This window comes from Tenrec ecaudatus, chromosome 18 (genome assembly GCF_050624435.1).
Source record: "Tenrec ecaudatus isolate mTenEca1 chromosome 18, mTenEca1.hap1, whole genome shotgun sequence".
NCBI lineage: Eukaryota > Metazoa > Chordata > Mammalia > Afrosoricida > Tenrecidae > Tenrec > Tenrec ecaudatus.
In genome coordinates this window covers 6,399,971-6,543,308 of record NC_134547.1, presented here as the reverse complement: position 1 = coordinate 6,543,308, position 143,338 = coordinate 6,399,971, and the positions used below count along the sequence as shown (strand labels likewise).

Genomic DNA, 143,338 nt, shown 5'->3' with positions numbered 1-143,338 from the left:
GCATGGCCCCAGGCGAGGCCAGGGACAGTCACGCCTCCTTTCCTGGGGTGCTCTCTGTGACTCTGGGGAAACCATTTCTCCAAATGTTATCACACACACTCCTTGCAGATGCCCCCAAGGATCCTGTCATCAGCATTTCCCAGACCAATGCATCAGGTACCTGGGGGGAAGGGCGGTGGTGATTTGCGAAGACGAATATAGCACTCTTTGGGGGTTAAAAAATGTTTGTGGGTGGTAGAGAGTGGGAAGCCCACCTTCCTCTCTCCCCTCCAGCCCCTCAGCCCCAAGGAGACTCCGTGGAAGTCCAGAAAGGCCAATACCTGCGCCTGCGCTGTGAGGCAGATGGCCAGCCCCCCGCCATGCTGAGTTGGGTCCTGGACAACAGGGTGCTCTCCACGTCCTCTCCCACCCGGTCCGGCCCTCTGGAGCTGGAGCTGCCTCAGGTGGGGGCCAGGGATGCGGGGCGCTACACCTGCCAAGCGGAGAACAGGCTGGGCTCCCAGCAGAGCTGGCTGAACCTCTCTGTGCAATGTGAGTGTGGGCGACCGGTTTCCCGAGAAGGGACAATGGTGGCAGGGACGGGGGTGGGGGCCGGTCCTGGAGTCAGGCGCGCAGAGCCGGGAGGGGTCTGCCCCCAGAGCAATGGCAGCAGGTCCCCACCTGTCTGGATAGCAGAGTGGTGGTTTCTGGGGCTCCCTGCTCTGCCCCATATCCCCGTGGCGCCATTCCCCGAGCAGAGCCCTGACCACCTAAGCCAGCCACCCCCTGGCCCAGTCTCTGTTTCAGGCCCTCAGGGAACCTAAAATCATGGTCTCCTGAGCAAACAGGATGGGTATGAAATGCGGGTGCCCTCAGTAGAAGCTACATCCCATCATGGTGTCCAGAAGCCTGGTATAGGAAGGTGCCCTCAGCTCTGCTGCCTACCCCCTGCCCTGGTCCTGAAACACTTTGGGAATGGCACATCTTTCCTGCTCCTGGAGGACCAGTCCCTGAGCCTTTTCTGTGTGGCTAACAGCAGACCCCCTGCCAGGCTGAGCAGTGTCCTGGACAACAGGGTGCTTTCATGTCCCCTGCTTCGGGGTCCAGAACTCTAGAGCTGAGTCTGCCTCAGGTGGGGGCCAGGGATTGAGGGTGTTTCAGCTGCTGAGCTGACCACAGGATGAGCCCCGAGCAGAGGTGGCTGAGCCTCTGGATGCAATGTGCGTGTGGGAGGGTAGGTTTCTGGGGCTGGGGACAGTGTGTTTGGGGATCCTGGAGTCAGAGTTCAGAGCTAGGAGGGAGCCTGTCGCAAGGGCAATGGCAACCCTGCCGCCCTCCCCCCAACCACCACACACACATCAGACTCCAGACCCCTACCTTGCTTCCATACCAGTGTAGTGGGTTTCTCAGACTCAGTAGGTGGTGTAGTATGCCCCTCCCCACTCCTCTTGGAAGGCTCCTCTTGCCCACAGGGAAATAGCCTTTGTCCTGGGAGGTGACTGGACAACTCTGAGAGTATGACAGTATCCCCATATCTAATTCCCCAAATTGAAAACCCAACTCACTGCCATCGAGTCAATGCCTACTAATAGCGACCCCACAGGACAGGGTAGAAGTCCCCCTGTGGGCTTCCAAGAGTGCAATTCTCGATGGGAGAAGACAGCCTCATTTTTCTCCCAAGGAGCCGCTGCTGGTTTGAACTGCTGACCTCGTGGTTAGCAGCTTCTTCTAAATTCACTCCTCCAGTTCTGTCTGACAGACTTACTCCTGCTCAAGGCTGAGATTCTAATCCTGGCACTGCCTCTGGCAACCCAGGTCAAACTGATATCTGTGAGCAGCCTGGGCTCGGGCTCTGATTTTAAGGAACACTGGGCTGTGTATGAGTGCTTGAGTAGACAGTAGCTGGATCTGGGACTCAACCTTAGGCGGGGTTCTCTAGAGAAACAAAACTAGGAAACTTACGATTATATAAATAAAAGGATAGGTGTAGATATTGAGAAGGAAAATGACAGCTAATTAGTCCACACAGCAGTACTGAGGACTCAGTTCAACTCACTTTCCTGGAACTGTTCGTGTCCTGAAGGTCCTTCAACCCACACAGGCTGGTTCAAAGGAAGCAGACAGCACACAGCAGACTCTGCCCTCTGACATAGCAGGGTGGGGCAGCCCAGCAGGGAGATGAGAAGTTGAGGGGTACCAGAGGCCAGGAGCAGGGGTGCTTGGCAAAGCAGGTCCTGATGGAGCCTCAAACTCTAGCCATGCACGCGTTCTATGGCAACAGGACCCATGGGTTGGCTGGGCCCACAGGTAGTGCAGCCCGTGGCTAAAGCAAAGGACTAGCTCAGGCAGGAGCACACGGGTACAATCACCAGGGAGAAAGAGAGCAGCCAGAGCAGCGGGTCAGAGGCCTGCATCTGGGTCTGACTGAGATGGAGCCAATCAGGAAGGGGTGAGGCTGGGCTGTGTCTCTGTTTTTCTGCTTGTTGTAGGGTGTCGTGGGGTCGTCTCTGAGTCACACTGTCTGGCCCTGCCCCATTCTCACAGAGGTTCTGTCTGAGCCCATCGCTGTAGCCACGGTGCCAGTCCATTTCCTCGAGGGCTTTCCACTTGTCTGCTGTCCCTCTAGCCCTTCAAGTGTGCTGTTCTTCCCCAGGGACTGGTCTCTCCTGGCCACCTGTCCAAAGAGAGTGAGACAAAGAATCTCACCATCCTCACTTCTAAGGAGCATGCTGACCCTGAGTACTTCTGAGACAGATGTGTTGGTTCCTCTGGCGGCCCATGGACTTCAATACTCCTCGCTGACACCGACACCCAATCCATCCAATTAGGGATGCACCACAAGGTCCCCTTGTGGGTTCATTAGCACACGGAAAAGACTGGAAGGAAACTCACCCACATGCCCATTACTATGGGTGACAAGATTTGTGGGGAACCCAGAAAACGGGGCTTCAACTCCATCACTGCTGTTTTACATGGGTGTCTGATCTTTCAGACCATCTCAGTACTCTCCGTCCAATGGAAATCAAGTCCCAGATTTTATGAGGTTTTTGGGGTCTTATTTTTAGTGATGGAGGTGTCGTGGGAGCACAGGGGGTGAGGAGTTGGGCTGCTATTGTTTCACTGCCCTAAAGGAAAAGAGAGTACACATACACATAACCTAGAGAACCCCCAAAAGCAAACTCACTGCCACGGAGTCAATTCTGACTCATAGTGACCCTGCAGCAGAACAGAACTGGCCCTGTGGGTTTCTCACACTGTACATCTTTACAGGGATAGGAAGCTTTCTCTCTGTCCCACAGAGCAGCTGATGGTTTCGATTCAATGACTTGCAGTTAGCAGTCCATCTGCTAAACCACTGTGCCACCAGTGGGAAACCAGCCTCCACTACTGAATGGGTCCTAAGGGGCGGTTGTGTAATTGATGGGTAAATGAAAGGGACATCAGGTGAGGCATGCAAGGGCTCACCTCTTCGGATGACAGGATCAAGAGAGAGGGCCGAATGTATCCTCTCACAGGTTTATACAATGTCCGGCATGCAAGCCATGTCACGCGCATATGTAACGTGAAGGGGACTTGCTAAGGCCACACCCATCACAGGAAGGTACATGTGTAACAAGATGGGTGGGTTCTAGAGTTAAGATGGAGCGTAACCTTGATCCTCTCTAAGCTCACTTGACTCTAAGTGTCTCTGAGCTCTTCTCCAGGGGAGCAATCTATGATCATTATCAGAAGGAAGTGGACTGTACCTGTTGTGTGTGGGTGGAGAGTGGGGAGGGGGTCTGATCTCTCTCCATGTCAGACACCCCTAAGGCAGACAACCTCCAGGCAGTTAACCTTCAAGGGTATCCTCGCAACCACGTGAATTGCCAGCAGCACCTTTAAATGGGCATTATTACGGGGAACGTTATGGGGGATAACTTTTCCTTAGGAAAAAGTGGCTGGCATGCATCCCCAAGTACTGAGCATGAAGGCCTCCCTCCACCAGAGTCTGCCTCCCAGACTCCTTAAATAGGAATGTAGGGAATGGGACCCCATACTCTCTCTTCCTGGGTCTCCATTTCCAATAGCCACCCAACATTTGTTTTGATTCACTGCCATGGTGATGAGAGGACTCTTGGGGACCCTACACGACAGGATAAACTGTATCTGTGGGTTTGCAAGTCTAAATGCTTTATGGGATCAGAAAGCCTGTCTTGTTCCCAAGGAGTGGGTAGTGGTCTTGAACTTCAGAAAGCACCCTAACATGTAAGAACTATGCCACAGGGTTACATAAACAGACAGATAGACAGACCGACTGATAGATAGATACATAGATAGATATATAGATAATACCGAAATGTGTAGAGAGCTAAAAATATTTTTTTTCCAGTTAAAGTTAGTTGTTTTTTTTCTCAAATTGTGTGACTCTCAACAATGGTAGTTGCCAGAAACCTCCACCAGCATCCACAGTGTCTCGGTGCCCCTGAGCTCAAACTTGATGCTTCCCCTTCCCTTTAAGATGTGGGTCGGGGGAAGGCTGGGTGCCTGTGGTCCCCATGCCCTGATGCAGGAGAGGATGTGAGAGCAATAGCTCAGTTCCACTATGAGCAGAAGGATCCTACACGTGTGCTGTGGGAGAGGAGGATGTTCTCACCCCATTCTCCCGCAGGGGCACCCGAACCCATGACGGAAGTGGTTCAGCTGACCATTGCGGTCTCTGTGGTCAAGGCTGTCCTCCTCAGCATCTGCTTCACCTTCTGCATGTGAGCACCACCCCGTGAAGGGAGGGGAGTGTGGAGAAGGCAGAGGGAAGCCACCAAACCCCAGACACCCAGCCCTGGGGGGAGCATAGTGGGTCTGGGGCTCAAGACCAAGAGGGAGGTGGACTGATGGTGACACTCCCACAGGAGTCCCTATGAGTCAGCCTTGGCGTCTGTGTCCACCTGGCCCATGTCTCCAGAATTGGAGCCCCTAGCTCTCATCAGAAGGACTCTGGAGAAGGCCTTCCCTGTCCCATTTCTCCCTCACTTTCCCGTCACCTAAGGGGAAACAGAGGGTCCCTGTCCTTCCAGGCCCCACGTTGCCGAGCTGAGAGGCTCTCTGGTCTGTTGATACAGAGTGAAGCACTGCAGGGACAGAGCGGCCAAGCCGGCAGTGAGCATGGAGGTCACAGACACACAAGGTGCACCCACATCCATGGGGTAGACTCTCAGGTGAGTGACAAGAACTTCTCACCATCGGGTGTTCCATCTGACACCTGCCTCAGGAAGCCCCTGGATTTCCTCCTCACCATGACCAAGGGGGAGGTGCTCATTTCCCTGCACAACCCAAGCTCCTGCTGGGAAGCAACTCACTGATGACCCAGCCTACTCCACAGTGCCGTCTGCACTCTGTCCTGCCTTCCGTCTCCAAAATCTAATAATCCACTAATTTCCATCATCCTTGGTCTTCTGCCCAGATGATGCTCCTCTTCTGTGCATCTTGACCCCGCCCAGTCATATCTGTGACCTTAGGTCTTCTGCCCCTCACTGAACTCAAGTCCTCTCTCTGCCTCCCCTTCTTCTCCCAACACTGGACTCCAGGTTGCTCTTCCAGGTGTAGCTACTGTCCGGCTACTGGAACTTGGGAACGCCGGCTGACGTGACCTCACCTTGGATGCAGAATGGGTGGGAGTCTAGTCTGGATGTCTCAGCATCTCAGGACTTGTCACTGTGGGACCCTGCAGCCACACGCTTCCAGCCCCTGTGTTTACCCCTTGTCTCATCACGCCTGACCCTGTCCAGTCCTGTTCTGAATCAATGGTTTTGCATGTGCAGATACGTGTGTATATGTACAATTGTGGTACTTACAAAATCTCGAGTCAATATGAGGATATGAAGAGGGACGGGGTGGAGTCAAGCTTGTCAGTCAGGTCACAGCCTGATGCCTCCTTATGGGCGTGACCTTCTCATGAGTACACTGTAAGCTCTCACTCTTGTTCCCTGAAAGCTGCACACGCTCTCTCTCTGGCTCACATTCTGGTTGTCAAACGACATGCTGGTGCTGACAACACCTTGGAGATTCTTCTACCGCAAGGGCATCCACAAGACTCTCACCCACTGCGCTGTGATCTCCCTGTATTCGGCATCATTGTGAGTGGCTATGTGAGCCTGAAGATGAATGGATGGACTATTATTGGATTTATGGAGTAACATCAGACTTAGGACTTGATCTGGACTTGACTGCGGTGTTTTCTTCATATACAATTAATCGCTTTGATATAAAGCTCTCCATATATATACATGAGTGTCTCTGCATTTGTTTCTTTAATCAATGAAGTCTTACACCATCGTACTCACTGTAAATTTTGAGAAGAGTGACATGCATTTGTACGTTCACAAACACCACTCCCCAGTTGTACTGACTACCTATGGCTTTGTCTAAATGGATGTTCACTGTTCTACATTGTTGGGATCTGATACCCACTGCCATGCCTACATAGAAACTCACAGACACTGTGCACGGTTCAAGAGTTTCAGTTCAAGACACCCCTCAAACTCCACACTCCTCTCAGTCCTGAGTCATCGCCTGACACCTCACGTTTACTCGACACAATAAGCGATGTCAAGCCAACCCCGGGAGAGCCCCCAACTTCCTTTCTCTGGACAGTTGAGCTCCTTGTTGCTCTCACAGAGTCCTTCCTCTCATCCAAGCGGAGGGCAGCACGTGCTGACCACAAGCAGAGAGTTTCTATAACTTCCCCCAAATAAGCTGAGAGCCCCCCCTCATTTCTCAAACACACACTTCCCTTTCCCCATACTTTCTCTGAACAGAACCATCGGAGTTTTATCCAGTCGCCACTGTGCTCTGGACCGGGTTCTATGTGATTACTTTAATTCGGGGGGAAAACCCTTTCTGTCCCCAGGAGCATAAACATCCAACTAATCCAATTTCACAATCAAGGAACTGTGAGCAATGGTCTAAGGTACAACTTTTGGCCTCCACCCATCAGGAGCAATAGAGAAAGACGGAAACCAATGTTTCAAAGATGCTGCTACTCTGTACAGCTACTAACCTACATAATCCACGGCCTCCCCAACCTGAGACCAGAAGAACTAGATGGTGCCCAGCTACCACAATTGAACATTCTGATCAGGAGCCCCTACCCCATGGACCCAGCCATTTCGAGAAGAAAACCCCAGAGAACGATAAGCTCCATTCCTTTGAGAGTCGAGGCTTCACGTGAGCAGTAATGTAAGCAGACCCCTAAACCCATTTCCTGGGAGATGCCCCTTTAAGCTTGTGGGCATACTAGCCTCTGAGGTCACTTTTTAGCAACTAAGAAGTTTCCAACACAAAATTATAAAGTGTTGTCCACTTGCCCACCACCCCCACCCCCAAGGCTGCGGAAGATGGTGCTCTGTGGCCATGGCCATCTCCTGAGCAGGTTGGCAGCCATTGTGGCCGACCAAGGGCGGCTGAGCCACAAGGTGGCGCTGCGCTGTGAGGGCATCAACATTTCTAAGAACTTCTAAGGAAACAACTTGAAGGACCTGATCTTCTTCCAGAAGAGCATGACCACCAGGTCTCTCGCCTGATCTACCACTTCAGGGACCCTATCACCTCTGGGTCCCCAACCCCATTTTCGGGCAAAAACCTTGGGAGGCATGCTGCCCCAGAAGATCAAGCGGGGCCAGGCAGTCTTCAACTGGCTCATGAAGTTTGATGGAATCATGAAAACCCCGCACTCCCGCCCATGACAAACTCCCTACACAAGGGAAAACACATGGTGTTTCCTGCTGCCTCAAGAGGATGAGGCTGAATCCCAGTGGAAGTTCACCTACCTTGGCCGCCTAGCTCCGACGTGGGCCGGAAGTACCTGGCAGTGAGTGACGGCCAACCTGCAAGAGAAAAGGGAGGAAAAAAACCAATATCCATGACATGCTGGGGATCGAACGACCATTTCAAAGGGGTTGCCAGATTCATAAGAGTAGCAAAATGAACTGATGGAGTACCAACAAAAATAATTTCATGGTGGGGGCGGGGGGTCACCACAACATGAAGACCTGTCTGAAAGGGTCGTGGCATTAGGAAGCTGGAGAAGCACTGCATCACAGGAGATGCAGCAGCTCCTGAGGCTGCGGAAACAGGCCAAGAAGAACTTGGAGACGAAGATCGACAAGTACACAGAGCTTTTTAAGACCCAAGGTCTCCCGGTCTCAGCCCAATAAAGACATAGTCCTTCCACAACAACAAAAATTATTATCCACGGTACTCTTGAGAAAAGCCATCTAGATAAGACCCTAGGTGGAGAAGCACTACGGAGAGCAGATTACGGGGCAGGAGAAGCAGAGCGTTAGACAGGAAGAGGCAGGAGATGATTGGATGGAATGCTGACACACCGTGACGGGGGAGAGACGGGTAGCCCATCACAATGATCTACCTGTAACCCCTTCCATGGGACTGACACCAGACAAGTGGGTGAATGGAGACATGGGTCAGTGTAAGACATGAAATAATAAAGTATAAATTAGCAAAAGTTCCTGAGGGAGAGAGAGGTGAAAATGAGTTGCTAACGCCAAGGGCTCAAGTAGAAAGAAAAGGTTTGGAAAAGGATGATGGCTACAAATGTACAAATGTACTTGACACAATGGAAGGATGGATTGTGATAAGAGCTGTATGAGCACCCCCACCCCAATAAAATGACTTCAATAAATAAAGTGTTTGAAAAGCAAGGATGTTCCATGATAAGATCGCCAAAGACCAACGGGTGCATAAGCAAATGTGGCGAAGAAAGCTGATGGTGTCCGGCTATCGAAAGAGACAATTTCTGGGGTGTTAAAGGCTTGAAGGTGAACAAGCGGCCATGTAGCTCAGAAGCAATAAATCCCACATGTAAGAACCACACCAGCTGGTGCGATCATGAGGTGCCAATGGGACCAGGTAAAAGTCATCATGCAAAAAAATTATATATGTGTGTGTGTGTGTGTGTGTGTGTGTGTGTGTGTGTGTTTATACCATAATGAATGAAGGGGGAAGTGCAGTTTGGAGACCCGAGGCCCAAATGTCGACACTGGAGATTACCCTCATAAAGGGGTTTAGGAGAGGAGATGGGTCAGTCAGGGTGTGATATAGTACCGATGAAGAACACAGCTTTCCCCTAGATCCTGGATGCTTCCTCCCCCCAACTACATGATCTAAATTCTACCTTGCAGGACTGGATAGGGCAGAGGTTGAACACTGGTGCATATGGGAGCTGGACGCACAGGGAACCCAGGGTGGACGATACATTCAGGAACAGGGGTGTGAGAGGTAATGCTGGGAGAGAGGAGGGTGAGTGGGTTGGAAAGGGGGAACTTATTACAAGGATCCACATGTGACCTTCTCCGGCAAAGAAGGGGGGGAAGGAAGACTCCGGATAGGGCAAGATATGACAAAATAAAAATCTGTGGTTTATCAAGGGCTCATGAGGGAGGAGCGAGCGGGGAGGGAGGGAATAAAAAAAGAAGACCTGATGCGGAGGCTTAAGTGGAGAGCAAATGCTTTGAGAGTGATTAGGGCAAAGAATGTACGGATGTGCTTTATACAATTGATGTATGTATATGTGTGGATTGTGCTAAGAGTTGTATGAGCCCCTAATAAAATGTAATAAAAGAAAAGAAAATGATTAGGGCAAAGAATGTACAGATGTGCTTTATACAATTGATGTATGTATATGCATGGATTCTGATAAGAGTGTATGAGCCAGTAATAAAATGTTTAAATAAAATAAAATAAAATTACATCTTAAAAAAAAAAAAAGATGAGGAAGGATGTTACTTTGAGACCCGAGGTGCGCCTGACCCAAGCCATGGTATTGTCCATTGCCTCCTATGCTTGGAAAAGTTGGGCATCAAACCAGGAAGACAGAAGCACACTCGGTGCATTTGGAGTGTGGTGCTGCAGGGACTATTGAAAGTACCATGGACTGCTCAAAGGTCCCAGGGGGCTGTCTCAGAAGGAGTTTGGCCAGAGTGTTCTTTGAGGCAAGGCTGCCAGCCTGGCATACTTTGGACATCTGGTCAGGAGCGCCCAGTCCTTTAAGAAGGATGTGATGCTAGGTAAATTAGAAGGACAGAGGGAAACAGGAAGCCCTCACCGCGATGAGCTGACACAGAGGCAGCAACCACGGGCTCAGGTCGGGAACAAGGATGAGGCTGCTACAGGACAGAGCAGTGTCTCCTCCTGTGGGCTGTGTGGTTGTTGTGGGCTGGAACGGACTCAAGGACACCTACGTGCAGGAGCACAGCCCCAGGTCTCCCCCTCCTCAGAATAGTGTGGGAGCTGAGGCCACCTTACTCCAAAAACCAGACTCCTCCACACCCCAAAGTCTCAGTCATATTCCAAGGCCCAGCCCCCAGAGCCTAATCTGTGTGGTCAATCTACATTAGGAATCCTTGGGCCAGAGGTCACTGTGAAGGTTGAGGAATCCAAAGCCCCAGGGCCACTGTTGAGGGTGACAGGCTTGTGATTCGCTGAGTCCTGGCCCCATTGGCTCTGCCCTTGATCATCATGTCTATGCTCAAGGACATGGATTCGCACAGTGCTACCACCGGGGCATCAAGCACAGGAACAATGGTGAGGATGGCGCAGGAACAAGCAATGATTCATTCTGTTTGCACAGGTCGCTGTGGGTTGGAAATGACTCGCTGGCAGTGAACAACATCCCTGGGAACTCAGTTTCCCCTTGGACAGCGCAACCTGGATTCCCACCCCCTGAGCTGCCCCCACCATGGCCCCAACAGGAGTTGGAAGGGCCTGGCGACTTGTGTGCCTCCCTCTTGGGTCTTGACATGTAAACAAGCAAAGTCTATGTCCACTCACGGCAACTCAAAAGGGTCAGTGTCTCTACTTGTATTTTCAAGGACTGAATTGTCCCAAGTAGACCCCACATCCATTCTCTCCAGGCACCCATTGAATCCCAGGCGGCATGCCTTTTTGCACATAGCTGAGTATGTCACCCTTAATATCGCCCAGGACTCGCATCCTCAGTGAAGGAGCTCCCTAATCCACCCTGGCATGCTCTCCTCCTGACTGCATCCCCCAGTAGAAGATGCCCACGCATGGCTCATTGGTGGATTCATTCATTCAGCAATCAAAGTCACCTCCCCTGCTCCAGGGCACGCCTTCCTCTCCGTATGTGCAGGTCTCTCTCAGCCCCCACCGGAGTCCCATGCCAACAGGACTTGCCCTCCTGAGCATCAGGAAGCTGTGACCCAAGGAGCCTAACCAGCCAGGGTCTGCCTCCCTGGCCTGGGCTGTGGTGTGTGAGGGCAAGTCCACAGATACCTTCTCAGGGGCTGAGCTTGGGGTCCTCCCTGCTATCAGGATCCATTTAGAAAGGAGAAGCCAATTCCCTCCGAGGTTCTGGCAGCGTGTGGTGTGAAGTTCCTTTTCTGTGGTCCTTCACTTTGGGACATCATCTGAATTTCCTGTTGGGGCTTCCTCTGAGACGTGTGACACCAGGGCCCTGGGCCTCTTCGTCCAAAGATGTTCCTGCTGCTGCTGCCCCTGCTGCTGCTGCCACTGCCCCTGCTGGGTCAAGGTCAGTGAACAGTGGGGACGGTCAGTGGTGCTGAGCTGGAGCTGACGCCAATCTTTGTTCCCTACAGGGTTCTGGGTTCGGAATTCCAGATTCAACCTACAGATCTCAAAGTCCGTGACGGTGCAGCAAGGACTGTGTGTCTCCATCCCCTGTGTTGTCTCTTATCCTGAGAAGGATTGGAATCAATCTACCCCAGCTCTGGCCTACTGGTTCCGGGATGGGTCCAATACTGACACAGACCCTCCTGTGGCCACAAATGACCCCAAGAGAAGAGTGCAGAGGGAGACCAGGAACAGATTCCACCTCACTGGAGACCCTCGGAATTACAGCTGCTCTTTGGCCATCACAGATGCCAGGATGACCGACGTGGGATCATACTTCTTCAAGATTGTCAGGGGACCTTATGTGAAATACAATTACAAATCTGACAAGCTCTATGTGAATGTGACAGGTAAGATGTGGGGGGGAGAAGAAGTTAAAGCGGGACCATGTCCTCTTGGAGCGGTGCGGTGCATTCCCTGCTCCTCATGCTGGGAGGGACAGAGGGAAGCAGGGAAGCATCCCGCCTGCCTGGAGAAGAAGTTTCTTTCCGGGACCAGTAGTCAGTAACCACTTCCAAGGCTTCATTTTTTCTCTCTCTCCAGCCCTGACAGAGACCCCCAAAATCCACATCCAGGGGACACTAGTAACCGGACACCCCAGGAACATAACATGTAACGTGACATGGGCCTGCAGGAGAGGAACACCCCCAATCATCTCTTGGATTGGGGTCACTGTCACATCATGGGGACCCATGGATCCCCACTCTTCCATCCTCACCTTCACCCCGGAGCCAGCACACAACGGCACGAACCTCACCTGCCGAGTGACCTTCCCCGGAGCAAATGTGACCACAGAGGGCACCATCCAGCTCATCGTGTCCCGTGAGTGCTGGGCTGCAATGCCTGGGACCCTGGAGTGAGTGGGTGTTGAGAGAATGCGGAGGAACCTGGCATACTGAGTGTGGGTCCCACAGGAAGAGGCTGGTGAGGAAGGGACACTAGACTACACCTTGTTTCTCAAATTTCTGGGGGGAAAGAGCCAACACCCATCTTCCAGCTACTGAAAGGGAAATGGTTATTTCTGTCTGTCCATATGCCCCATAGACCGTGACCATTGCTGAGTTGTGGGGGGCATGGCACGGGTCTGCTGCAGTCACTCCTCTCTGGAACTGTGCTGTGGTGGACCTGAGCTCTCTGCTTTCAGTACATCTGTGATCGCCTATCCACGTTGGACAAGGTCTGAGGCCAGGTGTGGGGACAGCAAAGGGCGCAAGTTCTCCAATCATGCACGAGACCACCAACAGCCTCCCCTTCCCCTGACCTGGGGTCACCAAAGCAAAACAGGACCTTCTTGTGAAATGAAAAAGATGCAGCTGTGACTAGACCCATTCCAATATCACCACCCCATCCTCAACCCTCATGCCTCAGAGACTCTGACCCAACTTCACTCTTTATTTTGGGTGTTGTTCAAGGGTTTCTCTTAAAAGTCTGCAGAAGGAGTCATCCGGTGGACAAGTGTGCCTTCTGCGTGGGCAAATCTGAGACCTTGCTTGTGTTCCTCATGTGTCACTGCTCTCAGATCTCAAATGTCTCCACCGCGACCAACAGAGGTTCAATGACCTTTGAGCGAAGACTTCCCTTCCCCCACCCCCCTCCAAGATTCACTAGCCACTAGTGAACTTGGGTTTCCCTACAAGTCCATTTGCCATTTTTTATATTCAGGGGACCAGCCAATAGCTGAAGACTGACTTGGTCCATTACGTCATAATAAGTCTTCATAAGGATGGACTGCATGGCTATTTGAGGACAGGTGTGTGTGTGTGTGTGCGCGCGCGTGCGTGCATGTGTGTGTGTGTGTGTGTGTGTGTGTGTGTGTGTTTTGCTCTGTGGTCCTCTGCTTTAGAGATACTGCAAACTCTTCTTGTAGGTTTGTGGCAGCCTTGCCTCTTTGAGTCTGTTGGCATCATGTTTCCCAGAGCATGTTCGCACTTTGTGTTCTTGACAATGTCATTGTACTATTCAGACCCGGGGGAGGGGGGTAGTGGGTTCTTCTAAGCACAAGGTCAGCATTTCAAGAGCAGCAGCTCTTCTGGAGAAAGAAGAGGCTTTCCACACCCGTAAAGACTTACAGTCTCAGAATGTCACCCACAGGGGCAATTCTCATCAGTCTCTATAGTGTCTCGATGAGTTGAAATCAACCCAATGGCACTGAGCGTGGTTTGGGGTTTACTGTTCCTTAGAGAGATGGAGAGATGGAAAGAGTGAAAAAGAATAAGATCCTCAAGGAGACGGAGGGACACAGTGTCTGCAACAAAGAGCTCACACATAACACTCGCGAGGATGGCTCAGGACAGTCTGGCCGTGTTTGCCTCGGTTGCATGAGTCAATGCAGTGTTGTCTAGATTGGCAGTCTCACTTCGTGACTATGGTGAGCATCAGTTGAGTACTGGTCATTGCATTTTAAGAACTGCTGAAAAGTCAGTTATTGGCTAGATGAAAATATTTCTTAACAGCCTTTTGACTTATTATATGGTGCTTTGGCTAATATAGATGTAAATATAATTTAACTTATATAAGTCTATTCAGTGGTGAGCTAGAGATAGGCCACCACTTGGTGGCATTCGTGTGCAAAGGCTGTTTCCCCATTCTCTATTCAATGATTTCAAGTTGCATGCTTACAAATGGCCATAATGGAAGCATTCACAACTTAGAAATTTGCAAGGGCAACACAAATGAGCGTTTTTTGGGGTTATTAATTATTAACCTACAAACCACTGTCTCATCTATCACTATTTTCTCTACCACTGACTGTCCCCACTTTAACATTACTCTGAAATTTCACCACCAAACTCATCCAGCACGCTCATCTCTGCTGTGGTCTTTGCTAACTGCTGTCACCTCAATTTTCATTCTACAGCACCCCTAGGCGGCAGAGTAGAATTGTTCTATCAGGTTTCTTGTGGGAAACTGAGAACCACTTTGAGGAGTATGAGAGTCTGACAATCTCCTGGACGAAGGCCTTCACTTTTGTGGGTTGGAGATGAATCCCAGTCACATTCTCCAAACTGAAGTTGTTCCCCCAGCAGATCCCCCCAAACAACCCCAATCTCAAGAGGCTGGTTGCAAACACGTGGATGCTACTGTATGCTTGGAGGTTCACTGCTCAAAGGCTCTTTTCCTGAAGATTGTCTGCCATCAAGAGCCAGCACTCTATCTAAGCCTAAGTATGGCCAACTCCCTCCAGATAATGAACATAGATTGCTGCCCTGAAGAAGAGCTCAGGGAGGCTCAAGGTCAAGTCTACCAAGGTTAAGATGACATCTTTACTCTAGACCCACCCATCTGCTTACATACATACCTCCCTGTTATGTGCAGACCTCTAGCACATCTCCTTCCTGTTATGAATGTGTATGGTGTCGCTTGCATGTCTGGAATTAGAGAAGCCCATGAGAGAATACATTTTCTCTCTCTATTTTGATCCTGCCATCTGTGGAGGTGGCTGCTTGCATGGGTTGTTTGATGTCTTTAAGTTACCCGTCCATCATACATCTGGACCCGTATAGTTGCAGAGACTAGTCCCTCCGAAATGCACCCTGAAACCGAGACTAAGGGAAGATCTCCCTGGGAATCGCCCCGTACAATGATTGTGCAAACTCATTGCAAAATAAAGTGAATCAGGGAAATTATTTCAAAGGGAGAATCCTGTTGGTAGATTAGCAAATAAAAATAAGAATAAAATTTAAAAGTTTTAAACAGAATAATGGGACAAGATGGAAGTAAATCTGAAATTCACTATCTTACACTCACCCACTTACTGGAAAAAAACAAGCAAACAGGTGTAGCAGTAACCAAATGAAGGATGCATGTTTCTCTGCAAGTAATAAAATAAAATCCTCCATGGCTCCCAGAGGAAGGCGCTTGGGAAGATGTAGGGACTTGTGAAGAAGTCCACATGAACTAAAATAGGAGCATCAACAGTCTACATACACTCACTCTCTTCCTGGGTTTCAGGTTTCCACAGCCTCCAATCATTCTTTTCAAACTCACTGCCATGGGGTCGATGCTGACACACAGTGACCCTCCCTATACGACAGAGCACAACTGTGCCTGTGGGTTTCTGAGACTGAACTCTGCACAGGAATAGAAAGCCCACTCATACTCCCATTGAGTGGATTAGTGGGTTTAACTGCAGAACATGGCCGATGATGTAAATGCTATGCCACCAGGGCTCCATTTGATAGATAGATAGGTAGATAGATAGATAAATAGATAGATAGATAGATAGATAGATAGATAGATAGATAGATAGATAGATAGATAGATAGATAGACAGACAGACAGACAGACAGACAGAAAGACAGATAGATAGATAGATAGATAGATAGATAGATAGATAGATAGACAAAAATATAGATTGATAATCATGAGATGGGTGGATAGATGAAGACATTTCTTTAACTATTTACAGTTAGTTGTGTTGTGTTACTCAAGATGTGTGACTCTCAACAATGTCAGTTGCCAGAAACCTCCAACAGCATTCACAGTGACTTGGTGCCCCTGAGCTAGGACTTGAGGTTTTCCCTTCCCTTTAGGATGTGGGTGGGGGGAAGGCTGGGTGCCTGTGGTCCCCGTGCCCTGATGCAGGAGAGGATGTGAGAGCAATAGCTCAGTTCCACTACGAGCAGAAGGAACTAGACGTGTGCTGTGGGAGAGGAGGACGTTCTCACCCCATTCTTCCGCAGGGGCACCCGAACCCATGACGGAAGTGGTTCTGCTGACCATTGTGGTCTCTGTGGTCAAGGCTGTCCTCCTCAGCATCTGCTTCACCTTCTGCATGTGAGCACCACCCCGTGAAGGGAGGGGAGTGTGGAGAAGGCAGAGGGAAGCCACCAAACCCCAGACACCCAGCCCTGGGGGCAGGGTAGTGGGTCTGGGACTCAAGACCAAGAGGGAGGTGGACTGATGGTGACACTCCCACAGGAGTCCCTATGAGTCAGCCTTGGCGTCTGTATCCACCTGGCCCATGTCTCCAGAATTGGAGCCTCTAGCTCTCATCAGAAGGACTCTGGAGAAGGCCTGCCCTGTCCCCCTCACTCCCTCAATTTCCAGTTCCCTAAGGCGAAACAGAGGATCCCTGTCTTTCCAGGCCCCACGTGGCCCAGTTGAGAGGTTCTCTGGTCTGTTGATACAGAGTGAAGCACTGCAGGAACAGAGCTCCCAGGCCGGCAGTTGGCGTGGAGGGCACAGACACACAAGGTGCACCCACATCCGTGGGGTAGATTCTCAGGTGAGTGACAAGAACTTCTCACCATCGGGTGTCCCATCTGACACCTGCCTCAGGAAGCCCCCTGGATTCCTCCACTCACCACAACCAAGGGGGAGCTGCTCATTGCCCTGCACAACCCACAGCTCCTACTGGGAAGCAACTCACTGATGACCCAGCCGACTCCACAGTGCCGTCTGCACTCTGTCCTGCCTTCCGTCTCCTAGATCTAATAATGCAGTAGTTTTCATCATCCTTGGTCTTCTGCCCTAATGGATGCTCCTCTCCTGTGCATCTTGACCCGGCCCAGTCATTCCTGTGCCCTTAGCTCTTCTGCCCCTCACTGAACTCACCTCCTCTCCCTGCCTCCCATTCTTCTCCCAACACCGGGCTCCAGGTTGCTCTTGCCGGTACAGCTGTCCGGTTCCTGCAACATGTGAGTGCGGCTGACGTGACCTCGCCTTGAATGCAGACTGGGTGGGAGCCTAGCCTGGATGTCTCGGCATCTCAGGACCTGTCCCTGTGGCACCCTGCAGCCACACCCTTCCAGCCCCAATGTTTACCCCTTGTCTCATCACGCCTGGCCAAGTCCAGTCCTCTCCTGAATCAGTGCTTTTGCATGTACCCAGATGTGTTTTTGTACGAGTGTATAATTGTGTCACTTACAAAATCTCAATCAATTTGAGGATATGAAGAGGGAAGGGATGGTGTCTAGCTTGTCAGTCAGGTCACAGCCTGATGCCTCCTTATGGGCGTGACCTTCTCATGAGGACACTGGAAGCTCTCACTCTTGCTCCCTGAAGGCTGCACTCTCTCTCTCTCTCTGGCTCACATTCTGGTAGACAAACCACATGCTGGTGCTGCCAAACCTGTAGAGATTCTTCTACCGCAAGGGCATCCACAAGACTCTCACCCACTGCGCTGTGATCTCCCTGTATTCGGCATCATTGTGAGTGGCTATATGAATCCGAAGAAGAATGGATGGACTAGTATTGGACTTACGGACTAACATCAGACTTCTGAACTTGATCTGGACGTGGCTGTGGTGTTTTCTTCATATACAATTAATCGCTTTGATATAAAGCTCTCCATATATATACATGAGTGTCTCTGCATTTGTTTCTTTAATCAATGAAGTCTTACACCATCGTACTCACTGTAAATTTTGAGAAGAGTGACATGCATTTGTACGTTCACAAACACCACTCCCCAGTTGTACTGACTACCTATGGCTATGTCTAAATGGATGTTCACTGTTCTACATTGTTGGGATCTGATACCCACTGCCATGCCTACATAGAAACTCACAGACACTGTGCACGGTTCAAGGGTTTCAGTTCAAGACACCCCTCAAACTCCACACTCCTCTCAGTCCTGAGTCATCGCCTGACACCTCATGTTTACTCGACACAATAATCGATGTCAAGCCAACCCCGGGAGAGCCCCCAGCTTCCTTTCTCTGGACAGTTGAGCTCCTTGTTGCTCTCACAGAGTCCTTCCTCTTATCTAAGCAGAGGGCAGCGCGTGCTGACCACAAGCAGAGAGTTTCTATAACTTCCCCCAAATAAGCTGAGAGCCCCCCTCATTTCTCAAACACACACTTCCCTTTCCCCACTCTTTCTCTGAACAGAACCATCGGAGTTTTATCCAGTCACCACTGTGCTCTGGACCGGGTTCTATGTGATTACTTTAATTCGGGGGGAAAACCCTTTCTGTCCCCAGGAGCATAAACATCCAACTAATCCAATTTCACAATCAAGGAACTGTGAGCAATGGTCTAAGGTACAACTTTTGGCCTCCACCCATCAGGAGCAATAGAGAAAGACGGAAACCAATGTTTCAAAGATGCTGCTACTCTGTACAGCTACTAACCTACATAATCCACACACTCCCCAACCTGCGACCAGAAGAACTAGATGGTGCCCAGCTACCACAATTGACCATTCTGATCAGGAGCCCCTACCCCATGGACCCAGCCATGTCGAGAAGAAAACCCCAGAGAATGATAAGCTCCATTGCTTTGAGAGTCAAGGCTTGACGTGAGCATTGATGTAAGCAGACCCCTAAACCCATTTCCTGGGAGATGCCCCTGTAAACTTTTGGGCATACTAGCCTCTGAGGTTACTTTTTAGCAACTAAGTATTTTCCAACACAATATTATAAAGTGTTGTCCACTTCCCCAACCCCCCCACCCCCAAGGCTGCAGAAGATGGCACTCTGTGGCCAAGGCCATCTCCTGAGCAGGTTGGCAGCCATTGTGGCCGACCAAGGGCGGCTGAGCCACAAGGTGGCGCTGCGCTGTGAGGGCATCAACATTTCTAAGAACTTCTAAGGAAACAATTTGAAGGACCTGATCTTCTTCCAGAAGAGCCTGACCACCAGGTCTCTCGCCTGATCTACCACTTCACGGTCCCTACCACGTCTGGGTCCCCAACCCCATTTTTGGGCAAAAACCTTGGGAGGCATGCTGCCCCAGAAGATCAAGCGGGGCCAGGCAGTCTTCAACTCGCTCATGAAGTTTGATGGAATCATGACAACCCCGCACTCCCGCCCCTGACAAACTCCCTACACAAGGGAAAACACAGGGTGTTTCCTGCTGCCTCAAGAGGATGAGGCTGAATCCCAGTGGAAGTTCACCTAACTTGGCCACCTAGCTCCGACGTGGGCCAGAAGTACCTGGCAGTGAGTGACAGCCAACCTGCAAGAGAAAAGGGAGGAAAAAAACCAATATCCATGACATGCTGGGGATCGAACGACCATTTCACAGGGGTTGCCAGATTTATAAGAGTAGCAAAATGAAGTGATGAAGTACCAAAAAAATAATTTCATCGTGGGGGCGGGGTGTCACCACAACATGAAGACCTGTCTGAAAGGGTCGTGGCATTAGGCAGCTGGAGAAGAACTGCATCACAGGAGATGCAGCAGCTCCTGAGGCTGCGGAAACAGGCCAAGAAGAACTTGGAGACAAAGATCGACAAGTACACAGAGCTTTTTAAGACCCAAGGTCTCCCGGTCTGAGCCCAGTAAAGACATAGTCCTTCCACAATAACAACAAAAATTATTATCCACGGTACTCTTGAGAAAAGCCATCCAGATAAGACCCTAGGTGGAGAAGCCCTACGGAGAGCAGATTACGGGGCAGGAGAAGCAGAGCGTTAGACAGGAAGAGGCAGGAGATGATTGGATGGAATGCTGACACACCGTGACGGGGGAGAGACGGGTAGCCCATCACAATGATCTACCTGTAACCCCTCCCATGGAACTGACAACAGACAAGTGGGTGAATGGAGACATGGGTCAGTGTAAAACATGAAATAATAAATTATAAATTAGCAAAAGTTCCTGAGGGAGAGAGAGGTGAAAATGAGTTGCTAATGCCAAGGGCTCAAGTAGAAAGAAAAGGTTTGGAAAAGGATGATGGCTACAAATGTACAAATGTACTTGACACAATGGAAGGATGGATTGTGATAAGAGCTGTATGAGCACCCCCACCCCAATAAAATGACTTCAATAAATAAAGTGTTTGAAAAGCAAGGATGTTCCATGATAAGATCGCCGAAGACCAACGGGTGCATAAGCAATTGTGGCGAAGAAAGCTGATGGTGTCCGGCTATCGAAAGAGACAATTTCTGGGGTCTTAAAGGCTTGAAGGTGAACAAGCGGCCATGTAGCTCAGAAGCAATAAATCCCACATGTAAGAACCACACCAGCTGGTGCGATCATGAGGTGCCAAAGGGACCAGGTAAAAGTCATCATGCAAAAATATTATATGTGTGTGTGTGTGTGTGTATACCATAATGAATGAAGGGGGAAGTGCAGTTTGGAGACCCGAGGCCCAAATGTCGACACTGGAGATTACCCTCATAAAGGGGTTTAGGAGAGGAGATGGGTCAGTCAGGGTGTGATATAGTACCGATGAAGAACACAGCTTTCCCCTAGATCCTGGATGCTTCCTCCCCCCAACTACATGATCTAAATTCTACCTTGCAGGACTGGATAGGGCAGAGGTTGAACACTGGTGCATATGGGAGCTGGACGCACAGGGAACCCAGGGTGGACGATACATTCAGGAACAGGGGTGTGAGAGGTAATGCTGGGAGAGAGGAGGGTGAGTGGGTTGGAAAGGGGGAACTTATTAAAAGTATCCACATGTGACCTTCTCCGGCAAAGAAGGGGGGGAAGGAAGACTCCGAATAGGGCAAGATATGACAAAATAAAAATCTGGTTTATCACGGGCTCATGAGGGAGGGGCGAGAGGGGAGGGAGGGAATAAAAAAAGAGGACCTGATGCGGAGGGCTTAAGTGGAGAGCAAATGCTTTGAGAGTGATTAGGGCAAAGAATGTACGGATGTGCTTTATACAATTGATGTATGTATATGTGTGGATTGTGCTAAGAGTTGTATGAGCCCCTAATAAAATGTAAAAAAAGAAAAGAAAAGAAAATGATTAGGGCAAAGAATGTACAGATGTGCTTTATACAATTGATGTATGTATATGCATGGATTCTGATAAGAGTTGTATGAGCCAGTAATAAAATGTTTAAATAAAATAAAATTACATCTTAAAAAAAAAAAAGAAGAGGAAGGATGTTACTTTGAGACCTGAGGTGCGCCTGACCCAAGCCATGGTATTGTCCATTGCCTCCTATGCTTGGAAAAGTTGGACATTAACCAGGAAGACAGAAGCACACTCGGTGCATTTGGAGGGTGGTGCTGCAGGGACTATTGAAAGTACCATGGACTGCTCAAAGGTCCCAGGGGGCTGTCTCAGAAGGAGTTTGGCCAGAGTGTTCTTTGAGGCAAGGCTGCCAGCCTGGCATACTTTGGACATCTGGTCAGGAGCACCCAGTCCTTGGAGAAGGGTGTGATGCTAGGTTAATTAGAAAGACAGAGGTAAACAGGAAGCCCTCACCACGATGAGCTGACACAGAGGCAGCAACCACGGGCTCAGGTCGGGAACAAAGATGAGGCTGCTACAGGACAGAGCAGTGTCTCCTCCTGTGGGCCGTGTGGTTGTTGTGGGCTGGAACGGACTCAAGGACACCTACGTGCAGGAGCACAGCCCCAGGTCTCCCCCTCCTCAGAATAGTGTGGGAGCTGAGACCACCTTATTCCCAAAACCGGACTTCTCCACACCCCAAAGTCTCAGTCATATTCCAAGGCCCAGCCCCCAGAGCCTAATCTGTGTGGTCAATCTACATCAGGAATCATTGGGCCAGAGGTCACTGTGAAGGTTGAGGAATCCAAAGCCCCAGGGCCACTGTTGAGGGTGACAGGCTTGTGATTCGCTGAGTCCTGGCCCCGTTGGCTCTGCCCTTGATCATCATGTCTACGCTCAAGAACATGGATTCACACAGTGCCACCACCGGGGCATCAAGCACAGGAACAATGGTGAGGATGGCGCAGGACCAGGCAATGATTCATTCTGTTTGCACAGGTCGCTGTGGATTGGAAATGACTCGCTGCCAGTGAACAACATCCCTGGGAACTCAGTTTCCCCTTGGACAGCGCAACCCGGATTCCCACCCCCTGAGCTCCCCCCACCATGGCCCCAACAGGAGTTGGAAGGGCCTGGAGACTAGTGTGCCTCCCTCTTGGGTCTTGACATGTAAACAAGCAAAGTCCATGTCCACTCACGGCAACACAGAAGGGTCAGTGTCTCTACTTGTATTTTCAAGGACTGAATTGTCCCAAGTAGACCCCACATCCATTCTCCCCAGGCACCCATTGAATCCCAGGCGGCATTCCTTTTTGCACATAGCTGAGTATGTCACCCTTAATATCGCCCAGTACTCGCATCCTCAGTGAAGGAGCTCCCTAATCCACCCTGGCATGCTCTCCTCCTGACTGCATCTCCCAGTAGAAGATGCCCACGCATGGCTCATTGGCGGATTCATTCATTCGGCAATCAAAGTCACCTCCCCTACTGCAGGGCACGGCTTCCTCTCCGTATGTGCAGGTCTCTCTCAGCCCCCACTGGAGTCCCATGCCAACAGGACTTGCACTCCTGAGCATCAGGAAGCTGTGACCCAAGGAGCCTGACCAGCAGGGCAAGTCCTCAGACACCTCGTCAAGAGCTGAGCTTGGGGTCCTCCCTGCTAACAGGACTCCATTTAGAAAGGAGAAGCCATTTCCCTCCGAGGTTCTGGCAGCGTGTGGTGTGAAGTTCCTTTTCTGTGGTCCATCACTTGGGGACATCATCTGAATTTCCTGTTGGGGCTTCCTCTGAGACGTGTGACACCAGGGCCCTGGGCCTCTTCGTCCAAAGATGTTCCTGCTGCTGCTGCCCCTGCTGCTGCCACTGCCCCTGCTGGGTCAAGGTCAGTGAACAGTGGGGATGGTCAGTGGTGCTGAGCTGGAGTTGACGCCAATCTTTGTTCCCTACAGGGTTCTGGGTTCGGAAATCCAGATTCAACCTACAGATCTCAAAGTCCGTGACGGTGCAGCAAGGACTGTGTGTCTCCATCCCCTGTGTTGTCTCTTATCCTGAGAATGATTGGAATCAATCTACCCCAGCTCTGGCCTACTGGTTCCGGGATGGGTCCAATACTGACACAGACCCTCCTGTGGCCACAAATGACCCCAAGAGAAGAGTGCAGAGGGAGACCAGGAACAGATTCCACCTCACTGGAGACCCTCGGAATTACAGCTGCTCTCTGGCCATCACAGATGCCAGGATGACCGACGTGGGATCATACTTCTTCAAGATTGTCAGGGGACCTTATGTGAAATACAATTACAAATCTGACAAGCTCTATATGAATGTGACAGGTAAGATGTGGGGGTGAGAAGAAGTTAAAGCGGGACCATGTCCTCTTGGAGCGGTGCGGTGCATTCCCTGCTCCTCATGCTGGGAGGGACAGAGGGAATCAGGGAAGCATCCCGCCTGCCTGGAGAAGAAGTTTCTTTCCGGGACCAGTAGTCAGTAACCACTTCCAGGGCTTCATTATTTCTCTCTCTCCAGCCCTGACAGAGACCCCCAAAATCCACATCCAGGGGACACTAGTAACCGGACACCCCAGGAACATAACATGTAACGTGACATGGGCCTGCAGGAGAGGAACACCCCCAATCATCTCTTGGATTGGGGTCACTGTCACATCATGGGGACCCATGGATCCCCACTCTTCCATCCTCACCTTCACCCCGGAGCCAGCACACAACGGCACGAACCTCACCTGCCGAGTGACCTTCCCCGGAGCAAATGTGACCACAGAGAGCACCATCCAGCTCATCGTGTTCCGTGAGTGCTGGGCTGCAATGCCTGGGACCCTGGAGTGAGTGGGTATTGAGAGAATGCGGAGGAACCTGGCATACTGGGTGTGGGTCCCACAGGAAGAGGCTGGTGAGGAAGGGACACTAGACTACACCTCCTTCTTGTTTCTCAAATTTCTGGGGGGAAAGAGCCAATATCCATCTTCCAGCTACTGAAAGGGAAATGGTTATTTCTGTCTGTCCATATGCCCCATAGACCGTGACCATTCCTGAGTTGTGGGGGGCATGGCACGGGTCTGCTGCAGTCACTCCTCTCTGGAACTGTGCTGTGGTGGACCTGAGCTCTCTGCTTTCAGTACATCTGCGATCTCCTATCCACGTTGGACGAGGTCTGAAGCCAGGAGTGGGGACAGCTAAGGGCGCAAGTTCTCCACTCATGCGTGAGACCACAAACAGCCTCCCCTTCCCCTGACCTGGGGTCACCAAAGCAAAACAGGACCTTCTTGTGAAATGAAAAAGATGCAGCTGTGACCAGACCCATGCCAATATCACCACCCTATCCTCAACCCTCATGCCTCAGAGACTCTGACCCAACTTCACTCTTTATTTTGGGTGTTGTTCAAGGGTTTCTCTTAAAAGTCTGCATAAGGAGTCATCCGGTGGACAAAAGTGTGCCTTCTGCGTGGGCAATTCTGAGACCTTGCTTGTGTTCCTCATGTGTCACTGCTCTCAGATCCCAAATGTCTCCACCGCGACCAACAGAGGTTCAATGACCTTTGAGCGAAGACTCCCCTTCCCCAACCCCCCTCCAAGATTCACTAGCCACTAGTGAACTTGGGTTTCCCTACAAGTCCATTTGCCATTTTTTATATTCAGGGGACCAGCCAGTAGCTGAAGACTGACTTGGTCCATTATGTCATAATAAGTCTTCATAAGGATGGACTGCATGGCTATTTGAGGACAGGTGTGTGTGTGTGTGCGCACACGCGTGCGTGCATGTGTGTGTGTGTGTGTTTCGCTCTGTGGTCCTCTGCTTTAGAGATACTGCAAACTCTTCTTGTAGGTTTGTGGCTGCCTTGCCTCTTTGAGTCTGTTGGCATCATGTTTCCCAGAGCATGTTCGCATTTTGTGTTCTTGACAATGTCATTGTACTATTGAGACCCTGCGGGGGGTAGGGGTAGTGGGTTCTTCTAAGCACAAGGTCAGCAGTTCAAGAGCAGCAGCTCTTCTGGAGAAAGAAGAGGCTTTACACACCCGTAAAGACTTACAGTCTCAGAATGTCACCCACAGGGGCAATTCTCATCAGTCTATAGTGTCTCGATGAGTTGAAATCAACCCAATGGCACTGAGCGTGGTTTGGGGTTTACTGTTCCTTAGAGGGATCGAGAGATGGAAAGAGTGAAAAAGAATAAGATCCTCAAGGAGACGGAGGGACACAGTGTCTGCAACAAAGAGCTCACACATAACACTCGCGAGGATGGCTCAGGACAGTCTGGCCGTGTTTGCCTCTGTTGCATGAGTCAATGCAGTGTTGTCTAGATTGGCAGTCTCACTTCGTGACTATGGTGAGCATCAGTTGAGTACTGGTCATTGCATTTTAAGAACTGCTGAAAAGTCAGTTATTGGCTAGATGAAAATATTTAACAGCCTTTTGACTTATTATATGGTGCTTTGGCTAATATATATGTAAATATAATTTAACTTATATAAGTCTATTCAGTGGTGAGCTAGAGATAGGCCACCACTTGGTAGTATTCGTGTGTAAAGGCTGTTTCCCCATTCTCTATTCAAGGATTTCAAGCTGCAAGATTACAAATGACCGTAATGGAAGCATTCACAACTTAGAAATTCGCAAGGGCAACACAAATGAGGGTTTTGGGGGGTTATTAATTATTAACCTACAAACCACTGTCTCATCTATCACTATTTTCTCTACCACTTACTGTCCCCACTTTAATATTACTCTGAAATTTCACCACCAACTCATCCAGCACGCTCATCTCTGCTGTGGTCTTTGCTAACTGCTGTCACCTCAATTTTCATTCCTCAGCACCCCCAGGCGGCAGAGTAGAATTGTTCTATCAGGTTTCCTGTGGGAAACTGAGAACCACTTTGAGGAGTATGAGTGTCTGACAATCTCCTGGACGAAGGCCTTCACTTTTGTGGGTTGGAGATGAATCCCAGTCACATTCTCCAAACTGAAGTTGTTCCCCCAGCAGATCCCCCCAAACAACCCCAATCTCAAGAGGCTGGTTGCAAACACGTGGATGCTACTGTATGCTTGGAGGTTCACTGCTCAAAGGCTCTTTTCCTGAAGATTGTCTGCCATCAAGAGCCAGCACTCTATCTAAGCCTAAGTATGGCCAACTCCCTCCAGATAATGAACATAGATTGCTGCCCTGAAGAAGAGCTCAGGGAGGCTCAAGGTCAAGTCTACCAAGGTTAAGATGACATCTTTACTCTAGACCCACCCATCTGCTTACATACATACCTCCCTGTTATGTGCAGACCTCTAGCACATCCCCTTCCTGTTACGAATGTGTATGGTGTCGCTTGCATGTCTGGAATTAGAGAAGCCCATGAGAGAATATATTTTCTCTCTCTATTTTGATGCTGCCATCTGTGGAGGTGGCTGCTTGCATGAGTTGTTTGATGTCTTTAAGTTACCCACCCATCGTACATCTGGACCAGTATGGTTTTAGAGACTAGTCCCCCGAAAATGCACCCTGAAACCGAGACTAAGGGAAGATCTCCCTGGGAATCGCCCCATACAATGATTGTGCAAACTCATTGCAAAATAAAGTGAATCAGGGAAATTATTTCAAAGGGAGAATCCTGTTGGTAGATTAGCAAATAAAAATAAGAATAAAATTTAAAAGTTTTAAATAGAATAATGGGACAAGATGGAAGTAAATCTGAAATTCACTGTCTTACACTCACCCACTTACTGGAAAAAAAACAAGCAAACAGGTGTAGCGGTAACCAAATGAAGGATGCATGTTTCTCTGCAAGTAATAAAATAAAATCCTCCATGGCTCCCAGAGGAAGGCGCTTGGGAAGATGTAGGGACTTGTGAAGAAGTCCACACGAACTAACATAGGAGCATCAACAGTCTACATACACTCACTCTCTTCCCGGGTTTCAGGTTTCCACAGCCTCCAATCATTCTTTTCAAACTCACTGCCATGGGGTCGATGCTGACACACAGTGACCCTCCCTATACGACAGAGCACAACTGTGCCTGTGGGTTTCTGAGACTGAACTCTGCACAGGAACAGAAAGCCCAGTCATACTCCCATTGAGTGGATTAGTGGGTTTAACTGCAGAACATGGCCGATGATGTAAATGCTATGCCACCAGGGCTCCATTAGATAGATAGATAGATAGATAGATAGATAGATAGATAGATAGATAGATAGATAGATAGATAGATAGATAGATAGATAGATAGATAGACAGATAGATAGACAAATATATAGATTGATAATCCTGAGATGGGTGGATAGATGAAGACATTTCTTTAACTATTTACAGTTAGTTGTGTTGTGTTTCTCAAGATGTGTGGCTCTCAACAATGTCAGTTGCCAGAAACCTCCAACAGCATTCACAGTGACTTGGTGCCCCTGAGCTAGGACTTGAGGTTTTCCCTTCCTTTTAGGATGTGGGTGGGGGGAAGGCTGGGTGCCTGTGGTCCCCGTGCCCTGATGCAGGAGAGGATGTGAGAGCAATAGCTCAATTCCACTACAAGCAGATGGACCTAGACGTGTGCTGTGGGAGAGGAGGACGTTCTCACCCCATTCTCCCGCAGGGACACCCGAACCCATGGCCGAAGCGGTTCTGCTGACCATTGCGGTCTCTGTGGTCAAGGCTGTCCTCCTCAGCATCTGCTTCACCTTCTGCATGTGAGCACCACCCCGTGAAGGGAGGGGAGTGTGTGTGGAGAAGGCAGAGGGAAGCCACCAAACCCCAGACACCCAGCCCTGGTGGGAGGGTAGTGGGTCTGGGACTCAGGACCAAGAGGGAGGTGGACTGATGGTGACACTTCCACAGGAGTCCGTATGAGTCAGCCTTGGCGTCTGTATCCACCTGGCCCATGTGTCCAGGATTGGAGCCCCTAGCTCTCATCAGAAGGACTCTGGAGAAGGCCTGCCCTGTCCCCCCTCACTCCCTCACTTTCCAGTTCCCTAAGGCGAAAGAGAGGATCCCTGTCGTTCCAGGCCCCACGTGGCCCAGCTGAGAGGCTCTCTGGTCTGTTGATACAGAGTGAAGCACTGCAGAAACAGAGCTTCCAGGCTGGCAGTGGGCGTGGAGGGCACAGACACACAAGGTGCACCCACATCCGTGGGGTAGATTCTCAGGTGAGTGACAAGAACTTCTCACCATCGGGTGTCCCATCTGACACCTGCCTCAGGAAGCCCCCTGGATTCCTCCACTCACCACAACCAAGGGGGAGCTGCTCATTGCCCTGCACACCCCACAGCTCCTACTGGGAAGCAACTCACTGATGACCCAGCCGACTCCACAGTGCCGTCTGCACTCTGTCCTGCCTTCCGTCTCCTAGATCTAATAATGCAGTAGTTTTCATCATCCTTGGTCTTCTGCCCTAATGGATGCTCCTCTCCTGTGCATCTTGACCCGGCCCAGTCATTCCTGTGCCCTTAGCTCTTCTGCCCCTCACTGAACTCACCTCCTCTCCCTGCCTCCCATTCTTCTCCCAACACCGGGCTCCAGGTTGCTCTTGCCGGTACAGCTGTCCGGTTCCTGCAACATGTGAGTGCGGCTGACGTGACCTCGCCTTGAATGCAGACTGGGTGGGAGCCTAGCCTGGATGTCTCGGCATCTCAGGACCTGTCCCTGTGGCACCCTGCAGCCACACCCTTCCAGCCCCAATCTTTACCCCTTGTCTCATCACGCCTGGCCAAGTCCAGTCCTCTCCTGAATCAGTGCTTTTGCATGTACCCAGATGTGTTTTTGTACGAGTGTACAATTGTGTTACTTACAAAATCTCAAGTCAATTTGAGGATATGAAGAGGGAAGGGATGGTGTCTAGCTTGTCAGTCAGGTCACAGCCTGATGCCTCCTTATGGGCGTGACCTTCTCATGAGGACACTGGAAGCTCTCACTCTTGCTCCCTGAAGGCTGCACTCTCTCTCTCTCTCTCTGGCTCACATTCTGGTTGTCAAACGACATGCTGGTGCTGCCAAACCTGTAGAGATTCTTCTACCGCAAGGGCATCCACAAGACTCTCACCCACTGCGCTGTGATCTCCCTGTATTCGGCATCATTGTGAGTGGCTATATGGGTCCGAAGAAGAATGGATGGACTAGTATTGGACTTATGGACTAACATCAGACTTCTGAACTTGATCTGGACGTGGCTGTGGTGTTTTCTTCATATACAATTAATCGCTTTGATATAAAGCTCTCCATATATATACATGAGTGTCTCTGCATTTGTTTCTTTAATCAATGAAGTCTTACACCATCGTACTCACTGTAAATTTTGAGAAGAGTGACATGCATTTGTACGTTCACAAACACCACTCCCCAGTTGTACTGACTACCTATGGCTTTGTCTAAATGGATGTTCACTCTTCTACATTGTTGGGATCTGATACCCACTGCCATGCCTACATAGAAACTCACAGACACTGTGCATGGTTCAAGAGTTTCAGTTCAAGACACCCATCAAACTCCACACTCCTCTCAGTGCTAGTCATCGCCTAACACCTCACGTTTACTCGACACAATAATCGATGTCAAGCCAACCCCGGGAGAGCCCCCAGCTTCCTTTCTCTGGACAGTTGAGCTCCTTGTTGCTCTCACAGAGTCCTTCCTCTCATCCAAGCAGAGGGCAGCGCGTGCTGACCACAAGCAGAGAGTTTCTATAACTTCCCCCAAATAAGCTGAGAGCCCCCCTCATTTCTCAAACACACACTTCCCTTTCCCAATGCTTTCTCTGAACAGAACCATCGGAGTTTTATCCATTCGCCACTGTGCTCTGGACCAGGTTCTATGTGATTATTTTAATTCGGGGGGGGGGTGGAAACCCTTTCTGTCCCCAGGAGCATAAACATCCAACTAATCCAATTTCACAATCAAGGAACTGTGAGCAATGGTCTAAGGTACAACTTTTGGCCTCTACCCATCAGGAGCAATAGAGAAAGATGGAAACCAATGTTTCAAAGATGCTGCTAATCTGTACAGCTACTAACCTACATAATCCACGGCCTCCCCAACCTGAGATAAGAAGAACTAGATGGTGCCCATCTACCACAATTGAACATTCTGATCAGGAGCCCCTACCCCATGGACCCAGCCATATTGAGAAGAAAACCCCAGAGAACGATAAGCTCCATTCCTTTGAGAGTCGAGGCTTGACGTGAGCATTGATGTAAGCAGACCCCTAAACCCATTTCCCGGGAGATGCCCCTGTAAACTTTTGGGCATACTAGCCTCTGAGGTCACTTTTTAGCAACTAAGAAGTTGCCAACACAAATTTATAAAGTGTTGTCCAATTTCCCACCCCACCCCCTACCCCAGAGGTTGCAGAAGATGGCGCTCTGTGGCCATGGCCATCTCCTGAGCAGGCTGGCAACCATTGTGGACGAGCAAGGGCAGCTGAGCCACAAGGTGGCGCTGCACTGTGAGGGCATCAACATTTCTAAGAACTTCTAAGGAAACAACTTGAAGGACCTGATCTTCTTCCAGAAGAGCATGACCACCAGGTCTCTCGACTGATCTACCACTTCAGGGTCCCTATCACATCTGGGTCCCCAACCCCATTTTCGGGCAAAAACCTTGGGAGGCATGCTGCCCCAGAAGATCAAGCAGGGCCAGGCAGTCTTCAATTCGCTCATGAAGTTTGATGGAATCATGACAACCCCGCACTCCCGCCCCTGACAAACTCCCTACACAAGGGAAAACACATGGTGTTTCCTGCTGCCTCAAGAGGATGAGGCTGAATCCCAGTGGAAGTTCACCTACCTTGGCCGCCTAGCTCCGACGTGGGCCGGAAGTACCTGGCAGTGAGTGACAGCCAACCTGCAAGAGAAAAGGGAGGAAAAAAACCAATACCCATGACATGCTGGGGATCGAACGACCATTTCACAGGGGTTGCCAGATTCATAAGAGTAGCAAAATGAAGTGATGAAGTACCAACAAAAATAATTTCATCGTGGGGGGGGGGGGTGTCACCACAACATGAAGACCTGTCTGAAAGGGTCGTGGCATTAGGCAGCTGGAGAAGCACTGCATCACAGGAGATGCAGCAGCTCCTGAGGCTGCGGAAACAGGCCAAGAAGAACTTGGAGACGAAGATCGACAAGTACACAGAGCTTTTTAAGACCCAAGGTCTCCCGGTCTGAGCCCAATAATGACATAGTCCTTCCACAACAACAACAAAAATTATTATCCACGGTACTCTTGAGAAAAGCCATCTAGATAAGACCCTAGGTGGAGAAGCACTACGGAGAGCAGATTACGGGGCAGGAGAAGCAGAGCGTTAGACAGGAAGAGGCAGGAGATGATTGGATGGAATGCTGACACACCGTGACGGGGGAGAGACGGGTAGCCCATCACAATGATCTACCTGTAACCCCTCCCATGGAACTGACAACAGACAAGTGGGTGAATGGAGACATGGGTCAGTGTAAGACATGAAATAATAAAGTATAAATTAGCAAAAGTTCCTGAGGGAGAGAGAGGTGAAAATGAGTTGCTAACGCCAAGGGCTCAAGTAGAAAGAAAAGGTTTGGAAAAGGATGATGGCTACAAATGTACAAATGTACTTGACACAATGGAAGGATGGATTGTGATAAGAGCTGTATGAGCACCCCACCCCCAATAAAATGACTTCAGATAAATAAAGTGTTTGAAAAGCAAGGATGTTCCATGATATGATCGCCTAAGACCAACGGGTGCATAAGCAAATGTGGCGAAGAAAGCTGATGTTGCCCGGCTATCAAAAGAGACAGTGTCTGGGGTCTTAAAGGCTTGAAGGTGAACAAGCGGCCATGTAGCTCAGAAGCAATAAAGCCCACATGGAAGAAGCACACCAGCTGGTGCGATTATGAGGTGCCAAAAGGACCTGGTATAAGTCAGTATGCAAAAAAAAAAAAAAAGAATATATATAATGAATGAAGGGGGAAGTGCAGTGTGGAGACCCGAGGCCCAAATGTCGACCACTGGAGATCCCCTCACAGAGGGGTTCAGGAGAGAAGATGGTTAATTAGGGTGCGAGGTAGTACTGATGAAGAACACAGCTATCCTCCAGATCCTGGATGCTTCCTCCCACCAACTACATGATCCGAATTCTACCTTGCAGGACTGGATAGGGCAGAGTTTGTACACTGGTGCATATGGGAGCTGGAAGCACAGGGAACCCAGGGTGGACGATACCGTCAGGAACAGGGGTGTGAGAGGTAATGCTGGGAGAGAGGAGGGTGAGTGGGTTGGAAAGGGGGAACTTATTACAAGGATCCACATGTGACCTTCTCCGGCAAAGAAGGGGGGGAAGGAAGACTCCGGATAGGGCAAGATATGACAAAATAAAAATCTGTGGTTTATCAAGGGCTCATGAGGGAGGGGCGAGCGGGGAGGGAGGGAATAAAAAATGAGGACATGATGCGGAGGGCTTAAGTGGAGAGCAAATGCTTTGAGAGTGATTAGGGCAAAGAATGTACAGATGTGCTTTATACAATTGATGTATGTATATGCATGGATTGTGATAAGAGTTGTATGAGCCCCTAATAAAACATTTAAAAAATATAAAATACAATATAATGACATCTTCACAAAAAAAAAAGAAAGAAAAGCAAGGATGTTACTTTGAGACCTGAGATGCGCCTGACCCAAACCATGGTATTGTCCATTGCCTCCTATGCTTGGAAAAGTTGGACATTAACCAGGAAGACAGAAGCACACTCGGTACATTTGGAGGGTGGTGCTGCAGGAACTATTGAAAGTACCATGGACTGCTCAAAGGTCCCAGGGGGCTGTCTCAGAAGGAGTTTGCCCAGAGTGTTCTTTGAGGCAAGGCTAGCCAGACTGGCATACTTTTGACATCTGGTCAGGAGAGCCAAGTCCTTGAAGAAGGGTGTGATGCTGGGTAAATTAGAAGGACAGAGGGAAACAGGAAGCCCTCACCGCGATGAGCTGACACAGAGGCAGCAACCATGGGCTCAGGTCGGGAACAAGGATGAGGCGGCTACAGGACAGAGCAGTGTCTCCTCCTGTGGGCCGTGTGGTTGTTGTGGGCTGGAACGGACTCAAGGACACCTAATGCCAGAGCACAACCCCAGGTCTCCCCCTCCTCAGAATAGTCTGGGAGCTGAGACCACCTTATTCCCAAAACCGGACTTCTCCACACCACAAAGTCTCAGTCATATTCCAAGGCCCAGCCCCCAGAGCCTAATCTGTGTGGTCAATCTACATCAGGAATCCTTGGGCCAGAGGACACTGTGAAGGTTGAGGAATCCAAAGCCCCAGGGCCACTGTTGAGGGTGACAGGCTTGTGATTCGCTGAGTCCTGGCCCCATTGGCTCTGCCCTTGATCATCATGTCTACGCTCAAGGACATGGATTCACACAGTGCCACCACCGGGGCATCAAGCACAGGAACAATGGTGAGGATGGCGCAGGACCAAGCAATGATTCATTCTGTTTGCACAGGTCGCTGTGGGTTGGAAATGACTCGCTGGCAGTGAACAACATCCCTGGGAACTCAGTTTCCCCTTGGACAGAGCAATCCGGATTCTCACCCCCTGAGCTCCACCCACAGTGGCCCCAACAGGAGTTGGAAGGGCCTGGTGACTTGTGTGCCTCCCTCTTGGGTCTTGACATGTAAACAAGCAAAGTCTATGTCCACTCACGGCAACTCAAAAGGGTCAGTGTCTCTACTTGTATTTTCAAGGACTGAATTGTCCCAAGTAGACCCCACATCCATTCTCCCCAGGCACCCATTGAATCCCAGGCGGCATGCCTTTTTGCACATAGCTGAGTATGTCACCCTTAATATCGCCCAGGACTCGCATCCTCAGTGAAGGAGCTCCCTAATCCACCCTGGCATGCTCTCCTCCTGACTGCATCTCCCAGTAGAAGATGCCCACGCATGGCTCATTGGTGGATTCATTCATTCAGCAATCAAAGTCTCCTCCCCTGCTCCAGGGCACGCCTTCCTCTCCGTATATGGAGTTCTCTCTCAGGCCCCACCAGAGTCCCATGCCAACAGGACTCACCCTCCTGAGAATTGGGAAGCTGGGACCCAGGCAGCCTGACCAGCCAGGGTCTGCCTCCCTGGCCTGCGCTGTGGTGTGTGAGGGCAAGTCCACAGACACCTCGTCAGGGGCTGAGCTTGGGATCCTCCCTGCTATCAGGGCTCCATTTAGAAAGGAGAAGACATTTCCCTCCGAGGTTCTGGCAGCGTGTGGTGTGAAGTTCCTTTTCTGTGGTCCTTCACTTTGGGACATCATCTGAATTTCCTGTTGGGGCTTCCTCTGAGACGTGTGACACCAGGGCCCTGGGCCTCTTCGTCCAAAGATGTTCCTGCTGCTGCTGCTGCCCCTGCTGCTGCTGCCACTGCCCCTGCTGGGTCAAGGTCAGTGAACAGTGGGGACGGTCAGTGGTGCTGAGCTGGAGCTGACGCCAATCTTTGTTCCCTACAGGGTTCTGGGTTCGGAATTCCAGATTCAAGCTACAGATCTCAAAGACCGTGACGGTGCAGCAAGGACTGTGTGTCTCTGTCCCCTGTATTGTCTCTTATCCCCAGAGGGATTGGAATCAATCTACCCCAGCTCTGGGCTACTGGTTCCGGGATGGGTCCAGTTATGTCAAAGACCCTCCTGTGACCACAAATGACCCCATGAGAAAAGCACAGGAGGAGACCAGGGACAGATTCCACCTCACTGGGGACCCTCGGAATTACAGCTGCTCCATGGACATCACAGATGCCAGGATGACCGACGTGGGATCCTACTTCTTTAGGATTGTCAGGGGAACTTATGTGAAATACAATTACAAATATGACCAGCTCTATGTGAATGTGACAGGTAAGAAGTGGGGGCCAGTAGAAGTGACAGCGGGGCCAGGTCCCCCTGCACCAGTGGGGTGCGTTCCCTCCTCCTCATGATGGGAGGGACAGAGGGAAGCAGGATGCTGCCTTTAGCAGGGAAGGATCCCGCCTGCCAGAGAAGAAGTTTCTTTCTGGGACCAGTAGCCAGTAACCACTTCCAGGGCTTTACTTTCTTTCTCTCTCTCCAGCCCTGACAGAGACCCCCAAAATCCACATCCACGGGACCCTAGAAGCTGGCCACCCCAGAAACATAACATGTGAGGTGCCATGGGCATGCAAGAGAGGGACACCCCCAATCTTCTCTTGGATTGGGGTTGCTCTCACATCCCAGGTCCCCATGGATCCCCACTCCTCCATCCTCACCTTCACCCCAGAGCCAGCACACAATGGCACGAACCTCACCTGCCGAGTGACCTTCCCCGGAGCAAATGTGACCACAGAGAGCACCATCCAGCTCATCGTGTCCTGTGAGTGCTGAGGCGAAAGCATGGGTCGCTTGGGAGAGTGGATGTTGGTGGAATGGGGCAGAGCCTGGAATACTGGGTGCTGGGTCCTACAAGAAGGGGCTCGTGAGGAATGGGACATTAGACACCATCTCCTTCCTGTTTCCTAAATTTCTGGGAGTAAATAGCCAACACCCTTCTTCCTGCTCCTGTAAAAGGGACTGTTATTTCTGTCTGTCCAGATAGACCGTAGAACCTGACCATCGGGTGTTGTAGGTGAGATGGCCCAGGTCGGGGGCCGACACTCCTCTCTGGGGCTGTGGGGGTCTGAGCGCTCTGCTCTCACAGCAGGTCTGAGGTCTTCTATCCATAGTGGACGAGGTCTGAGGCCAGGTGTCAGGACAGCAAGGGGGGCAAGTGCTCCGCTCAGGAGCCAATCTACAAAGGGCTTCACCTCACCCCTGACCTGTGGTCACCAAGGCCATTCAGGACCTTCTTGTGAAACCCAAGAGATGCAACTGTGACCAGCCCCAGACCAATGTCCCATTCCGAACTCAGCCCTCGTGCCTCACACGACCTGGCCCTGATTTCATCCTTTATGTTGGATTTCGTTCAGTTGGGATTCTCTCCCTAGTCTACAGAAGGAGACACCCATTGGCCCATTCTGCCTTTGTCACGTGCAATTCAGACACATTGGTCTTGTTCCTCATGGGGTGCACCGTCACCACTCACTGTCCATTCCCAAATGTCTCCACCACCGATCACAGAGGTTCAATGAGCCCTGAGCTATGGTTTTCTTCCCCCACTTTCCTCCCAGACTGACTAGCTGCTCATCAACTCATGTCTCTCTACAAGTCCATTTGCCAGTTTTATCTTCATTAATCAGCCCATAGTTCATGACTGACTTGGTTCATTCCAACTTGATGTCCTCATTGTGACTCCCTGGTTTTCCCAAGGTGGGGTGTGGGGTGTGATGTGTGTGAGTGTGTATGTGTGTGTGTGTTTGTGTGCTGCTTTATGACAGAGGTTCCCAACCTACCTAATGCCATGACCCTTTAATAGAGTTCCTCATGTGGTGGTGACCCCCCAACCATAAAATCACTTTCATTGCTCCTTCATCACTGTCATTTTGCTACAGTTATTGATCATGTGATCCCGTTGAAAGGGTCATTTAGCCCCAAAGGGGTCATGAGCAACATGTTGAGAACTGCTGCTTTGTGGTCCTGTGGGACTCTGAGGAGCCAAAAGAGAGTTTTTGTGAACATTCTCTATTCTCAAGATTAAAGAAGCCTGCAAGGCCAGGACTCTGTGTGAAGGGACACCTTTGCATTGGGAAATTGGAGGAGAGAACCAGTCACATTCTCACAGTTAAAAATCACCCCACAATATCCCCCCATCATAGTTTCCCCTTAGAGCTGTCTGTGACAAACACGTGGCTTTGCTAACTGTCCGGCAGCTTGATCTCTGGCCGTAGACATGTTACTGTGCTCCCTGATCAGGGGACAGGTGGGCTCCTTATCTGCCCCCAGCACTGGTGTTCGGTTCACCCACCTGTGGACTCAGGGACCTCAGCATCAAGATGCTGCCCACCATGTCATGTATGTAGGTGTCTGCGGTTGGTGGGACACGCATGCCCCATGACTATATAAGTTGGTGTAGGAATACATTGTTCTCTCTCTCTCTCTCTCTCTCTCTCTCTCTCTCTCTCTCTCTCTCTCTCCCACTCACAGGTGGTTCCACGGAGGAGGCTACCTCAAAATTTTTCTCTATTTCCTGCCTTCAATTACACCACCATCCCTTAGGACTCCTCTGCCTGTGGGCTGCCTCCCACATGGTCCTTTCTTTTGCTTTGCTGCACAGGCGCTGCTCGGTTCCTGCCCCCCTCCCCCCACCCCAATTGAAGGTGTGTGGAAAGCCTGCCTCCTTGAGTCTGATGTCATCTTTTCCCCAATTGCATATGAAAATTTTGTGTGTTACAATGTCATTGTACGATTGAGGAACCTGACTCAATAGCAGTCAGTTTGGTTTGGGGTTTACTGTACGTGTGTGTGTGTGTGTGTGTGTGTGTGTGTGTGTGTGTGTGTGTGTGTAGAAAGGGAAAGGGGAAAAGCCAAAAGGAGGCAGACCCTCAAGGAAATGGATGGACACAGCGTCTGCAACACTGGTCTGTAGTTGCTTAGGCAGATTCAGTGATGTGCTGCAGCCAGCGGGAAGGACTGCGCAGAGACATTGTTTCCAAATTCTGTGTACAGGGCTTTCTAGTTGAGCCCTGAAAACTAACCATGCTAGAAGTGTTTACACCATGGCAATTGGCAAGTGTTACACATTTGAGCTTTTTTGCTTCTTTTGTTTTGTTTTTGCTTTGTAGGAGTTGTTAAATAGTTACCTACAAACCACGGGCTGCATCCACCTATATGCTCATTGCCTCTGCCTTTCCCCACTTGAACATTCATTTGCAATTTCACAACAAAACTCATCTACTACCCTCGTCTCTGTTATTGTGGTCTTTGCTAGCTGCTGTCAACTCCGTTTTCACTTCTCAGCAACTCCATGTGGCAGAGTTGAGCTGTCCCATAAGGTTTCCCAGCTCAAATATTTTAGAAATCATTTTATTGGGAGCTCTTACAATTCTGATCACAATCCACACATATATCCATTGTGTCAAGCACATATGTACATTTATGGCTATCGTCATTCTCAAAACATTTGCCTTCTTCTTGGGCCCTTAATAGCAGCTCCTCATGTTTTCCCCTCCCTCCCACTTTTCCCCTTCCTCATGAACCCTTCATAATACATAATTATTATTATTATTCTGTCATCTGTTGTACTGTCTAATGTCTCCCTCTTCTATGCCCTCTTCTCTGCTGTCCATCCCCCAGGGAGGAGGCTATATGTTGATTCTTGTAATTAGTTCACCATTTCCACCCCACATTCCCTCTACCCTCCAGAGATCGCCACTCTCACCACTGGTCCTGAAGGAGTCATCTGACCTGGATTCCCTGTGTTTCCAGTTCCTATCTGTACCAATGTACATCTTCTAGTTTAGGTGCATTTGTAAGGTAGAACTGGGGTCATGATAGTGGAGGTAAGGAGGAAGCATTTAAGAACTAGAGGAAAGTTATATGTTTCATTGTTTCTACCCTGCACCCTGACTGGCTTGTCTCCTTCCCAAGACCCTTCAGTAAGGGGGTGTCCAGTTGTCTACCGATGGGTTTTGAGTCTCTACTCTCACCCTCATTTACAATGATATGACTTTTTGTACTTCGATGCTTGGTACCTGATCCCTTCGACAGCTCGTGGTTACACAGGCTGGTGTGCTTCTTCCACGTGGGCTTTGTTGCTTCTGAGCTAGATGGCCGCTTGTTTATCTTCAAGCCTTTAAGACCCCAGATGCTATAATCTTTTGATAGCCATGCACCATCCACTTTCTTCACCACATTTGCTTGTGCACACATTTTTCTTCATCAATTGTGTCGGGAAGGTTGCATCCTGGAATGCCAATTCAACAGAACAAAGTGTTCTCGCATTGAGTAAGTGCTTGAGTAGAGGCCCAATGTCCATTTGTTGCCTTAGTACTTATCCTGTAAATATATGCACATAGGTCTGTTTCCCTACACAGATATAAATATATATTCCATATGTACATTCCAGTCTTTAGACCTCTATAAATACCCGTTGTCAGCTAGTGCTTTCCTCTATTTCCTTTTACTTTTCTCTTGTCCCACTATCATGCTCAGCCTTCATTTGGGTTTCAGGAATTTCTCTCAGTTACCTTGCCCTTGCTGACTCCCTACCAGGCCTCTCACACCCTCCTTGCTAATGATTTTGGATCACTTATTGCTCCCCTGTCCCTGGGTTGATCAGCACTACCTCCTCGCCCCCTCCTATTCCTCTCCGGTGTCCTCCCGGAACCATTGGTCCCATTGTTTTCTCCTCCAGACTATTCATCCAGTCTATCTTATCTAGATAGATCTGTAGAGATAATAATATGCACCAAAAATCAAGTCAGCAAGATAGGCAGTGAGTGAGAACACTGCTATGACAACAAAAAAAGGAAACCAATTATCCATAGACGAATAAATTAATTAATAGAAAATAATTTAAAAAGGAAGAAAAACCTGTAAATACATCAAGGTCTGATTTTTGATTGCTAGGCATGTCCTTCAGTCAGGTCCAATGGGGTACCACGCTTTGGCCCCAGAGTCTGTCCTTTGTACTCCCTCGGGGGCTCCCTGCTTTGCTCCCATGGTTGCTCTACCGCACGCCTTTAGTGGTTTCCCTCAGTGTCACAGGGTCAGTCTGGGCCAGTCCCACCCCTTAGTCTCCAGTGTTGTCCTCGGGGGTCTTGCACACACCCTTAGTACATAAGCTCTGATTGGAAATAGGTTCTCTCTCTGCGCTGACCTGGCTGCTGAGATCATGTCAGTCCCGGAGGTGAGCGTGCTACCACGAAAGGTGTCTTACCCCTTTATTTTATTCGCTCTCCTATCTTCTATGACTTGACAAAAACCTTTATGCATTATCACTGTACAATTGCTCGTAGTGGCCCCTCGGTTGTTAGAGACTCATTTCCTCTGACAGTTATGGAAACAAATCTGGAGATCACACGATAGAATGTTGCAAAACCAATGACTTTTTCCTCACAAATATATTTTTTTTCAACAACATAAATGATTACTCTACACATGGAATGCCCGAATAGAATACACAGAAATCAAATTGACAACATCTGTGGGAACAGACAATGGAGAAGTTCAACATTCCGTAGGCACAACAAGGCCAGGAGCCAGATCATCAATGGCTCATATGTAAGTCCAAGTTGAGGTTGAAGAAAACTTAAACAAGTCCATGAAAGCCAAAGGATAACTCTGAGTACATCCCAACTGAATTTTCAGAACACCTCAAGACTAGATTTGACTCCTTGAAAATGCATGGGAGAAAATCTGAGGAGCTGTGGGAAAACATGAAGAACATCCTGCATGAAGAAAGGAAACGCTGATTTGAAAAGACAGGAAAGAAAGAAAAGGTCAACATGGATGTCCGTAGAGACTCTGACACTTGCTGTGACTGATATGTCATCTCCTGTCAACTTTCCAAGGGGTGGAGTCTACCCTGTCAATCAGGTTGCAGGTGATGACCTCATTTGGAGATGCAATGGAGAGAAATAGCTCACTGCAGGTGGGACACACACTCTCTTCCTGCCAGACATTCTGTTGACAAGCTACATGGAGCTATGCTGATGGCAGCCAGAGACTTGGAGCTGGAGGAACCAGCACTGAGATGCTTGCACTGCCACTGGATCCACAAGACCTTTCACCCTCTGGCCAGTGATCTTCCTGCATTCAATGTCACTGCATGTGTTGCTTGAGTCTGAAGAGGTATTTACAGACTGGTGTCAGATGTATGGGCTAATATCAGACTTATGGACTTGATAAAGACTCGGCTGGGATGTTTTCTCAATATACATTTGCTCTTTGATATAAAGCTCTTTCTCACCCACTCTCTAAAGTACCCAGACTAAACACATTATGGTACCTTGGGAGTGGGGTCCTGGAGAAACAAATCATTAGCTAGAGAGTAGATATTCTTTTGACCTCTCCTTCGTGGTTGTTTTTCTTCTTTGTCTAGACAGAGATCAGAGAAAACCACACTGTTTACCCAGTGGGTTTTCTGGGGAAAATACAAGAAGTAGAAAAATAGAAAGTTTGTGAGCCCACTTTCTTTCAGCCAGTAAAATTTTATCTTTGGATGGGTTTAGGCCATGTCTGCAAAGAAAGTTTTGAAAAGATATGCCTCACCCAGAACTTTGGGGTACTCAGGAACCAGTAGTCTTTGTCAGAAGCTGGAGAAAATCTAGAACCATGAAGAAAACTCCTCTCTGGGACTGAATGTTAAAGGGAGCTTGTAAGCAGGCTAAATAAAACGCTTGCTAGGTGACCACCTGGATCTACTTGTTGAGAAAAAGTGGGAGAAATGCAGCAATAAAGAGATGGGTTGAGTTTGGCCACTGACACCTGTGAACTTGGTTTACAGGAAAAAAATAAGATGAGAGAGGGTGGACTGATCTAAAGTTCATGACCTAGCACAAGAGGGTTAGGCTTGTTGAGTATTGGTGAGAGTCCAGGGTCTAACAGCAAGGCGACCTGTGGAGGCTGAGTGAGGCAGCCCACATTGAGTTGACCAGAACCTGACCAGATGGAGATTTTTGAGACTGTGTCCTGGTGCATATTGTTGTTCACTTTATGGATGGCCTGTCCCGATTTGACTGCTTATGGATGCAGATTTCACAAGGTTCCAACTGGAATGAATATTCTTCTTGCCAAAAAATAGGATTGTCTCCTCAGAGGACTGGGTTGATGTAAGTGGGCAATATATACATTGGATACCCAAAACTGAGGGGATAAAGGCATGAAGTAGTTGGCTTACAAACTTTCATAGGTGGGGGAACATATTCACAGGATTATAGCATCAAGCATGTGTTACTTAATTGCAATTGTGAAGCTAAAGAATTATGTACAGGTGCCAAGTTGGCAAAGGGTGGATTGAGTTAGGTTATTGTGCCAACCTGGCCGATAAACACATGTGGGGTTAATTGAAGGGCAGAGAGGTAAATGGTCGAGTGAGCCTCGCCTTTCTTGTTCTCAGGTCTCTTGCTTTCTGATGGTCCGACCAGGGTGTAGTTGCCTTAGCCACTTCCCTGCTTTAGCCAGTAAGGCTCACTTCCTGTAAGACTGCCCTGAGGAGAAACCACATGGATCTATCCCGATGCAGCCCTGGGTGCTGGAGCAGCCATGTGGAGACCCCTGCCAGGGCTGAGATGTTTACACATCCACTGACTTGGTTTTCTTCCTGTAATCGGCATCATTGTGTGTGTTTTGTGAGATGGAGGAGTACTTTGTGGACTGGTGTGGGACATATGGGTTAACGTTGGACATGTGGGCTTGGGCAGCACTGGGTTGGGATGTTTTCTTTTTGCGCACTTACCCTTTATATAAAACTCTCTCTTATTCATGAGTTTCTGTGGATTTGTTTCTCTAAAGTACCCAGACTTACACACCCACATATGAGTATGCCCAGGTTGTTTTCTCTAGTCCAGTGGTTCCTAAACTTCCTAATGCCATGACCCTTTCATGCAGTTCCTCATGTTGTGGGAACCCCGCAACCATGAAATTATTTTTGTTACTACTTCATCACTGTCATTTTGCTACTGATATGATTCAGGCGACCCCTGTGAAAGGGTGATTTGACCCCCAAAGGAGTCTGGACCCACAGGTTGAGAACTGCTGCTCTAGTCAACCCAGACTAACACAGCTTGCTCTTGAAGGTTCCGTAGCTACAACAAATGGAAGAATTGAGGTCAAAGAGCCGAACAGAGAAATGTCAAAGGGAAGCTCAAGAAGACAAAGTAGAATCTTATCATGAAATGCACAGTAATGTTAAGTACAATCCCAGCAGCCCTAAGAAGCAGTTCCGCCCTGTATGACACAGTCACTGAAGGTTGGCATGGACCAAGTGGCAGTGGGTTTGGATTTGGGTGTTGGTGTGTTCAGATGTCTGAATGGGAGGACTGGGGCTCACCCCACAACATCATGTCTTTTCAGGGAACCCTAGTTCCGGGTCAGAAGTCATTGAGGGCATCGCCTGGGGAGTTGGCGTCACGATCCTGCTCGCTCTCTGCCTGTGTCTCATCTTCTGCATGTGAGTGGTGGAATGGCGCTTACACCCTATGGGTGTCATAGCGCCGTGTGGGGGAAAGGCCAGCCCCTGCAACTAACCATGGGTTCAGTAAGCACAATTGTACGATTAAGATCTATATAAAGATTATAATAAAGCCGTAACGAAATAGGAGAGAGAGTCAACTAAAGAAGTCAGACACATTTCATGGTAGCATGCTCACCTCCTGCATGGCCACGATCTTACCTGCCAGGTGCACACACAGCGTGGGCCAAGGACAGGAGAGCGAGGCGAGGTGGGGAGCACAGGACAGAGTTTTCTGTATTGCTAACCAAGGCTTATTAGTACTTAGGTAGAGTGATTACAGGTAAGCACACACGGCACAGGAAGGGGATGAGCTAGGGGTGTGCAGGCAGTAGGAAGGGGAGGGACTACGGGTATACATGTGACAAGAAGAGCGGACCCTAGATTCATGATGGTGGCCTGACCTTGGTCACCCTTGAGTGAGCTTGACCTCCCTGGACTTGCCTTGAGGGAAACAACCTATTATTATCCTTATCAGAAGGGAGTGGGTCCTATTTAGGGTGGGACAGACTATACAGTCTGCTTGCTCTAGATGGCTGCTAGTCCTTATGGAAAACAACCCTGGCCTACTTCTGTTGACCTCCATGTGCACAGTCATTTGCCACATGTAGCAAGCAGCTAAGTTTGGCATATATTTGGGGGAGACAACTTTGGAGAAATCTTTGTTTCCCACAGCGCCATGCAACTAATTGTTTTCATTATTACTAACACCAAAAATTAATTGGGTCCTCACTTTCCATCCTGGACCCCAACATTGACTCGGAGGAGACGGTGGTAGCTCATAGCTTTAAAACCTTAAAGATTTGCTCAAAATTGATCTTTACATGAATAAACAGTAGGTTAAACAAGACATAAACAGACCCCCTGAGTATGGGGTAATGAGGGGTTCCATGGTAGACACCTTGCTTTCCACGTGAGTGGCCTGAGTTTGATCTCCAACCGATGCAGCCCCAGCGGTCGTTGTCAGTGGAGGTTCCCATGTCTCTCTGGTGTTGGTCAGGTTTCAGGGGAGCTTCCAGAATACCATGGACTAGGAAGAAAGACCTGCGGGTTGAGAGAAAATCAGTCAATGAAAGCCCTAAGGATTGCAAAGTTCAGGTCCACAATCACAGGGATGGTGCAGGACCGAGAGCTATTTGTTCCATTGCACGTGGACAAATCATGCACACGTTGTACAGCAATGAACAGCCTCCATGATGGGATATACATCGGTGCTGGGGTTCAAATCACTTAACGACCGGTTCACTGCCCTAATGACCATTTGAGTATAAATACACACACATACACACATCCCAAGGTATTGTATTATGTCTTACAGTGAACAATAATGAAAGAGGTACACAACGCTAGATTAGGTAAGAAAGATTAATAAAAAATGATAAATACCTGACAAAAGTACCAAAGCTGTTAAGATATTTCTATATTCCTTCTACCTTGGCATCCTCCCTTGTGGCGTTCCCTGCTTTCATCCAAGCGAGGGTCCCTGGCCGTGTGATGTGTCCTTGACCATCTTTTCACGGTAGGTGTAGGGTCCCATTCCTTTGGACGTCGGCCAATTAGACAGCCGTCCTCGCCGTGCTTGATGGAACAGAAAGCGGCAACGTCTCTGAGCTCATGATGTTCATCTTTGAACAACCCCTTTCCTCTCGGCGGAACTGAGAGAAACTCTTCTGACAACACCTGCAGCTCTTTGACCACATCCAGGAATTCACTCATAATGCCTCATGGGGATTTAAAGTAAAAGAAAAGACAGCGTGTCACTCTCCAGTTCTCTGGCAATCTCTCTCTTTACGTCTATGATTGTTTACTGAAGTAACAAAGGCAAGGGAATCAATATGCAGTATTTCATCCAAAGTATAGCAAGTATTATGAAATGAGAAAAATAACTATTACAAACACAGGGTTTTTAAATCATTTTGTTGGGGGTGCTCCTACAACTCTTATCACGATCCGGACATACATCCATTGTGTCAAGCACATTTGTACATTTGTTGCCATCATCATTCTCAAAACATTTGCTTTCTACTTGAGCCCTTAGTATCAGCTCCTCATTGTTCCCCTTCCTTCCCTCACGCACCCTCATGAATCCTTGATAATTTATAAATTGTTATTATTTTTCCATGTCTAACACTGTCCTATGTGTTCCTTTACCCACTTTTCTGTTGTCAGTCCCGCAGGGAGGGAGTTATATGTAGATCCTTGTAATCAGTTCCCCCTTACTACCCCACCTTCCCTCCACCCTCCAAATATCGCCACTCTCACCACTGGTCTTGAATGGCTTATCAGTCCTGGAATTCCCTGTGTTTCCAGTTCCTATCTGTACCAGTGTAGTGTTTCCAGTCCCCATCTGTACCAGTGTACATCCTCTGGTCTAGCCAGATTTGTAATGTAGAATTGGGATCATGATAGTGGGATGAAGGAAGCATTTAAGAACTAGAGGAGGGTTGTATGTTTCATCATTGCTAAACTGCACCCTGACTGGCTCATCTCTTCCCAAGACCCTTCTGTAAGGGGATGTCCATTTGCCTACAGATGGGCCTTGGGGCTGTACTCCACACTTCCCCTCATTCATAATGATATGATTTTTTGTGTGTTTTGTTGCCTGATACCTGATCACTTTGACACCTCCTGCTCATACAGGCTGGTGGGCTTCTTCCACATGGACTTTGTTGCTTCTGAGCTAGATGGCCACTTGTTTACATTCAAGCTTTTAAGACCCCAGATGCTATGTCTTTTGATAGTGGGACACCATCAGTTTTCTTCCCCACATTTACTTATGCACCCATTTGTCTTCAGTGATCGTGTCAGGTAGGTGAGCATCATGGAATGCAAATTTCATAGAACATAGTGTCCTCGTATTGAGGGAGTACTTGAGTAGAGGTCCAATGTCCATCTGCTAACTTAGTACTAAACCTATAAATATATGTACATAGATCTACTTCCCCATCATCATATATAAATATATTTGCATATGCACATGCCTGTATTTAGACCTCTATAAATGCCCTTTGCCTCCTAGTTATTTCCTCTCTTTCCTTTTACTTTCCTCTTGTCCCACTATCATGTTCAGCCTTTACTAGGGTTTCAGTAATTCCTCTCGGTTACATTACCCTTGGTTTCACCCTACCAGGCGTCCTCTACCCTCCTCACCACTGATTTGGACCACTTGTTGTTCCTTTGTCCCTGGGTTTGTTAACACCACTACCTTTCTCCCCACCTCTTCCTCTCCCATGTCCCCCCAGAACTGGAGGTCCCATTGTTTTCTTCTCCAGATTGTTCATCCAGGCTATCTTACCTAGACAGACCTGTGGAGATAATAACATGCACAAAAACAAGACAGAGAAAAACAAAGCAACAAAAGAAAAGAAAACAACAAGAAACCAATGACAAAAAGAAAAGAAAAACCTGTAGATAGTTCGGTTCTGCTTGTTCACATTTAGGAGTGTTTTCTGGTCGAGTCTTATGCGGAGCCACAGCCTGGCCCCAAAGTCTATTTTTGGTACTCTTGGAACGTCCTTGCTCTGCTCCCCTTGCTGTTCTGTTACTCACCCTTAGTGTTTGGCCTCAGTGTGATGGGGTCAGATTGGGTGCAATTCCCACACTGTGTCTCCATTGTTGTCCCCTATAGGGCTACGGGTCAGCAAGGGATATTTTGCCTCATAGTGGGGCCGGCCATATTGTCCTCTCTGTGCATTAGCTGCTCTGAGCAGGGATATTGTTCTCAAGGCTTGGTGAGCCAGGATGTACTCCACTCTCTCTTCCTCCCCCTACATTTGCTCCTGTGTGCGCTGATCAGATATGTCCCTCTCCCTGAGCTGTAGCTTCAGTGCTGTCCTCTGAAGTTAATTTTTCTGGGGGAGAGGTGCCTGTTCACATAGTTTGGATTGGCCCTGGCCCCTCAGACCTCTCCACTAGTCCCCTACTTCGTGCCGGTACGTTGCATTCACATCTTGGAGCACTGGGTTCAAGTGTCATCCCTTTTGCTCTGTGGAGATATAAACAATACCCTCCCCATGGGTGGGTTAGTGCCCTGTTCCCCTGCTACCCATTTCTTCTTTTTTTTCCTCCTCCCCCACACTTCCTTTTTATTTGGCTACCATATGTATTCCGTGATTTGGTCTGGCCTCTGCTATACTACCCGGACCTCACCCCAGGAGTGTTTGTGTACAGTAGCTTTTTTCCTAAGCCCCCTTTGCATTTTTTTAAGCTTACCTCAGAGGACTCATGTTGTACTTGGCTTACTTCATTAGCATAATTTCCTCCAGTTCTTCCCATGCAGAGATATGCTTCCTGCATTCATCACTGCTTTTTAGCAATGCGTAGTACTCCATTGTACCACAGTTTTCTAATCCACTCATCAGTTGTTGGAAATTTGGGTTTTTTTCAACTCCTTGAAATTGTGAACTGTGCCGCAATGAATATTGGAGCACAAATGCCTGGCCATGGTCTGTTTCTTTTGGGTAGTTTCTCAGTACGGAGATTTCTGGGCCATATGGTAGCTCAAATTCCACCTATTTTGGATATTACCAAATTGATTTCCTTACCGCCTGACATACCTACAGGTCCACCAGCAGTGGATGAGAGTTCGTATCTCACCACAGCCCCTCCAACACTTGTTGTATAAACATAGTTTTGTCTAACTTTCTTACACCCAAAATGGAATGAACATGACCATGGGCTCCCAGAATATGCTATTGCACAGGTGAAGGTTAAAAAAGAGCCCAGAATGTCCATGTGTGATTTCCGCATGGAGCGCCTGCCCTGCCACCTGCCTTAGAGAGAACCATGACAAGTGCCAGTCTAACAACCAGTTCACCCAAGTCAACCAAGACCTTAGCTAACAGTGTGTACCAGTTCATCCAAGTCAACCAAGACCTTAGCTAACAGTGTGAACCAGTTCACCCAAGTCAACCAAGACCTTAGCTAACAGTGTGAACCAGTTCATCCAAGTCAGCCAAGACCTTAGGTAACAGTGTGAACCAGTTCACCCAAGTCAACCAAGACCTTAGGTAACAGTGTGAACCAGTTCACCCAAGTCAACCAAGACCTTAGCTAACAGTGTGAACCAGTTCACCCAAGTCAACCAAGACCTTAGGTAACAGTGTGAACCAGTTCACCCAAGTCAACCAAGACCTTAGGTAACAGTGTGAACCAGTTCACCCAAGTCAACCAAGACCTTAGCTAACAGTGTGAACCAGTTCACCCAAGTCAACCAAGACCTTAGGTAACAGTGTGAACCAGTTCACCCAAGTCAACCAAGACTTTAGGTATTGGTGTGAACCAGCTGAGCCCCACCACAGATGTATATACATAGTCAAGGGCAAAGAAGAATGTCAATAAATTAGCCTCCCTCATCTTAGCGAGGGGGTCTGTTTCCAACACCTAGTTCCTGAGGAGCATGAGGAAGAGTCCTGTCTTCACATCTGAGGGTAGACTAAAGCCCTCGGGGCTCTGGCTGCATCACCCCTTCCGGGTTCCTACCTGAGAGCCAGCCTAGCTGAAAGGCTCTGTCTCTTTGTTCAGAATGAAGATCCGCAAGAAGAAGTCGGCTGAGAAGACACCACACACGAATGATGTCCAACCTGCGTTGGACACCTCCCCCCAGGTGAGTGATGTGAGCATCCTTTCATTGAGTGTCCCAGAAAGAAATCTCCTTGAGGATGGTCCCCAAGGACTCACTCAACATGTACAGAACTGAGATCCACTTGTCGTTCCCTCTCGCTCAATTCCATTCCTGCTGCTGGGTTTCTTCCTGCCTCACCCTCTTCTCCATCTCCCAGAGCCAGTAATTTACCCACCAGCTAGTGGTTGTGGGCTCGGCATCAGCCCCTATGGATCCCTTGTTAGAATAAGGCCCCTCACGATCATCAGAGGGTGATTTGTAGGGGCAGCAGGTCAACAGACCTTTCTTCTGCCTGGGGATGTGGAGGGGCTTGAAGCTCCATCTTTCAGCTAGCCGTCAAGGTCATTAGATGCCCCTTCTGTAGTTATTCAAGAACAGAAAGCTGCATCTTTCTCCTTCAGGGTAGCTGGTGGTTCAGAACTGCTGGCCTTGCAGTTAGTCCTGGCGCTCCCATAGCAATAACAGAAAGCCTTTGTCTCCCTGCCATGGAGTCCATGCCGACTGACAGCGACACTATAGGACAGGGTAGACCTGCCCCCATGGGTAGATGTGAGTAGAAAGCCTGCCTTTCTCCAGAGGAACAGCTGGTGGTTTCAAACTGTCTTGAACTCTTAGCAACCCAACCCATAACCACTGTGCGACCAGGGCTCCCCCAGACCATCAGAGCAGCGGTTCTCAACCTGTGGGTCACGACCCATTGGGGTTCAAATGACCCTTTTCACGGGGGTTTTCAGATAAAAGTAGCAAAATTACAGTGATGAAGTAGCAATGAAAATAATTTGATGGTTTTGGGGTCACCACCACATGAGGAACTGTATGAAAGGATCTTTGAATTAGGCAGAGTGAGAACCACTGCATTAGAGGAAGTGAAATTTATCAAAATTACGTAGCAATGATGAGTCCTCAGTAATGTGTGTGGAATAAATGCATAAATAAATGTCCATCCGCCCAAAGTTCCTTGAAGACCCTTTTTTCCTTTTTCAGACATGTCTGCTTCTTAACCCCCTGTCATCCCACTCAGGGTCATCTGTACGAATCCTGGTCAGGAAGCCCTACAGATGACCCACCCCCCACCACAGCGGTCCCCACAGTGAAGGATGAACAGGAGCTTCACTACGCCTCTGTCACCTTCCAAGAGCCGCAATCCAGGAGCTCGGAGCACATCAAGGAACAGGAGACCCCCAGCACCACCGAGTACTCAGAGATCAGACTCACCAAGTGAGGGTTTGTGGAGAGCCCCCGTGAGAGCACTCTTGATGGACGTGGCCTCGGGGACAGACCCCTGCTCTCCAGGCCAAGGACACAGGGAGCTGCTCAGAGTGGGTCTCTGCTTCCTGTGGCTGCTATAACAAGTGTCCACCAGCTGGGGTGATTAAAGCCATAGACATTCATTCCTTCACCATTCCCAAGGCTGGAAGTTCCAACTCAGGGTGTTGCCAGAGTCATGTCCTCTCTGAAGACTTTGATGAAAAATCCTTCTCCCGGTCTCTTCCAGGTTCTGGTAGACTTAGGCATTCCTTGGCTTGTAGCAGCAGCACAATACAACTCTTCCTCTTTGCCTTCAAAGGGTCAATGTTTTAGCACAACAAACTCTATGTCTTCACACAATTTTTAACAGGAAAAATAAACCCTGTATGGAGCAGTTGTACTCTGTACACACAGGGCCTCTGTGGGGCAGGACCAATGTGAAGGACACCACCAACCAGCAATTCATGACCATCAAGAGATGTTGCTCTACGTCTCTTCTCTTCTCAGTTCTTGAGTTATGGCCCACCCAACTTCAGTACGACCTCATGTTAACTTAGCTAGCTCCGTCCACAGAGATGCTGTATCCAAATAAGGTTACATTCCTAGTTAGGGGAGTTAGAACTTGAACCTATCTCTTAAGGGGGGTCATAGTTCAATGCACAACAAAGTGGTTGGACGGTCACATTTGGACATTCCTGGGCTCAGATCCAGGCTCAAGTACTTCCCACGCACGTCATGTCAGACCGGTCCCTTGGCTCTCGGGACTGCTGTTTACTCTTGTCACAGGGAGAAGAGAGTTGTTTGTAAGGTCCACAGAGAAGTATACCTTCTCTCTCTCTTTTTTTTTTAACAAAAAGGATGATCTTTCTAATTAAATTTTGTTGAGGGCATACATTGTAAATAAGTCTCTACATGGACCGTGGAGCGATACTGATAATGTTCCAGCTGTACAGTCACTTGTACCCTCTCTCAGTAACAAACTCATTGTCCCCAAGGGTCTCCGTGTTAGCCCCGTTTGACTAGAGAAACAAATCCACTGACACTCCTGTAAAGTTTAAGAGACTTCGAGAAGTAATTACACATCGAGCAAACCTCCCAGCCCATCCAGGAGGTACCTCTGAGCTGTGCCTGATTGACAGGCCAGACTCCACCCCTGCACTTGTATCTATCTTCAGAGTGACGTGAAAGCATGTAACTACCACAGGTAACCTCTCAAATACCTGCTGTCCTTCTGATCCCACACAGCCTGGGGTGGACAGCACCATGCTCTGGCGGACAGGCTGGCCGGAAGAACACTTGGGGGAAACTTTTAGGTTAAGAGAAAACAATTGCAATCTCATGCCAAGATGACTACGTGTACTTCTTTGGGACAACACCCAAACTTGACCAACGGTCCTTTCATCAGGACTGGTTTTGGGGGGTGCTTTTTTTATACTGTTCTATTAAAATCCATGAGAGTCTCATTTCCTTATAGTGGATTTGTAGTGACTTCATTCGGAACGTGTTAGTTCATCAAGTAAGATAAGCATGACTGTTAACCGTGTCGATCTCAGCAGGGGCCAAGAAACTTACACCCCCTAACTCTATTGGACACTTCCATCTGCTGTGATCATTTGGGGGGGGAGGGGAGGAACACGCTCTAGGTTTAAAAGTAAATATGTTTCTAAATGTAACTCTCCAGTGGGAGAATAGTGTTTTAGATTGTTGATCGATCAAATGAGATTCATCTACGGTATCTAAAGAATCTATAAATATCTTGTAGAAATCAATAAGGAGAAGGCAGACTGCCCAGTGGAAAACAGGATCGTCAAATGGGCCGAATGCATACAGAAAGACGCACAGCTCCGGCAGTTGCCAATACAATTTATATTAAAAATAGCAGTGCTCTACAATTACACAGCCACCAGCTTGGTTAAAAAGTTTCAAAAGTATGGATGGAAAGCTCGTATACTTCCGGTGGGGCTGGGAACTGGCACAGCACTTGGGGAAATGTGTGCTTCACTCCCTACTAAGGCTGAGAATGGGAGTCATCACATCCACTCCTCAGCACAGGCCCAACTGAAATGCAAACACATATCCACCAACTCATATCAATAGATGTCCACAGGAGCACTAATTGTAATAACTGGACTGCTAATGCGAGGTCAGCAGTTCGAAACCACCAGCCGCTCTACGGGAGAAAGATGAGACTTTGTACTCCCATAAGGAGTCACTGTCTAAGAAACCCACCAGGGAAGTTCTGCCCTGCCCTATAGGGCAGCCAGGAGTCAGAGTGACTGGTTGGCAGTGAGTTTCTTTTGATCCAAATACCCACAACAAGATAGATGAATAAATTACACACCATTGGATGAATAAATTATGGATCATTCATTCGATGGAAAAATAAACATTTCAACACGACATGTAGGAATCTTACAACCATAAAGCTGAGTGAGGTTACCCAGACACAAAAGAGTACATGCCCACCGAACAGAAAAGTGTATGTGTGGGGGATGGGGGCAGGGGGAGGACCTAAGCTTTTCCATGAACTTTTGAAGCGTGTGGTAGTTATATCATCTGGTGTCAATTTGAGGATTAAGAGTGTAGGTTTGGAGTCTAGCCTGTCAATCGGGATATAGGCAATGAGGCCTCTGTGTGGGTGTGGTCTTCTCCTGAGGATCCTGGGAACTCCTGCTTTTCCTCCTTGCAGGTGGGAGACTCTCTCTCTCTCTCTCTACTCACTCCTTTGGAGACTCTATGACTATGTTCACCCCCCTGTGAGACATTTCTGAGAGGAAGCCATATGAAGCTACCCTGGGGCAGTCAGAATTTTGGAGCTGAAGGAATCCCGTGGAGACCCCTGCCAGCGCTGTGATGCTTAAACCACTGGATCCACAAGACTTTCAACCCACTGGCCTTTGATCTTCCTGCATTCAGCATCATTGCATGTGTTTCACAAGCCTGAAGAAGATTTTATAGACTGGTATCGGACACAGGGGCTAATATCAGACTTATGGACTTGACCTGGATTGGGCTAGGATGTTTCCTCAATATTCAATTGCTCTTGTATATAAACCTCTTTCTTATACACATATCTGTGTTTATAAATTTGTTTCACTAGTCTATCTGGAATAACACAAAGACCCCTTGTACTATATGGTGCCATTGATTGGTGTGTTAGTCTGGGTTGACTAGAGAAACAAATTCATAGACACTCATGGTTATAAGAAAGAACTTCATATAAAAAAAGGAATTCTGTATTGAGAAAACAGCCCAGTCCTGATCAAGCCCATAAGTCCAATATTAGTCTATATGTCTGATACAAGCCTATAAATTCCTCTTCAGACTCAGCAACCATGCAATAATGTCAAACACAAGAGGATCACAGGCCAGTGGGTGGAATGTCTGGTGGATCCAGTGACAGTGGAAACAATAGGTCTCCATGTGGCTTTTCCAGGGCTCTAGCCTCATCAACATAACTCCATGTGTCTTGTCAACAGGAGTGTGTAGCAGAGAGTGTGTGTCTGGCCCCCAGTGAGCTATTTATCCCTGTTGCGCTTCGAAATGAGGTCATCAAGCTGCGATCCGATTGACAGGCTAGACTCCACCCCTTCCTCAAGTTGACAGTAGATCATGTCACTGCCACAATTGTTGTTGCTGTTAGGTGCTGTCCAATTGGCTATGGTTCCGACCCATAGCGACCCCGTGCACAACAGAATGAGACATTGCCCGGTCCCACGCCATCCTCCAACTGTTCTTCATGTTTGAATCTGGAGTTGCAACCGCTGTGTCCTACCAGCCTTCCTAATGCCGTGACCCTTTAATACAGGTCCTCATCTTGTGCTGACCCCCACCCCCCAGACATAAAATTATATTTGTTGCTACTTCATCACTGTAAGTTCGCTACTGCGATGAATCGTAATGTAAATATCTGATAAGCACGATGTATTAGGTGACTCTGGTGAAAGGGTCATTCGGCCCCCAAAGGGGTTGCGGCCCACAGATTGAGAACCGCTGGTCTATTTTGCTGCCCCTCCACTTTTTACCAAGTACGATGTCCTTCTCCAAGGACCGGTCTCTCCTGACAGCATGTCCAAAGTAGGTATGATGAAGTCTCACCGTCCTTGCCTCCAAAGAGCATTCTGACACTACTTCTGCCAACGTGGGGTTGTTGTTCTCTTGGAAGTCCACTGCTATAAAGTCTCAAGACAGGCAAAGTTAACCTTTGATATTGAAGTCAGAGTCCTGGTTGCCCTTGGAGGAGATTAGCAAGAGGGGGCTTTGGGGGGTTCTGGTGAGAATCTGTTTCTTGATCCAAGTGCTAGTTGGCCCAACAGGTCCACTCCATGGGGCATTTTTTTATGGAAAAGACTCAAAGGGGAAGGCTAGTACCCTTTTTGTATCTCCGCCACTCCTTAATAATATTCACATAAAATATTTTAAAGATTTTTCCTCAAAGTGTTTAGCGCCCCAGAATATGGGGTGTTGCTTTGTTCAGCCCTGGTGGCATAGTACTCATGTGATGGGCTGCAGACCACAAGGTCCAAAGTTCGAAACCACCAGGTGTGCCACAGGAGAAAGATGGGGCTTTCTACTCCCATAAATAGTTACAGTCTTGAGAACCCACAAGGTCAGTTCTACCCTGTCCTGTAGGGTCACCCGGAGTCAGAATTGGCTCGATGACAGTGAGTTTGTTTTGAGTTTTTGAGCTTTGGACATAGGGTGTACCCAGCACATCTATGAAATGACTTAAATTTGAACGGAATGAAAATACCCCCAGACTCTGTTGGCTAAGGCCTCCAGCCCGCGTCACTATCTAAAGTATCTGTCTTGGAAGAGGTAGGGTGCAACTTCGAGGCAAGACTTCGTCTTACCTTCTTTGGACATGTTATCAGGAGAGCCCGGTCCCTGGAGAAGGACAGCGTGCTTGGTAAAGCAGAGGAGGAGCAAAAAAGAGATGGAGATGGATGGTGGACACAGTGGGTGCAACGATAGGCACAGGCATGGGAACAGTTGTGAGATTAGCACAGGAACAGGCAGTGTTCCGTTGTGTTGTGCAGAGGGTCACAATGGATTTGAACTGACTCAACCTCCCATCACATAACATCCACAAAGAAAGATCTCTCCTTGGATGACCCACAGTTTCCTCCTGTCCCCAAACCAGACTCCTCATCTTCCATCGAGCCTGGTTCCTGTCCAGGTTCTCCCTCCTCCTAGACATCTCTCCCTGTGTGACCCACAGGCTCCTGGATTTCAGTATGTCCCAAACTGGGCTAAATATCTTCTCCCAAGCCTGGTTCTCTCCCAGGTTCTCCGTCCTGGCACTTGTGAGGCAATTCCAAGACAAGGCGAGAGAGCCATGACCATGCTCCTGGATCCGTCCTAACCCTAACCCTTCAGAACTATTTCCATCTGGCACACATCCCATCTAAGGAAATAATTTTTCACCCCTCCTCCAATTTCTCACATTTCACTTTATACATCAGGGCAGACTCCTCTCTGCCTCTTCCGCTAAGATGAGACCATTTGAACCACTTCTTTAATCCGAATGAGTTTGCAAATCCGCTTCCCTCTTTCTGGTTCCCTCTCTAACACATCCTCCGTCGGCTCATATGGCCACAGGAGAAAGCACCTCTATGGTTATCAGTGAGGAGCCCTGGTGTTGTGGTGACTACTGGTTGGGCATCTAACTTCAAGGTTAGCAGTTCAAGGCCACCAGCCATTCCTCAAGAGAAAGTCTAGGTTTTCTACTCCTGTAACGAGTTATAGTCTTGGAAATCCATAGGGGAGGGTCTACCCAGCCCTATAGGGTTGCTGTGAGTCGGCATTGACTCAATGGCAGTCAATTTGATTTGGGATTTTTTTTCGGGGGGGGAGGGGTTTGGTCCATTGCTCTCAAGAGAGACTCGGGTGAAAGCTATTCGAGGCACAATCAATTCCTAATCTTCATCATATAATGCGACTGTGACAGAAATACTTTAATGGGTATCTTTAGCAGACATATATGTTCTTCTCACCATGTAGGAAGTTAGAATTTTAAATTATCTATCCACTCATGGTATTTTCAAGCCATGGTATTTTCTTTCTTTCTTTTTAAAAATCATTTTATTGGGGGCTCATACAACTCTATCATCCATCCATCCATCCATCCATCCATCCATCCATCCATGGTGTCAAGAACAATGGTACATTTGTTCCCATCATCATTCTCAAAACATTTGCTTTCTCTTGATTATCAGTTCCTCATTTTTCCCCTCCCTCCCCGCCCCCATCACAAACTCTTGATAATTTATAAATTACTATTTTGTCATGTCCAATATCTCCCTTTACCCACCTTTCTGTTTTCCATCTCCCAGGGAGGGGGTGATATGTAGATCCTTATGATCCGTTCCCCCTTTCTACACCACCTTCCCTCCTCCCTCCCGGTATCGCCACTCTCACCACTGGTCCTGGAGGGATCATCTGTCCTGGATTCCCTGTGTTTCCAGTTCCTATCTGTACCAGTGTACATCCTCTGGTCTAGCCGGATTTGTAAGGTAGAATTGGGACCATGATAGTGGGGGGAGGAAACATTAAAGAACTAGAGGAAAGTTGTATGTTTCATCGTTGCTACACTGCACCCTGACTGGCTTGTCTCCTCCCCAAGACCCTTCTGTAAGGGGATGTCCAGTGGCCTACAGATGGGCTTTGGGTCTCACTCCACATTCCCCCTCATTCACGATGATATGATTTTATGTTCTTTGATGCCTAATACTTGATCCCATCGACACCTTATGATCATACAGGCTGGTGTGCTTCTTCCATGTGCTTTGTTGCTTCTGAGCTAGATGGCCGCTTGTTTACCTTCAAGCCTTTAAGATCCCAGACCCTGTATCTTTTGATAACTGGGCACCACCAGCTTTCTTCACCACATTTGCTTATGCACACATTCGTCTTCAGTGATTGTGTAGGGAAGGTGAGCATCATGGAATGCCAGTTTGTTTATTTTTGTCTTTTCTTTTTTTTTTAAATCATTTTATCAGGAGCTCATACAACTCTTATCACAATCCATACATACATAAATTGTGTAAAACACATTTGTACATTCATTGCCTTCATCATTCTCAAAACATTTGCTCTCCACTTAAGCCCCTGGCATCAGCCCATTTTCCCCCTTCTTCCCCGCTTCCCCCTCCCTCATGAACTCTTGATAGGAGTGCCAGTGTTCTTGCATTGTTCTGGCATCAAGGGAGTACTTGAGTAGAGTACTTGATGGAGTACTTAGTAGTACTTGCATTGAGGAAGTACAACGTGTTCTTGCTTTGAGGGAGTACTTGAGTAGAGGCCCATGTCCATCCGCTACATCAATACTAAACCTATAAATATATGCACATAGATCTATTTCCCCTTCATCATATATAAATATATTTACACATGTACCTGCCTGTATTGGGGCCTCTGTAAATCCCTTTGTCTCCTAGTTCTTTTCCCTCTCTCCTTTTCCTTTCCTCTTGTCCCACTATCATGTTCCAAGCCATGGTATGCTCACCGGCCTCAGATGCATATAAAAGATGGGTATTGGAGATGGAAGACCAAAAAAAGAGTTGGTGCATTTGCATTGTGGTGCCGGAGAAGACTATTGAAAGTACCCGGACCTGCTGAAAGGACAAACAGATCCACTTCAGAAGAAATACACTCAGAGGGCTCCTGGGTGGCAAGCACGGCAAGACTTAGTCTGACCTATTCTGGACATGCTACCAGAGGAGACCGCCCTGGAAAAAGGTGATCGTGCTTGGGGAAGCAGGGGGGCAGTGAAAAAAGAGGAAGCCACTCATAGAACTGACTTGACGCAGTGGCTGTGACAGCGAGCTGAAGCACAGGGAGTGCCCTGAGGATGGCCCCGGACTGGGCGCTGTTGCATGTTGTTGTGCACAAGGTCTCCACTGGTCACAAGCGGCTCCCCACCACAGCAGCTCTGGGCGCAGGTCCCTGTCTCTGTGAGTTTCTGCTTCTTGGTTTGTTCACATGGAGCCATAGCTCTGTGATACTGGCCCCTTCCTCAATCTGCGCAGGGCCCCATCATGTGTGGGAGCCCCTTTTGGTATCTCTTCCTCAAAGGCCATCCATTCCTAGCCCCCGCCCATGCCCCATCAGTAGATGAGGCCTGGATTCGTCAACCTCAGCACTATTGCTACGGGGCACTTGGTGGGGGGGTGGTCCTTTATTAAGGCAGGTGGGGGTCTGCTGTCCTGTGTAGCCTGTAATTTTCTGCTGCATCCTCGGCTACTACCCACTAGACATCAGTAGCACGAGTACACACACACACACACACACACACACACACTCAACCCCAGTTGTCACAACCAAATGCATTGTGGGCCCATTGCCCTGGGGTCAAAGATGGCAAACCTTCATGGGAGCAGCCTGCCTCATCTTCCTCTGTGGAGCAGCTGCTGGTGGGTTTGAACCGCTGACCTCTTGAGGAGCAGCCGAGTGCTTCACCTTCCCACCACTGGGGCTCCTTTCCAAATGTCTCTGCGGTCGTTAGGGGTCCTTGAGTCTGTCCTGACTCACAGTGACCCGATGTGCAACAGAACAAAACACCGCCCAGTCCCATTAGGTTCCTGGATGGGGTACCTCCATTCTTGCATCCCGATGCTGAAAGAATTCACTGGGCTGAAGCATGGTTGGAACCCGTGTGACTTTTACGAAGAAAAAAAGGGAAGTTTCGGGATCAAAGTCTCAAAAAGCAAATGCGCTTTCAGGAAAGTACAGAGTTGCGAGGGCACTGAGCAGGAATTCCCCGCCCCACGCTGGCAACACCAGGAAATTCCTGGGGCCGAGAGAGCAGCCTGTGGGCCCTGAGCAGACCCTGGGCGGGCAGGAGGGTAGGCCCTGTGCACCTACATGTGGGAGAACACACCTGAACAAGAGGTGGGGGCGGGGAAGAGCTTCCTGCCACAAGCCCTTAGCTCCTCTGGCTAGGAAGGCGTCGTTGAAGGTATTGGCTGACCGCATTGGCTGGGTTTAAGCCCACCTGGGTGAGGTCATGTGGCTGGGCCTAGTCTGTGCACCCAGGTGCACCTCCCACCTGGGCCGAGGGGGCTTGTGTCTGAGCGCACTCAGTTTGGATCCTTCCATAGGTGGCTCATGGGTGCCTGACTGCTTTTCAACCCCTTGGTTGTGGCCCTTATGCAGGCAGCGGGGAGACAAGTCCTAGTCCCTATTCTGCCGACCTCCCAAGTCCCAGCCAGCCTCACAAACAGTTCTTGTGTCAGAGCCCATGTTGTAGCCGCTATGTCTGTCAGTCCTTCTGGCCGAGGGCCTCCCCTTCTTCACTGTCCCCCTGCCTTTACCAAACCTGATGTCCTTCTCTAGGGACTGCCCTCTCCTGACAACATGCCCAGAGTAAGAGAGCCGACTTCTCAGCATTCTTGCCTCTCAGCAGCAAGAGCATTCTTGTGTTTCCTCCAAGACCCATTTTTTTTCCCCTCTCCAGACATTGCCAAATCCCCCTGGGGCCAAAGTTGCCTGGATTCCAGCATTCCTCCTGGCCATCACAAGGATCCCTGAACAGCATAGCTCCTTTCCTCCCGGTCGTCTTTTCAAGGTCACCCCAAGCACCTTACTTCACCCCCGGCCAGTTTCAAAACAAGCAAGTGAATTTCAGTTCCTGTGTATCACAGCCTAAAGGGAACTGAGTGGCCCTGGGAGTGTAGTGGTCAGGCTGTGATCTGAATGGCCAGCGGTTACAAACCACCAGCTGCTCCCCGGAAGAAAGACTGGGTTTTTGACTCCCATCAACAGTTAGAATCTCTGGACCCCCAGTCACGGTGAGTCAGCGCTGACTGGATGGCACTGAGATTGATTGAAGTTTGAAAGGGGCACCTTGTTGGTGTAGTGGGCAATGCACTGGGCTGCTAACGGCAGGGTCAGCAGTTCCAAACTACCAGCCACTCTGGGGGAGGAAGAAGAGGCTTCCCACACCCCTAAAGAATGACAGTCTTGGAAACTCACAGGAGCAGTTCTAACCTGCCCTGTAAGACTCACTATGAGTCGGAATCGAGTCGATGACGGTGAGAAAGGGGAGCATGGGGAACCCAGGTTTTTCTCCCCATTACTTCATTTACTAAAGTACTGGGACTATCAAGAGGAGTAAGATACCCTCCCTGCCTATTCTGGCAGAGTTCAAGTTCATCAGGAGGAGCAAGATACCCTCCCTGCCTATTCAGGCAGAGTTCAAGTTCATCAGGAGGAGTAAGATACCCTCCCTGCCTATTCAGGCAGAGTTCAAGATCATCAGCAGGCGGTTGGGGGAGGGACAGAAGTATACGATGGGTTAAAATGCCGTATGGAGCTGAGCGCATCGTTTGGAGATGGGTAAAGGTGATAGTTGAACAACATGAAATTCATAACTCATGTCGGGGGAGGGAGGGGACTGAGAAGCTGATGCCAGGGGCGCAAGTAGAAAGAAAATGTTTTGGGGGAAAATGATGACAAACATATACACAGATGTGTTTGACAAAATGGATATATGTAAGGATTGTGGTCAGCGTTTGAAGAGCCCCCAATAAAATGATTTTTAAAAAGAAAATCATAACTAATGTCAGTGAACTGTATGTGATGAAACACCAAGTGTACTGCCATCGGAGTCAATTCGGAGTGATAGTGGTCGTATAGGATGGGGAAGAACTGGCCCTGTGGGTTTCCAAGGCTGCAACTCTTTACAGGAGTAGACAGCCTCCTCTTTCTCACTTGGAGTGGCTGGAGGTTTTGAACTGCTAACCTTGTCGTCAGCAGCCCAACGTGTAACCCAGTACTTCACCAGAGCTCCTCTGTGCATGTGAAGATTGCCAAACTGCCAAGTTCTCTGTTACATGTGTGTTGGTGGTGATTATGAGATGGCTATCGAGTCAAATTCAACTCATACGACTGGGATGTCCCCGTAGGGTTTTCTAAGTCATCATTTCCCCCTTCCCCAATAATTTTATTGGCAAATAATTCACATATACAATCAATAGGTCGATCACATCAAAAAGAGTTGCATAATCATCACCACGATCAGTTTTAGAGTGTAGTCTTCATTCTTGTACTCATTATTAGCTCCCCATCTCTGACCAACCTCCCCCACTGTAGCCCCGAGGAACCATCGATCCAGTTACTGTCTCTATGTGGATTTACCTCTTCCGGCTTTCAGATATGGGAACACATTAAAAACAAACAAACAGGGCCGGCCCCGATCAAAGGCAAACTGAGTCCCTCCTTAGAAGTATGTGCTACACAAGACAACACTAAGCCTACAGGTTGTGGAGAGGGGCCGACCGACCTGCCACACACACACACTCACAAACACACACATAGAAAGAGTGTGGGACTAGACCCCACGCTGGCACAGCAAGCCCTGAGGATGCCGTCCCTGCATGGACCTGCTAAGGCACAGAGAGGACTCTAGGGCTGACAACAGCTTGAGTCATGATGATGTCCCCTCTCTGGAGCACATCCTGCAACAGAGGCCAGTACTGGGGACCCACAGCGGGGAGCGAGTCCGGTCTGACCACCACACACACACACACACACACACACACACGCACACAGTGGGGCAAACCATGAAGGGAACATAACGGATTACAATGGGAACAAAATCAAGCCACAATGGCCTTGAGGAGCCCCCAAAATGGACTTCGGGTTGGGAGGGACAGTTTCCAGAACCCCCCAGGACTGATGGGGGGATAAGTCATAAAGGTCAGCAGACAGACCTGGAATTATGTGTGCTCTTTTTGCTTTTTTAAAATTCAATCTTTCGTTTTCTTTTTGTTTTGTGTCAATATTGTTGCTTTTGATTCCCTAGGTGTCCTCCAGTCTAGGGTGGTATTGGGTCACCACTTCTTTTCTCCGCCTGCCCCTCACCTCGTCTCCCCTCCCCCGAAGTCTGCTGTGCCCTGTGTTAGTCCGGGTTGACAAGAGAAACAATCCAGAGACACTCAGATGTGTGTAATAGAGAGCTTCATATCAAAAAGTAATTAAATATTGAGAAAACATCCCAGTCCAGACCAGATCAAGTTCATAAGTTCGGTATTACCACATATGTCTGATGCCAATGTATATATTCCTAAACAGACTCTCATAACACATGCAGTGACATTGAATGCAGGAAGATCGCTGGCCAGTGGGTGGAAAGTCTCGTGGATCCAATGGTGGTGGAAGCATCTCAGCACTGGCATGGGTCTCCACGTGGCTCCATCAACATAGCTCCATGTGGCTTGTCAACAGGAATGTGCAACAGAGAGAGAGAGAGAGAGAGAGAGAGAGAGAGAGAGAGAGAGAGAGAGAGAGAGAGAGAGTGTGTGTGTGTGTGTGTGTGTGTGTGTGTGTGTGTGTGTGTGTCCAGACTCCAGGGAGGCAGACTGGAGTTCCCAGAATCCTCAAGAGAAGGTCATGCCCACACAGAGCCCTCATTGGCTGTGACTTGATTGACAAGCGAGACTCCTCTTCTTCGCAAGTGGACAGGAGATTAGGTAACTGCCACATGCCCTACGCAACCTGTGGGTTGCGACCACTTTGGGGGTCAAATGACTCTTTCACAGGGGTCACCTAAGGCCATCGGAAAACACGTATTTCCAGTGGTCTTAGGAACCGAGACACCGCTCCTCTATCCGTCTCCAGGCAGGTCCGCCCCATGCAGATATGCCCACATAGGAGTACCGGCATGAAGACTGTTTCCCATGCTACACCATGCTTCAAGACACAATTTCATCTATTGGTCATTAGAAATAAATATGTCACAATATATAATTGCATATTGTTTTGTGATGAATCACTATGCTTTAATTTTGTTCAATTTGTAACAATGAAAATACATCCTGCCTATCAGGTATTTACATGATTCATGCACAACAGTAGCAAAATTACGGTGATGGAGTAGCAACGAAAATAATTGTATGGTTGGGGGGGTGGTCACCACAACATGAGGACCCATTAGCATATTCAAAGCAACTCTTTGAATTCGTTAGGGTACAAGCAAAGTTGAGCAGTCCATGTTTGAAAGAAAGAGAAGGCGCTGTGGTTGATCTAATTGGCAGAGATGTTGGAATGATCCGATCAGGAATTTTAAATTACTGTGATGAATATGCTAAGTGTTTGGAGGGGCAGGGAGGGGAAAAAAGAGGAGCTGATACCAAGGACTCAATAGAAAGAAAATGTCTACAAAATAATGATGGCAGCATAGGTGCAATTGCTTGATACAATTGATGTGTGGTTTGTTGTAAGAGCTGTAAGAGCCTTCATGAAAATGATCTTTTAATTTTAAAAAAAAATGTTCAGAGGGGAGGAAAAGTGGACAGCATGCAAAAGCAGGTGGGTAACTTAGCCGAGAACTGGAAATGCTAAGAAGGAATCAAGAGGAAATCTTTGAAGATCAAAGTTCTGCAAAGAATAATGTGAGCTTTTCTAAAGTGTTCACGAGGAAGAAGCCGTGGCTGACCCAAGCCACGGTGTCCTCCAGAGCCTTGTACGTGTGTGAAACTTGGGCATGGAGTAAGGAAGGCTGCGGGAGAACGGATGCATTTGAATCGTGGTGCTGGAGTGTCAGGGGAGCCAGCCCCTCACAAATCACCACAGGCCCGGCAGGTGCAATTGTACAGCAATAATAAGTAAAGATTGTAGTAAAGTCATACAGAATGAGTCAGGTAGAAGAGAGATTGAAATAATGGAGTCAGACACATTTCATGGTAGCATGCTCGCTTTCTGGATGGCCATGATCTCCACAGCCAGGTCTGCGCACAGCGTGGGCCAAGAGGGCAGGGGAGAGAGCAGGAGAGAGATTTATTGCTACCCAAGGCTTATAGATCTTTTGGGGATGTGCAAGCCCCCTAATTACAGGTAAAGGCATACATCACAGGAATGGGTTCTACTATAGGTAATACAGTAATGGGAAGGGGACAATCTAGGGGTGTATGCGCAACAGGAAGAGGGGGGAATAAGGGTATACATGTGACAAGATGGGCGGATCCTGGTCCATGATGATTGGCCTTATGGCTGTAGACTTTATTTAGCCCAAACTTTCAGGGGACACAATCCACTGTCCCTAACAGCAAGGAGTGAGCCCTACCTATTGTGGGAGGGACAATGGTGTCTGCTTGCTCTGGATGGCTGGAGTCTTCAGGGAGCTAACTGGACAATCACTTACCATTAGTTGCAAGCAATGTCCTAGGTCTAACACATATATTTGGGGGAGTCGAGCTGGGGGACGGTGTTTTTGTATGCCACACCCGAGGAAAATATTGAAAGTACCACGGACTGCTCAAAGGACAACCCAATCTGTCTTGGAAGGAGTAAGGGCCAGAGTGCTCTTAGAGACAAGCATGGCAAGACTTCGTCTTACATACTTTGGTCACATTGTCAGAAAAGCCCAGTCCCTGGAGAAGGGCATCGTGTTTGGTAACGTTTAGGGGCAGTGACCAAGAGGAAGGCTCTCAGCAAGATGGATTGACACAGTGGTTGCATCAATGGGCGCAGGCACAGGAACCAGGGTGAGGAAGGGGCAGGACCGGGCAGGGTTTCCTTCTGTTGTGCAGATGGTCACTATGGGTCAGAGGCTACTCAATGGCACCTAACAACAACAACCAAGTGTTCATGAAGTCATAACAGCCCTACCTCCATAACCTGTCTTCCCTGTGTCCCTCTCACGTCTTCTGATTGCCCCTGAGCTAAAACCTCCCAAGACAAGCCTCTTCAAAACGATGTCCAGGTATAGCCTTACCTCCTTTGGGAAGTGATCCTGAAGGTGGCTTTCTGCGGGAAGCTGAGCACTGGAAAGAGAATGTATGTGACCAAGTTCTCTATGCTCATAATTAAGAGTCTGGAAGGCCGACTCTGGTGGAGGAAGGTCCTCACATTTGTGAGTTTGGGATGACCCCCAGTTACCTTCTCCTGACTAAAAATCACCCCCACAATATTCCCCCATCATAGTGCTACTTTAAAGATGCCTCTTACAAGCACAAGGCTGCTCACGATATGCCTGGAGGCTATCTTTCTGCAAGCATAATCAGGTTCTATCGTCTGTCCCATCCAAAAGCGCAGCCCATTCCCTTCTAAAACTGATCATAAATTGTTCCCCCGGAGAGAGTTCAGGAACATTCCAGGTGGAGCCAGCTCAGGGCCATCCAAAGTCAAGCAGCCAACTTAACCCTAGAACCTTTCCATCCATTCTGTGACGTATGTGACTGCCGTGGCTTGCAAATCTGACGATTATATAAACCCGTTGGAAAATACATTCTCTCTTTGGAGCCTGACTTCAGGAAAGGTGAGCCCCCTGCATGCCTTATCTATTTTCCCACAATTGCACATACTGCGCCTCAGGACGCTTTGGGGGTGGTGAAGCCCTAAACCCACAGTTTTCTCCCATGAATGTGCCCCAAACCCATGGGGCTGGAGAAAAGACTCTGAGATGCCAGCCCTTCGGGCTTACCCTGCATCCACAACTCAATGCCTGTTCCATGGTGAATGTGGAAGAAACTCAATCATGTCTGACTCTAGCAACCCTACGGGACAGGGTGGAACTGCCCCCTGTGGGTTTCTGAGACTGTAATTCTTGATGGAGAAGGGAGCCCCGCCTTTCTCCTGTGGAGCAGCCAGTGGTTTCAAAGTCTGACCACTGTGCCCTCAGGACCCATTCCAATGAATGTGTGAAGCACCCATAATAACTCGGGTGCAGAGTAAGCAGCAGGGGGAGACAAGGTGACAATAAAATAAAGCCAACAACGAGAGTAGCGATACCAGGAGCCTAAGGGGATGGTGGTGAGGAGAAAGGGGGAACCGATCACAAAGAGCTACATCGAAGCCCCTCCCTGGGGCATGGACCACACAAGAGTGGGTGAAGGGAGACATTGGTCAGTGTAAGACATGAAAATATAATAATTTCTAAATTATCAAGGTTTCGTGAGGGAAGAAGGATGGAAAATGAGCTGATACCAAGGACTCAAGTAGAAAGCAAATATTTTGCAAAGGATGATGGCAACAAATGTACAAATGTGCTTGACACGATGGATGTGTGTATGGATTGTGATAAGAGCTGTACGAGCTCCCAGTAAAATGATTTTTTTAAATAAAAGAACTCTCTGCCCACAGTGAGCTACCAGTGTAGTGGTACAGTCAGAACACACCAAACAATATAATTTAAGTAACTGTTGTAGATCGATCTGTCCCCCAAAAGAGGTGCTGTGAATCCTAATCCTTATACTTGTGGCTATAATAGGATTTGAGGGTGAGTTTTCTTTCTTACATTAATGAGTACAGTGTGTGGCTTAAGTCGACCTCTTTTGGGGAGACAGTAATAGCTGCGAAATCCTGAACCTGTTAGAAGGCAGAGAAGAGCGCAAATAGCCCCCCTAATAGTAAGATCCATTGAAACGTGGTAAGGTTGGACCTTGCCAGAGGCGGAAAGCAAGGCTGCACCCTGCCCAAGGCGGAAAGCACGTGCAACCGATTAAACAAGGTAGTTCTGTCGCGTTCCCGCTGCGACAGAGTTCGCAGCCGAGGAGTAAATAAAGCAAGCAGCGATGCAGACAGTCAGCAGATGCCAGGCCACACGAAGATCACCCAGCAGCCAAGGCGACAAAGGCAGATCTGCCCCCCAGGACCAACACGGAGAGAGAACGCTATCGCCTCGAAGCAGCCCAGAATGCTAGCCCCCTAAATAGATTTCTTTGTCAAAATCGCTCCCTTCCAATAGCTTGCGAACAGCATCGCTGGATACCTAAGGCAACAGCGAGAAACGTCTGGAAGACAAAATAAGGCAAAGTTCGCGAAGCGTTAGGCAGCGGATAGGCTGGCGTGACCAGATCAAAGTCAAGGGTAAAGGCAGTTTCCTTCGGCGGGGTGGAGAAAAGGCCCTGGAAGAGAACGTGGGGGCCAAGGCCACCTTTACCTTTACCACTCCCCATTGGCTCAAGCCCGGGCAGGAGACTGGGCAGGAGACCGGGACAGGAGACCGGGACAGGAGACCGGGACAGGAGAGCGAGGTGCATTTTCAACCCGATTGGATCTGGGAGCCGCTCATCAGTCCCACCCGCTTTTCTGATTGGCGGAAGAGGAGGTGTCCCGTCGCTGATTGGCTGCTGGGTAGGCACGCCCATCCGAGGCGCGCAGGGCCACTGGCGCTGGACCTGCGGCTTTTGCAGCGTTGGTTTGCCTAGTGCAGCGCTGATCCCCACCCCGACTTTGGCCTGTCCTCCCTGAGCTGGGCTTCTCTGGAGCCAGGACCCCCTGTTGAGTCGGGAGACCCTGCAGTGGGTTTGCCCTTGACCTGGGAGGCCTTCGTGGCGTCAGTTGGGCAGCCTTAACGGTTTCCAGGCCTGCGAGCCCCTCCGCACACGCGCCCCTGGGTCGAATGAGCCACGTGGCCGAACGCAGACCAATCCGTTAGAGTTGGTCAGGCTTCCCGAGAGCCCATCCACGCATTCGTCAGTTCACCCTTGAGGCACCCCCTGTCTGTGGGTCTCAAGTCTGTCAGTCCGCCTGCTCAGCCTAAAGGTACAGCAAGTGGGTCACCAGTGCACGGCTAAGCCAAGCGAGGGATCCCCCAGTGATCAGGTGAGTGTTGATCCAAAGCAAAGAGCTCATCAGATAATCCACCTCCTCTTCCCCCTCCCACCCCTTTCATTGGTTAATTAGCCTCCTGCTAAGTCTGTCTGTCTCCGATTAAATTAATCCCCCTGCAAAGCACTCAGCCGTTAATCACCTAGTTCTCCCACGTGTGTAAGCCAGTTAAGCAGATCCACTGTCAAGGCGTTGGTTTCCCTGGAAAAATCAGTTTTCGGTCAGCCTAAGTAGGTCAGCCATCCCAATGTCAATCATTCCCTTGGCAAGTCCTCGGAGACTGGCTGAAATTGAGACTCTTGGAGGAAATGCCCGCACAGACGTGTGGGAGCACAGAGCACCCCCTGGAGTCCTTGGAAGAACAAGGGTTCCACAGCTGAAAGGAGAAATGACAAGAGGAGAAAATGTGAGTATCCAGGGGAGACAAGAAAGGTTCCCTGAAGAGTCATCCTGGGAATGCGCTCATAAAGCCTGGCTGAGAGGAACAAGAAATCCGAATTTGAGAGTGAACCATCGCACCTCAAGCAAGAAAACTCACGCATGGCACAGACGAGGGAAAGAAAAGGAAAATCAGGGCAGGGGAGAAGACTTGACTAAAGTCATTTGATGATTTACCAGCTAGAAGAACCTAGAGGAGGCATGTTCCATGTAAGGCTGTCCCATCAGAGACAGGGAAGGGAAAACATATGCAAAGAAGGCAAGTGCTGGGGGTGCAGAAAAGCCAACCTGGACAGCTTCTGACTGATGGAGAAAAAAGAGACATGATTTGCTTTGACATGTAAAGGTCAAGGGTTGGGGAAGCGTCCCCTCAGAGGAGGCCTGTCCGTCATCGCTGAAGATGCCTGTAACTCACATGGACAACTATTTCTATGGCCTTATCAAGCCTGTAAGGCAGCGGTTCTCAACTTGTGGGTTGTGACCCCAATGGGGGTAGAAAATCCCTTTCACAGGGTCACCTGATTCATCACAGTAGCACATGACAGTGATGAAGTAGCAACGAAAATACTGTTATGGTGGGTGGGGGGGCGCCACCACAACATGAGGAACTGTGTAAAAGGGTCACAGGCATTAGGAAGGTGGAGACCCACTGCTGGCAGGGTGTTAGCTGATTTATTTGTATCTTGCCCCCCATGGGGATGTGGGCCCATGGAGAAGGGACTTGACATCTCTGAACATCCATTTTTAAGGTCAAATGAGCTGACAGCTCTTTGGAGGAGGGTAGCTCTGAAGAGTTCTCTCTGGAGGGGCAGGGCCTCAAGGTAAAGGGGAGGGACCACCTCATGCAGAACGCCTTGGCCATTGGAGAGTTTGGAGCAGGGAAGGAGCCGAATCTTGACTTTGTTGTGGACAGGACCCATCTGCTGCTGGGTGACTAGGACGCAGTGTAAGGAAAGGCCGAGCAGAGAGTGGGTGAGAGGACAATAGCTTGGGCCAGGATAGTAGCTGCAGAGGTCATTACAAGAGGTCCGGTTGTGATTATATTTGGAAAGTGCCATCAACCAGGGTTTTCTGATGGGTTGACCACGGGCCGTGAGAGAACAGGAGTCATCTGAGAGGGCTCTGAGGTTTAAATTGTTGATTTCTCTTTGGGACCATGATTTCACTTGGTTTAGAGGCATGTTTTGAAGTTTGGGGTGTGTGGGTTTAACTCCCCCTTGTCTGGGCTGGAGGACGGTGTATAAACTTTTAATACTGAGGAGTGGGGTGGGGAATGAGCTGATCCCAAGGGTTCAAGTAGAAAGAAGATATTTTGAAAATGATAATGGCAGCCTATGTACAAATGTGCTTGATATGGATGGATGGATTGTGATCAGAGCTGTAAGAGCCCCCAATAAAAGGATTTTTAAAAATAAAATAGAGAGGAAGACAACTTTTCATTCTAATGCTCGAGCGTGTGGATGGCCTGTTCCACTTTTTCTAAACTTGATCTGGAGGAAGAAGAGCTTGCGTTTTGAAAGTATTTCTAATTATGCAAGCTGGGTGGCCCATGAGTCAATCACATGCTTCTCTGCACTTCCATTTCCCCCACTTTATAGAAGAAATAGTAAGGTCTAATTCCACAGGATTGATGGGGAAAGGAGACTCCTGTTATGGGTTGAATTGTGTCCCCTCCAGTATATGTGTGTGTAGATATATATATGTACGTGTGTGTTTGTGCACACACACGGTTTGTCAATCTTAACCTCTATGCCTGTGGTTATAATCCTATTTGGAAGATGGATTGTCCTTTTATGTGTCAGCGAGGCAGGATCTGTGTGGGCTGCCTCTTGAGTCCGTTTCTGCAGAGATAACAATTAAAGAGATTCAACAAGAAGCCCAGCAAGCTGAGATGGGAGCCGAGAGATGCCAAGCCATGTGACGATTACCCACAGGCAACAGCTCAACAGAGACAAGGTCCTTCGTCCTGGGAGAGTCGACAGAGAAAGAAAGCCTTCCTCCTTGTCTGGCCTCTGAAATTGTGAAAAATTCCGGTTTGTTAACATCACCTACTTAATGTACCCAAATGAGAACCAGAATATACTATGTATGCCATGCTCTCTGAAGCCGCCATCCGCTGCATGGGGCAAAGACTCCCAGGGGAGTGGAAGAGAGGGACACCCTTCTAAGGGGAAGGACTTTCTGACATCTCTGATTGCATGTTGCTCTCACCGGGAAACTAGAGGTGAGCTCACTAGAAGCGGGGACAACTTCCATGATTGGGCCAGGGAACATATTTGGCTTCCTAGTTGGTAACAGGTGCAAAGAAAAAGAAAACCAAAGCCAGACTAGAGATGCTGGCATGCATTGGCCAAGTCCTGACTTCTTGGGGTCAGTTGCTGCGGAGGTTGTGTTTTGACTTCCCCCAGATGACTGGTGGTGAAGAGCCACACTTCTGATGGCCTGGCTCCACGTCTGTTTTTATATTCAGTTGCTCGGGTTCTTCGGAGGGTTGAGTGGCATTGTGTGTGTGTGTGTGTGTGTGTGTTTGCGTGTGTGTGTGTGTGAGACATCTCCAGGCCTATAGTAAATGAGAACTACTAAAGGACTCAAGGGAAAGGCTTTGGAGGGGTTTTTGTTTGTTTAGATTTCATTGTGGCCGGATTTACGGGTTTCTTCAGCCAAGTGGTGCCAGGGTTGACCAGCCCCTAGCACATCATCACGGGTCCGGTAGGCGCAATTGTACAGCGCTAATAAGTAAAGATTATCGCAAAGTCATAGAGAGCATGAGAGAGAAGAGAGTTTGAAATAATGGGTCAGACGCATTTCATGGGAGCATGCTCACCTTAGCCTCACTTGGTGGTCCACGTGGAGAGAGAGGGAGAGAGAGAGAGAGAGAGAGAGAGAGAGAGAGAGAGAGAGAGAGAGAGAGAGAGAGAGAGAGAGAGAGATTGCTAACCAAGGTTTTTATATTCTCTGGGGACATGCAAGCCCCCTAATTACAGGTGAAGACATACATCACAGGAAAGGGTCATGCTATAGGTAATAGAGTAATGGGATGGGGGTGATCTAAGGTAATCCGTGTAATAGGAAGGGGAGGTAATGGGGGTACACATGTGACAAGATGGGCAGATCCTAGATTCAGGATGGCAGCTTAATTTTGTATGTCACTGAGCCGGTTTGACCTGTTCTCTGGCTCACTGTAGACACCATTATCAGTAGGGTGTAAACCCCACCTACAGGAACCAAACTGATAACCCCAAGCCTTTAGGGAGAAGTAGCCCAATGGCCTAATAGCAGGGAGTGGGTCCTACCTGTGGCGGGACCAGACAGTAGTCTGGCAACTGACTGCCTCCAGGGAGGCAACTGGACAATCCTTTACCATTAGCTGCAAGCAGCGTCCTAAGTCTAACATCTGTTTGGGGGCGATGACTTGGGAGAAACCTTTCTGTTTCCCACAAAGTGGTATGTGAATGGAGACTGAAATGACACACAGCACCAGAGTGAATCGAAGGAAAGCGGGAAACCGCCCTCCTTCTGAGCCCTCATCGCGGCACAGCAGTTGTGGTGGTGCTTGTGTGTCATCAAGTCAATCCCAATGTCAGTCAGAACACAGCGGCTCCAGGGAGTTTCCCAGGCTGCCAGCTTCATGAAAGGAGCTTGCCAGGTCTTTTCTCCTGCTGAGCTGGCCAGTGAGTTCAAACCGCTGACCTTGTCATTTAGCAGCCAAAGCATCTAACCATTGGGTGACCAGGGCTCTTTCATCGTTGCCCTTCCAACCAAACTCACTGCCATGGAGTCCAGGCAGACCCACAGCGAACCCTCTAGGACAGGGTCCAACTGCCCCTTGTGGGTTCCCGAGACTCCACTTCCTGACGGGAGTAGAAAGCCTGGCCTTTCTCCCTCCGAGTGGCTGGGGGTTTTGAATGGTGGACCTTGTGGCTCACCACCTAACACATAACCCGCTAGCCATAGGTCAATGTTGGTAATCGATTACTGTTACGGATTTTTGTTTCATTGGTGAATGGGTTGTGACATGTGGGTGTGTGTTTACAGATAATATTTACATGAAATGATAGATGATTAAATTTTTATGGAACTATTAAGACGTATTAGAAATGGACTAGTGAGAGCATGGACTTAACATTCAGCTTGAAATTTAAATCACAACCCCTTGTGTCAAGTGTCCTGGTGGCGGAACAGGAATGGGAATAGAGATACCAAAAGGGAAGGGAGAAGGGGGGCAGAGGTGGGGAGAGAGGGGGGCACCGATCACAATGATCGGCACATAACCACACACCCCCAGTCAGGGGGAAGAACAACAGAAACCAGAGGGGAAGGGAGACGGGGGGGGGGGTCGGAGTGAGATTTGAAAATAATTAATGATCTACAATCTATCAGGGGGCCAGAAGGGTTGGGATGGGGAAGGAGGGAAGGAAAAAAAGAGGAGCTGATCCCAAGGGCTCAATGGAAAGGAAATGCCTAGAAACATGTCAGATACAATTGATGTATGGTTTATAACAAGAGTCGTAAGAGCTCCCAAGAAAATGTTTCCTGGTGGCACTGTGGGATAAACTTCGGGCTACTAAGCACAAGGTCTGTAGTTCAAGCCCACCAGCTGCTCCAATGGAGAAAGATGAGGCGAGGTTGTGAGCTCCCATAAAGATTGGTAGTCTCGAGGTGTCGGATCCATGGGCTGAGAGGAGTCCCTTGTAACCACTCTCCCCCAAACACATCTGCTCCCAAACATACTACAAATGACCACACGAAATGTGGCGTGTGTGTGTGTGTGTGTGTGTGTGTGTGTGTGTGTAGTGAGAAATTGACGTTTACCTGGATCTTCCTGTTGCCCTCCGATCCTGAGACGTAATGTCTGGAGTCCTTGGGAAGGCACTCAAGATAAACGTGTTTTTGTGCACATGAGGCCTTAGGTCACTCAGACCGCCAAACACGGTGATAAAAGGTGGACATTGGCACCGATGAAACATGCACCTTTCCTGTAGTTCTTTAATGCTCCCCCCCCTGCTCACTATCGTGACCCCAATTCTACCTTACAAATCCGGCTAGGTCAGAGCATGTACACAGGTACAGATAAGACCTTGCAACACAGGGAATCCAGGTCAGATAAACCCCTCAGGAACAATAATGGAAGTAGCGATACCAGGAAGGGGAGGAGAAGGTGGGGGGAGGAAGGGGAAACCGATCACAAAGATCTACATAGAACCACCTCCCGGGGATGAGCAACAGAAAAGTGGGTGAAGGGAGACAGTGGTTAGTGTAAGGCATGAAAAAAAATAATGATGTATAAATTTTCAAGGGTTCCTAAGGGAGAGGGGGAGCAGACTGAGCTGATACCAAGGGCTCAAGTAGAAAGAAAATGTTTTGAAAATGGTGATGGCAACCTATGTACCAATGTGCTTGACACAATGGATTCATGGATGGATTGTGATCAGAGCTGTAAGAACTCCCAACAAAGTGATTTTGTTTTTGTTTAAAAGGTGGGCATTAGCTACAATGGACAGTCCAACCATGTGGGGTTTTTTTGGGGGGGGTCGGGGAGGGGGTGAGTGCTTTACCTCAGGGTTTCAGCACCACCTCCAGAACAGCTGGAGACTGAGACCAGTCACATGGGAGATCAGTCCCATGGGACTCACCATGCCTATGTGACAGAGGCCCCGTCAACATTGTAGGCACCAAGGCTGGAGAGAGCATCCTGGACTGGCAATAGTGTGTGCGTATTGTCACACACCATTGCTCCAGAATGCAAAGGAGGAAGTCACCAGAAAGCTCCATGTTTGGGACTTTCCTGGGCCCTGACCTACGGGGGCCCAGCCTCCCCACCACCGAATGGGTCCAAGGGCCGGTTGTGTGATTGAGGGGTAAATTAAAGAGACAGCAGCCAAGATAAAGCATACAAGGTCTCACCTCCTCCGTCATGACTTCGGGAGCCAGGTCGTTGCAGAGAGAGAACATAAAGTAACCTCATGAGTTTACATCATCTCAGGCATGCAGGCTGTGGAAAGCACATACTTAATAGGAAGGGGTTGAGCTAGGTGTGTGCATGCAATAGGAAGGGCTGGCACGAGGGACACCCATGTGACAGGAAGGCACAAATGTAACAAGACGGGCAGGCTCTAGAGTCCAGATGGCAGCCTAAACTTGGTCTTCTCAGTTGACTTGACCTCAGGTGTCTTTGAACTCTTCTTTGGGGGGAACAATCCATTATCCTTATCAGAAGGGAGTGGGTACCACTTTGGGGGGCGGCGGGGTGGGGGGGAGAGACAATAGGGACTGATTGCCTTAGATGACTGAAAGCCTTCAGGCTGATAACCTTCAAGCAGTTGATCTCCAGGTGTATGGGCAGTCAGCATGTGTTAGCAAGCAACACCTTAGACTTGGCATTGTTCTAGGGGGACATCATGGGGAATGACTTTTACTTAGGAGAATGTGAGTGGGACGCATTCCAACCCGAGAACGTGAAGGTTCTCTCCACGGGGGCCCCAGTCTTCCAGCGTCCTTAATGTGTGAATGTTGAGGGCTTGCCCCCATACACTCTCTTCCCATGTCTGTTTCCCACTCTTCTTTATACACCTTTTCCCTTGATTTTAACCTGTCACCTTTTTAGCTATCACTCCCTATAACTGTGTGCATAACAACTTTCCTTGGGTTCTGGTGAGTCTTTTTTTAACAAATCAGTGAACTTACCACCATATCACCAGAGGAGCCCAGGTAGCGTAGTGGTTACAAGTTGGGCTGCTAACCACAAGGTCAGCAGTTCGAAACCACCAGGCACTCCGTGGGAGAAAGGTGGGGGCTTTGTACTCCCCATAAAGAGTGACAGTCTCTGAAACCCGCAAGGGCAGATCTACCCTGTCCTGTAGGGTCGCTATGAGTCGGCATCTACTCGATGGCAGTGAGTTTGAGAACTATATTAAATCTGCCCCTTCCTCGTTTTACCCCCTCACAACCCACGCACCAGCTCACGCTTGTCATTCTTTCCAGACACCACGCCAGTCTCTCCCCCAGCTGTCTGGCCTTCTCCCTTCCAGGCCATTTCTGATACGCCTACGGGGTGCCCCCAAATTCCCATCTGCTTTGAGAGAGAATCCCATCCTCCTAGCCCAGAGGCCAAGGGGAGAAGAGACATGACACCGGAGTTTCCCAGAGGATCACAGGGATGGCTGCCCTGTCCCTAGATGCTCTTGAACATACTGCCCCATGTAAGCCCCGCTTCTCAAGAAGTGGACTGGCCTTGACAATGGAGGGAGCGAGAGCGGGAGAGAAAGTGAAAGAGAAACCCCTGGTTTTTTTTTAAGTATACTTTCCGCCCTCCCCACCCTTACCTTCTCTTACAGTTGCACACAATCGCTTCCTTTGGGGATATATGGTTCTGGAGTTAGACCCGCCCTGTAAAAGCCCCGACCCCTCCCGTTCCGGAGAACTACTGCTCTATGGTGACTCTCAGCCTACCCGGTGAGTGGGGCAAGAAGCAGCGCTGGAGGAGGCTTCAGGGTCGGGATGAGGTTGACAGAAGGTCAATTGGGCTCGGATCGCATGAGGAAAACAGGCATGCTCAGAGTCAAGGGCACTGACAGTAAGAAAAAAAGAGACATACTTAGGGCCATGGCTTCATGGGACATCCCAGCCCATTGGCTTCATCACACCTTCAGTGCCCCTGGTCTGCCCACTAGTTGAACCCGTAAGGCCTGGGGTCTTAGAAATGTGTGAGCATCCATCCAATTTGCCACATGGGATTTGCCTAGAACAAGAGAGACAGAGAGAGAGAGAGAGAGAGAGAGAGAGAGAGAGAGAGAGAGAGAGAGAGAGAAGCAGAATTGGGAATTGGAAGGGATTGCGGGATATGTGGCTAATAGCCTACAATGATCATGACCAAATCCCTGCTCTGCTACAAGACCCAAACATTTTGATGCAAGACGTCCTAGAAGAATCCTGATCAAGGGGGCGAAAAATCAAAGGGGTTCAATTTCTCGTGCACTCCACACGCCAAGGAGCCCCGCAGGTTGGGTGGGTGAGGCCCGGGATGAGAACCTTTAAACTGCAAACAAGCCCCGCGGGCTTCTGAAAACAAACGCTCCGTTTCACAGGCTGTCTGCCTGGAGCATGTTGTACTCTTTCACGGTGTGGGGGACCCAATGGGCACCAGCCCACCTGGGGAGGATGAGCTGGGACGGTGAATGCGTGTTAATGGGAGACAAACAGCGCTGAGGAGGAGGGTGAGCACGGTGACACCCCCTCGAAGGTGGTCACGAAACGGTAGGCCCTGGGGCGCACAGGGCTGGGCCGGTTGGCAGCAGCAACAAGCGTTGTGTTTGGAAAATGAAGCAGCAGCAGCCGAAGAGGGCACAAAGAGGCATAGGTTCAAGCATCCCACATGGCCGAGACAGCCCATGCGTGCCCGGAACCTGGCACGGCCCGAGGTCCCTGGAAGCAGTAGAGGGCCAGGGCCCCACAGGGTGAGCTGAAGGGAGGGTGACTCCATCCACCAGGGTGGCACCAAGCTCTGCAAGGATGCTGATCTGCTTGGGAAGCGCATCACACACACCGGAAGCCTCCGGGTTGATGAGTTGTCGGTGTTAGCCTGTCCATCTGCCGCTTTCCGGGGGCTTGCTGTCTCGGGTGGAAAGACAAGCGCGCACTGCAGTCTTTCGGTGCATCGCAACCCCTGGCAGACCCTTCCCGTCCCCGCCCCCCACGAGGGACCCCCTGGAAAAGGCCACAATGCAGGGCTGCTCAGCTAGCGCAGGGAAGGAGTCGAGATGGGTTCTGATGGGGCCGCTAACCTCAACGTCAGTGGTTCAACTCCACCAGCACCCCCTTAGGCGAAAGGTAAGGTCGTCTGCTCCCCAAAAGAACTCCCGCCTCGGCCAGCTCTACCCTGTCCCCACAGGGCTGCTCTGAGGCAGAATGGATTTGATGGCAGTGGGTTTGGGGTTGAGGGCGAGGGGTGGGGTGGGGTGGGGGTGGGGGAATCCCCGTTGGTCCAGCAGCCCCAACATAACATCAGTGAAAAGCAACAGCAACAATCCAGGAAACACTAGGTCCACTTGCTCATGACTGGGGACCTTGGAGAAGACTACTGGACCCCTGGTGGCAGAGTGGCTGCTCATCGGGCTGCTAACCTTAGCGAGCTCAGCTGTTCGAAACCCCCAGCCGCGACTCCAGTGAAGAGCTCCAGTCTCGGAAACCCACGGGGGCAGCCCTACCCTGCTGCCCTCCAGGGTCGCTATGGGTCGGCATCCATCGGATGGCGGCGAGCCGCCCTATCAGTCCCCTGCCAAGCAGGTCCGTATCACATGTGCTTACTCAGAAAATGCCCTCGTGGTCTTAGCTATCGGATGCGTGTTCATTGAAAAGCCACTTGCCACCTGGAAAGACAGAATCCGAGAAAGAAGGACACTACAGATGATGATGGTGGTGGTGGTGTCGGCTGCTACCCGGTTGGCTCCCAACTCCTGGCGACCTTGCTTGCAGCGTGGGATCAAGCTCCTGAGACCCGCTAGGGTTTCCGGGAAGTGGTTTTTGCAGAAGCAGCTTGGCAGGCTTTCCTCCCTAGACCCGTCTCAGCCTGGTCGCTTCCACGGAAACCTGCTTAGCCTCCCAGCGACGACCCACAGGGCTCCACCGGACACTTGTTGCCCCCGAGGCAGCATTTCTCCCCTACTGCAGCCATCCGATCAGAGCCTCCCAGAGTTCTCTATCTTCTGGGCTCAGAAACAGCAGAGGGAGAGGGAATCCGACCCAACAGCGTCCAGTCAGAAAGCAACCTGTGGAGAAATGGGTTGGGCGTCTTACTAAGAAGGGGCCAGAGCTTACAGAGGGGAGCCAAGGAAAGCTGAGAGAGAGAGAGAGAGAGAGAGAGAGAGAGAGAGAGAGAGAGAGAGAGAGAGAGAGAGAGAGACCGGGTTTGAGGGGGGCGGGGGCGGCAAGGAAGGCATCAGTGGCCGTGGATAGAATCCACTCTTCCATCAGTCTGGAAGGTCCAATGTCCCGGTTCAGGCCCAGTGAGAAAGAACCAGGGGGAACAGGTCAGTCAGAGGCAGGCCTGCTGGGATTCAAGAAAGTCTGTCTACAGTTCTCCGTGAACTGTGGCTCAGAAGAGGGCTGGGTCCTGGAGGAGGTGGAGAATGGGAGTCTTGGGGTACCTTACTGATTTCTGACTCACTCTCCCCCACCCCCCTAGAAGCCCCCAAGCTATTCAATGCCTCGTGTTTCTTGGATTCGACACTGCATTGCAACTGTATCTTCTATGGGGACCCCGCACCCACCATCGAGTGGAAGACGATGGATGGGAAAAATATGAGCAACTATATCAAATTGACGTCCGCCTGGGTTGGCACCTGGGCCAACAGCACCATCCACCTGTTTGAGGAGCCACGGAAACCCATGGGTGTGATTTGTGAGGGGAAGAGCGAGGGTGGCCTCCACGCTCTGAGCTTCCTAATGTTGCCACGTGAGGATAAGAGGGGCTTGGCGGGTGTGTGGGTGAGGTCGGGAAAGATGAGGGGGTTGGGGGCAGGCACTGGCGCTGGACGGATGGATGGACGCAGCAGGGCTTGGCTCTGATTCTAAGGTCTCAGGAAGAGAAGGCTTTCTGACATCCGCTCTCCTTGCAGCAAAGACGGGCTTTGGTTCCGAGGCATTCCTGAAAGGGCTGCTCCAGGGCATCGCATATGGAGCCATTGCAGCGGGGTTGCTGTTCTTCCTCCTCCTCCCTTTCATGTGAGTACCAAGGAGCAGCGGGAACGCGGACCTCTCCCAAAGCCTGCTCACCCAGGGCCATGGTAAACAGAGGGCCAAGACAGAAAGAACCCCACCAATAGAGGAGTTCGGTGTCTGGTAAAATGGAATGATCAAGGGTAAGGTAACATAACGAAGAGGTACACCTGAAACCCACATGGGGATGGAGCATGATAGTGGGACAGGAGGAAAGTCCAGGGGAATAGAGGAAAGAGCTAGGAGGCAAAGGGCATTTATAGAGGTCTAGACAAAGACATGTACATATGCAAATATATATATGAGGATGGGGAAATAGATCTATGTGCCTATATTTATAGGTTTAGGATAAAGGTGGCGGAAGGACATTGAGCCTCCACTCAAGTACTCCCTGAATGCATGGATACTTCTATTAAATTGGCATTCTATGATGCTCACCCTCCCGACACAACCGCTGAAACGAAAGCAGGTGAACAAGCAAATATGGTGAAGAAAGCTGATGGTGTCTGGCTATCAAAAGATATAGCGTCTGGGGTCTTAAAGGCTTAAAGATAAACAAGCGGCCATCTAGCTCAGAAGCAACAAAGCCCACATGGAAGAAGCACACCAGCCTATGTGATCACGAGGTGTCAAAGGGACCCATTATCAGGCAGCAAAGAACAAAAACTCATATCATTGGGTGCACACTTCCATGATACGATCGCTGAGGACAAACAGGTGCATAAGCAAATGTGGCAAAGAAAGCTGATGGTGCCCGGCTATCAAAAGAGATAGTGTCTGGGGTCTTAAAGACTTGAAGATAAACAAGCGGCCATCTAGTTCAGAAGCAACAAAGTCCACATGGAAGACACACACCAGCCTGTGTGATCACAAGGTGTCGAAGGGATCAGGTATAAGACATCATCAGAAAAAAAGAAACTTACCATTGTGAATGAAGAGGGAAGTGCAGAGTGGAGACCCAAAGCCCATTTGTGGGCCACTGGAGATCCCCTTGCAGAGGGGTCTAGGGGAGGAGATGAGTCAGTCAAGGTGCGATGTAGCACCGATGAAGAATACAGCTTTCCTCCAGGTTCTAAATGCTTCCCCCCACCCCCAACTATCATGATCCGAATTCTACCTTGCAAGTATGGATAGAGCAGAGGATGTACACTGGTGCAGATAGGAGCTGGAGGCACAGGGAATCCAGGGCGGATGATACCTTCAGGACCCAGGGGTGTGAGGGGTGATACTGGGAGGGTGAGTGGGTTGGAAAGAGGGAACCGATTACAAGGATCTACATGTGACCTCCTCCCTGGAGGACGGACAACAGGAAAGGGGGTGAAGGGAGACATCGGACAGGGCAAGATATGACAAAATAATAATTTATAAATTATCAAGGACTCATGGGGAAGGGAGAGGAGAGGGAAGGGGAAAAAAAAGAGGACCTGATGCAAAGGGCTTAAGTGGAGAGCAAATGCTTTGAAAATGCTGAGGGCAAAGAATGTACAGATGTGCTTTACACGGTTGATGTATGTATATGTGTGGATTGTGATAAGAGTTGTATGAGTCCCTAATAAAATGTTTAAAAACAAAAGGGGGTGGGGAGGACAGCACCAAACCGGATCACCGCAATCCCAGGCCATCCAGATTTGGAACCCAAGCCAGTTAGCCGGTGAGTCACTCCTGACTCCTGGTTCACCCCCATGGGTTTTCAGGTAGGACTACACCCCATCGGGTTTTCAGTGGAGTCTCAGTCTGGGTGAACTAGAGAAACAAATCCAGAGACACTCATATGTGTATAAGAAAGAGCTTGATATCCAAGAGTTATTGTATATTAAGAAGACATCCCAGCCCAGTCCAGATCAAGTCCACAGCTCTGATATTAGCTCATCTGCCCGATACCAGTCTTTAAATTCCTCTCCAGATTTACGCAACCCATGCAATGATGCCAAATGCAAGAGGAGAGATTCCAGGCCGTTGGGTGGAAAGTCCTGTGGATCCAGTGGCTGTGGAAGCATCTCAGTGCTGGCAGGGCTCTCCACATGGCTCCTCCAGCTCCAAGGCTCTGGCTCCATCAGCATAGCTCCATGTGTCTTGTCAGCAGGAAGATGAAGTAGAGAATATATAGCTGGCCTCCAGTGAGCTATTTATCTCTTTCATGCCTCCAGATGAGGTCATCAAGCTGTAATGTGATTGACAGGCTAGACTCCACCCCTTTGCTCTTTTTAACAGTCTCAAGTTGACACCCAAAGGTCAGGGCTTACCCACCCCCACCCAAAGGTCAGGGCTTACCCACCCCACCCCACCCCCAGCCACGCCATGGGAGAAATATGTGGCTGTCTATGCCGGGTAAAGATTATGAACCCCATCTTGGAAATGCAGTTCTCTGGCTCTGGCTGACACTGAGACCTGACCCAACAACAATGGGTGTGCAGGTGAGGCCGAGTTTCTTACAGAAACCAATCTAGTGGCACTGGTCACTGTGAGAGAGGACGTTACACCCCAGACTTTCTATCAAGAGGCAATTATATCTCAAGCAAACATCCCAGCCCAGTCCAACTGTCTGACACCAGTCCACAAATCCCTCTTCAGACTCACTTAGCCACGTGCCATCATGCAGAATGCAGGCAGATCGCAGGCAGCAGGGTGCAGCGTGGTGTGGATCCGGTGGCAGTGGCCACATCACAGGGCTCACACAGGCCTCAGCGTGGCTCATCCACAGGAAGGTGAAGGCAGAAAGAGGGGAGGTGGCACCCCCACAAGACCCTCCTTATGATAAGGCCACACCCACAAGGAGGGACCGTACAGGCCATGACCTGACAGACAGGCTAGACTCTGCCCCAACACTTCCGTAGATCAAGTGGACATGAAATGATGTGCCTACCGCACGACGGTTTCTTTGGTTGGGTTCCCATGTAACAGCCATCCCACTCTGAGACCCAGTCCCAGCGCGGTGAAACGGCTTTTCCGAGACAACCGCAGCTAGCTGTTAGTGTTTGTGAGGGCTCTCCCGCAGCACAAGGTACAGATGGAGAGCAGGCCTCATCGGGGCGTGAGGCGAGGCAGAGAGCCGGAACTTTAATCGGATGGGTCATTTCCATAGAGTGAAGCATATCAGGAAGAAAACTACACAGAGAATCGCAGAGACCGCAGAGAGCCCCATCGCCGAAGCACCCGAAGAACCCAGGACCTCTGTGAAGCCCGAAGAACCTCATGAAGAGCAGGTATCACTAAAGGCCCATTGTGCCTGGGATCTAGTCTAGCACCATCGTGCTGGTCAGGTGACTCGGGGAACCGTGCCCGTGGGTTTGACAGGAAGTCTAGAATGCCCAGGTGTGCTTGCGGGTCCTCTTACAGGTGATGGCACTACGGCCAAGAGAGGGGAAGGAAGAGCGAAATGGATGGAATTGACTCCAGACGTAGTTGTACATCAAGAGCTCACACACACACGCACACGCACACGCACACACACACACGCACACACCTGCACACTGAGACTCCGACCAGGAAAGGATGCCAAGAACTGGTCACATCAGAGCAGAAACCAAAGGGTTCAGGCTCAGTGGTCAGCACAGCATGTAGATGGCCCGAGCCCAAGTCCACCCAGAGTGACTGGAAAACAGGCTAAGCCCGGGACGCTCCTTCCTTTACCCTGCGCCCCAGATTCTCATAGGGCCCTAGAACACTTGCGGTTGCTAGACGTTCCTGAGAGTTACCACCTAAGGTTTCGTGGAAGCAGACTCCCACCCCTTTCTCCTGTGGGGCCGCTGGTGTGTGGAAACCGTCCACTGTGGGCTTAGCGGCCAGCACTTTGCCACCGGGCCACCAGGCCTCCTTCAACCATGACCCCTTGAGATGGTCTAGGAGCAGAAGTGCCCTGCTGAACCACCCCTACCCCCATCCCCGAGACCCTATCTAGGAGCCACTGACCCTCTGAGGGTTAACTAGAGTAGACCAGTTCCGACCTCGTTCTTTACCCATCTCCCCAGACAAGCAAAGTCAACGAGCAGACAAAAACCTATGGAAATGACATCATACCCGACTCTCCACCTTACCTGGAGGGACAGAGGGCTCCCTTCCCCACCTACCCCGACCCCCACCTCCTTCCCAAAGCCCTCGGTCGCCTGGAGTCTCTAGTTCACAGTGTCCTTCCCAGCCCCCACCGCCCCCTCCCGTGTGTTGTAGAGTTGTAACTGCGAGTGTTGCTTGCATTGTCTCCGGGTCTTCGTGCTAGAGAATGCCAGGGTCTCCGAAAAAGATCGGAGGTAGGCCCTGCCTTCAGAAAGAAACCAGGCTGGTAGGAATCATACCCTCACAGTAGGAGAGGTGGGGCGAGGGCGAGGCTTGACGGTGGCCCAGAGGAGGGAGAGATGAAGCCTGCCTGAAGAAGACAGGTGTGGAGCTTCCCCAGGGGAGCCCAGGGAGTCACTAGGTGGACCCTCGTAGTGGGCGGGCAGTGTGAAGGCCAGTGAGAAGCGCCCGGGTTCAGGCTCCCAGCATGGAGCTAGAGGCCAAGGTTGGTCCAACCGCCCTTTCTTAAATAGGTGTCCTTTCCGGTTACCTCGCCTCTAGAAGAAACTAAAAAACAACCCCGTCCTTTACCTGTCTCCCCCAGGAACGCAAGGTCAGCAGGTTCAGCAAGGCCAGTGAGAAGTCGGAAACGCTAACAAGGACAGAAACGGTGGCGACGGGGGGGACCTCAAGCACATATAATTCCATACCCTTCCTTGAATGACAGAAGCCTCCTTAGAGGGGGGGAGCCCTGACCCCCCCACCCCCACCTCCACCCCCCATCCCTGGAGCCTCCCGCTCACAAAGCCCTCACAGCCTCCACCCCTCCCTCACGCTGGTTCAGCCTGGAATCAGAGAGTTGCCCGGTGGACCTGATTTTAGCACCTTTGAAAGCAAACTGTGTCGTTTCGTTGTTTGAGTTAAGCATAAGAATCCGGCCCGGCCCTGCCCCACCCCGAGAGACAGTGCCCAAGAAAGCAAAAAATAAATGTGTGCATATGAACCAGGCCCACGAGGAAGTGCTTTTTTTTTTTTGTGGAGCCCCCTACACCTTGCCCAGGAGCCCAGGTGACATAGTGGGCTATACACGGGGCTGCTGACAGGTCAGCAGTTTGAGCCCACCAACCACCGCTCGGGCAAAAGGTGAGGCATTCAAAGATCTACCGTCTTGGAAACCCACAGCGGCTGTTGTTTCTCCTGTAGGGTCCCTAAGTGAGAGTCAACTCAGTGGTAGAAGGTTACAATCTGTCCAGCATCTGGGATATTAGAGAGAGGAGACTATATATGTGTGAGAGGCTTTGGCTCATAAATAAACTAAATCGCAATTTTACTGCTCAGGACTGCCTGCTTGTCTCTCTGGACAAGGCTTTTTTTTTTTGCCCACTTCTGGACTTCGGTATCCTCACTTGGGTGAGCCACAAGGGAAAAGCACAAGGTGTCCAGAGATGACTCTTGGCCCATGAAGAAGAGAAATGGAGATGGGCATTGAACACCAGGATAAATCGATGCAGCTTTGCCTCGTAGGCTTCCTGGCTTCCTTGGCATGTATGTACGTTCTAGGAGAACACGGACCGCGTGTGTCTCATATTCTACTTCTATCACCAGCAGCTAGAATAGTGCCTAAAACATGTAGGTGGATGGAGGGATGGAGGGAAGGAGGGAGGGGGGAGACAGACAGAGACTGTTAAGTAAACTCTGACCATGATGACTGTGACAGGTTTATTGTGCCTACCTGGCCAATAGAAATGGGTGAGTAATCAGGTCCAACTTTGATTGGAGGTCAAAGAGATAAATGGCTCGGCCAGGCACGCTTGGTCTCTGATGATCAGAGCGTGCTGGAGTGTGTGTGCTGCTGCTGGAGCTCGTTCTCTGCCTCAACCTGGGAGCTACACTACCTGTGGGCCAGGCCAATCCGTGGAACGTGTCGCTAGAACCCAAGGCTCCTTCGAGACCTGCTTCACCACGCTGCTGGTGCGTATATAGCGCTTGAGCTTGAGGCTGGGGGATTCTGTTGCTTCCCACTGCTTGTGTTCTAATGTCCCATCCAGGCCTGCTTCACCAAGCTCCTGAGCTACTGACTGCTGGTGACCCTGCTGCTTATTGCCCATGGGCAGACTCGGCTTCCCCTGCCCCAGGGAGGACTCGGCTGTCTGCTTCCTTGACCTTGGACCCAGCAGCCCACACGAGTTGGAGGACTTATAGTCTATTACCTGTTCCATGGAAGTGAGTTGAACTGAACCCTCTGTACTGCTGTGTGGACTAATTAGCTGTTATATTCCGTCTCGCTGCATAAACCTATCTATCTATCTATCTATCTATCTATCTATCTAATCATAAGTGTTCTGGTTCTGTTTCTCAAAGAACTCTGCCTAACGCAGTGATCTTATGTACAACAAGTAAAGTGATGTTGCCTGGGCCTGAAATAGCCCCATGATTACTGGATTAAAATATCTTACAACCCTTAACCCACTGCTATCGAGTCAATTCCAACTCATAGTAACTCTTTATGGGAGTAGAATGCCTCATCTTTCTCCCAAGGAGCAGCTGGTGGCTGCGAATGGCTAGACTTGAGGTTAGCAATCCAACACGTAACCACTATGATACCAGGGATCCTGGAATTAAAGGGGGGGGCATTCAAAAATATTTGCCAAATAATCAAATGAGTGAAAGAGAAGCTACTTCAAGGTCAGAAGCAAGGAAGAGGGCGATGCTGACACTGTTCCGTTAGAAGGTCATTGCCCTGGCCCTTGGCCAGGCTGAAAGACGTGCAGAGAATGAGAGAACCGGCCCTGGTATCAGAATAGACCCTGGCTATGCACCATTCCTGTTGGAATGGAAAACCTCCCCCTCCTAGATACTAGCAGTTTTCACGGGGTCAAAACCTGGCCCGCTCTTCCCTCATGGACTCTCTGGGAGTCAATAGAATTAGTCCTCAAAATGACATCCTTGATAAGGAGATCTGGTGCAGCAGATGCACCCAATGCAATGCTTTGTTTGACCTTTTGACTACCACCTTCATGAACACTGACTGTGGATCCCAGAAAGGTAAAATCTTTGACAACTTCAATCCGTTCTCCTTTCATCATGAGGTCTCCTATTGCTCCATGGTGAGGATTTTGGTCTTCTTTACATTGAGTTGTAATCCAGACTGAAGACTACAATTCTTAATCATCAGCAAGTGCTTCAAGTCCTCCTCGCCTTCAGCAAGCAAGGTTACATAATTTGCATTTACCAGGTTGTTAATAAGCATTCCTCCCATCCTGATGCATATTCTTCCTAGTATAGTCCAGCTTCTCTGATTATTTGCTCAGCATGCACATTAAATAAGTCTGGTGAAAGGCTAAAAGCCCGATGCACACCTTTTCCTAATTTTAAACCATGTTATAGTCAGTTTTTCTTTTTGTACAACTGCCGCTTAATCCGTGTTCTGGAATTCCCATTCTTCTCAGTCCATCCTTAGTTTTATGGCGCACACTGTCAACTATCTTTGCAAAGTCAATCAAGCACAAGTAACCATCTCTGCTTTCAGCCAGGAGCCATCTGATGTTGACAATGTTCCGCGTCCCTCATTCCACATCCTCTTCTGAATCAGGCCTGAACCTCTGGCAAGCTCACTGCCAATGTACTGCTTTTAGATTATCCTCAGAAAAAAAAATTAACTTGCACCTGATATTAATAATTTTGTTCGGTAATTTCCGCATCCTGTGGAGCCACCTTTCTTTGGACTAGGTACAAATAGGGGCCTCTTCCAATCAGTTGTGTGTTTGCCAGGTAGCTGTCGTCCAACTTTCTTGGCACAGACTAGTGAGGGCTGCCCATGATTCACCAGCTTGTTGAAATATGTCAGTTGGTCTTCCGTCGATTCCTGCAACCTTGTATTTGGCTAATCCATCCAGTACTGCGTGGACTTCTTCCTTCGGTACCATCAGCTCTTGTTCATAGGCTATCTCTCAAAATGGTTGGATGTCAACTACCTTTTTGGTTTTTTAGGTAACTATGTGTCACCCTCCCATCTTCTTTGGATGCCTCCTGAGTGGGCCAGTATTTTGCCCAGAGACTCTCTTAGTATTTCAACTCAAAGGCTTGAATCTTTTCTTCAGTTCTTTCCACCTGTTATATGCTGAGCATGTCCTTCATTTTTGGTTGTTTAATTCAAATCTCTTATGCACATTTCATTATGATATTATGCTTGCCTTCTTTAGCTGCCCGTCGAATTTTTCCATTCATGTCTTTCATCCTTTCTTCCATTTGCTGTAGCTACTCTGTGTTCAAGAGCAAGTTTCAGAGTCTCTTCTGACATCCACTTTGATCTGTTATTTCTTTCCTTTTGAACGATCTTTCACTTCCCTCTGAATCATGTTCATGACGTTGTCCCACAGCTCATCATGTCTTCTATCATTAGTGTTCAATGAGTCAAATTTATTTTTGAGGTATTCTCAAAATTCAGGTGGATTATACTCAAGGCCATATTTTGGCCCTTGTAGTCTTGTTTCCATTTTCTTCAACTTCGATTTGAACTTACATATGATGAACTAATTATCTATTCCACAGTCAGTCCCTGGCCTTGTTTTGGCTACTGATAGTTCATCATCTCTTCTCACGGATGTAACCAATTTTATTTCTGTGTGTTCTGCTTGTATAGTAGCCATTTATGTCATTGAAACAGGTACTTACAATGAAGAAGTCATCATTGGTCTTTCGAATTTCAATCATGGATCCTTAGTTTTGTTTCTATCACCAAGGCCATATTTTCCAACTACAGTTCCTTCCTCTTTGTTTCCAGACTGCACTTTCCCATCCTCAATAATAATCAAAGTATCTTGATTACATATTTCATCAATTTAGAGTGAAGAAGTTGATAGAATTCTTCAATTTCTTCACCACTAGTTTTAGTAGTTGATACATAAATTTGAATGATAGTTGTAGTGACTGGATTTCCTTGCATGCCCTCAGATATTATCCTATCACAGAAAGTACTGTACTTCGAGAGCGTCCTTTTGGACGATTAATGTAACACCATTCCTCTTGAATTTGTCATTCCTGGCGTAGGAAACCTTAAGATTACCTGATTCAAAATGGCCAACACCAATCCACTTCAGCTCACTAATGTCTAGAACAGCGGTTCTCAACCCTTTGGGGGGGTCAAATGATGCTTTCTCAGGGGTCTCCCAAGATCATCAGAAAACACATATTTCCAATGGTCTTAGGAACTGAGACACTGCTCCTCTATCCATCTCCAGGAGAGTCTGCTCACATGCAGATACACCCCCTATATGAGAACCCAGTGTGAAGACTGTTACTCATGCTACCCCATGCTTCAAGACAAAATTTCATCTATTTTTAATTAGAAATAAATGTTTTACAACATATAATTACATGTTGTTTTTTGTGATTAATCACTATGTTTTCATTATTATATTCAATTTGTAACAATGAAAATACATCCTGCATATCAGATATTTACATGACAGTTCATAACAGTAGCAAAATGACAGTTTTGAAGTAGCAATGAAAATAATTTTATGGGTATGGTAGGGGCCAGACCAAATCCAGGGATACATATGGTAACCAAATAACAAGGAGGGGGAGTATTAAAAAGAAATGAGTAGCAGTGGGACAGGGCACTAACCCACCCAAGGGGAGGGTATTGTTTATATCTCCACAGGGAAAGAGGGACCAGACTTCAACCCTGTGCTCCAAGTTGTGAATGCAACATGCCGGCGTGGAGTAGGGAACCAGTGGAGAGGTCCCAAGGTTACGGCCCCAATCCCAACGACGTGGACACCAGCCCCACCCACGGCAGAAAAATTTACTTCAGAAGACAGCACTGAAGCTACAGCTCAGGGAGAAGGAAATGTCTGATCAGAGAACATGGGAGCAAATGAAGGGGGAGGAAGAGAGAGTGGAGCATATTCTGGCCCACCAATCCTTGACGACAATATTTCCACTCAGAGCAACCAATACACAGAGAAGACCATATGCCTGGCCCCACTATGAGACACAACATCCCTCACTGACCCATAGCCCTACAAGTGACAACACTGGAGACACAGTGTGGGAATTCCGCCTGATCTGATCCCACCATACTGAGGCAAAACACCAAGGGCGTGCAACAGAACATCAAGGGGAACAGAGAAACGAAGTCCCCATGGAATACCAAAAATAGATTTTGGGGGCAGGGCTTGGCGCCCCAACAGACGCGACCAGAAAACATTCCTAAAGGCCAAGAAACAGTCCTTGAACTAACTACAAGCTTTTCTTTGTTGTTGTGATATGTTTTTTCTGTTCTGTTTTGCTTTTTGTCATTGGTTTTCTGTGTTGTTTTGTTGTTTGGTTTTGCTCTGTCTTGTTTTTATGCATGTTATTATCTCCACAGATCTATCTAAATCAGATAGGCTGGTTGAACAATCTGGAGGAGAAAACAATGGGACCGACAGTTCCAAGGAGACGTGAGAGAGGGGTAGGAAGTGGGAAAGGAAGTGGTGTTAACAAGTCCAGGGACAAGGGAACAAGTGATCCAAATAGGTGGTGATGAAGGTGTAGGAGGCCTGGTAGATCTTGATCAAGGGTAATATAACCAAGAGGAATTACTGAAATCCAAATGAAAACTGAGCATGATAGTGAGACAAGAAAAAAGTAAAAGGAAATAGAGGAAAGAAGTAGGAGGTAAAGGGCATTTATAGAGGTCTAAATAAAGGCATGTACATATGTAGAAGCGGGTGCATAAGCAAATATGGTGAAGAAGGTTGATAGTTTAAATGATTTAAAAGTAAAGAAGACCAAAAAATAAGATAATTTTATGGTTGGGGGTCACTACAACATGAGGAACTGTATTAAAGGGTCACAGCATTAGGAAGGTTGAGAACCACTGCTCTAGAATATCCATCTTCATGCAGCCCATTTATTTTTGATAACTTTCAATTTTCCTCCATTCGTATTTTGCACATTTCAAATTCCAAATATTAATAGATTTTTTGTTTCTAAATCATTTTATTCGGGGCTCATACAACTCTTATCACAGTCCATACATACAGCAATTATATAAAGCACATTTGTACATTCATTGCCTTCATCATTCTCAAAACATTTGCTCTCCACTTAAGCCCCTGGCATCAGCTTCTCATTTTTCCCCTCTATCCCCGCTCCCCTATTAACCCTTGATAATTTATAAATTATTATTTTGTCATATCTTGCCCTGTCTGAAGTCTCCCTTCACCCACTTTTCTGTTGTTCGTCTCCTGGGAAGAAGGTTATATTGTAGATCCTTGTAATCAATTCCCCCTTTCCAACCCACCCTCCCAGTATCACCACTCACACCACTGGTCCTGAAGGGATCATCCAACCTGGAGTCTCTGTATTTCCAGTTCCTATATGTACCAGCGTACATCCTCTGGTCTAGCCAGATTTGTAATGTAGAATTAGGATCATGATAGTTGGGGAGATAGTTGGGGAGCATTCAGGAACTAGAGGAAAGTTGTATGTTTCATCATTGCTACATCGCACCCTGACTGGCTTGTCACCTCCCCAATACCCTTCTGTAAGGGGATGTCCAGTGGCCAATAGCTGGGTTTTGGGTCTCCATTCTGCACTCCCCACTTCATTCACAATGATATGATTTTTTGTTCTGATAATGCCTGATACCTGATCCCTTCAACACCTTGTGATTTCACAGGCTGGTGTGCTTCTTCCATGTGGGTTTTGTTGCTTCTGAGCTAGATGGCCACTTGTTTTCCTTCAAGTCTTTAAGACCTCTGACGCAATATATTTTGATAGCCGGGCACCATCATCTTTCTTCACCACATTTGCTTATGCACCTGCTTTGTCTTCTGCGATTGTGTAGGGAAGGTGAGCATCATGGAATGACAGTTTACTAGAACAAAGTATTCTTGCATTGAGGGAGTACTTAAGTGTAGGCCGAATATCCATCGGCTACCTTAATACCAAACCAATATGCACATAGATCTATTTCCCCATCCTCATATATAAATATATTTACATATGTACATGCCTTTATTTAGACCTCTATAAGTACCCTTTGCCTCCGAGCTCTTTCCTCTATTTCCTTTGAGTTTCCTCTTATCTCACTATCATTCTCAGTCTTCATTTGGGTTTCAGTAATTCCTCTTGGTTTTTTACCCTTGATCAAGACCTACCAGGCCTCCTCTACCCTCCTCACCACAGATTTGGATCACTTGTTGCTCCCTTGTCCCTGGGTTTGTTAACACCACTACCTTTCCTCCCACCTCTTCCTCTCCCATGTCCCCCCAAAACTGTCGGTCCCATTGTTTTCTCCTCCAGATTGTTCATCCAGCCTATCTTATTTAGACAGGCCTGCGGAGATACTAACATGCCCAAAAACTAGACAGAGTAAAACCAAGCAACAATATACAACAACAACAAACCAATGACAAAAACTGGCTGCTCTAATCGGGAACATCATCCTCAAGGCCTGGTGGGCCAGGATATGCTCCACTCTCTCTTCTTCACCTTTCATCTACTCCAATGTGCTCCGATCAGATATGTCCCTCTCCCAGAGCTGCAGATTCAGTGCCGTCCTTTGGAATAAATTCTTCTGTGGGGAAGGGGCATATGTTCACATAGTAGTTGGGATTAGGGCTGACCCCTATTAACAGATGTTTACAGCTGTTTCTTCCTAATTTAAACCATATCCCGTTAGAAAATTAAGGTCTTGAAAGCTTTGTTCTGTCCATTTCAGTATGTGGACTCTGAGAAGGCAGCTCTTCCTCAGTCCTATTTTGAGTACCTTCCTACCTGAGGGGCTGATCTGCCAGCACTGTATCTGACAAGATTCCACTATGATTCATAAGGTTTTCAGTATCTCACAATTTACTGCTTCTATTCACAAGGGTTTTGATGGCTCAGCCCTCAGTGCTGGTATTTGAAATACCACTGACATATCTTCCAACATGTGGCAGTTACATAATCTACTGTCAACTTGAGTAAGGGATGGAGTCTAATCCCCTCAAGTCTCAGCTTGATGCCCTCATTTAGAGGTGCTATGGAGATAAGTAGCTCACTGGAGGTCAGACATATTCTCCCTGTGAGACAATCCTGCTGACGAGCCACACGGAGCCACGCTGATGGAGCCAGAACCCTGAAGCAGGAGGAATCACATGGAGACCCACACCAGCCCTGAAGTGTTTCCACTGCCACTGAATCTACAAGACTTTCCACCCACTGGCCCGCGATCTTCCTGCGTCATTGCATGTATTGGCGTCATTGCATGTATTGTGTGAGTCTGAAGAGGAATTTATAGATTGATGTGGGACCTATGAGCTACTATTGGACTTATGGGCTTGATCTGGACTGGTCTGGGATGTTTTCTTAATATACGATTACTCTTTGATATAAAGTTCTTTCTTATACACAAGTATCTAGGAATTTGTTTCTCTGGTCCACCCTAACACACCACATCATTGAAGCACACAAACCACCACAGTACAACAGACAAGTGGTGAGAGTTGTGGCCTCTAAAGTAGTTTTCTATGTGTCTGCTTCAGCATCAGCAAATAGGAAAATCCTTTGTGGTGGAGGGAGAAGCCAACAAGGTTGAAGAGAGGGAAAGGGATAAGCTTGGGAGAGAAGAGGAAAATGGAGCGTTGATGGGGACCAGACTTGGGTGTGAAACCTGGCTGGGGGCTAGGTCAGGGAGGGAGTTTTAACCCAGGAATGGAAGAGAACGAGTTTGTCCTCGCGTGTCTCATTTCATAACTGACCAGGCAGCTCCTTAAAGGGCAATAAGCAGAGATTCGGCAACTAGCATTTTTGTTCCTAGGTCGTTCGCTTCCAATTTGCCCCGGGACTGCTTGGTCACAACTACTAGGTTGGAAGGAGTGTTTGGCCTGGAGGCTGAAGGGCTGGCAGAACCACCGCCCAAGGAGGAAAAATACAGAAACGGTTCTGTAATGTCGGCATCCAAGGCCAAGGCGTCCAGTGAGAAGGCTGCTCCTGATTGGCTCAATCCTGGCCAACCACGAGCTCGCCTTCGAGGCCCTTCCGGTCCCATCGGCCCCTGCACGCATCCTAAGGTCCTGATTGGCTGTAAAGGAAATTGCGCATGCTCACTGTTGCTCCTGTGGGGGCGGAGCTTTAGGGGCGGGGCTCCCTCCGCGTGGCTTCCGGTGCGAGACGTTGGCCATGCTAACCGCCTGGCTTACAAATCCATGGGCCAGTTAGCCTTGGTCTGTCACCGTTGCTGTGCCCCAGAGTCCTTCCTCCATTGTGCACGCGTGCCTGTCAGTTGATCGGCCGCATCCATTTGTCCCGCTCCCGAAACGAGTTCTTGCGCGTTATTAATAATAGTTATCAGATTCACGGAACCAAAAAACAAAACCACCACCAAAAAAATCAGAATTTAAGGAATGAGCCAGGTGGGCATGCGCCGATGAAGGTGCAGACTGAAGCGCTGGGAATCAGAGTCTGACAGGTAAATTTGGGTTTAGATTTAAATTTGGATGCTGGGGAGAGAGCTATGAGTGCGCAGAGGCTTGGGGGAGGGGCAGCTACTTGGAAGAGATCTGAATCTTAGACTCTGAAGGCGACTTACCCACTCAGCGATAAAAACTTCCCCATTAACAGATGAGGAAAATGAGGGGGAGAGTGTGGGAGAGTAGAGAGATGAGGCTTGCCCAGTGTTGTCCAGGAAGTTAATGGTAAATCCCTGAGTGGGACCTACCCTGGGCTCTTAATAGTCTTTGGGTGAGGCTGTAAATTAGAGGAAGAAGTGGGTGGTGGGGACCAAGATGGGGTGCAGATTTGCAGTGGCGGAGGGGGGCGGGGGTATTAGTGCCTCCTTAGACGGCATCTTGAACAAGTGAAGAGGAAGAAGTTTTCAAGGAGTGGCAGGAACAAGAATGAAAATGCCGAGGGCTGATTGTTAAAAATAAAATCTCGCTGGCCAAGGGTGAGAACCTAACAAGGTGGCCATGTGTCAAGCCGATGGGCACCCGAGAAAGAGGAGCACTGGTGGTATAGTGGGCTTCACATGGAGCTGATAACCACAGGTCAGCAGTTTGAACCCACTGGCCGGCCACTCCTCAGGAGAAAGATGAGGCTGGCCACTCTGTAACACGTTTGGGCAACCCAAAGCTGCAGTTCTACCCTGTCCTGTCAGGTGGCTATGAGTGGGAGTCGCTGCAGTGGCAGTGAGTTTGAATTTGAGTGATGGGCAGGTGTGTTGGTCTGAGTGCACTAGAGAAACAAATCCAGAGACATATATGTGTGTAAGTGTGAGAAACAAGGATTTCTCCCTAGTGTCTCCCCCAAATATATGCCAAAGTTGCTTACTACACGTGGCAAATGAATATACACTTGGAGGTCATCAGGAGTAGATCAGGGGTTATTCTCCCTAAGGATTATCAGCCATCTAGAGCAAGCAGTCACCACTGTTTATCCCACAAGTAGGGCCCACTCCCTTCTGATAAGGATAGTAGTTGTCTGTTTACTTGTAGGAGACCCCAGAGAGGTCAAGCCCACCCAAGGATGAGCAAGGTCAGGCCCCGTCATGAATCTAGGGTCCTCCCATCTTGTCACATGTATACCTGTAGCTCCTCCCATTCCTATGGGCACACCCCTAGCTCATCCCCTTCCTGTCACACTTATGCCATCGTACATCCCCTTCCTGTGATGTGTCTGCCTATTGTCCTGTCCCTTTCTGTGACGTGTGGTTACCTGTAATCACACCCCTCTAAGTAATTATAACCCTGGGTTAGCAATAAAGTTAGTCTCCTGATGTCACTCCTGGGCTCTCCCCACGAGGACCACCAAGCGGGGCTGAGGTGAGCATGCTACCATGAATTGTGTCTGACTCCATGACTTCAGTCTCTCTTCTATCTCTCATTCTCTCTATGACTGTACTATAATCTTTACTTATTATTGCCATACAATTGTGCCTACCAGACCTGGGATGATTTGTTGGGGGGCCTCCTTTCCCCCGCATGTAAAAGAGAACTTTATATCAAAGAGCAACTGTATATTAAGAAAATAACCCTAGCCCAGTCCAGATACTAGCCCATATGTCCGATACCAGTCTATAAATTCCTCTTCAGACACACAATGCATGCAATGATGCTGAATGCAGGAAGATCACAGCCAGTGGGTGGACGATCTTGTAGATTCAGTGTCAGCGGAAGCACCTCAGTACTGACGTGGGTCTCCATGTGTCTCCATGTGGGTCTCCATGGGTCTCCATCAGCTTAGCTCCATGTGGCTTGTCAACAGGAATGTCTCACAGCAAGTGTGTGCCACCTCAAGGGAGAAAGACAGGAGTTCCCAGAATCCTCAGGAGAAGGCCATGCCCACACAGAGTTCTCATTGGCTATGACCTGATTGACAGGCTAGACTCCACCCCCTCGCTCAAGTTGACAGGAGATGTCACAGCCACAGAGGGTTGTGGAAGTAACATGGTTGTGTGCTATCTAGTGGGTTCTTCCTCAGTGACCCCAGAAAACAGAGTAGGCTGCTGTCTTTGTAAGAGCAGATCAGGGCTCTCTTCCCTCGGAGTTGCCAGTGAGTTTGAGCTGACCTCCTTTGGGTTAGCAGCCAGTCGTTTAACTATTGCGCCATCAGGACTCTGAAACACAGATACCCACTGACATGGAGTCAGTTCTGCCTCAGTGACCCTCCTCTTTCTCCTACAGAGCGGCTGGTAGGTTTGAACTGCCTACTTTGAAGTTAGCAGGCCACCACCAAAGGGGGGAGGAGAAAACCCACGGCCTTTGGGTCAGTTCTGACTCAAAGACGCTATAATGTTTCAGAGACTGTAAATCTCTGTAGAAACAAATAGCTTCATCTAACCCCACCCCCACCCCCGAAAGCTTGTGGATTGAACTGCCAACCTTGTAGCTAGTATCCCAATGCCCAACCATAGCGAAGCCAGGGCTTCTTACGGCACCACCATACCCTTTGCCATCACTTCCCAAGACGGTAAATCTTCACAGGAGCAGACAGCCTCATCTTTCTTCATTGGAACTGCTGGCAGGTGTGAATGTTCGCAGCCCAGCGCTTAATCCACAGCACCACCGGGACTTCTTAATGCACACTACACCATCATCATCAAAGAAAGACAAGCAGTAGACTCAAGACACTTGGGTTCTTACATGATTCCCCAGATGTCTTTCCATATGTATTGAGCCGCCCATCGCCGTGGCCCACGTGCAGTCCGTAGGAGGTCTACATGTGCTCTTAAACTTCACAAAGACATGGTGACCCCAGTTAACAATATCCACACTTCATGGAGGAGGAAACTGAGGTTCAGAGAAGGCTAGAGACTGAAACAAAGCAATGCACTAGTGCAAGGGAGATGTTGAAGGCAACCAAAGGGGTGGGGCGGGGGGAGGCAGTATAAAGAGGACCAACAATAAGAACAGAAGCAGGTCTCTGCTGCAGAGACATGTGAAAGCCCCCTGAAGAGAGACAGAGCGGAGTGACAGATTTAGAAAGGCTTTATAAAGTGGGCGGGGGGCGGGGGGGGTTGAGGACGGTGGGATCTCAAGCCAGTGCTCTCCAGACAGCACAAACATCGTTCTGGATGAACTTGAAATGAAGAGGGTCACCAAATGACACCGGAGACGTCATCCGCGGCACAGCCCCCGCTGCATGCAATACGAAAGGATGTTCTGGAGGCCCGAGGACTATTCCATCAGAGGGAGAGTTTGATCGGCCCCACCCAAAAAGGAAGCACATCCGAAATGTGAAATTTGAGAGGAGATAGTGGAAAATACTGTGCGCGCGCGCACACACACACATGCCCCGCCCTTTGTCGTGGGTGGCTGTCTCAAACAAAAAGAAGGACATGGTGCTTGGGGTGTATAAAGTACAAAGAGGCACAAACTAACCCCGAGAGCAAGGTTGAAGAAACAAAGATGTTACTTTGAGCACAGTGGTGACTTTGAGTTGGCTATTGCCTAAGGAAGCCCGATACATTGTCGTGTGGGGCTGGTAGGGAATATTGAAAGAGTACCATGGGCTGCCGGGAGGAACCCACAAATCTGTCATGGCAGAAGCACCGCCACAATGCCCCTTAGAAGCAAGGACCATCTCACATACTCGGGACAGGTTATCCGGGGAGACCAGTCCCTGGACAAGGCCATCATGCTTGGTAAAAGAGAGGGGCAGTGAGAGAGAGAAAGACCGTCAGCGAGATGGATTGACACAGAGGCTGCAGCATGGGCTCCAACCTAGGCACCTCTGTGAGGATGGCGCCAGCCCAGTGTGTGTGTGTATATATATATATATATATATATATATATATAAAACACTGAAGGAAATATGATGAGGACTCTATTCCCTTACAGCAAAGGGATCCTGGAAAGCTGGTATTCCACGGTAGGAAAGCCTCCACTTTGGTAAGTTAGAGGTCAAGTCCAGGTACATGATCCTGCTTCGATTAGCATTCCCACAGATTCTCCCCTAACAGCTGTGCTGCCTTGAAGTGAGCACGTGGTTAATTCTATCTCCCTACAGAAGCAGACATCCTTTTGCCCCCCCCACGCCCCCCATACCTTCCCCCAATGCAGGTATTAGGTTTCCTCACCTATGAGATCAGGGACCTTGATGTAGTTACCACCCACCTCCTGACACATGTAGCTACTGAAAATGCATGTCTTAGGTTACCAATAAATATCCCAAATAAGTAAAGGCTTGTTCTCTTCTTCTAGTTCCACGTGGACCATCCAGAGGGGCTGAGGTGAGCATGCGACCATAAAATGTGTCGGCCTCCTTTATTTTATCCTCCATGACCTTACTGTAATATTGATATATTATCACCATACAATTGCGCCTACTGGCCCTTCAGTTGTTGGAGGTTGGTTTTCTCATAGATAAATAGATTTTTAAAGTATACGAACACAAAAATCTGTGTCATTAAAACAAATGTTTGTCTAGGGCGGGGCAGGGGGGAGCATAGGGTTGACATGGAAGTATAACGTTACAGGGCTTTTGCAGTGTGTGTGGACAGTGGTAATGCAACCTGAACGTAGACTGATGCTTTTGTGACATCTCTATCGTCCTGCAGCACATGCTTGAAAGGGAGTAAAAGGTATAGCTAATCAGTATATACTGAAATGTATAGTGAGCCCGTAGAGGCAATAAAGTAGAGTGCCGAAGACCGTTTGTTCATCCAAAATGAGACAAGGAAAGAGGGAAAGCAGCAACATATGGGAGAAGCAGAAGCAACGAGGGAGATGGCAGCGTTCAGTCGCGATCACCTCGTTACCTGAATGATGCCACCATCTAAGTTAGAGGGAAGCGTTTGACAGATTCGGTTTCTTTTGGAAAACAAAGTCCATATGTCTGCAAGAAAGTCATTCTACATACAAGGCCTGAGACAGGTAAAAGGGGAGAGAATAAAGACAAACCCAAAAGAGGAGGTGCCCTGGAGACCCTCAGAGTAGTCAAAGGGTCAGCGGTACGAGCCCATGTGTGGCTCGGAGGCAGAAAGAGGCAGTGTGCTTCTGCAAAGATCTTAGCCTAGGCCAACCCTGTTGGACTGTTCGACTCTGTTCGGCCGGGATGCTACGCATCAGGAAGGCCCACAACAACCATAAAGGCAAGACAAGAGTGGAAAGGCTGTGCTGCCAACAGACAGAAACTCAGAGCTCACTGTCATTAACTGGATTTCCCTGGTGGCATCGTGGTTACACATTGGGCTCCTGAGCCATGAGGTCAGCAGTTTGAAACCACCAGCCGCTCCTTGGGAGAAAGATGAGGCTATCCATTCCCCTGAAATGTTCGTGTCTCAGAAACTCACTCGGGCAGTTTTTAAAATCATTTTATTAGGGGCTCATACAACTCCCACCACAATCCATACACACATCCATTGTGTAAAGCACATTTGTACATTCGTTGCCCTCATCATTCTCAAAACATTTGCTCTCCATGTAAGTCCCTGGCATCAGCTCCTCCTTTTTTCCCCTCCCTCCCAGCTCACCCCTCCCTCATGAACCCTTGATAATTTATAAATTATTTTGTCATATCTTACACTGTCCGATGTCTCCCCTCCCCCACTTTTCTGTTGTCTTCCCCCCAGGGAGGAGATTATATGTAGATCCCTGTCATTGGTTCCCCCTTTCCACCCCACCCTCCCACTTCCCTCCCAGTATCACCGCTCTCACCACTGGTCCTGAAGGGATGGGAAATTTCTTAGCCTGTCCTATCAGGTGGATAGGAGTCAGAATCGACTTGATGGCAGTGCATTTTATTGCCCCCCTCCACGCCTTTCCAGGGCTATAAATCTTTGTGGAAGTGGAAAGCCTCATCCAGTGTTTCACTCTCAGAAGTGTTGGTGGTTTCAGACGCTGACCTTACAGTAAGCAGCCACAACACATAACCACTACACCCCCAGGGTTCCTACGTCAAACAAAGCCGCCTTTAACACAAGTTACTGAGGCTAAAGAAGGCCATAGACGCTGATACCCCCCCACCCCCGCCATGGAGGCCATTTAGACTCCTGGCAACCCCATCGGAGGGAGGAGAACTGCCCCATCCGCTCTCCTGGGCTGCCATGTTTAAGCCAGCCAGCTGCCTTGTTTGCGCTCGGGGAGCTGCTGGCGCATTCCAATCGCTGACCTTAGCTCACGGTGCCACCCTGCCTCTGCAGGTGCTTGGAAGAGGTCATGCTGTCAAGAGGACGTCATCCTAAATATAGCCGTCCCTCAGAAGGAAGTTTCAGAGTGCCAAAACGGGACGGGGCTGCTAACGGCTGTGGGTTTCTGTGGGAAGTGATGGCAACGTTCTAAAGTTAGACTGCGGGGACGGCTGCCCGATCCCGGGATGACATCAGACACCGGGCAGTTGTACCACAGTGAGAGGGTGAAGTGGGTGTGTGTGGAGCTTCTCTCCACAAGGCCACTTTAACAGGACAAAGGACCCCTTGGTTCAAAGCCACTTGGCGTCAGATCACAAGGTCATCCTCAATCAACTGGTCTCCGTCTTGGGTTACGATTTAACCAAATGCCACCATGCCTGGGTACAGAGTCAGAAGAGGGGAAAAGCAAAGGAACAAACGTGTAGTCTATGAAAGGCCACGTTGCCATCCATGGAGAAAAGACCCCACAATGGATGTTCGTGGAGCGGCAGTCAAAAGAACAAAGGATGCACCACACTGGGTAAATCTGCTGCCCAAGACCTCGTTAGCATGCTGGAAAGCAAGGATGGTAACTTTGAGGACCCAAGCCGTGGTATGTTCAGTCACCTCCTGTGCATGTGTGAGTTGGACGTGGAATAAAGAAGACCCGAGGCGAGTCGATGCATTTGAACGATGGCGTTGGTGGAGAATCATGAAAGGACCGTAACCTGCCAAAAGGACAGACAAATCTGTTCTGGAAGAAGTATCTCCAGCACGCTCCTGAGAGGCAAGGATGGTGAGACGTCTTCTGATTTCCTCTGGACAGGGTGTCGGGAGAGACCAGGCCCTGGAGAAGGACATCGTTTTTGGTAGAATAGAGGAGCAGCGAAAAAGAGGAAGGCCCTGCACACGATGGACCGACAGGGGGCGCCGTGATGGACTCCACAAACAGAAGAACCATTGTAGGGTGGCACAGGACCAGGCAGTGTTTTGCTCTGTTGTGCACGGGGTGAGTCGCTGTGGGCCAGAACCGACTCAATGACCTCTAACAGCACCCGTAACATGGAAGTACTGGAGCCTGAGGGTTAACTCCTAATAAAGTGCTGTACTGAAAAATCAAAACCAGACACACGCACACACACACACACACAAATAGTTTTTTAAACTAATATGAGAAAGGAGAACTAGACAGAGAGCTCTTCCCTCTCAGTCATCAGTTGAGGGAAGTAGGTTTCTTTTTTTCAGTCAGTACAAACCTGCCACTTCTAGAAAAACCCACCAAACAATAGACAAGCCATTCTTCCCAAGCCCTCTCTCGTATCTCTTGCCAAGAGGGCCCATGTTCCAGGCCACAAAACAAATCTCCACAAATTTGGAAGAATCGGAGCCAGACGGGGCTGTTCTGTAACCACAGGAAGTTCAACTAGAAATCAACGGTGGAAAAATAGCTGGAAACTTCCCCCAAAGAATCTTTTCAGCGACTGTCGGCCCCACACAAGAAATGCTAAAAGTCACAAAGGTCATTAAATCCCGAGGTGTTTTAAAACACCACCCAAACAACGAAACCCACTGCCAGTGAGTCGACGCCAACTCATCGCGACCCTAAAGGAAAGGGTAGAACTGTGCCTGTGGGTTGCTGACACGGTCACTCTTTACAGGAGTAGAGTGACATCTTTCTCCCAAGGAGCGGCTGGTGGTTCCAGGTTTCAGACCCTGTGGGCCACAGTTCAACAGGCGACCAAACTGGGGGTTGTCACTAAAGTCCATGCTTCGACGAGAAGAGGAGCTTCATCCACGGCACACGCTCCCAACTTAAGAAGCTAGAAGCGAGAACTGCCAAGTCAGGCCAAAGTGAGCCTGAAGGAAAGAAACAAGAGGTAGAAATCCATTGAAGGCAGTAGAGAATGATGCATGAAGCCAAAAATCGTGTTCTTGGAACTAGAGATTTCAAACCATGAAGGAGCCAATCAAGGCAAAGTGAAAGAAGAAACAGATATCTGGATGGTTTTTAATAAAATCTCAGAACCCAATGTGAACTTGCATGTATGTGCCACTGATCAGAACTGAGTTCCATGGGCACCCCTCGTGACATGGGAATCTGAGAACACGAGCGTTTATTGTTTCTGACCTCTGTGGTGCAGGCCTGGTGGCTTAGTAGTTACGAGTTGGTCTGCTAACCACAAAGTTAGCCGTTTGAAACCACCAGCTGCTCTGTGGCAGAAAGGCGGGCCTTTCTGTTCCCATAAACAGTGACAGTCCTGGGAACTCATGGGGGAAGTTCTACCTGCCCTATCGGGTGTCTATGAGTCACCATCGACTCGATGGCACTGAGTTTTGCTGCTGTTTTGGGTGGTGGTAGAGGCAGCCAGAGAAGACATGGTTGGGATTATCCACCGGTCAGCCAGAATACAGTGTCAGGCTGGGTGAGCATCTGAGACTCGGACCCCAGTATCCTCTGTGTTGGCCCAGGGTGACTAGATAAACAAATCCAGTGGGGGACACTCATATATGTAGAGGGAGCCGCTTTATCTCAAGGAGCAATTGCATATGGAGAAAGCATTGCAGCCCAGTCCAGATTAAGTCCATAGGTCCGTTATTAGCCCATAAATTCCTCTTCAGAGTCACGCAGCACATGCAATGGTGCCAAATGCAGGAAGATCACAGGCGGGTGTGTGAAAAGTCTTGTAGACGCATCCCAGTGCCGGTGTGGGTCTCCACGCGGCTCCTCCACCTCCCCGAGTATGTCTCCTCAACAGGAAGATGAAGCGCAGAGGAAGCGTGGCCCGCCACCAGGGAGAAAGATAGGAAGTTCCCAGACTCCTCAGGAGAAGACCATGGCCACAAGGCAGTGTCAGCAGGCTATGTCCTGATTGACAGACTAGACTCCACCCCTTCACTCTTAATAGTCTCAAGTTGACGCAAGTCCTCCTTTCTACAGAGCAGCCTGCGTGTCCTTCCAACAGGATCAATACGCTTGCTTTCACGTCCCGTGGTGTATTTGATGTTCTCATCTTCTTATGGGGGTGGGTGGGGGGTGGCGAGGTGAACGCCAAGGTGCCAGTATCCTAAAAGCAAAACAACCCCCCTCAACCAGATCTTCAGCAGACAGCCCCCTACGTTTGGCTCCTTCCTTCCATAGAAGAGCCTCCCTGAGTAGGTGTTAAATGCCCCGTGTCTTGGAGTCAGAGCGTTCCCCGTTTGGTGTTTGCTTGCTTGCTTGCATTGCGCACGTGTGTGTGTGTGTGTGTGTGTGTGAGAGAGAGAGAGAGAGAGAGAGAGAGAGAGAGAGAGAGAGAGAGAGAGAGAGAGAGAGAGAGAGAGAGAGAGAGAGAGAGAAGACGGATGCAGTCGCACTGATGAGGTCGACAGTGTAGTAAAGCAAGTGCCAATTAATGTGATTACTCCCAGAGCCGGGACACCCTATCAGAGCCACCTTTGTAGATGGTCGGTTGTCTGAAGACAGAACCGTTGACCCCGCCTTTGCGGGGTCTCGCAGGATGACGACTCTGCTTGAATTGCTCTTCCAAGGGTAGATTAGTGTGAGCAGGAAACATAGCCCTTCGGTTCCCTGGCACAAATATTCACACCCAGCCACGTGTCACAGAGGAGAGGTAGAGGGTGTCATCCTCTCTGTCATCATCACTGGCATTCTCATAACCAGGCAGGAGGGCCAATCAGATTTCTGGAGCCCCTTTAGAACACACAGCAAGCCGTATCTTGGTTTCTCAGCCATGGGGTGGGGGGGGGGGGTCGAGGTGGACACACAGTGGCATGTCCTTCTAATTGTTTGGAGAGCCCTCTCCTTTAGGATGAACGCTTGTGTTTTGAGAGAGAGAGAGCGAGAGAGCGAGAGAGAGAGAGAGAGAGAGAGGACAGGCTCTGGGATTTCACGCATTAGCATTATATGCAAGACACACACCTTCAGAGCTCAACTGTGCTGGCCCAAACCAACCCATGGGGGGGGGAGGACTGAATGATAGGCGTTTCCTTATTGGCAATCATTTTATGGCTCCATTTACTTATTTGTTTTAATAGAATATACCTGGCTAACCGGCCAGACCTTCCTTGCTTGCCTTGGGGTGCCAGGATACCGAGGTCATCAGCCAGTCCAACAAAAGTGGAACGCACACTCTCTCTGCAAGCGCTGCTCCCGGCAGCCCTGGCTAAATGGAAACTCAGTGCCCATGACTGGCGACCTTGGAGGACAGGGGAGACTGCCCTCGTTGGGTTTTCTGAGACTGTCCCTCTTTACTGGAGCACTTAGCCCCACCTTTCTCCCGAAGAGCTGGTGGTTTTGAACTGCCGACCTTGCAATTGGCAGCCCAACGAGTACCCACGCTCTCTCCTCCGTGGATGTCCCTGTCGCCACACCTCTGTGTCCCAGAACCCCTGTCACTCGGGGCTTCATGGTGTCCCTCCTGCATCAGGGACTCCTCCCCCTCAGCGCAGACCCAGAGGGACCGCTCTGCACACAGGCAAACCTGACCACCCTGTTCCACCACCGCTCAAAACCTGCCCAGGGCTCCCCAGGGCCTCAGCCAAGAGCCGTGGCCTGGCATCCGAAGCCCTACAAAGGTGATGTAGGGTTGAGATTCAGCGTGCAGCGTCTTGGAGCTGCTCCCCCGCCCTTGACCTTGAGGCTCTGCAAGGCCTATTCCTGATTCACAAGGTTAACAGCCCCTTGGGGAGGGTTATTGAGAGTGACCCAGGAGCTTGTCCATTCCATGATTCCATGTCTCTTGATCCATCCCCTGCTGCCACACTGCAGGTCCCACGAAGCCGAGGCCCGGCCTGGCAGCACAGTAGGCCCGCGCCCTTCCTGGCTCTCGAGATCATGTGGCTGATGATGGCGCTGCCCCTGCTATGGCTGGGTAAGTGGTGTGGGAGGGGCTTGGAGAGAAGCCAAGGGTGGAACAGAGAGGCAGATGTGGGGCAGAAGGCGGACCCAGTTGCAGTGAAGAGGGAGGGGGCCTGTGGGGAGGCAAAGAACCGGTTCGCACACATAGAGCAAAGCCAACAACCTCGGGCGACCAGTGGTTCCGAGGTGCCCACATGGTGCCTTTCCCACGGGTCCCCTGCCTATAATGCCATACCCTGCATCCACCACCCCCACCAGCACCTTAGCTAATCATGGTGTCCATCCTGTCCCAATCTGCCCTTTCCCAAACCATCTCCCGAATGGTGAGGGTTAGCACTCCCGAGGGTGGGGCTGGCACCAAGGGCATCAAGATCCTGGGTTCCCGACCTGGAGCCTGTATGCCTTCCCCGGAGACAGGGTGAGCCTCTGTTTGATCGACAGGCCTCCCAAAGAAACACCCCAGTCTCACTGGTGTCAAGTCGATTCCGACTCGTAGCAACCCTCTAGGGTGGGGTAGGACTGCCCCGGTGGGTCCCCAAGGCTGTCACGGGAGTGGAAAGCCTCATCTTTCTCCCCTGGAGTGACTGGTAGTTTTGAACTGCCGAAACGCGTGTGTTTAGCAACCCAAGGCACCTTACACAACACCACCAAGGCTCACTGCGCTGGGCAGTCGGGGACCTTCGCACGGTTGTCATGACAACATTCCAATTGTCTTCACCAGAAGTCTATAGGCCAACTCTAAGCGGGAAGGTGGAGGCTGAAAGGGAGACCAGTAGGAGCTGAGGCTTGGGAAGGCTTGACTTGAGGGAAGGTAGGTTGCTGCTGCCCCCAGGGCAAAGCAGGTCCTCAGAAAATCCATCCGCCCTCCGCCTGGGAAGTTGCATACGAGACAAGAACACCTACTTGTGCCAAGCCGTGCCAAGCCATGTCGTTTGTCAAGCCACCCATATTGTACGCCAGAGCCGCCACCCAGGAACTGGAGGAGGAAAGGGGAGGAGACCCAGCAGCTCAGTTACAGTCCGCAATCATTATTTTTCCATATAAATGATTGCATTACAGTCTGAGAGTGTCCTGTGTCTCCATGGATGCTTAGCCTCGGTCCTTCCAACATGAGTATAATTGGACCCCTGTTTGTGATTCAGAAACTGGGCTTCATGGAGAACACAGCTTGGCCAAGGTCACAAGACACCATTAATACAAACCGAAGGAACCACCCGAGGCTGGACAAAACAGCTCAGGGGAAGTGGCGTCCTGGGTGGGATGGAGGGGGGATTCCCGGCACCCCAATCACCCCCAGACTTAATGAGCCACTAGGAAGATGAATGAACAGGAGTTAAAAGAGCCATTCTCCACACAGCTATAATGCACCACCTTGAAAGGGTGCAGTGAAACCAGCCAAGAGAAAGGTGGTAGAGGGTGGGGTCTCAGAGACACCCGGACTGAGACCCCCCCCATTGTCCTCTCCCAGGGGGGTGGCCAGGCTCAGATGGGACAATGAGGATAAGATCCTTCCCCCAGCCCCTCAGCCCACGTGTGCTCACCATTCACTGTGAGCCAGGTTTCCCGGCCCCTCCCGGTGTGGGAGGAGCAGACCCACCGGCAGGCTGGAAGATGCCAGCTCTTCAGTGAATGCTAAGTCCACACAAAGCCTTGCCAACCATGGCAACGCAACCTGAGCCTCAGGGCGCAGGGTTTTAATTGGGGTCGATCACGTGGATGTGGTTGACCATGCACTTGGCTGACCTGAGTATCCAGCCCCTCCAGAGGTCAAGCTGATGCCACTTGCCCCCACCCTAAGTGCCACCACTAGCAAAAGCCACTGGTACCGCCCAAGACCCTCGGGCGGTCAAAGACAGTGCTCAGCGGGCAGGGCATCCCAAGGCTCATTCCTCCTTGGGAGTAGTTCATCTTTGACCCAAGAGGCAGGAGGCCCCAGTGCAAGTCCGTTTCTTTCAACTTGCCTCTCGAACCAGGCAGGTGGAGGAGGGGCAGTGCCTTACAATCCCCTCACGTTCGTTCTTCAAGGATCCCCCCAAAAAATCTTATATGGTTTTGGGATCCTAGCCCTATAAAAACACCAACTCTGCCCATAGCTGCCCCTCGGGCTCAGGTGACGCTAGGCGATACCACCAAGGGCAGAGTCCGGAGTGACCTGGGAACCGACCAAGCGAAACGGTGGCCCGTTGATGTGCGACATGCTGAAAAGTGATCGCTCCTTGTGTTTCTTCTTTGCGGCTCTAGCAGAACGAGGAAATGCTTCTCTCCAGGATAATGTGGAACTTGCTCTCTCAGGTGACCTTGGGTCTCATGCAATAAGACCCAAGTGGTTGGGCCATTGGGTGGCCTCCCCTCCCCTCCCCTCCCCGCCCCCACCGTCCCAGGGTCATTTAATGTCTGCAAGGGCAGTGCTGTACCTAAGGCGGGGCTAGTATTTTCCCAGCCAGAAACCAGCAAAGGTGGCCCGCACACTCCTACCCTCCCAAACTGTAAGCTAGGAGAGGGACGGAGGGAAGAAGGAAAACTGGAGGCTGAAGGGAGACAAGGCAGAGTGGGAGCTGAGGCTTGGGAAGGCTTAACTTGGGGGAAGGTAGGTTACTGATCCCCCGGGCAAGGCAGATCCTCCGAAAATCCACCCACCCGCCACCTTGTAAGTTGCACACCAGGCTGAGAACATCTACTTGGGCCAAGCTGCCCAACGACACTGATGAGGCCTGATGTGTTTCAGCAGTGAAGTGTTCATGGGGTCCCTTGTCACGTTTTGAGGTGTTCTCTCTCTCTCTCTCTCTCTCTCTCTCTCTCTCTCTCTCTCTCTCTCTCTCTCTCTCTCTCTCTCTCTCTCTCTCTCTGTCTCTCTCTCTCTCTCTCTCCTCCAGACATGATACAGGATCCGGAAATCCAGACTCCAGACCTCATTGTGGCTGGAGAGCCCATCACCTTGATGTGTGTCGTCCCAGGCATCTGCCTGGACAGCAAAGCCCTCTCCATCATCTGGAAAGGCCCTGCCGTGTCCAGCGTGTCTTCCGACCACTTCATCGTCGCCGCCAACGCCTCCAGCTCAGTGATCCGCTTCACCCCGAGGCCCGAGGACCATGGCACCACCCTTGAGTGCCACCTGAACTTCTTCCCAACCAACTCCACCAAGAGGACTGCCATCGTCCTCTCTATTCATTGTGAGTGGCGGCGGGGCACGGGAAGGGAGGAAAATGAAATGGTGGGCCTGCGAGAAAGACTCAGATTGCCAGAGGGGCCGAGAGGCCAGAGACAAGACCTGAGCGCCACCCCCACCCCCGCCCATGTGAGACAACGTGAGAAGAGGAGATTAAGGGGACACTAGTCTGTGGGGCCTGGAGCTTTGGGGGCCCTCAAGTGCCTTGTGACCCATACATAGGTAAAAGTGGGGTCCTAGAGGAGGTGAAGAAGGCAAGTCGGGGCGCTGGCCTGATTCCCACACCCTTCATGCCCTCAGCACCTGCCAAACTGATGCATTTCTCGTGCACCAAGAAGAAGACGATGCTGTGTACCTGTGCCTTCCACGGGTTCCCCATGCCCACCTTCCAGTGGTTTCTGGGAGAAGTCCCCGTGGGCGTGGAAAGCATGCACAACATCTTCCAAGTCGTCTACAACATGCTGGAGCCCTGGGCCAACAGCACCATCGGGCTACGTGGGGATCCAGAAACCCTCCAGAAACTGCACTGTGAGGGGAAGAATATCTACGGAACCCACAGTTCCAGAATCTTCCTGAGACCAAGTGAGGTTCCCTCCCACCCCCACCCCGAGGACGCGGGGACAGAGGACTGGAAAGGCCGTGCCCATGCCTGTTGGGACGAGGAGTCAAAGGCCAGCTGTGACTCGGGCTCTGAAGTCTCTGGGTGAGGAGGGAGACCCGCTCTCGTGTTTTCCTCTGTTTTCAGACAGGGTTTCCTCCACGGAGCTGTTCTACCGAGGGCTGATCCAGGGCATTGTGTTTGGACTGATTGGCACATCGCTGCTCTTCTTGTGCCTCATCCTCTTCCTGTGAGTCCCAGAGGGAAAGCCCCCCACAGCCAACCTGTCTCAAAGTCTCCCCGTCAGGCACTGCTGTGTGCTCTTGCCCCTCAAGGGAGCCCTGGTGGAGGGATGCTCCTCCATTGGGCTGCTAATCACAAGGTCATGCGTTCAACTCCACCAGCAGCTCTGCTGGAGAAAGCTGAGGCTGGCTTTCTGCTCCCTTCAAGAAGTCAGACACTCGGGAACCCACGGGGGGGGGGGGGGTCCTGCTACCCCGTCTTGACAGGCTCTGCTAGGATCTGGGTTTGTTGTTTAGAGTTTTCCGCACCGCCACGTGTTTCCTGCCAGATCATTTTGCTTTGTCCACTCTCTGGACGCAGATGAGGGGACCGTTCCTCTTCAGCCATGATTCGTTCCCAGTATTCTCACCACAGGGAACATTTCCCTCAAAGCTTGAGTTTAGTGGCAAACCACAAATGTTTCAGAGAAAGTATGTCTGATTTCCCATTGTGTGTGTGTGGTTGTTGTTTTTTTTAACTCACGGGTTACTAAATCAGCGGTTCTCAACCTGTGGGTCGCGACCCCTTTGGGGGTCGAACGACCCTTTCACAGGGGGCACCTAAGACCATCAGAAAACACATACATATTTACCAATATATAATTACATATTGTTTTGTGATTCATCACTATGCTTTCATGATGTTTAATTATGTTCAATGTGTAACAATGCAAATACATCCTGCCTATCAGGTATTTACATGACGATTCATCACAGTAGCAAAATGACAGTGATGAAGTAGCAACGAAAATAATGTTATGGTTGGGGGTCACCACCACATGAGGAACTGTATGAAAGGGTCGCGGCTTTAGGAAGGTTGAGAACCATTGGGTTACTTGGCCACATCTGTAATGCCCTCTAATCCCCTTTCTGACACACCTTTTACCCTACGTTCTTAACCACGTATCCACCTGGCAGCTTAACCCTTCCGTCCATGATCATTAGAGTGATGAAATGTCGTGTTGAAAGCTCCTCCCCTGTACCGGTGTCCTGGTAGCACATGTTCTGGACTGTGGTTTGCATCTTTCTCTTGCCTTCGTTGTGGAAAGAGACTAATTCATTCATCCATCCATCCATCTATTGATTATTTATTTGTTTGTTTGTTTGTTTATTAGGGGGGACTATGCTGATAATCTGCCAGCATATCATCCCACAATTCTCCAGCTCTCATCGTCCCTGGAGAACAGTAGGCTGTGGATCGGATCCGTCGCCCCTTGGGAAAGAATCTGTCTTTCCCGGATTCAGCTTTTAAGAGAGCCTTGTCTCCGCTGTTTCCGCAGTTCTCCCTCGCGCGTTTCCACTCCCCTGCCCCTGCCTCCCACTTTAAACTTGCGCACCACCCACTTGCCTGTGACTTCCCGACCGATGGCCCTGTTTCTTGGCCCTGTTGACGCTGCCTCCGCCTGAGTGCCAGCCTTCTTGACACCCCGTGCCCCTTCTCTCGGCTCTAGTTGTTGTTGACCCTTCATCTGGGACTGAGCGCAGGCGTGGACACCCACCCTGTGCTCCTGCCCTGACCTCTGACCTGGGTGGGCTGTCTTTTCAGGACTTCCACGGGCTTGTAGATTTGTAGGTATTGGTACCCACGGCTGCACTCCAAGGTGCTTCCTTGTTTCAGTTGTTCTCCCCGTTTGGCTTCTTTGGTGTGTCTTGTATTTCTTCCAAGACTTACCAACCATTGGTAATGTTATTGTTCATTGTTATATTATTGTTCATATTATTGGCTACGACTTTCTTTCATCTACCTGGCCTTTTAAAATTTTTTGTCTGTGGATGTTGCAAAACATGATTACTACTCTTTTCTCCCTTCTTCCCTGCACCCTCCCTCCTCCCCCTCCTCCTCCTCTTTGTTCCCTCCCCTCCCACCCTCTCTCACAGTGTCACCTGTCTTTTCCTTATAGATGGGAAGTTAGGAGTCTGAGCCCTGGCCCTTTAAAATACCCTCCTTGGGATGAGTTGCTCATAGTACTCGGGCAGCAGTCCAGAGGTTCTGTTTCGTTTGTTTTGTTTTTTACCTCAACTCTCTTATCACAGTTTACCTGAAAGTCCCCAGATCTCTCCCTGACCTCAGCCCTACAAACCTCTGTGCCCTTGAGTGTTTTGGAGAGACCTGACTTATCTTCACTTCCTGGTTCTCGGCACCCTTGCCTTTTTCTACCCACTGGCCCTTGCTCTCCTGCACCATGCCACGCCATGCCACGCCACGGGAAGCAGAACTCTGAAAGTAGCCCGTGGTTAGCCCTTAGCTCTCAATCTGATGCTGGCTCTCTCTCTCTCTCTCTCTCTCTCTCACACACACACACACACACACCTTGACATCTGGCCTTGAGGACTGGGGTGGGTGGAGTGGCAGGCCAGAAAGATGAAGCCCCCCGCCCCCTGGGCTTGTTTTCACAGCCAAGTTCAGAATCACACCTCCTGCACAAAGTGATGGGGGAGGGGGGCAAGGGATGTAAGGAAAGAGGGATGGCATGGCGCAAGGAAGGAGCAGCTATTGGAGCACCAATCCTTGCGGATTAGGCGTGGATCCATCCGCTCGAGGGCCGGGAGAGAATTGGTGAGTGGGGGCGTAGTAAAGCCCCCCCTAACCCCCCCAGGGGAATTGGCTGGAGACGGTTCGATTCGTGGTCCATTCACGGCGCCACGTCTGGTTGCTGTGTGAGGGCTCCTCCCGCCCTGCGCAGTGCGTGCGTGCGTGCATAATCACGCACAGGGAAGGGAGAGCGAGAGTAAAAGCTGATCTGGGGGTGGAGGTTCCTACAAAGGGCGTGGGGGGCGTGGTGTATTGTGGTTCCCAGGCCTCGGCTCTGCGGGAGAGCTCAGTGCGTCCTTGTTGCTGTAGAATTGAGATCCTGAGATGGTGGCAGAGGAAGCAAATGCGGAATGCCACAGCCCCGAACCCCAAGAAATCGGAGTCGATGAAGGAGATGGAGATACTGCAGAGCACCAAGTCTGACGACAGCAGGACAGAGGCACTGCAGGGTCCCAAGTCAGGGGATCTCCAGACCCTGCAGGGTCCCAAGTCAGGGGATCTCCAGACCCTGCAGTCCCCCAAATCGGAGGATCTCCAGACACTGCAGGGCCCCAAATCAGAGGATCACGTGCCTGCTGCGGTGGAAGGTGAGTCCCTGGGCCCGTCCTGCCCCTCGTGACCAGGCGCTCAGGCTCCCTGGCCACCGCACGCCGGAGGAGTCCCGAGACCACGCCCCACCTCGCCAGCATCCCCTGGGCGCCCACTAAAGGTGGGGATTCTGGGTCCCTCAGATCAATGGACCCATACTCCCCAAGGGAGGCCAACTGGTCTGTGGGTGGCCACTAGCTTTCTGATCAACCACTGTTGGGATGGAGAGTGGGGCCTGGGCCTCCACTGAGTTGCCTGTTACCGAGGGAGGAGTCTCTTCCTGCCCAAAGGGAGGCCTCCCTCCTGTACTGGGAACCACTCCTGGTGGTGGCTCTCGAGAGCTGGGGCTCCTGAATGCCCAACCCCTTCTTCTCTGCCACTGGGTTAAGCATTGAGCTTCCAAGCGGCAAGGCCCGCGCATGGGACCCCTACCAAGCCACTCTGTTCGAGAAAGAGGAGGCTGCCGACTCCCACAAAGAGTTAACAGTCTGGAAAACACACACATACACACACCACGCGGCGGGCAGTTAGTTCTGCCTTGTCCCCCAGGCAGTCTGTGTGAGTCCATGGGCATCCATTGGATGGCAGTGAGCTTGGTGTTTCCGGTTCATCGCTGCTGTTCGTTACCACCACCACCACTACCACTACCCCCGAGAAGATGTAGACACAAGCATGACTCTCCAGAAGGACCCTAGAAAGAGAAGCTGAGGTCCATTGGCTGCCATCAGCCCGTGCGGAGCCCTGTGGGTGTGGGCACAATGGAACTGAGCTCTGTAGGATTTTTCAAGGCAGTCACACACACACACACACACACACACACACGGGCGTCCCTCTAGCCCAGAGCTGGGCCCCTTGGGTCGCCCACCCACTCACAGCCAGCAAGTGGATCTTGACTCAGACCCCCCAGGAGGAAACATCGTGGAACTGGCCCCGTGGGTTTTAGAGGTGGTGACTCTCCAACGGGGAGCAGACAGCCTCCTCTCTCTTCCGAGGACCGGCTGGTGGGACCCCAGCGCAGGGGCTCTTTCGTGCCCCCAGGACAGGACACCTAAAGGGGATTAGCTAGGCCGCTCAGTGTTGGAAAGATCCCCCTGGGAAGGAGTAACCCAATGTGGAGAAATGGCAGCGTCTGATGCTTTTCTTTCAGTCTAAGGAACTTGAAGACAGAAGACAGCTGGTAGGCAGCCCCCAAGACGGACGGTGACCAGTGCTGGCCTCACAGACACGCGGGCCCACCACCGGCCCAGTCACCCCTGCATGGCTCAGCTCAGGCACAGCAAGAACCACACCCTCTGCGAGAGCCTGGCTGATCCCTGCCCTGGAGGAATGAATGTTCAGTCTTTGGGGGTGGGGAGGGGGGCACCGTTGGTTGCCTGAGAGCTCAGATCCCACGAGGAGAGCTGGACCGTTGAGCAGGGGCTGGCTTGGGGCACCCACCGCCACCTTGAACCCAGAGTGACAAGTGCCCTGCTTCAGCTCCACCCACAATCTAATCCAGCCTGGACACTTTGCTGAAGAAGAACTCCAGAGCCACAGAAGGCAAGTGGCTCAAGGACCTCTCGGCAGGGGCGCCTTGGGCACAAGATGCACTTCCGCCCACCCCTGCGTGGCACACGGAGGGAGCAGGGCTCATGGCACCACACCTCGAGGGCCCCTTGCCCCAGGGGCCACCTCGAGGGCTCCTGGGCCCCAGGACTCCTGGCTGTGGGAGCAACTGCCCCTGCCTTGTGTCCTGTCATCGTCATCGGGTTGCAGACTCAGAGCCGCTCAGTGGCAGGGAGCAAAAGGAGCAGCTGGCTGGGTGAGACCAGCACACACATGTACACACACACACACACACACACACACACACACACACACATACACACATGGCCAGGGCTGACGCCACACTTGAAGTGAGCAGCCAGCAGCCGCAAACGCTGCCCCCAAGGCCACCATCCCCCTGGGCTGGCCTTCAGGGTCACTGTTCGCAGTGGGCCCTCGGGTAGAGGGTGGAATTGGTGGAGGGGGGGGGGTGTTCTCTTTTCTGCTTTGTTTTGTTGCTTTGTTGGGATTTTGCAGGAGATGCCGGGAATCCGGCTTTCAGTTGGAGGCGCACGTACATGTTAGCCATTCCAAAGGCATTTTCAAAAAGCAGCCTGGGCCGAATAAAAGCCCTGCGTGCTCCTCCGTTTTGCAAACCGGATTGGATACTTAAGACGCGGACAGAACTCCTCTTCTCTCCACACTCCCTCTTAAGGAGACCCTCTGCCCAAAGGGGGTGGTAATGGCAGTGGCTGACGTGGCTGAGAATGCAGACACTTTGCTCCAGTTGAAAGCGGCATGCCCAGCCCCTGGGGGAGAGGCTTGGTCTTGGGAAGGGTGAGGTCCCGTCCCCCACAAGGATCCGGGATCCACTAGCTCACCGGCATTCCCCCAGGCACCAGGTATCATTACACCAGGACCTGGGCTGGGAGCCTGCTGGCGCATTGTCAGTCCATGCACAAGGCCCAGCGGCTCCACTGTACAACACAGAGTCTCGCTGACTGAAAACAGGCGCCAGGCCCACCAGGATCATACCTTTTCCCCATTTTCCAGAATGGATCCACTGGGATCCAGGCTAGAGAAGGGGACCGTGGGTGGGTCGGCGGGGGCAGCGCACACGGGGCCAGTCTCCTCCTGACTCCCCGAAAGCCACCTCCCCTCAGCTGCAGGCGCTCACCATTGGTGAGGTCCTCCCTCCCCCCCACTAAACCCACCGCCTTCCCTCTAGGTGCTTTGGCTCACACAGCGACGGCCCTGCAGGACAGGGTGAGGCTGCCCCTCGTGGGTTTGTGAGGCTGTCACCTTTTTAAAACCATTTTATTAGGGGCTCGTGCAAGGCGGTCACTCTACAGGAGCAGGCAGCCTTCCGCTGTTTCGCTGCCCCTCTCCTTTGCCAAGAGTGGTGTCCTCCTCCAGGGGACCAGTTGTGGGGGGGCAGCCCCCACTAGCTAAGGGGCACGTGTGTCATTGAAGGACACACTGAAAACGCCAGACGAGGCATGCGTCTGGGATGCATCTCCAACTCCCCAATGTGAAGGCCTCCCTCCCACCAGGGTCGGCCTCCCAGACTCTTAATGATGAGCACGGAGAATCTGCCCGCATATGCCCTCTTCCCGGGTCTCAGTTTCCCACAACTGGGCTCTCCTGGTAAACGCGTCCAAAAGCACCTCGGAAAGCCCCAGGGGATGGCTGTCGCTTTAGTGGTTACGTGGTTCCTCTGCTAACCAAGAGGTCAGCAGTTCAAACCCACCAGCCACTCTGCGGGAGAAAGACGTTAGCAGTCCGCTTCCAGAAAGATGAACGGCCTTAGGAGCCAGACAAGGTGGCTCGGCTCTGCAGGAGAGGGTCAGCGTGAATCGTGAATCGGAAGCGAGAGCAGCAGGCTTGGTTTGGGGGGGGGGGGGACGGAGGGAGTAGGGGAGGGTGTCTGGAAATGGAGCACAACAAACCCTCAGGAAAGGTCAGCCGTCCACCTGGAGGGATAGCACTGCACAGGAACGACAAGCCAGTCTGGCTGCGCCAGGCGATCAGCTTGGACAAGTCACTCCTTTGTGTGGAGGTATAGCAGACAGAGGCAGGACCCTGCCTGTTTCATCCGTAAAGAAGATCCAGGGAGCAGTTGAAGCCTAACACGACGTGCCCTCGTGGGTTACATGCTGGGCTGCTCACCACAAGGTCAGCAGTTCGAAACCACCTGTGGCTCTGCTGGAGGAAGATGATGCCTTCCGCCCCCACAAAGGGTTACAGGCTCGGGAACCCACAGGGGGCAGTTCTAGCCTGTCCCAGAAGGTCACTAGGAGTCAGATTCAACTCAGCGGCAGTGAATTTGCCCTGTTTCTGAACACCGTATGACACAAGCAGTATCCAGATGAAGAAGCACAGTCTGCACCCGCCCACCCCCCCGCCACCTTCCTCCTTCACCAGAGCAAACACTCGTCCGACTTCCACCTCCACAGATTGTCTTTGTCTGCTGTGTTGTTTGTTGTTGTGTATTCTGACTCATAGCAACCCTGTGCACAACCACCGAGCACTGTTCGGTCCTCTGCCGTCTTCAACATTATTTTCATGTGCAAATCCACTGTTGCAGCCGCTGTGCCAGTCCATCATAGTGGGGGCACGGGGAGGTGGGCAGCTTCCTCTTGTTTTGGCTGCCCTTCTACTTTCCCGAGCATGACGTCCTTGCCTGTCGTGCAACTACACATGAGAAGCAGGGTGCACCGAATGCCCTCTTCCATGAGTGGCATTCTTCCACTCCACATGTAAGGGTCACCTATGGGTTAACATGCCAAGAGTTCCTTCCGTTCCGCTATTGAGAAGTATTCCACAGCACAAGCAAGCCATGATCTGTAGATCATGTTGGGGGATGTGGTTTATTTCCAGCTGAGGGGCTCTGACGGATTAAAGCGGCAATGAGTATGCGATCGCCGATCTTTGCATGAGCGCCTGTTTTCATCTCATTCTAGGAGAGAGGTTGTTGGGTCAGAAGATAGATATTTTATACGCTGAGCTTTTATAGGTTCGGACAAACTGTTCCCCCAAAACACTCATGCCCCAGTGAGCTCTGACCAGCAGAGTCTGAGCTTTCCAGTTGCTCCACATCCTGGTCAACACTTGCTGTTGTCAACCCTTTTCCTTTCTGCCATCATGGGGGGTGAGTAAGGTGCTCTAGTGGCAGAGTGGGTTAGGCATTGCTCATGCTGCTAACCACGAGGTCAGTGGTTCAAACCCACCAGCCCTACCTGGGGAGAAAGATGAGGCTGGTAGCTCTCGTATACTTTGGCAGCCTCAGAAACCCATGGAGGCAGGCTTACTCTGTCCTGTAAGGTCTTTCTGAGTAGGAATCAACTGGATGTCTGTGAGCTTGGCTTAGGGTTTGGGTGGTCAAGAAGGGGCATCTCATTGTAATTTTGATTTGACATCCTGATGACTAATGAAGTAGACTAATTTGTCATGTGCTTGTTGGTTATCTCTTGGTGTTCAAGTCTTTGGGGAGTCTAAAAAACCAAGCTCTGTGTGTGTGCTGGGGTGTGTGTGTTGATTTGTAGAAATTTTCTGTGTATTCTGAATTCAGGTTCATTTACAGATATGTGTATAGAAACACTGCAGCCATGTTTATGACTTTGGAGGGGTTTTTGCTGCTGTTGTTGAACTTTTCCATGAATGTATTTGCCCATCTGTGAACTTGAGGCCCACCTCACAAGGATGTCCTGAGGTTTTGAGGAGATAATACCATAAAGGGGGCCTGCAAGTTGTAGATGCTCATAAGTCCCACACTAGTCCCAAAATTCCTCCTCATACTTACACAGCACATGCAGTGATACCGAATTCGGGAAGATTACAGGCCGGCCAGTGGGTGGAGAGTCCACTGGACCCAATGGTGGTGGACGCATCTCCAGGGCTCTGGCTGCCATCAGTGTGGCTCCAATAAAGCCGAGAGAGGGTGCGGTCCACCTCCCAGGAGAAAAAGAAGAGGTTCCCAGAATCCTCAGGAGAAAACCACACCCACAAGGAAGCATCCTCGGGCTGTGACAGTCTAGACTCCACCCCTTCATTCTTTTATCAAGTTGACAGGAACTTGTAGAACTACCACGGGTACCTTCTGAAGTAGGACAGTTCAGATTTTGGCGAATGACAGGTGCTTCCTCTTTTTTGAACTAACCAATCACAGTCTCCAGAGAACAGGAGCAGCTACAGCTTGCCAAGCACCTTTTCAAGTATTATTTTCAATGTGTTGGTCTGAGTTGCCTGGAGAAACAAATCCAGAGACACTCCTATGTATAGAAGAAAGGGCTTTACATAAAAAAGCAATTGTATATTGAGAAAACATCCCAGCCCAGTCCAGATCAAGTCCATAAGTCCAATATTAGCCCATATGTCTGATAAGAGTCCATAAATGCCTCTTCAGATTCATACAGTACAACACACGAAATTGTGTCAAGTGCAGGAAGATCCCACTCCAGTGGGCGGAAAGTCTTGTGGATCCAATGGCAGTGGAAGAATCTCAGCGCAGGCGTGGGTCTTCACGTGGCTCCTCCAGCTCCAAGACTCTGGCTCCATCAGCGTAGCTCCATGTGACTTGTCAGCGGGAAGACAAAGCAGAGAGTGTATCTGGCCTCCAGTGAGCTCTTTATCTCCTTCGTGCCTCCATATGAGGTCATCAAGCTGGGACCTGACTGACAGGCTAGACTCCACCCCTTCTCAAGTTGAGAAATTATGTAACTGCCACAGGGTTTATGGGAGGAGTTAACAGTTATCACAAGCCAGGACTCTCCACTCACTGCCTTCCAGTCAATCCAACTCCTGGCAATCCTACAAGACGGCGTCGAACTTCCCCTGTGGGCTTCTGAGAATGTACCTCTTCACAGGGATAGAAAGCCTCGTCTTTCATCCGCAGAGCGGCTACTGGTTTCGAACTGCTGACCTTGCCACGAGCAGCCCAAGCCATAACCCACAAGCCCAGCGGGGCTCCTCGAGTGTACAATAACATTGACAAAGGTCACGAAGTGTGCACGTACTGTTCAGAAAAGGGTGCCAACACGCTCATGGAGGCAGGGTTACCACACGCCCTCCGTCACCCATTGGGCTTCTCACAAGGGCGGTAGTTCAAATCCACCAGCTGCTCCAAGGGAGAAAGAGGAGACTGTCTGCACTCAAGAAGAGTGCAGTCTCAGAAATTCACCGGGTCAGATTGACTCTGTTCTGTAGAGTCCAGATGAAGTCAGAACCCTACTGGAAGGCAGGGGGTTTGGGTTGGGTTTTTGAGGTTTACTGGTCTGAAAGAGGCAGGTGGAACTCCTGAGACAAGGCCCTTTGTCACCCTTCAGGTCTGAAACTGAACTCACCCTTCGAGGAAGAAGAATGAACCTTTTGAGACAAAGTTGAGGCTGGTAAGGAAAAGAAGACCCATGGGAACAAGAGCACAGGAGGAAGTGGGGTGAGGGAGGAGGGTGGGGGTCCGGACCCCTGGTCTGAGGGAGGAGGGCTGGGGGTCAGGACTCCTGGTCTGAGGGAGGAGGGTGGGGGTCAGGACTCCTGGTCTGAGGGAGGAGGGTGGGGGTCAGGACTCCTGGTCTGAGGGAGGAGGAGGGCTGGGGGTCAGGACTCCTGGTCTGAGGGATGAAGAGAGGCTGGGGGTCAGGACCCCTGGTCTGAGGGAGGAGGAGGGCTGGGGGTCAGGACTCCTGGTCTGAGGGAGGAGGGCTGGGGTTCAGGACTCCTGGTCTGAGGGAGGAGGAGGGCTGGGGTTCAGGACTCCTGGTCTGAGGGAGGAGGGCTGGGGGTCAGGACCCCTGGTCTGAGGGAGGAGGGTGGGGGTCCGGACCCCTGGTCTGAGGGAGGAGGAGGGCTGGGGGTCAGGACTCCTGGTCTGAAGGAGGAGGGTTGGGGGTCAGGACTCCTGGTCTGAGGGAGGAGGGCTGGGGGTCAGGACTCCTGGTCTGAGGGAGGAGGGCTGGGGGTCAGGACTCCTGGTCTGAGGGAGGAGGGCTGGGGGTCAGGACTCCTGGTCTGAGGGAGGAGGAGGGCTCGGGGTCAGGACTCCTGGTCTGAGGGAGGAGGAGGTCTGGGGGTCAGGACTCCTGGTCTGAGGGAGGAGGAGGGCTGGGGGTCAGGACTCCTGGTCTGAGGGAGGAGGGCTGGGGGTCAGGACTCCTGGTCTGAGGGAGGAGGGCTGGGGGTCAGGACTCCTGGGCTGAGGGAGGAGGGCTGGGGGTCAGGACTCCTGGGCTGAGGGAGGAGGGCTGGGGGGTCAGGACTCCTGGTCTGAGGGAGGAGGGCTGGGGGTCAGGACTCCTGGTCTGAGGGAGGGGGGCTGGGGTTCAGGACTCCTGGTCTGAGGGAGGAGGGCTGGGGGTCAGGACTCCTGGTCTGAGGGAGGGGGGCTGAGCAGTGGGGTCAGGACTCCTGGTCTGAAGGAGGAGGAGGGCTGCGGGTCAGGACTCCTGGTCTGAGGGAGGAGGAGGGCTGGGGGTCCGGACTCCTGGTCCGAGGGAGGAGGAGGGCTGGGGGTCAGGACTCCTGGTCTGAGGGAGGAGGAGGGCTGGGGGTCAGGACTCCTGGTCTGGAGGAGGAGAAGGGTTGGGGGGTCAGAACTCCTGGTCTGAGGGAGGAGGAGGGCTGGGGGTCAGGACTCCTGGTCTGAGGGAGGAGGGGCTGGGGGTCAGGACTCCTGGTCTGAGGGAGGAGGAGAGCTGGGGGTCAGGACTCCTGGTCTGAGGGAGGAGGAGGGCTGGGGGTCAGGACTCCTGGTCTGAGGGAGGAGGGCTGGGGGTCAGGACTCCTGGTCTGAGGGAGGAGGAGGGCTTGGGGTCAGGACTCCTGGTCTGAGGGAGGAGGGCTGGGGGGTCAGGACTCCTGGTCTGAGGGTGGAGGGCTGGGGGTCAGGACTCCTGGTCTGAGGGAGGAGGGCTGGGGGTCAGGACTCCTGGTCTGAGGGAGGAGGAGGGCTGGGGGTCAGGACTCCTGGTCTGAGGGAGGAGGAGGGCTGGGGGTCAGGACACCTGGTCTGAGGGAGGAGGGCTGGGGGTCAGGACTCCTGGTCTGAGGGAGGAGCACTGGGGGGTCAGGACTCCTGGTCTGAGGGAGGAGGAGGGCTGGGGGTCAGGACTCCTGGTCTGAGGGAGGAGGAGGGCTGGGGGTCAGGACTCCTGGTCTGAGGGAGGCGGGGCTCGGGGTCAGCACTCCAGGGTCTGAGGGAGGAAGATGTCCTCAGAACCAGGTGAAGGAGCGCCCCGGGATTCTGGGACGCGCTGGAATCCGGGGTTGGGGACCCGGGTGAGAGGACGTGGCCGTCTCGGCAGGAAGGGGGTAGGGGCCGGGCCGCAGTAACAAAGGCCTCTCCCTCCAACAAGCAGCCCCCCTCGGCCCCGCCTCCCTGGCCCCCCGCCTGCTCTGATTGGCCGGCCTCCCTGCCCGTCAGCGCCGCCCCCCTCCCCGGGTCTGCAGCAGCTCCGGCCGCCTCGTCGCGCCCCCCCAGCCCCCTCCCCCCGCCCCCGCCGCCCCCCGGGCCGGTGCAGCCGCAGGCGGGGTCCCCCTCCCCCTCCCCCCTCTTCCCCCAGGCCTCGCGAGCCCCGGACCGGCCCCCCCTCTCCCCTCCCCCTCCGCGCCGCCGCTGCCGCGATGCCCCCCCCTGCGCCCGGGGCCCGGCTCCGGCTCCTCGCCGCCGCCGCCTTGGCCGGCCTGGCCGTCATCAGCCGAGGTACCGCAGCGCCGGGGGCGGGGGGCTCGGCCAGGACACCTGGGTCCCTGGCAGGGGCGGGGGCGGGGGAGACGCGGCAGGGGCTGCACCCCAAGTCGGGAAGGGGAATCCCAGGACGCCAAGGTCCGGGCCCCGGGGGCGGGGGCTGCACCCCACGCCGGGAGAAGGGTCCATGGAGGTCAGGATATGCGCCCCCAGACCATGGACCAGGTTGGGGGGGGGGCGAGCCGTAGTCCAAGCCTAAGCTCCTAGAGCTTGAGGCTCCTGGCCCCGGAGAGGGTCGGGGACACCTGGTCCCAGCCTGGAGGCCGGAGTCTGCGGGGAGGGGTTCAGACCCTGGAGTGTGCTCTCCCGCCGCATCCCCCTGGGGAAGGATCGGAGGACTGACTTTGAATGTGGGGGTGGCAGTCTGGTAGAGGGTCTTCATCTCTTAGAAAAGGGACGTTGATGAAAGAGGTCCCATCAGGGGGTGGGGGTACAATCCCTGGGCAGGGGCCAGCCAGCACATGACTACCTTCCCAGTCAAGAGGGGTGTCCAGCCACCTAGGACTCTGGGCTGAAAAGTAGAGGGTGGGGTAATCGGCCTTGGAAGGGAGTGCAAACCCCTGCTGGACCAAGACCATTGGGGGAAACTGTTGGCTTGTTGGGAGTGTGCCACTTCCAGGGGGTGGGGGGCAGGTGTTGACCCAGGGTTCTAGGAAGTTGGGGTGATGGGCTGAGAACTCAGCTGGGCTTCTGTCTGGCGGTCTGGGTTCTCAGGCCCGGCAGAGGATGAGAGATGGGGGAGGGAAGGGGGAATTAATGCAAGGTCTTGAGGGTTCATCACAGCCTTTGCGGAGGAGAGGGGTCTGGGGTCTGCGTTGGATCTGAGCTGGGAGAATGGAGACGTTAACTGGGGAGGGGGACTAGAGGGATGGGGCATGTGGGGGTGCACCCCTTGCCTCTCCTCAGCCAAGCCTTCCAGGTATCCCCAAGAGATGGGTGAAGGGGTGGAAGGCAGGCAGCCCAGGGCAAGGTGGAGGCAAGAAGCAGTGGGCATTTGGGAGGAGTGTGCCTGGGGGAGTCTCCCAGGCCCTGCCCAGGACCAAGAGTCAGGGAGACGCAGCGGGAAATTGGCTGGCACAGCCCCACTCCTAGGTTGCCTTCCGCCCACACAGCCCCAGTGCAGGAACAGCCACATAAACAGAGGCACAGGGACTGCCCTGAAGCCACCCACAGGTATGCAGACATCACCTCGGCGGCGGGACAGCCACCTGGGTCACCCTCTTCTGAACACGCAGGTGTCCTCGGCCAGGGGCAGCAGGGGACAGCGTGGGCCTCCCGCCCTGCACAGTTTGAGCCACCAGCAGTGTTTCTGACTGCTTGGCTCTGTGTCTCTGAGGGTCTCTGCTGCCTCTCTCTCTGTCTCTCCATCTCTCTAGATCTCTCATCTGTCTCTGTGTCTGTTTCCCCTGTCTCTGCATCTCCCTCTCTCCCTGCATCTCTCTGAGTGTCTCTGCCATCAGTCTCTGCATCTCTGTGTCTCTACCTCTCCGTCTCTCTCGTCTGTCTCTGTTTCTCTTTCTATAGCTCTGCCATCTGTCTCTGCCTCTCTGTGTCTCTTTCTGTAGCTCTCCCATCTATCTCTGTCTCATCTGTCTCTGCTTCTCTCTCTCCCTGCATCTAAGTGTCTCTGCCATCTGTCTCTGCATCTCTCTGTGTCTCTGCCTTTCTCATCTGTCTTTATTTCTCTTTCTGTAACTCTGTTATATGTCTCTGCCTCTGTCTCGCTCACCTGTCTCTTTCTGAAGCTCCCATTTATCTCTGCCTCATTTGTCTCTCTAGTCTGTCTCTGTGTGTCTCCCAGTGACCCCTGACCCTGGATTCCCAGATACTCCATCGGCTCCCTCCCATCTGGCTCTGGCTCTGGGTCTCTACCTCTGTCCCCGCTGCCCTCAGCAGTTCTCAGTTCCGCATCTGCCTTTCATTTCTTGGCTTGTGCTTTATCTCTTGCTTATGATTCCCCCCACGCCTACCGGTTGTCTTCCTCCTGGTCCCCCCTCCTTGTCCCCTCGGGGCCACTCCCCTCCCCACATCTTCTCCCTTGTCTACTCTCTAGAATGCCTGCCCCCTCACCCTTGTGGGGAACAGACCCCAAAGCGTTTCTTCTGAGGTGCCTCTGAGTGGATTCCAACATGCCACCTTTCTCTTGGGAGCTGCTCTTGCAGTTAGCTTCACTATTAAGGTCACCAACATCCTTCAGAAATCGTCCCATGATACACAGGACCCCTTGACCTGGAGCTGTGGTGGAGCCGGCAGGTTGGCCGTGACCTTGGCAGGGAACCAAAGGCAGGGTCGGGTGAGGTGAGACAGACTAGGTGACAGAGGGACACCCCACACTCACCAACTGGGCTCTTTGAAAAATGCCCGTGGCAAGATGTACCAAATGGTAGCTCCTCTTTCCTCACATTCATTTGCTATTCAAATTTTGAGGAAAAAAAAATTCATGTTCAGAGAGCCGTCCGCCACGCCTACGGGGAAGGGCGAGCCTCCTCCTTCTTCCACCTGTGCCCACTCCCGACAGCTGGCGCGCACCGTCCCTGGCTCTCTCTCACTCCTGTAAGCTCACGCTTTCGGAGTTCAATGGACCCCCGGGATTGGTTGGTTGGCTGGTGATTTTCCCAGCACACAGTCATAACAAACGCATTTCTGTGCACCTGGCTGTTCCCCATGAGACCAGGATTCCAGCGGTTAGAATCCCGCCCTGTTCTGTGGGTGGACCCAAGTTCAATGCCTGGCTAAGACACCTCAGGAACAGCCAGCACCCACACATCTGTCAGCAGAGGCTCGCTTGTCCCTCCGATGTTGAAGAGGTGTCAGCGGAGCTTCAAGACAACTTGCCTCCAAAAAGCCGGCGGATGGATCACCAAAAAAAACCTCTGGAACACAGTGGTCCAATCCAGTGCCACCCACGGTGATTCGAAAACTGGAAACCAAACCCACTGCCATCGAGTGGACTCCAACTCTCAGCGACCCTAGAGGACCGGGTAGCACTGCCCCTGTGGGCTTCCCAGACCATCACTCTATGGGAAAAGAAAGCCTCGTCTTCCTCTCACAGAACGGCTGATGGTTTTGAACTGCCGACTTTGCAGCTAGCAGCCCAACGTAACCACGAAGCCACCAGGGCTCCTGGGTGATTGGTGAGCAAGGGGAAAAAGAAATTCCCTCCTGGGATTTTATAGTTATTTCATCCACCTTTTTATTTTTACTCCAAAATGCTTTATGTATACACGCGCGCACATTGGTAGTAAGAGACTAGTTACGTAACTTCCCAAAGTGTGTGTAGGGGTGGGGGTGGGGGCAGAACGGAAGTGAAAGCTTGTAATTCCTCCACCAACTCTGTGAAACTGTCCACCTCCTGCCAGCAGTCTTGGTTTACGGAGGTGGCAACTTTGTTGCATTTTTGAAACAAGTCCTAAGGAAGGAAGTGGCAGCTTGGGCAGCGGCACGTGAGAGGTGAAGAGTTCCTATGCCCAATGGGCAGCCCCCACCCGGGCAACTCATTGACAGAGCAGAGGCGCCCCCGTGGGGCCTTCTTGTCTGTAACCATCACAGAAGCCCGATCCCCAGGGTGTTTATTTTAAGATACTGCTGGGTGGATGGGTGGGTTTGAACCGCCAACCTTTGGGTTAGCAGCCAAGCGCTTAGGCATTGAACTGACACAGCTCTTAGCTTACCCACCCAACCACTGCCCTCAGGTCCCGGCTGACCCCATTCAACCCTAAACAGGCTGTAAATCCTCACAGCACCAGACAGTCTCATCTTTCTCCCAAGGAGCCGCTGGTGGGTTTGAACAGCTGTCTCATGCCTGCCGAGTAGGGCTGCCCAAACCTACTGCCATCAAGTTGATTCCAACACACACGCCCCCTGTGTACTAGGCATCTTCAGAACGGCTGGAGGGGTTGAACCGCTGACCTTGAGATTAGCAGCCCAGCGGCCACTCGTGCATCACACCACCGGGACTCTTCCCTGAGGGGACAAGGGAGCACATGGTTTCTGCTAGCCCGAAAGGAATCGGGTCGAACCCAGCCAGCTAAGCTGCTAGACTAAGACCTGGGAATCTGTTTCCACAAAGAGGATGACAACACACACACACACACACACACACACACACACACGCCTAGGGGGAAGTTATACTCACTCATTTGAGGTTGCCGTGAACAGGAATCCTTTATTTGTTTGTTTACTTGTGTAGGGGGTGATGAGTCTGCTCACTTTAGAGCAAGTGGTCCAGATGTGAAGGATGAGGGAGTGAAGCCAGGCTTTAGACTTTGGGGAGCACCAGTGTCCTGAGGAGGGAGCAGCACCGAGGAGGCCCAGCGTGGCAAGAGACCAAGAGGAGACGGTGCCAGGAAGCACTGCCCAGTTGGATCAACGTCTGGAAGTCCCCCAGACTTCCAAGGTCAGCAAAGAGAAGGAGGAACACCACCCCCACCCCCAAGAAGAATGCACTTCAGAGGACATTACTGAAGACACAGCTTAGGGAGAGGGGTACGTCTGATCAGAGCACAGGGCACGTGAAGAGGGAAGGAGAGAGTGGGGAACACAGTGTGGCCCAGCAAGCCCTGAGGATGATATTCCTGCTCAGAGCAGCCAATGCACAGAGGACCATAGGGCCCGCCCCACCATGAGACGCGACATCCCTTACTGACTGACCCATAGCGCTACGGGGGACAACACCGGAGACATGGTGTGGGAATTGTGCCCTATCTGACCCCACCACCCTGGGCCGAAACAGTGGGAGCATGCCAACAAGCAGCAAGGGGAGCAGAGCAAGCAAGCCCCGGGGAATACCAAAAATAGACTTTGGGGCCAAGGTGTGGCACCCCATCAGACTCAACCGGAAAACCCTCCTAAACGTCAACAAGCAGACCGGGAACTATTTTAAAAAAGGAAGAAGAGGGGTGACTCAGCCCCTCCTCAAGGACACACACCCCACCCCACCCCTCCGCTGCCAGCACCACACCCACCACCTCCCTGACAGATTCTCCCTATCCCACGCCCCTCACAAGACTGAACCCTGATTCAGCCATGGACTGCCACCCCTTCTGACTCACAAGGCCCCATAGCTGCAGAATAGAACTGCTCCGTGGGCTGGGGGTAGATGGGGGAGGGGGGAGGGGGGCTGCAACACTGTGCCCGATTTCCCCGAGGCACCTCTGGAGAAAACGCCATCCTTCCTGCTATAACCTAGTGATTCCGTTTGCGTGTCCCAGGGAATGAAACCCATTATTATTCTGAGCCATGGGTCTTTCTCCCAGGTGGCAGGTCCCCTCCAGAAGCCACCTGGCTCTGCTCTTCTTTGGGGGGGGGGGGGGGAAGGCATGCTTTGAAACACCAGAAATGTATTCCCCTCCGTCTGGAGGTCAGAGTCTCTCATTAAGGAGTCAGTCAGCAGAGCCCACAAGGTCTTTCCAGGTTGATGGGAGAGCCTGCCTCTCACCTAGCTTCTGCTGCAGCTGGTTCTCCTTAGCTTAAAGCTCCAGTCTCTGGGCCATGCCCCCTGTGCGTGGCTGTGTTGGTTATGCCATGTGGGCAGAATCACGGGGCACATGTGTATGAGTCACTGACGGGGCAGCAGGGGCTGATGAGCGTGGTGCATCCAGAAATACACCACCATGGTCCAGCCCCCTTGGAGCACATAGGCAGAGACTGATGCTGAACCAGGAGTTTCAGGTTGCTTACAAAGTAAGCCACTTTAGGGATAGCTCGTTGCTATTGTGTGGCACAGTGGGTTAGACATTGGGCTACTAAACCTCAAGGTCGGTGGTTCAAACCCACCAGCTGGTCCAAGAGAAGAGGATGAGGCTAAGGGGCTGTTGTACTCTGTCCTATAGGATCACTATGAGTCAGATTCAGCTGGATAGCTGTGGGTGTCGTTTCATTTTCTGTTGTTATTGCTTATTGTTTTCTGCTGTTATTGTTTATTGTTTGTCTGGTTTTTTCCTGCATGCCAGGAGTCCCTACATGGTGCAGAGGGTTACCCACCTCCACTGTTAACCCAAAGACAAGAGGTCAGAACCACAATGTGCCTTCAAGAGCTTCTAGTCTGCTGGGGGAGGCAGTGGTCACTACAGAATGGTCTGAAAGCCTATGGAGACAGTCCAGGCATTGTCTGAATAGCCAGGCTGGCACGGCTGTGTGGGATAACTCCAGAGAGACTATCATGGAACTGTCAGGGTTGTCTCAGAATTCCCAGAGAAAGCCCCCGTGCACTCACTTGATTGTGGGTGTATGTCGGCGGCTCATGGGGCCTTCTGTAACGGAACAGAGCGGGCCACAGGACCCCAAAGATCAGCACAGAACAAAGGCCTCAGGACGGCTGGCCTGACTCCCTTCCCAAATCCCCCAGCTACTGCCCACCAGTCAGTCTGTCCTACTGCTGTGGCTTTCGTGTGGCTATGATGTTGGAAGCTACGTCGACCATATTCCAAATACCAACCAGGTTACCCGGGGCGGATGCGTTCCGGTGGAGCTTTCAGGCTAAGACTAGGAAGAAAGGGCCTGGTGATCTCCCTCTGCCCCTCCCCCAAAAAACAATCCCTACATAAAATCAAACCAAACTGCGCTGCCATCGAGTCGATTCTGACTGCTGGCGACCCTATTGGACAGAGTAGAGCTACTCCTGTGGGTTTCTGAGACCAGTACGTCTTTATGGAAGTAAAATACTTTGCCTTTATCTCACCTGGTGGCTGGTGCATAATCCCTATACCACCAGGGCGCCCCCCACCCTCAGTGCCGGAAAATGCATTCCCTCAGCTGGGAGGCAGAGAGCCCTGAGCCTCAGGTTACCCAAGTAAGCTCCAGAAACCCATGTGGCCTGTTCTGCTCCGCCCAATAAGATCTCTAGGAGTCAGAATCACTTTGATGGAAGTGGGGGTGGGGGTTCATTTTTCTCCAGCCCCTATGTGGCTTCCTTACATTATTCATACAAGAGTTACAGCCCTAAGCCCTCACCCCTCCCGACACCTGTGAGCGTGAGTGCATTTGGAAGCAGGCTCTTTAAAGACGTGGTCAAGGGAGAGTGCATCGTGGCACAGTGGTGACAGGAAGGGCTGTGTTTCCAGCTTTCTCTCCCCCTACCTTCCCCCCCCACCTGCCCCCAACCATTCAGTCCCACGTGAGAATGGCCTGGCAATCTGAACCTGTAAAGAGGACAAGCCTGGGACAAGAGCCCTTGGGCCATCTCCCCCTGGCCACTCACGGGGCTGCTGGGGGGCTGCCCCACAGCACACAGCAACCTCGAAGGAAGAAGAGGGGAGGTGTGTAGCTGCACCCTGCCCTGCCCAGCCCCGCCCCTCCCCCCTCCCCCAAACACTCGCAAGGAGGGAGAAGGGAAGTGCAGCCAGGTCCCCTGGGCACTGGGGAGCTATGGGAGGGCTGTGAGCAAAAGAAAGGCAGCGAGCGCTCTGGGCGTTTTTGGAAAGGTGCCTCTGGCAAAGATGGGAAGGAGAAGGGGAGGGGTGGGAATAAGGTAAGAGGCAGGACAGAAAAAGAGAACTGTCTGTCTATCTGCTTGTGTGTCGGCTGGGACATGTGGCTCAGGTACTGATTACCTGTGAGGGGCCACGCCCCAGGGCTCTCGTTCGCGGGCTGAGCTCTCGTGGCAGGGCGACGCCGGCGGGACGTGGGCGCGCGGGCCGTAGCCTGAAGCCCTGCGCTCCCTGATCCTTCGGCAGCACCGCGGACAGCGGCAGTCCGCGCCTGAGGCGAGGCTTAACAACCTCCTGGGAGTGCCTGGGGTGCAAGGTGCAAATGGTGGAGCTAGCTCCTCCGCAGGTGCCTCTGAAGAAAGGCCTGGTTGTTCTTCCCCGAGGGAAGCGGCCACTGAGCACTGCGGAGCGCAGCCCCACGCAGACACGCGCTCGGCTGCCAAGCTGCACGAGCCCTGCCAGGTCGCCTGTTGTCGGTTCTGCCCCACCCCCGCCCACCCCAGCCATGTGGAAGGTCTGGGTGTACATCTCCCTCCATGGGTCGTGTAGTACAGAGTTTGCCATCGTGGGCAGTGGGACGAGGAATGTTATGATGGTGATGTGGCGGGGGAGCTGTGTGTGTATGACTGTGACTGTGGGGGGGGCTGTGATATGGGTGTGTGGCTCTGCGTGTGTGTAACTGTGTGGCTGTGATGGGGAGTCTGGTGTGTGTGTGTGTGTGTGTGTGTGTGTGCCTGCATGTAGCTGTGATATAGTGGGGGGAGCTATGTGTGTGTACGACTGTGACTGTGGGGGGGATGTGATATGGGGGTGTGTGTGCGACTGCGATGTGTATGTGGAGCTGTGTGACTGACTGGGGGGCTGTGACTGCAGTTGTGTGTGACTGTGATGGAGGACTTGTGTGGGGGAGCTGTGAGATGTGAGTGAGGCTGTGTGTGTAACTGTAATGGGGAGTCTGGTCTGTGTGTGTGTATGTGTGTGTGTACAAGTCCTTTTGGGTGTGACGTTCCCAGCTGTAGCAAGAGGGAGTGCTTTCGGAAGGTGGTGACTCATGTGACTGTCGCTGAGCCCAGACCTGTCTCTTTGTGGCTGAGGATAACAGATGCGGCCGCTTCCGGGAGAGAGCCTTTTCCCTAACCGACCTTTACTGACTATGTGTCCCTCAGAGCGGGAATGTCCTTGTGCTTGTGCATGTGTGTGTGTGTGTGTGTGTGTGTGTGTGTGTGTGTGTGTGATTGTGTTTGCCTCTCTAAGCAGGGTCATATTTGGCACAGGGATTCTGTGTCTGGTCAGAGACCTGTGTGTGTGTGTGTGAGGCTGCTTGTGGGCATGTGTGTGGTATGGGACCGTATGTGTGACTGTGTAACCGTGTGTGTGGTCGTGTGTGACTGTGTTAACTGTGTGTGACTATGTGTGCATGACTTGTAACTGTGTGTGTGTGTGTGTGTGTGTGTGAGAGAGAGAGAGAGAGAGAGAGAGGCTGGAACTGTGTGGGTCGGTATAACTGTGTCTGTCTGTCTCTAAACTTGGCATCCTTGGTTCCAGGGACTCTGTGTCTTTTCAGAGCCCTTGTGGCCATGTGTGTGCTCACATGTCACCCCCACCCCGCCATCTCCTCTGTTTCTATCTCCTGTTGTTACCAGTGTGTGGCATTCACCTCACCACTACTGGTGCACACACACCACCCCCCATCCTGCTCTGAGCAGCTCAGGGCCTTCAAGCCCCCTCCCTCCTCCCTGATTCTTCAAATCCCACAAGTGACTGCCCTGGATGGGCCCGGGGCGAGGCATTGCGGTTCCCAGCCGCAGACCACGGATGCGGCCAGCACACCGCACTGGCTCCGCCCCGGCCCCATCCAGAGGGGCTGCTGATGGAGAGGGACCCCCGGGAGTCATTGGGGCGGCACAGACAATTAATTCATTAGATTAATTAGCTCCTCATCCCAGGCAGGGCAGCCCCTAGCGACCCCCCCCCACCTTCCTGCCCCCGCAGGCATCCAAGGTCACTCGGCCTCCTAGCTCCCAGCCGGTGCTGTCTCCACTGCCTCCGCGGGCCCCGCCCCCCCTCCGCTGGCCACTGTCCAGGGTGAGATGAATGGGTGGGGGTGGGGCGGCTGACTGCGCTGGAGCGGGCCAGCAGGGTGGGCATACGCTGTGAGTGCCCTCGTGTGCGTGGACACATGAAGGTGTTTGTGCAGAGTGCGTGTGCGTGCGTGAGTGCGTGCGTGCATCCATGCACCGAGCGAAGGGTGTGTGTGTGTGTGTGTGTGTGTGTGTGTGTGTGTGTGTGTGCATGCGTGCGTGTGTGCCCCTGCCACTTGGGTACTGCTGTGTGCAGGCCACTGACTGTGCAGTGCCTGCAGGTCTGGGGACACGGGTCTGCGCTGTGTCTGCCTGTGAGTGGGTCTACAAACCTTGAATCTGCTTGTGTGCCCACATGAGTGTGTGCACCCATGCGTGCGCTGTCTGCACGTGTTTGTGAGTGCGTGTGCGCATCTGAAGGTGTATGTGTGGATTCGTGTGCTGGCTCTCGGACGTGTGTTATCAGAAAAGCTGGCTCATAGGAAGAGGAGCACAGCGTCAGGATTGGAGGGAGGCTTCATGAAGAACGTGCTGTGTGCGAGTGACACAACCTTGCCTGCTTGGAAGTGCGGTGGGTGGGTGGGTGGGGGGCTTGAAGCCCTCGCTGAGGAAGATCCAGTCAACATAAAGGAAATCGCGTCCTGACGACTGGACCAAGAGGGTGTTGCTTTGGGGACGAAGGTTTGCCGGACCCAAGCCATGGCATTTCAGCCGTCTCGTAGGCATGGGAGAGTTGGACCTTGGCTAAGGAGGACCGAAGCCGAAGCAGCGTGTTTGAATTGTGGCTGGTGAAGACTGTTGAAGTTCCCATGGACGGCCAAAAGACCAACAAAGTTGTCTTAGCGAGAGGACGGTCAGAATGCCCCTTAGAGGCCAGGAGGCCGAGACCTCATCTCGCATCCTTTGGACAGGGGCCCTCGAAGAGATGGATGGACACAGTGGCCGCAAGCACGGGCTGCCACCAGAACAATTGTGAGGACAGGGCAGGGTTTGGTTCCGTGGGACATGGGGTCGCTGTGGGTCAGAACCGACTGGACAGCACCTACCACCACCGACACCAACGTACGGGTTTCAAAGAGTGGTCATGTGTGTGTGTCTGTGTGTGAGTGTGTACTACGATTTGGCGGTTTCTGGTGGTATGTTTTTGTGTCTGTGGGTCAAGTGGGTGCCACGCAGGGGGCCTCTGGGAAGGTCTGTGTATCATGACTCTGGTGTGACCGCCACCCTGTCCCTCTGAAAACATCCGTGGGCGTGTGTGCAGGTCAGTGCGTGCAGGAATTGTATGTGTCAGGGCAAGTGTGTGCACATGTGCACACACACGGACACACCTGTCTCCACACCTGCTTAGTCTCCCTGACACCGTCCCTCCCACAGGGCTGCTGTCCCAGAGCCTGGAGTTCAACTCCCCGGCCGACAACTACACGGTGTGTGAAGGCGACAACGCCACCCTCAGGTACCTCTGCCCGGGGGTTGCTCCCGGCCCGGGGTCCCACCCCCTGCCGGAGCCTCACTTACTCTCTCACAGCAGAGATTTGTGGGGGTGGGGCAGACCTACAGGTCAGCTCCCCATCTGGAGAAAGTGATGGAGGTGACTCTGAGCCCAGCACCACTCCCAGCATCAGTGTCCCCATCTGTCAAGAAGGAAGGGGGTGGACAGCACTCAGAGGATGGTGGTGGGACTCCTGAAGTCACACACTCGGTACTCAGAAAATGTGGGGTGTGGTGCACCCGGACTGCTCCACACGTACGGGCCAGCATGGTTTACTACCCGAGATTTCACACAGGTTCTCGCACACACACCACACATACACACACCCCACACCCACAAACTCATACACACAACACATACCACACACCACAAACTCATACAACACACACACCACAGACCTACACATGCAACACCACACCACACACATACACTCTGCACATACACATTCACATAACACACATACACACGACATACACCACAGGCGCACACACCACAAACATAAACACAACATATACCGCACACACCACAAACTCATACAACACACACAACATAGACCTACACATGCAACACCACACACATACACACCACAAACACACAGACAACACAACACACCTACATACACCATACACTACACACACATGAGGGCATGCCACCCCCCTCTCTCGGGGTCTCTATCTCTGGCCCTCTTGGTGGGTCCCTGTCTCCCTCTCTGAGTCTCTGCCCCTCCCCTTTTCTCTTTCTCTCTGGGTCTCTCTTCCCCTCTCTCTCTGGGTCTGTCCCCTTCTCTCTCTGAGTCTCTGTATCCCTCTCTCTCTGGATCCCTACCCCCTCCACCCATCCACCCCCGGCCTTATTTTGGGACTTGGGCGAGCAGCTATACAATAGCCATCAGCTATCATTCCATTCTGGTACTCGGTACACAATTTGCCCTCCCCGGGGCTCAGTTTACCCACCCGCTTAGCAGACATGTGGGTATCTGCTTCTCAGGGCTGCCGCAAGCATTTCAGATGTAGTGGGCCACCCTGCCACCCAGCCTGGGGAACCAGGAGGGCCTAAGGGTTGAGGGGTAAGGGCCTGCCTCCCCCTTTTGCTTGGGGCAGCTGCTTCATCGACGAGCACGTGACCCGAGTGGCCTGGCTGAACCGCTCCAACATCCTGTACGCGGGCAACGACCGCTGGACCAGTGACCCGCGGGTGCGCCTACTGAGCAACACGCCAGAGGAGTTCTCCATCCTCATCACCCAGGTGGGGCTCGGCGACGAGGGGCTGTACACCTGCTCCTTCCAGACCCGCCACCAGCCGTACACCACTCAGGTCTACCTCATCGTCCACGGTGAGCACGCGTGCAGCAAGGGGCGTCAGAGGGGCGCCGCGGAAATGCTGGGAGAGGGCTATGGAACACTGCCGGGAGTGGGGATGGGGGTGGAGGGGGTAGTGGACTAGGATCCCCGAGTCTGAGGGAAGAGGGGGTGGGGGTCAGGACTCCTGGTCTGAGGGAGGAGGGGTTGGGGGTCAGGACTCCTGATCTGAGGGAGGAGGGCTGGGGGTCAGGACTCCTGTTCTGAGGGAGGAGGGGCTGGGGGTCAGGACTCCTGGTCTGAGGGAGGAGGGCTGGGGGTCAGTACTCCTGGTCTGAGGGAGGAGGAGGGCTGGGGGTCAGGACTCCTGGTCTGAGGGAGGAGGGCTGGGGGTCAGGACTCCTGAGGGAAGAGGGCTGGGGGTCAGGTCTGAGGGAGGAGGGGCTGGGGCGGAGACTTGGATTCCTAAATCTGAGAGAGGAGGAGCTGGGGTCCTGAACTCCTGAGTCTGAGGGAGGGGTGGGTGCTTGGCTGATCAAGTCTGAAGGAGGGGGCACCTGACCCTCACCGGCCCCCACTCGCCTGCCCACCCGCAGTCCCTGCCCGCATAGTGAACATTTCCTCTCCTGTGACGGTGAATGAGGGCGGCAGCGTGAACCTGCTGTGTCTGGCTGTGGGACGGCCAGAGCCCACAGTCACCTGGAGACAGCTCCGAGGTGAGGACCTCACCCAGCCCCCCCACCCCCAGCAAGCCCCTTCCCATCCCAATGTCTGGCGCCCCCAGATTCCCATCACCCCTAGACCGCATTCCTTCCCCGCTTCTCCCTCCGTTGGATCCCCTGACCCCCAAACCCCAAATCTTGTCTTCCTCGGCCCCTCAGCTCCTACCTCTCCTCCAGGGCCTGGGTCTTGCGCCCAAATCATGGGGTAGGCTTGTCCTTCTGACAGATTCTAGGAGTGTCCCCTGCCTGTCCCCCGTGTTCCCAGGAGCCTACCCCACTCAGACCCCCACTTTCTCACTACCCAAGAGAGACCTAGAGGAGCCATCATGGCCTAGTGGTTACGCATTGGGCTGCAATCTGCAGGGTCAGGGGTTGGAAACCACCAGCCGCTGCGTGGGACGAAAAGGAGGCTTTCTGCTCCGGTGAAGAGTTACAGGCTGGGGACTTCACAAGGGTAATTCTACCCTGCCCTCTCAGGGGGCTATGAGTCGACATCGCCTGGGTTACAGCGAGTTTGGGGTTTTTTATTTTTTTTAAGAAGGTAGATGTGGGGGTGGCTGCAACATCGGACTAAAGTATTAACAGTGAAAGATGGCAAGACACAGGATCAGGCTGTTTCCTTCTGTTGTGCCTGGGGTCAGGATGAGTGGGAATCCACTCTGCAAACTGGGGGTCTGGGGTGGACCCACCAGGCCCGGGGGCCCTCGCTCTTCGGACTAGATGCTCAGTGTGGTCCCTCCTGGGGCGACATCAGCATCAGTGTGTTAGAAATACACATTCCTGGGCCCCACCCAGGCCTCCCCCCACTCACCTCACTAACTAAACAAGCCTTCCAGGTGCTGCTGAGGTGACCCGAGTCCCCAGATGTCACCCACCCACAGCTTCTACCTGGATCTCCAACAACAGATTCCAGATTCCTGAACTCCCACCGATGGGTCTTTGAGAACCCAGAACCCAATCACTAGACCTCGGGTCCCTGGGTCACCTGACCCCAAAATCCTGGTCTTGAGATCTTGAAGTCCTGGCATCCCTAAATGTCAGTTCCCAATCTAGATGCCAAGGTCTTCTGGATCCAGCCATCTGGCATAAAATCCCAGCTATCTGGATCCCCGCACCCGGACCACTAGGTCCTGATTCTCTGGATCCCAAGAGCTAGATCCTAGAACTCAGGAACCTCCTAGATCCTTCTGAGAACACAGGTGTCCAGGTGGCTTAGTGGGTTGCACATCGGACTCCCAGCTGCAAGGTCAGCATTTTGAGTCCACCAGTTGCTGCTCAGGAGAAAGTTGAAGTTTTCTGCTCCCTAAAGATTTACAGCCCCCACAGGGACAGCCCTATACGGTCTCTGCCTGCTTGAGACCCAACCTGGCCTATTGGGTTCTCAGAGCCCCAGATATTAGATACCCCTAACAATAGCTTCTCTGCCTTTTGGAGAAGATCAAGTGCAGATACCCCTAAAAGCCCCAATTCCAGGACCCTTACCAGGGCAGGGCGTCCATTTACACACCCCAGATCCTGGCTCCCTTCCCCACAGAAGACCCCAGGCCCCTAAGCCGCCCCCCCTTTCCCCCACCAGCTCCCACGGACCGGGCACTCCAGGCCCCGCTGATGTGTGTCCGTGTTGTGCCCGTGTTGTCCCGTGTTAAGTGTCTGTGTCCGGCCCCGCCCCCTCCCCTTGCCCCTCACCACAGATGGCTTCACCTCGGAGGGCGAGATCCTGGAGATTTCGGACATCCAGCGGGGCCAGGCGGGCGAATACGAGTGCGTGACTCACAACGGGGTCAGCTCGGCGCCCGACAGCCGCCGCGTGCTGGTCACTGTCAACTGTGAGTCCCAGGCACAGGGTCTGAGGGAGGAGGGCCCGGGGACTCCCGTGTCTGAAGGGGGAGGAGCGGAGGATTCCCGGGTCCGAGGAGGGAGGAGGCAGGGATTCCGGGGTCTGATGGAGGAAGGGCTGGAATTCCCGTGTATGAGAGGGGAGGGGCTAGGGACTCGGGTCTGCGGGAGAAGGGAGAGGGAGGCGGGGACTCTAGGGTCTGAGGGGGAGGGGCTGAAGGGGGACTTTTCAGTGTGAGGGAGGAGGGGCTGGAGGCGAGGACTCTTGGTCTGAAGGAAGAGGGTCTAGGGACACCGACTGCTGGATCCGAGGGAGGAGGGAGCTGGAGGCTCGAATTGCTGGGTCTGACGGAGAGGGAGAAGGGTACCCCGACCCCAGGGCCTGAGGGAGGTGAGGGCCAGGACCCCTCGTCCCTGGTGGCTGGGCGAAATCGCTGACCCTCGCCCGTCGCCAGATCCCCCGACCATCACGGACGTGACCAGCGCCCGCACGGCCCTGGGCCGCGCCGCCCTCCTGCGCTGCGAAGCCATGGCGGTGCCCCCCGCGGATTTCCAGTGGTACAAGGACGACAGACTGTGAGGACAGCCCCGGGGTGGGCGGAGAGGGAGGGTCCCTGACTTTGCCACTGTGGAGGGGGGCGGGGCGCTGGAGGTAGCGCGTCCTGGGTCCCCGGAGAGGGATTTAGGAAGCTGGATTCTGCAGACGGAGCTGTGAGCAGACCGGAGAGGAGAGGCCAGGGATGCAGGCAGAGACGCAGGAGCTTGAGCGGGGAAGATGTAGGGGACTTTATTCCATCCGACTTTGGGAGCCCCTGGGCAGGGGGTCCCTGGAGAGATCTCAGGGGGATGGCTCGGGCTACACCCCAGGACTGAGTGCCCCTAAGGCTGGAACAAGAATGGGGACGGGGCAACCCTGAGGCTGGAGGCGGAACCCAGGCTGCACCGTGATTGAGCGTTCAGACACAAAGGTCAGCTGTTCGAACTCACCAGCGGGTCTGCGGCAGAAACACATGGCAACCCTTTGAACATGTGAGGCGTATTTCTCTGTTCTCTGGTGGTGGGTCTCAGCCGACTGGGCGGCTTAAAAAGCCAAACTCACTGCCGTCGAATCGGTGCAAACTCCTAACAACCCTCTCTATGGGACAGGGCCCTGTGGGCTTACGACGCTGTAACTCCACAGGCATAAGAAAGTCTCGTCTTTCTCCCGCGGACTGGCTGGTGGTTTCGAACTGCTGACCTTGGGATCGGTAGCTCTAGCCACCCGCCAGGGTTGGATTTGGCAGGAATGAAGCTGGAGACCCGAGTGGGGGTGGGGCAGGGGCACCGTGCGCTGGCTTCGTCTCTGATCCCTGTCCCCCGCCAGGCTGAGCAGCGGCCCGGCCGAGGGCCTGAAGGTGCAGACGGAGCGGACGCGCTCCATGCTCCTGTTCGCCAACGTGAGCGCCCGGCATTACGGCAACTACACGTGTCGCGCCGCCAACCGACTCGGGATGTCCAGCGCCTCCATGCGGCTACTGCGTGCGTCCAGGGAGGGGGCGGGAGGTGGGTGGGCAGGGCCGCGGGAGGTGGGGGCGGGGCCGCGGGACTGGGGAGAAGCCTCCAGGGCCACCCTTCCGCTTGACTCCCGGGCTTAGCCTCTGGCGGAAAGCTGAGCGGTCTGCTAAATGCTGACCTCCATGTCGAGCCACGCACTCAAGAGAAGGTTGGAAGGAGACTCGCTGAACCAACATTCTAGAAATAGCACGTTCACGAGCAAGGAGGAACACATAAATCAATAACTGAGCAAGCACCTACTTACACACCAGATCTCCGGTCGCGCAGTGGGTTTCGAGAGGGGCTGCTAACCGCAAGGTCAGCAGTGGAAACCCCACCAGCCGCTCCGCAGAGACAAGGGGCTCTGGGGAGCCGTGCATGGAGTCTCCCCCGCCACCTCTAACACCCTTCCTTGTCCCTTTCTTTCCCCCCAGGCCCGGGATCCCTGGAGAACTCGGCGCCCAGGCCCCCAGGGCCGCTGACCCTCCTCTCCGCCCTGAGCTGGCTGTGGTGGAGGATGTAGGAGGAAGTCTAGCGCAGTGGTCTCCCCGCGCCGGTGGAGGGGGGGCCACGGGCCGAGAGCGAGAGAGGACGAGGGTGTGATCGCCGTGGTTCTCGTGGGTCTCGAGGGGGTGGAAGAGCTCTTGGCCGCAGAGGAAGAAAAGAGGAAGAGGAGGTGGAGGAGGAGGAGGAGGAAGAGAGGTCTTTAGAGAACCCATCACTGTGAGGGATAACACAAAATTATGCATCTTTCTACAGCCATTCTCTTCACCTGTTCACGTCCTGATGGTGACCCTCCCCCCCCGCCCCCCCTAAACCCCTCTCTTAGCTCAGGCTGTCAACTGGATCACACACGCCTGTGTGCATGTGTGTGTGAGCGTGTTGGTGTGTGTGTGTTTGTGTGGTGTGTACGTGGTGGGGAAGGGGCCTTGGCAGCCCCCACCCCATGGCCACGCCCCGCCACCTGCCGTCTTTCACCTCAGCCGGAGGTAGGTATGAGGGTTTGGTGGTGGAAGCTGTGAAGAGATGTCCCAGCTCACTGTTCCCCCAAATATATGCACGCACTTGGCCCACGCCCCCCCACCTCCTGGCCGGTTGCAAGGGTGTTCCCTGGGCAGGGTGGGGTGAGGAGGGATGTCTCTCTCAGCTACCCAGAATCCTCCGGCCTTTGTGAGTAGGGGGGAGGCCCCTGTGTTAGTAGAGACCCTAGCCCAAGCTCAGAGGCCCGAAACCTCCGGTCCCCCATGCGCCCCTCCTCCCCTCTCCCCCTCTGCCTTTCCGGCCCCCTCCAGGGCCAATCGGTGCTTCCATCTGACTGTCAGGCTGGTGGCAATGGTCGCCTTTCTGTCTCAGTGCTTTGACTCCCTACGCCCCCTCCCCCCACCCCCACTCCCAGCTTCCATATACCTTTCCACAACCCTTGGCTGCCTGCAACACTAACCAGGTGTGAGCTTGCTGGCCAATCACCACCACCTCCCCCACAGCCTCTCCACTGGACTGTCTCCCAAAGGCTGCCCTGACCACCCTCTCGCACACTCAGACACACACGCATGCACACACACCAGCGATCATGACCAGCAATAGCCCCAGCTGTCCCGGAGCTCACTGACTAGCAGAAGTTCCCCCCACCCCCGAAGGTGGACCACTGTTGTTGGGAAGGGGCTCCGAGAGGCTGTAGCCCCAGCTCTGGGTGTAAGACACCTCACCCTGGCACACCACACTGTGTGGGGGACAGAGAGATATAACCCTACTCGGATACCCAGAACCTAGGGAGACCCTCTACACACACACACACACACACACACACACACACACACACACATCCAGCCCAACCCACACCATCCGGCTCTTGGTGGGGATGGGGGCAGAGTAGGGGCAGGGGGCAAGGGGCAGTGACTGTACCTCAGACGGGGGCGTGGGCCCTATCCTACATTGTCTTCCATTCCCAGGGTCCAGGGGTCGGGGAGGGGAGGGGGAGAAACCCAAGGGAGGGAGGGCGGGAGGGCCCTGGGGGCCGTGTGTTCCGATTCATGGGGAGTGTTGAGATCACCACACCAATAAACGCCTTTTTCCAAAGTCTGCCTGCCCGCGTGAACGTCCTTTACGGGGTTGGGTTCGTGGGCTACACCCAGCCATGTTGCTCTGAGCACTAATCACAATAGCAGGAAGACGGAGATGTCGGTGAGGGGATGGGTAAGTATGCCCTGGTCCGGACAGGCAATGGAGTACTACGCAGCCCTCAAGAGTACTGATGATTTGCATATGCTCATTTGTATATTTAAAATCGTTCAGCCCGGGGAGGAGATGAGCCAGTCAGGGTACAATGTAGCAACGATGAAACATACAACTTTCCTCTAGTTCCTAAATACTTCCTCCCCCCTCCCCGTCACTATCATGATCCCAATTCTACCTTATAAATCCGTCTAGACCAGAGGATGTACACTGGTACAGATAGCAACTGGAAACACAAGGAATCCAGGACAAATGATCCCTTCAGGACCAGTGGTGAGAGTGGCGATACTGGGAGGGTAGAGGGAGGGTGGGGTGGAAAGGGGGGACCGATTACAAGGATCTACATATAACCTCCTCCCTGGGGGGCGAGCAACAAAAGTGGGTGAAGGGAGACATCGGACAGTGCAAGATATGACAAAATAATAATTTATAAATTATCAAGGGTTCATGAGGGAGGGGGGAAATGAGAAGCTGATGCCAGGGGCTTAAGTGGAGAGCGAATGTTTAGGGAATGTTGAGGGCAAAGAATGTACAAATGTGCTTTATACAATTGATGTATGTATAGATTGTGATAAGAGTTGTACAAGCCCCTAATAAAATGATTTTTTTTAAAGATCATTCAGTACATGAGAGCCAAGATCAATAACCCTTCAGGAACAGTAACTGGAATAATGGTTCCCTGCGGGCATGGGGCGAGGGGATGTGAGGGTGGGGGACAGGGAGCTTATATAATTGATGACTATATAACCCCACTCAATGGGATTGAACAGCAGACATGTATGTGAATGGATATATTGGATGTGTACGATATGGCAAAAAATAATAGTAAGGGTTCCTGGGGGGTGGGCGGTGGGCGAGGATAAAGGGGAGCTGATATCAAGGAGTTCAAAAAGAATGAAAATGTTTTTTCTGTTGTTTTTCAAACCATTTTATTGGGGTCTCTCACAGCTCTTATAACAATCCATACATCAATTGTATCGAGCACACTTGTGCATATGTTGCCATCATCATTTCCTAAACATTTATTTGAGCCCTTGGTATCAGCTTCTCTTTTTTCCCCTCCCTCCCCACCCTCGTGACCCCTTGATAAATTATAAATTATTCTTGTTTCAAGAAATAAAGTGTTTCAAAACCGATTGTGGTAGCAATTGTACAACACTGCCTGAGGTGATGGAACTATGGGATGTTATGATGTCTGTAAGAGCGCCCAATAAAAGGATTGTTTTTTTAAGTACTGATGAGACTGTCACATAAACTGGTGACACATATGGGCTTCAGACACCGTATGCTGAGTGAGGCTCAGGCCATCCCATAAAAACAAGTACTGTATGAGACCACTCAAGGAGGGGGGGGGGGGGGATCAAGAAAAATGGTTTTGACCAAAGAAGGTTTTTCTTCTTGACTCACCAACTCACCTCCCACCTTGATTAAAAATAATCATAATAAAACCTCACTTCCATTAAGTAGATTCTGACTCACAAAGGGAGAGAACTGCCCTTGGGGGTATATGGGCTTTGCCTGGGGCTGTTAACCACAACAGTCAGTGGTTCAAAACCACCAGCAGCTCCAAGGGAGAAAGATGAGGTTTTCTGCTCCCATAAAGATCGACAGTCTTGGAAACCCACAAGAGCAGTTTGACTCTGCCCTGTAGGGTCACTGTGAGCCGAACTTGATACAGACAGTTTTTCAGCCTCCCTTGTAGCTAGCTATGTAGGAGCCCTGGTGGTGTGGTAGTTTTATGTGGGGTTGGGATCTGCACATTCTGGAGATTGAAACCACTAACTGCTCCATGCGAGAAAAAGGAGGCTCTCTACCCCCCTAAAGAGTTACAGTCTCAGAAATTCACAGTGGCAGTTCTACCCTGTCCTATAGAGTGTAGTTTCAGCATTTGCTTAATGGCAGTGAGTTTGGTTTTTTGTTGTGTTGCAACTATGTATCCAGTTTGTGTCCGTGAAACATAAAGGGAAGTTTGCTAGTGAGAGAGGGAGCCAGGGAAAGAGAAACAGAGACAGAGAGAGGGAAAGAGAGAATCAGGGATACCAATTATAGCACTGGAGACAGCAAAAGATGGCAAGAGATAGCAGTAGATAGATGGTGGCCATAGATGCAGCAGAACCAGGAGATAGGGGGTAGCACAGCCCTGGAACAAGAAAGTTGAGCACTTTCCGCACCTTGAGCCACTTGGCTGAGCTAGGTTCCCAAGTCAAGAGCCAGAGAACTGAGTCGAATGCTTACTGGCAGAGCAGTGTGCCTCCAGGTACTTACCAGCAGAGCTAGAGACCTTTGTTACACTTGTCCAAGCAGGGAAGAGTCCAAGCTGGGCGAAGAGGCCCAAGAGGCCTGAGGGACCAAGAGCAGAAGTCAAGAAGGGACCTGACAGTGGGCATAGCTGAGAAGCTATCGCTGACTGAAGGATTGTATCCTGAGCCCTTCCTGAACCTGAATTGGAACCTGTTATATCTCTAATACACTCCATAATCTTAACATGGTGCATAAGTTCTGTGTGGTCTAATGAACGAATTACCACATTCAGCAGAGGAGTAGGGAATGTTCTTAGGAGACACAGCTGGTGTAAAAAATGATGAAAAGATTGGAGAGTGACCGTATGTCTGACCGCCACCTGACAGGAATCGGCCTTGGCCTATTGATCTTGAGTCTCCTCTCCTCTCCCCCTTGTGAAGTTAGAGCAAGTCCAGACAGTCCCTCCCTCTCTTTTTTATCGATGCCCAGATCCTTGAAGGGATCACTGAGTTGGTGGAGCTGCCTGAAGCTGCCCACCTCCACCCTGCTTGACGCTTTGTATTTTGATACTTGCAGCTAAAAGCATTCTCACTCACACACTCTCTAAATTCACAAGGAGAAACCCGGCTTGGAGTGGAGGGTGGTGGTGGGGGGCATCGTGCTTGAAAGCGTGGGAGCAAGCTCAACCCATCACCGGGACCAAACCAATTGGGCAATCAACGACTATTGATTGATTGCCTGTCGCATGTCAGATTGTGGTGAATACTGAGAGCAAGGACGTGGAGCTTGTCTTGTGTAGCTCTCAATTAGAGGCATGTGTGAGAACTGGAGGCGGCTCAGAGGCTCTGGAGAAGTTGGGTGTGGTACTTACATAATCTCATGTCAACTTGATAAATCGAGTGAATGGGGTGGAGTCTAGCCTGTCAAACAGGACATGGCCTGATGGGGCTTCCATGGGGGCCTTCTCAGGAGGATTCTGGGAACTTCCTCTTCTCCTCCCTGGAGGCGGGATACCCTCCCTCTCTGCTTCACCTTCCTGTTGACAAGCCACGTGGAGCCATGCTGATGGCAGCCAGAACCCTGGAGATGCATCCACTCCACAAGGCTTTGCAGCCACTGGCCTGTGATCTTCCTGCACTCTGTATTGCTTGTGGTTGCGTGAGTCTGAAGAGGAATTTATGGACTAGTATCAGACTTATGGGATAATAGCGGACTTTTATGGGCTGATAGCGGACTTATGGACCTGATCCGAACTGGGTTGGGATGTTTCCTCAATGTAAAATTACTCTTTGATATAAAGCTCTTTCTTATACATATATGAAGGTCAGTGAATTTCTTTCTCTAGGCAACCTGGACTAACACCTTGCGAGGTAGGAAAGGCCTTGGGAAGAGGCAACGGTAGCTTTTAGATGGTGGGATACAGAAAGGTTTCTCCCAAGTTGTCTCCCCCAAACAGATGGCAAACCCAAGACGCTGCTTGCTGTACATGGTAAATGACTGTACACTAGGAGGTCAATGAAGGCAGATCAGAGGTTATTACCTTAAGGGTATCAGCCATCTAGAGCAATCAGACGGTATGGTCAAACTCATCCCAAGTAGGGCCCACTCCCTTCTGATATTGTTCCCTAGATAGAGTACCCAAAGGCAAGCCCGGGACCACTCAGAATGACTAAGGTAAGGCTACTATATTGAGTCTAGGGTCCACCCATCTTGCCACATATGTACCCCATT

General features: G+C 51.2%; 2 protein-coding genes and 1 pseudogene across 2 annotated transcripts; all 3 read left to right on the top strand.

Annotated features, from left to right (window-relative positions):
- LOC142432643 (sialic acid-binding Ig-like lectin 10) overlaps positions 1-2,728 on the top strand; it is a 3,792-nt pseudogene extending 1,064 nt beyond the window's left edge.
- Positions 2,729-31,303: 28,575 nt separating this feature from the next.
- LOC142432642 (sialic acid-binding Ig-like lectin 10) lies at positions 31,304-108,335 on the top strand. Its single transcript, XM_075537863.1, has 13 exons — positions 31,304-31,399; positions 34,577-34,634; positions 34,702-34,754; positions 34,806-35,085; positions 35,483-35,575; positions 43,153-43,249; positions 48,833-48,914; positions 49,954-50,150; positions 103,844-104,039; positions 104,228-104,330; positions 107,191-107,487; positions 107,784-108,065; positions 108,229-108,335. The coding sequence occupies exons 1-13, from the start codon at positions 31,304-31,306 to the stop codon at positions 108,333-108,335; spliced, it is 1,941 nt and encodes a 646-aa protein (XP_075393978.1).
- Positions 108,336-111,238: 2,903 nt separating this feature from the next.
- On the top strand, positions 111,239-137,657 carry IGLON5 (IgLON family member 5). Its single transcript, XM_075537862.1, has 10 exons — positions 111,239-111,482; positions 120,451-120,511; positions 120,564-120,703; positions 131,631-131,709; positions 132,846-133,078; positions 133,640-133,759; positions 135,457-135,591; positions 136,057-136,177; positions 136,965-137,119; positions 137,569-137,657. The coding sequence occupies exons 1-10, from the start codon at positions 111,239-111,241 to the stop codon at positions 137,655-137,657; spliced, it is 1,377 nt and encodes a 458-aa protein (XP_075393977.1).
- Positions 137,658-143,338: the final 5,681 nt, after the last annotated feature.

Coding starts and splice junctions, on each gene's coding strand:
- LOC142432642 (XM_075537863.1), top strand. CDS start 31,304: ATGCAGCAGCTCCTGAGGCTGCGGAAACAGGCCAAGAAGAACTTGGAG. Junction 34,755..34,805: donor AGATCTCAAAGACCGTGACG/GTGCAGCAAGGA, acceptor TCTTATCCCCAG/AGGGATTGGAATCAATCTAC. Junction 104,331..107,190: donor GCTGCCCCTGCTATGGCTGG/GTAAGTGGTGTG, acceptor TCTCTCCTCCAG/ACATGATACAGGATCCGGAA.
- IGLON5 (XM_075537862.1), top strand. CDS start 111,239: ATGCGGAATGCCACAGCCCCGAACCCCAAGAAATCGGAGTCGATGAAG. Junction 120,704..131,630: donor CCTGGCCGTCATCAGCCGAG/GTACCGCAGCGC, acceptor TCCCTCCCACAG/GGCTGCTGTCCCAGAGCCTG. Junction 131,710..132,845: donor GGCGACAACGCCACCCTCAG/GTACCTCTGCCC, acceptor TGCTTGGGGCAG/CTGCTTCATCGACGAGCACG.